Genomic DNA, 144,179 nt, shown 5'->3' with positions numbered 1-144,179 from the left:
AAAATACGAACTCGATTGCATCGATAACGTGACACAATCCGATGGTTCAGCTGCTAAGTTTCTCAGCAATGCAACCGCTCTGGAAATGTCCACAGAGCTAGAACCTGTTCTAACCCTATACGGTACAGGGCACCAAGAACACACACGGTCGCATCGACCGCCCGGCGCGATGCTTAACCACACAAATGCGAAAGCAGTATTTGCTCGCATCAGTAACACTTCATTCATACACATGAACGCGGAAACAGTATTTGCTCCCAACGACAGCCCTATGTTCACACACATGAACACCGCTTGCGTAAAAATGCTGAAATACGTTTCAACACACTGGCGCTTAGTTTACGTGAACAGAGCTTGGTCTCTCGAGCCGAACAAGAGGGCTCCTGCGACTTTACAATCAGCGGGCGCAAAGTTTGCCTCGCGTAATTCTCCCCGTCAGTGGAAGAGGGATGAGGACCCCCTTCAGTCCCGTCGCACGCGTGGCGCGACAACAAAAACAGGTACGCTGCGGAAAGCAGTTTTTCAAGCAGCGAGGGGTCAAAGCCAGTCTTTCCTGAGGCGGGAGAGATTCCTTTCTCTCGCGCGAGGCGATCAACAAAAGAGGGGGAGCGCTCCATGCGCCCTCGCATTGTTCCCAAGGTCGTGCCTTCGTCGGGAGGACCGGCTGTGAAAGCCTTCGGGTCACTCACTTCGGCAAACCACCCGCATCCAAAAACACAACAAAATAAAACAGACCAAACGAAAGAAACCCTGAACGTGCCCGTACGTGCAGCCGTGAGGAGACATCTGCTTTTTAGGGTCCTACACGCTCGCTGCAACACAAGCAGCTTATGAGCGAGCGGCGCCTACCGCATTCCGCGGTATCGGAGCGCCCATGCCAGGCTGCAATACCAGCTAGCCTTTTGCGGCACACGTGGCCCAGCCACACGGCTCCCAGAGCCTCGACTCCCGGAGTCGACAAAACAAAAAGAAAAACTCGGACCCAAATTGCAGCTTCCGTACACACTCACTTCGGGCTGACACAACGGCGCGGGCTCCCGGCCTCGCGTGGATGCAAACTCGGAAACCCTCGTTTCCATAAACAACAACGTCCCGACAAAAATTCGGCGACCACGTGTTAACCGGCAGCGATGTCCTGCCATATACACGATTGCTGCAAACTCGGCGCTTAACAAATTAAAAACGCCGCAGCAATAAATAATTCGCCTCACTCTCAGGAAAGTTCGCCTCTGCTAATAACTCGCTCCAATCAGTTAGGCCTGAAGTCTGTTGTCTGTGCTCGGATCGTCCGACGCCAGAACAAAGGATGCTGCCGTGCCTCCTGCTCGTCTCCGCAAACAAGGCCTCACGTTGGGGCGCCAGATGTGGGATTCTACATTTCACACACTAGTGATTTCCCATCCCGCAGCCATCCGCGCTCAGCAAACATGCCTTGCGAGCGCCGGCTGCGGACGGGTCCGTTGTTTGCGGAGACAGACAAAGGCAGGAGGCGGCGAGGGCAAAACATAAATGGCAGCATTTATTGCAAAGTGCAAATCAAATACACTGCATACAGACTAATCGTAGGCCATAACGGTAACATTGGGAGCGAGGCATTAAACAACGCTAGAGATCGAGATGTTTCGACTCACCGATGGCATACCGGAGCAGCGGAGCGCTGCGGAGTGCGAGCGCGGTTGCAGTCTCCCAGCTCGTCCGAACGCGTCCTTTGTGGCGCGTTCCCCAGGTCAGGACCAGCGCGCCGAAACGTCCGCGCGCTACCGGATCCCCGAGACAAGAGAGCGTCCTCTCGCCATACGACAACCCACCAGACCTCGCCTTTTGGTGGCGCTGGTATCGAGGAAGAACTGGTTCTCCGGGTAAGGCAGAGGGGAAAAGGGTCAACGCTTCCACCAGGGCGGAAACAAACCGTCCGGTCGCTGGCGCCCTCCCGTATGGTTCCCGTTGCGTGAGCGAGGCGCGTGTGCACGCCGGCCGCAACGGGAAGCTAGCCAGAAAAGGGGTTCGCGTGAAAGTCGCGATCCCCACAATTTCCGCCGAACAGCTTCCTGCAAATGACCCAGTATTAGCCTTGAAAGTGGCGGAGATAATTCGAAATTTCGGAGTCTGCACTATTTTTTACAAAAAGTAGGTATGTGTTTGCTCTGCTATTACTGAAGTTTTCGTGGTGATGGCTATGAGTGAAAAACGAAAGGGAGGAATTACGAATTTTTTAGCGTGCTGCTTCAATTTGTTTTGTCGGCAGGCGTTTTTCGAAAATTCCTAACCATCTGTTGGTTCGGCCGATAAAGTGTGCACAAATAAGGTATTATACAAATGTATCCACCGTTGTTATGATGCTGGTTAGAAGGAAGTGAGCCGAAATAAGGCGCTCGGTGACTACTTCAACGTTTAGATTCGCGGGCTGCAGGTGGGTACCTGAACGTTTAATGCGAAAAGTGGCAGGGCTTCGTCCATTGCGCTGGTCAGGGAAAGGGGGTATTGTTACTTGTAAAACTTTCTTTCGAATTCGTTTTTTTTTTGTGCGTGCGGATGAGGTCATTACTCTGTCGAAAATTGATGCTTTGTTTTTAAAGTGCACCCAGTAGCGTACACCGTCAAAATGAGTTTATACGGCGGAGTACCCTTTCGCTTCGTAACCTAAATGCCGCATTCAAGCGCAAAACAGCTGGTACTCTTGTATTTAGGACTATTGCGACTACGTATTTGGAAAAAAATGTGGTCTGAAAATAATGTAAGAGGTACATATTTATTGCCTGTGCAGCTACAAAAACTTACAAGACGTAAAAAAATACTCCGAATTCAAGCTATGTATTAGCGGCAATTCGTTCATATTGTATTCCAGATATAATAGCTACACTTTTGCTGCCTTGAGAAGTACACACGCAAGTACGGTCACATTGTATACAAAACAGGAAGAGCTCCACATTTTATGCCGTCGTTATGTAGTGAAAAAGCATGGTACTGCAAAGAATTCTCGCTTATTATGGCGACGTGTACAGCAGGATAAGCAATGATTTTGGTGTAATTTGGCTGTTTTTGTAGAACCATTTGAACGGATAGTTTTTGTAATAATGTCAGTAGCAGTTGGATGTCGCTCACGCTGTGTTGAAACGAATTTGACAGTTTGCTTAACCTGCCACAAAACATGCTCTTGACGTTTGTTGACCGAAACCATCACATGCATTTACGAGAATACAAAATGGTCTGCACCAGGACAAAGCAATCATAGTAGATATGATGACAAGGGAGTTGTTTGAAGCTTCAAATTATTCTTCAAGAACAGGGCACGGTATTATTTTTTAGCGGCTGTATTACAGTTCGAACAAACAACTTCCACCTCGCTTTGTATGGCAGTTACAAACATATCTCAGCTCTGGAATAAATATCAAACGCTTGTCCGGAGAGCCGTCACAATATAAAGTTTAAATAAATTGTCCACCGCAATGTCACTTCTCGGGTAACCGAGAAAGTTCGAGATAAGTAATAGAATGTGCAAGCTGCATTAGTCTGTTACAATTATGGACAGAAATTACACTCTCGGATGCACACAGCCATAGCTCTAATAAAAAGAACAGTATTCACAAAGCCTTTATTTAGGTAGCAGTGATCAATGAACGCCACACATTGCATTGTCAACTTGATACAAACCCCGTAGCCGTATTCCTTAAAATTACTCGGAATGCTTTACGTAAATAACGGCAATTCATAAAAGAAATACGCACAACCAATGGGCATCACAAGAAGATATATACCATGTAAGTTTTATTGTTAGTAGCTGTTCGCTCTTGCTTCACTACTGAACCTGGCCCGGTGATCGTACGTAAAGCGCAATATTTATTTTACTCTTAAAGAACTGCGTCGAGGGAAGTTTCTACAACGAATTTGAATGGCGCCGAATGTTAGCAACTTGAACCTTTATTTCTTTCGTTTCGACGATTTGAACAGAGCGCAGCTGTAGTTTCTTCGTTAGATATCTGCATGTGATTGCACAGTTTTGGTTTATGGCTGGGAAAGCGTCTGGGGATTTCGCGCCTCACACGCACACTATACAAATTTATTTTAAGCAACCAGGAATTAATGCCAATAATATTAAAAATCTGCGCTAGAAAAATATTGAGGAAAACCAGCGATCACACGCACGCCTAAAATGGCGAGGCTGTGTTGCTGGGCACTGCCGTACACACGGTTAGGTTTCAGAATCATTTTTTTTTACAATCTTGTGCTGCTAGTAGTCGTAATTATATCTGCTGAAGAGGTCGTCGATTTTATTGGGGCGATTGGTGGATACAGAGTAACACTCATCATTGTGAATTTCCACCAGCTTTTGACCATTGACTCCCGCCAGAAGTGGAGGGATCTGCAGGTCATCTCGGAAAGGAGTAGATTCTTATGCCTTGCCTTTAATTATCCATAATGGCTTCTAGAGAATACAGCTGCTGCGGCGACCTCTACCACGTATGGTGTCTCTTTGATGCTGTTGAGGGGTAGGGCCTTCCTATGGTAGCGAGCGCATGCGCATGACGACACGTGGATAAACGAACGAGGGTCTTCCCAATGCCGTGTCTCTCGCGCTCGAGCAAGTGTCGCAAGATTTCGCCGAATTGTGGAGTTCTTTTGTATGGCCATTCTTGGACAATCTCCTCAAGAGGGTTCCGCTTGTTCAATTTTTTCCAACGCGAAAATTGCAGCGACTAACAAGAGCTTCGCTGTAAAAACGAGTCCCAATCGTTTCAGATTAAATTATTTATGAAAGCAATACTGCGCTCAAGGATTGAAGAGCGCAAACTATGTCATCACTTCAAGCCGCCCATTCCAAAATTATAGTGCAGAAATGCTTCACTGTTCCTAGATATTTCGGTAGATCCAAAACACACTTAAGAGTTCTTTCTTTATTTCCATTAGCCCTTAGCTTTCGCAACTCCTGAAGGCGGGTATGTGTTAGGGGACATCTTCGGAGTAAAAGTGCGTCAATAAGAACAAAATTTGTCTAATAAAAATTTACACCATCTTCCCACGAGGGGAACCATGGGATAGATGCGACGCATGGGGGGTTGCCGTTGAGTTATTAAAATCATCGGACGATGTCGTCGGAGCGCCGGCGGCGGAACGACTGAGTGGAGCGGTGCACTTACCGTGTTTATATGCAGCGGAATGAGAGAGAGCAGCGCATAGCATCGCATCGCATAGCAGCGCAAGCGCATGTGTTAACCAAGCGCAAGCGCAAGCTGCGCGCTAACGCACAGCTGGCACGGCGACGGGAGCGAGCTGATTGCGCTGACGCACAGATGGCACGGCAGTGAGAGCGGCGGGGCACACAGCTGCCACGCCGAGGATGCGGACTACGCCGCGAAACGACGCGGGACAAGGTGAGTTAAAGAGATGCGTCGCATCTAAAATTCCACCATCTCCACGAAGTGAATGATAATAAGAGGGGCGAAGCTAAAATGCTTATCGGTAAAACCGTGAAACATTCGCCCACACATTATATAAAGACTCTACCCGTTGTTATAGTCTTCTTGACGGCGCGCACCATCTGAATAAGTGAAAGACATAAGGTGCGTCCGTAGCCAGGCTTGCGTCTCGGTTTGTAGCGCAGAGGGAAGCCCGCCACGTACCTCCCTTGGCGGCCAGAGTGACGTGGGATCGAAACCGGGCGCCGCCGCGTCAATGGCACTCGACACGTTGTTATAGGTCTTCTTCAAGGCGCACACCATCTGAATGAGTGAAGGACATCAGGTGCGTTCGCAGCCATGGTCGCGTCTCGGTTTGTAGCGCAGTGGGAAGAGCGCCGCGTACCTCCCGTCGCGTCCAGAGAGTCATGGAATCGAAACCGGGCGCCGCCGCATCAAGACCGCCACTCCTCGTTCGCAAAGCTTGAGACTTCCCACCGCTCCGTTGACAAGCCCGTCGACGACGTCGATGTTTGTGGTGATCATGTAGGGCTTGTTTGGAATGATGAGAATCTCCATGGTTAAGTTGGCAATTTTGGTGTGTGACATCTTATCCACCTTGCCCGTCGCCTTCTGCAGAGCGTCTTGTGTCGCGTACCCCCGGTACATGTCTTGAGCTCGCCCACGACGAACGACAACCTCTTCTTCTTCCTCCCCTCCTTGTTGAGTAGCAACGAACGCGTTGAACGTTTTGACCACTTCGTCCAATCTTTGGTTGGCCAATCCCTAAAGGCATCCTGCCACAATCTTCATCAGTAGTATGTTCACGGTGCTACGAGGGACAGGACAGGGCCCGAGCAAGAGGAGCTTCGCCCCTAAAAGACAGCATACGTGCTGTTCAGAAAGCAAGTGCTATAGTCAAGTTTCAAGGAGTCTGTGATCACGTCGAGTGAGCCCGTAGACCTGAATACTATGATACTAAGCTGAACACTGAACACTAAACTCAATAAAGTTAAAAAAAAGCTGTCGTGTACCACCGCGACTCCCCACCTTTGCAGCATCATGTGGCGCTCTACAGCTGGGACGTTTTGGCACTATAGCCAAATAGACTTGCTAAGGAATTATTCAACTGTATTGCCGCCGACCATGCGTTGCGTTTGTTTATTTTTTGTTCTGACCGGCCGCCTGCGTCGGTCTGTGTTATCTGTGTGCCAAGTGAAGGACGTGTTCCATTCTTTATATTTTTTATACAGCGCGTGTTATCTCCTTTATATGGGTAGTGTCGCGAACTAACGTCACCAGCCTGGAATACTCTTCCTTAATCTCATGTGTTCTGGATGTAATTCAACGGTTCGAAAAACACTCGCACCGAAAAAAAATGCTGATTTGATTTGATTGTAGGGTTTAACGCGCCGACGCAACGTAGCCGATGTTGCACGCTGTAGCGGAGGGCTCCAGACTAATTTTGACCATCTGAGGGTCATTACGTGCGCCGAAATCTAATACACACGGGCACTTTTTCCTTCGATTCGCTTCTATTCTCGGCGGCGCGGAAGAGAATCGAACCCGCGACCTCGTGTACAGCAGTGAAACGCCTTAGCCACTGATCCACCACCGCGGGTAGAGAGATAAATGCCCTCACAGTCGGCGCGGCATTCGATTCGCCGAAACTTGCCTGCGCGGTCACTTTAGTGACTGCTGCTTCGCTGCCTGTTTTCTTGATTTGTTAGGGGAACACACGCTCACTCCAATAAACCTGTTTTTTTATTCAAGACAACGGCGCCATCTTAAGCATCATGACATCTGGTAGAGGTGCTGGATGCATGCAGCCTCACCCTCTTCAAGTCGTCAACCAAGCCCAACAAGCGAGAGTTTGGACAACTGCCAAAGACAGGCAGAGGTGTCCTTCAAATTGGCGGCCCACCACAGTGCATTGTGGCCGGTCACAAAATTGAACGGTCTACAATACACATATGGGCAAAATCTTGAAATGGCCCATATACTAGCAAGGCACTCTCTCTAAGAGGCTGAGTAGCTTTTTTCTTCCTTCGACAGATCACGGCTCGCATAAGCTATTACGTCTTCGCAACCGCTTTGCTTTTGGACGAGGACGGCACCCAAGCCTATATCACTGGCGTCCGGGCGCATTTTCGTTTCGGCGTTTTCGTCTAAATGGCGAGCAGAGGCACGCTTTGCAGGCATTGTTCCAGGTCGCCGGACGCAATCAATTGTTTTTTCGCTGTGAACTGAAATAGGAACATGCTAAAATTAAATAATTCCATAAAAGGGGTGGCTCAAGTCACATTCACAGCCCGCTGTGTCAAGAATTCTCACTTTGGAATGTCGCGCACACCCCACTAGAGATTGGCACTTTGAGCATGATCAACCAATGTTCCTTCCAAAGAAGTTTGAATGGTTCAAGTATTTCTAAAAAGTGTTACAAAATAGTCTGGCTATTACGATCTTCCCTACGGAGAACGTTCAGCACAGGGCAAACTGCACTCTTCTCAGTGGTGGCACACCGCTTCTGCGCATAAAGAAGCCGTCAAGTCATCAGTGAACGCCCGACGGCTCGCTCTACTGTGCGGTTATCTCGCAGAGTCTCGTCGCCGCAGAGCATGTCTCGAGCAGCCTTGCTGTACCACCCTCCCCAACACGCCTTCAAAGTACCTTCTTCTTCCTGTACTCGCCTGACTCTGTTTCGAATACCTTCTGAGTCTTTTTCGTTCGCTGGGTTACCAGGGCGACAGCGACGCGAAACTACAGGACAGGGCGCTAAACACAGAGAGAGAGACAAGAATTTATTTGGCCCAAATAAGAAGACTGGTGTTATCTTCTTTCTTGCAAGGGTTCGGCCAACCCATTATAGTTATCGGCCTCTGTTGCTATTTGACCAGGGCCTGTTGATCTTCAGCGGTACAGCTGTGCAGCGCGGCTTCCCAGTGCACATCGTTGTGTACGTTTAGCAAATATGTGCTGTGTTCCAGTGGGGTCGTAGCGATGTGCGTGCACTTCCACATCATCTGTGAGAGGGTAGCCCACCCTGAGTTAAATTTCTTTCGGGTCACATAAGTCGGGATACATCTGGTGATACAGTACTGGCTTTGGAAAAGAATTGGTCTGCAATAGTAGTAGTGCTACACCCTGATTTCTATCCAGGGACTGGTGAGGGCTGGGATATGATCGTCTGCCCTCCCTATAGTAGTTGCGAATTTTCCGATACGTGAGAAGCCTGCCCCCATTCCGAGGAGTGTCCGTGGATGCCACTGGCAGGTTGGTTTGCTTGGTGAGAGCGCAAGCCAACTCATGTGCCTCCTCTTTGCCTTCAAGGGTAGCGTGTGTAGGGAGCCACAGTAGCGCGACTGTTGGGAGGTTTCCCCATGTTGGTTAGATATCTGAGAATGGCAAGTGTCTTGGACGATATACTTCCTGTAGTGAAGTTTGGAATCGCAGCCCGCGAGTCTGAGACTATCACATTCGGAGTTTGGATGCTGGAGATCGCTAGGGCGATAGCCGCTTCCTCCGCTTTCACCGTGTGTGAAGTTACAATTGTGCAGCCACATGCTGATTTCCTGGATAGTTGGTTGCACCTATACACATGGCACTCTTCTCCCGATATTCGGCTCCATCCGTGTACCACACATTGGGCTCCACTCGAAGTCTCTTTCTTGGAAAAAGCTCGGACTCTGGCTCGCCTACGTCCTGTGTCCTGGGTGGAACGCATGTTTCTAGGTAGAGGAGCGAATTTTATATGCGATCTGTGAGCAGTTGTAAGGCAACTTGCTCAGCGGTCTCCACGTTCATTTCTACTCAAAGATCACTCAGAACGTTTAGTCCTGCCCGTGTAGATGAGAGACGTGCGAGTTGTGCCATGCGTTGCCCCTCGATGATTTCTTCCACAGTGTTGTGGATGCCAAGTTCGAGTATTTTGTGTGTCGGGGCAGAAATAGGGATGCCTAGAGCTTGTTTGAATATCTTGCAAATTAGTGTATTTATTTTCTCCTTTTCAAGTATTTGGAGTCGATAAAACGGCGTGGCATATGCACTTCGACTGATGATGAAATCCTGAATGAGTCTTGTGATGCGTTTTTCAGATATTCCTTGATATCTATTGGAGATTCTCGAAATAATGAAGCTAACTTGCCTCGCATGCTTCTCCAGTTGTTTGAGAGTTGCTGTGTTTTATGCATTAGCTTGGATCTGAAGGCCTAATAGTCTAATGGAATCTACGTTTGATATGGCAGTCCTATCTTTGGTTGTAATTGAAATGCCCTGGCGACTTTGAGGCTGGCGAAATTTCGGATAGATGACGAGTATTTCCGACTTAGGCGGGGAGCAGCAACGCCCTCTAGGTATGACATAACTCTCAACCACTCCTATTGCTTGTTGTAGGGTATCTTGTATCATCCCATCGCTGCCTCCTGCTACCGCATCCTATTGAATTTTGGAGGCAGCTCCGTGAGGGCCACGTTGAATAAGGAAGGAGACAGGACTGTTCCTTAGGGAATGCCCTGTTCTCCCAATTGTATGGGGTTAGACTGAATATCACCTATCGTGAGGCTGGCTGTTCTCGTAGATAAAAGGCTCTATTGAGGACCGCATTATTACAATCTCCTTACGGACCATGCGAACATCTTGACTAATGGCTCGGACGAGAAGAAAGCACACTTCAAATTCTTTCATATGGCAGTGGAACTGTAGGGGTTATGAACACAAAAGAGCCAATCTACAGCAGCATTTGTTAAGTGTGGGACTGGATGGGGCTCCAGATGTGATCGCCCTTGAGGAAACCGATGGCCAAGCCAAGCTAGCAGGATTCCAATCATTCATACCAGTAGACGGCGTGCAAAGTGAAGAGTCCTCTATACTAGTCACGACTCTAGTCAAGCGAAACATCCACCTATACAACACTCCACGGGGATCCAAGGCGCTGATCATGTACTTCTTGAGAACATATCAACGTCTGCACTTAATCGAGGCAATATCTTCATACTCAACGTTTATAGCATGCCCAGAAAAAAACATCGTTTTTCACAGTTACTCAGGAAAACAGCAAGTTTTGCACGATCGAAAAGACCATTCCTCGTGATAGCGGACTTCAAAGCTTCTCCCTTCTCCTGGGGGTACGATGGCTGCATGGCCAAGGGCTCACGGCTTCGGTTGGATGCACAGCAAGAAAACCTAACTCTACTCACTGATCCAGTGTACGCCACAAGACAAGAGACGTCCACATCCCACGATACTACTCCGGGCGCTAAAAAGAGGCGCTGTAAATGAAACTTCGGTTTAGGCTGTGGTGTCTCTTAGACATCGTGCTAGTGTGAATAGTGCTGAGAAAGAACGCTTTCGGTGTGCTACATTGCGAAAATGTGGTTGGCCAAATTGTTCCCGTGCTGCAACAGTATCTGGCCCATTTTAGATGCGAAATAGGATCTACATGTACGATCGCCGGCCGTGATTTAACCTTTCTTTTTCAACTGGTTTTTAAATGGCAGAACAGTGTAATGTTTTTTCAAACTACAGTTTTAGGTTAAATAGTTCCGGTGTGTGTATTTCACTCATTTTGACAATTAACCTGTGAAGTTGTCCTACTGCAAAATATTATGCTAACACCTAGTAAGCAATGTCGCGTGGACGGCCGGGTTCAAAAGGAGTAACCTTTCGAATGTTTTTTATGTTGATACATGGAGGGCGTTTATAGCGCGATCAACTTTCAAGTGACGCATGTGCTTTGTTACTGAAAGGCAGTATAAGCTAATTCTGGATAAACAAGAAAAGTTATCGTCAAGCAAAACAATTTTTTAGCGGCCCCAGAAATTTTTGTATAGTTGCATTATCTTCCATATTAGTGTGCAGTTTGTTAGATGTTTTTCTGTCCCTCGATTCAGAAAAGTGGCCAGGCTTGGGGACTTTGGAAACTAGACGTTTTTAAGAAAAAAACGAACCACACACTGAAGCACGTTACTTGGCAAAGGTGTAAACTAAAAGGAAATATTTAAGTACATTTAAGCAAAACAGTGTTAGATAACTTGTACTTGACAGTGTATTAAATTTAAGAATAAATGTTCAGTTTATGTGTGCAATAGCACCTGTCAAATACGTGCTGAAAGCAGTACCTTCAGGGTAAAAAATGGCTTGGAACGTGGCCCACATTGCGTGGCAGTATTACACACGTGGCCTACAACATCTCTCCCCCGCGTATTCGAACTATAATATCTATGAAATGATATAAGAAATAGCACGCGAGCACCGGAGCACTGCGAACTAAATTGAGTTGAATAAACCTTCACGGTGTCTTTTGTGTGAGGAACTAGACAGCATGGCAAAAGTGTGAGAGGTAGGTAGGGTAGAGAAGCCGTCATTTGTGCAGCAGGGTTGGCAGAAGAATATCGTCATCGACGACATTTGCTGCGATGTGACCTGAAAAGGGGACACTCTCTGTTTGTTTGCGTTCGTGTCTCATTGTAAATATTATCATTACGTCATAATATCGGGGCACGTACTCCGATCGCAAGTCCCAACATAGAGCGTTTGGGACAATCAGGCGGGAACCCTCGAAACTTTAGGTGGCACGCCAGCCAATATTGCAAACATTTCCGGGCAAGTTTTTGGAATCTCACAGTAAATGTGGTTGTAGGTTGGGTAGGCAAAGGAGCTGTTCTTGCGTTTGGGACAATCAGGCGGGAACCCTCGAAACTTTAGGTGGCACGCCAGCCAATATTGCAAACATTGCCGGGCAAGTTTTTGGAATCTCACAGTAAATGTGGTTGTAGGTTGGGTAGGCAAAGGAGCTGTTCTTTTTAGTCATGCCTCAATTGGTGGTGAAATTACCCAGCCGAAGATGGTGTGAATAATTGTCTTGAGTTATGTCTTGCATTTGCGCTACCGTGCATTGTTGCTTGCATATATATAGCGAAGCTTGCCCAATAAAAGTGCGAGCCGTAAATACGGGCTTTAGGATTCTAAAAGAGCAGCGGGGCATTTACTACGTTCTTACGCTGTTTGTTTTTCGCCCCGAATTTCGTTCTTGCGCGTTCAGAATTCGAAAGCTTAGCGAGCGATTTCCCTGCAGGTCTAGACTTGAGCGGGGCTGTTTGCGTGCCAACCGGTGTTCACGGCGGGAAGTCATTAAATATATTAGCGGTACGGTAATACGCCATGCAGCGAAAATATTTCCATTACGCGTAACATTATGCAGCCCGATTCAGCACACACACCTTCGCTTCCTTGGTTGTCACTTGCATCCCTTGCGAAGCCGTAACATAGCGCATGATACACGCACTTTTGTGTATGAACAGACTGCATCAATCGGTCCAAAAGATGAAAGAACTCCGAAATGAGACGTTTAGACGGAAAAATCTTTATACACCACTACTTGTGGTACAAGAATTTCTAATTGTTAATTTTTTTAGTACAAGGAGTTATTAGGCATTAGGTAATTCTACTAGGCCGCGCTCCCTCGTTTGAAAAGGAATATTCAGTAAAAGTGTGCGATATCCAATAAAAGTACGGCTTGAAAACAATGTTTTTTGTCGCAAATACAAACACCTCAGGCCCTGGCCTACATCGTGTGGCGGGCATCCAAAGCACGGAATCTGACGTCACCCCCAAACGCGTTCGATCTAACAGTTGCCAAAAGTTCTAATAGATGGATCGCAAGGAGCGGAACGCTAGAAAATTTCTTAGACTTGATCAAACCTCTCCCCTGTTTATCGAAGGAGGAAGTACACAGAACGCGAATAGTGCGAGGGGTGGCAAGGGGATTAAAGCCATGCAATTATGTGGCAGGGGAGATGGGAGGGCGCAGAAGATAACCGTCGTCGACTACATTTGCAGTGAGGTGACCAATACGCAGTCAAGTTTTCAGTTTTTGCAAGTATATTAAGCATTATGGCATATTTTCTGAGGCACGGATTCGAGGTCTTTGAGTTCTTGGTGGTTTGCGTTTTCAAGAACGTTACGTTTATTTCAACGCGTGTGACCTTAGTTCCCTTCTGATGTATTCGTTGCTTACTCTACTGAGCCCACAATATGTAAACGTAAGCTTACATTATGGCGTTCGATATCGTGATGTTTAGGAGTTCAATAGCTTTCGATATCGTGATGTTTCTGAGTTCAATGTGAACTAAGAAAGACGTGGGTGCAGTTGTGTTTATGGTAGTCATGATATATCATCAAGACCACAATGCCATTGTGACTTTCGTAACTGGTAACAAGTGGTAGTATGAAATGTTTCGAACGAGTTTCTTTTTCTGCAACATTTCAAATTCCACCTGTACGATAGTTTTTCATTGCAGAAGGCCGTTTTTTTTTACCGTGAATAAGAGAGTCCACCCTCGTTTTGTGATCAAGCCCTGCATAAATGCAGACGTTACACCAACCACTTGTTCCTAATAAGGCGGTCGAGACACAGACAAAGAAGGTTAACAGCGTTGTGCGTTCAATACTTCAAAAAGGTAGAAAAAGCAGTAAGTATTTTGTAGATAATCACAGACTTTTTGGTTATTTCAAAAGCGTAGCCAACCTGTACATTAAGCGTTTTTCTTCGCACTCTTTTTTAATGAGAATAACCGATACAAAGAGACTTTGTTTAAATTCCCGATGACCGTTTAAACACAGTTTTATATAATTTCTAAAACCAATTGAATTTACTGCAAATTACTAGGTCATTTATAACCCAATGTAGATTCGATATTTTCACTTCTAGAATTAGGTAGGCGCCATGTATCGCATATCATTTCTCCCAAAAGCGCCGCCTTTGCGGCAGAAGTGATGGGGTTTCTCCGAGAGCTGAGGCCTGCACCCTTTTTTCAAAGCGACTGTGTCACTCGTGTTTTTGTGCCAATTAATTCGTGTGTAGCTAGAGTTTGCTATAGCACCACGAACTTCCCAGCTGGAAAATGAGACTTGACGCTGCAAAGATGGTAAGTGAAGAACGTGCGCCGAAAGTGCGTTGCGCGCGCAGCATGATGGACTAGTCAGTTACGGCAACGGCGCACGGTGGCTGTAAGCTGAGCTCCCGTGGTACACAGAATTTGGGTGTAGGTAGGACACCGGCCCTTCATTTATTTATTTGTTTTTTAATTGTTAATAATAATGAATATATTGAATTTATTATTTAAACAATTTGTGGAATGACGAGTTCATTACTTTATTCAAGAGCAGGGCATCTGCGTCGTGCTTATTGAGCCGTAATGTAGGTATGTATTCGTGTATGTATGTATGCATGCATGTATGTTTTTAGGTATGTATTCGTATTTAACACTACGAAGCCCCATTTAGAACAACCACCGTCATTTTTATTCGTTGTGATTTACATCTTCTTGAACTCAAGACATTAGCCCAAGGAACATGTACTGCTGGCTATTAAAACCGACTTTTCTTCTCCTGAATCTATATAGCACCGGAGCTCACCATTTACCCATTACAAGACACAATTCACCAGGCTAGAGTTTTATTGATTTCTTCACGCATTTTGAACAGCACGAGTCGGTGTGCTCAGATTGCAGCTCCAGGGGGCTGATACGTGAAGGAAACAGGCTCTAATCAGGGAGGAACTGATGGAAAAGACATGATTTTTCGGAATCTATAACGAAGCAGACAAGACAGAAAAATAAACCTTTCACCGCATATATAAGAGCGGTGTGTTGCTCGTTGAGGCTGCGGCTGGGTTCTTAAGAACTAGGACCTAAATGGGTAAATTTGCCGAAGACTATGAATGTGTAGGCGGTGGCAAGGATAAAGAAACAATTAACCACATATTAATGGAATGACAAACTATCCAAGCAGACATAATTGTGGGGAAAGCCGTGCTTCCTTAGCCACTGGGTTTCAGGGCTGATGTCAGCGGTACCTGAATAGACATGGATCGTACTAAACAGTTATCAGAGGGCTCCTGGGAAAAAAGCAACGAAGTTTTCAGTCAGGGGTCATCACATCTAGAGGTAACGGTAACTATAGGGAAATAGCAGTGGGTTGTGAAATATATGACCAACTTGGAGGAGAGCCCCGTAGCGTCACCCCGATCACGGTGTAAGATACACTCTTAGGTGTGGACACACCAGCCCAAAAATCTGTCAAATAGAGTTGGTGGCGCCGTGGCGCCACGCATGGACCTTTGATTGAAAGGACATCTGGTGGCAGAACTCTTAACTAAGCTTCGAAGCGACCGAGGCTTCAAGTGACTTGAGCAACGACTGTCCGAAGCCAGGTGGTTCGCAGGCACCAGCGCATGCGTGCCTGCTCACCGGGTGAGTTCACACAACGCGATCTTAACGCGTAATTTATTGCATTGTTTAAACAGCTGCGAGATTTCGGGCGCCGTAAGTTCATTAAGACGCGCGCGCAGCTCCTCAGAACATTGGACACCGGCAGTGAGTTTGACAACATCTAGTCGTCCCCGCTGCTTCGTGCATGGACTTATCCCAGTTGTACAACGTCATTTACGACGAATAAACATCAGCGTACTCGCTGCCAGTTTAATCCAGTTCACAAACTTCCTACTTTCTTTGCATGTCGGGGCGTTGTTCCGGCAGCGGACGCTTTCTTTTGCCGCTGCTTGTACGGAGTAGCTTGGGGGGCTGTAGCCAACGGTAAAGTCGACGACACTGCACCATTTGCGAGCGCGCACCTCTTCGACATTCAGTAATACATCCCCTCAAAGCACCAAACAGAACCCTTTCGCGCAACCACACTCAGAAAAATGCTGACCGCAAGAAGCATCATTTTCTGTTGGGGATGGCTGCAGAGCACGCATTCATTCGTTTAGGATCGCAGGTAACGTTAATTACTGTCACGTTTTCTTGACATTCGTTGCAGTATGTACTCAATAAAACATTTGCACCGCATTTTTTCTTTGCGCTAGCATAAAAAGCGCAGCATAAAATCTCATTGGTGTGAGCGCTCAACGGCTACCGCGGCACACATTCTTTTCGGGTTAGTGTTTTATACCTTCCTTTGATTGTTACCGACTCAAAACACATGCTTAGAACACGTTGAAACACTGGGGCGAGCGCAAAGGCTTTCGCACGGCTGTCTTCAAATTATTGTCTGCACCGCCGGCCAGCGGAACCAGGCAAGCTGCGGCTAGCAGAAATCGAGCAGACGACTGGTTACGGAAGCTGCCGAGAAGGCCCGACAAGGAGCCGAAGGAATCCGAACACCTCCGAGTGGGCGGCGCTCGGGCAGCTTCTTTTCTCGGCCGCTGGAGGGCGCTGCAATCAACGGTCTCAGCGGCGCCACTTTGGCGACTTTATCAAAACGAAGAGCACACGTACGTTTTGTAAGCTGTGTCCTCACCTAATAATATATCTTACACCATGACCCCGATTAAAAGGGGAGGCCGTAAACATTACCACAAAGATCATCATCATCACCAACGTGTTCACGGCTACGAGCATGAAGGTAAGCCAGTCCTTCGTGCAAAATGGCAATGCGGCGCTTCTGTAAGCACTCCGCCGTCCGCGTGGACAAACTGTAGGTTGTCTGAAGAATGCGGATTCGCTACTAAACCGAGAAATACGCCTGACAAATTAAGGTGAGGGAAGCCTATGAACTTGTTGTGTTTATTTAAAGGAGCACTGTTGTCGTACCCGCCACTTAGCTTTGACCATGTGTGGGATCTGCAGGGCCACACTGATTTCACAAGCAACGTTTTCCGTTTTGTGTGATATGTAGCAACACGTATTCTTGCTATTTCTGCGCAATATTTTTTTGTGAAATTTATTCATCCTAATAGCCGACCGGGCCTCCGCTGGTGACCACAATGGACGGCCTTGTTCATCGCTGTGAGCTACCGAAGAATACCACTTCGCGTTCTGTTATTTACAATACATACACGTATGATAAGTTCAGGTATTTCTTCGATGGAATTATACAGTAAAACAGAAACAACAAAGTATCGCGTGACGTGAATCTGGGGCAGCGTGCATACGTAGTGCGTTTACTTGCCCGTTCGCACGCTCCGTAGTGCGGATGATTCAAGTTTTCATTGTTTAATTGTGAGTGTGAATAGTGTTGTGCAGACTTCAGCCGCCTCATGAATGTGCATTAGTCCGAGCTTTCAGGCGACCCCGTCGAAGAAACGGGAGTATTGTTACTTTTTATGGCCTTGGCATGCTTCGGACAGATAAGCACCGCAATAACTGGGTGCGTCCGTCTTGCACGAGCTGGAAAGAACCAAGCGTTTACAACTGGCTATAACTTAGCGTTCTGATGCTCCATGTCCAAAGGTGTGTGCTTCTCGGGATCCCTAGCCAATTACAAGTAACGAATTCTCCGTGACGTCGACCGTACTTTTCATTAATAGTATGAAAAATGACGTTGCAGAAGCGCTTCACCTGGCTTTACGGTTTTTTTTTTTTGGCGTTCATTGCACGTGCTCTTTCTGTTGCACGCGAAAAGAAAATGACAGTAGACTGTGAAAATAGCGGGCATTTTACAAAATCCGATATTGTCTAAATACAGCTGAGCATTAATTTGAGTGCGTCCCGTAGTCTTCTTTCACATTCGGCGGGTGAAACCCCCAAACTAGAATACCGGTAATGTAATGCATTTTTGGTATATTTTCATCTAAATAAAATGGCATGTGTATATTATCGAGAGCGTGGCTACATGTCATCTGTGAATATACTGCCTTTATCCAAAAAACACTCTAATTTCAATGACGTCTCCCTAGAATTGCAAAGCCCAAGAGTTGCACCTATGTTTTGTGGGGACAAGGGTTCTTACAGCGACCTAGCTCGACACTCGAGGCTCGGCAGCAAGGCTAGCTCCACGGAACACCGCCAAGGACCGCCAACTTGGCGTAGCAGCGGCCAACAGCAAGGAATACAGAAGAAACGGAAATCGCCAACACAGATGTTTATTGCACTGCAGTAAGGGCGTCGGGCGCGTCGCTCTACCACCACCAAGCCCACCTTGGCCAGGACGGAGAACCAGGTGCAAGGGCGCACAAAGGAAGGCCAAAAAGGAGCAACACGTACGTACGGCTGCTGCCCATGATGGCTGGTATACAAAGAGGGCCTTCCTTTGCCGTCACCTTGAACCAGGCCACCCATGGCTCCCGGGCAAACCCGGTCCTTTCAGGGAGTCTGCAGCGTACCCGCCACCATCCTCCCGCGGCGGGGAAACGCACCATTGCAGGCAGAGCGAGGGACCTTCTCCCTCTCGCCTCCGAGGCGATCCGACAGAGATTCAGAAAATGGCGGACCTCAGTCATTTGCATAGTTTGCAGGACTTTTGTGCACCTGCACGCAGGACTTTTGTGCACCTGCACGCCCGCCTCTACCCGAAATTTTCCTACAGTAGCTTCTAAAAGCAGATACCTTAAATATTTGATAATAACTTTTGGCCTTCGAATTTTATTTTTTTGGCTATAAATCCAATTTTTTTACTCTCTTTAGCAGGGATTTAATGAGTATTGCCACTATCCAACACCTTAACTGGGATTTGACGAAAGTTCTGTTTTCATCGAAAAAAAGAAGCGGCATTTAAAATCTTGAATCTTGATATTCCTGCCAGTTTCATAATATTTCATAAAGCCGGCTAAACAACTTGGTGATTCATTTATTCAGCCTGTGTAATGGATCACATGATTAGAAACCTGTCTGCGTCTTGCACGCTAGCTGTGAATAACTTGTATCTTGCAAGCCATTCACGGGTACAATTTGCAGGTAGTTTGAAGGAACGGCGGGACAACTTCCAACGCTGTAGACAGACATCAGATGGGATGTCATTGAGTGTCGTTTGGTAAATATTGGTAACAACCACATTTATATTTTGCAGTGTTAAATAGCCTTCAAAATATGCCCACAGATGAATTTGAGTGATATGAATTTGCCTATTTAAGTCGAAAGACTGGTTTAAGAAGTGTTTGGACCTTAGTTTTGTTTATTCTCTTGATAACTTTAAACACAGGTAACGTTCCCAAATCAATTGTCCAGGTAACAGTAAGAAGTCAAGGTTGGAAACACGCACCATCTTAGCGAGCATTTTGAAAAGCGTTATTTGTTTCACCATATCGTTGCATCAAGTTGCTTTGGTTAGTAAATAAAGATTACGAGACTCTCTGTTATCTTTCCGCTAGGGAGACAATGTCTACTTAAATTTTTCGAGGTTTCACCTATCCTTGGTCACGTTCAAAAGCTTTTGGAGCACGTAAAACTGTTCGAGATATATAAGGGAGGATGATTTGGTGTTTTTTAGAGATTTTGCAATATAGAGAGTAGTGCCGTAAACGCAAATATAACGCAACCTCATTTTTATAAACGTCGGGAAAATATAATGGGGCAGGGTAATAAGATAATATTTAGTTTTCTTTGAAAAAGGGGGGGGGGGTGGTGTAAGGATAGCAGCGGCTGAATTGCGCGGCTAAGAGGCGTCCACCTAGCGAACCGCTTTGTAATAATTCTGGTGATATCAGCTCAAATTGGTATTTCATGGTCGTTGTGGTCATTGTTGTGAGGGACAAAAAATAACATTATTAAGACCATCTAAGCATACTTCAAGGAAGCGTGTACTTATATCATTTTCCCCATATGAGTCACTGGCACCAACGAACTATATAGAACCAATAAAGTCCAGCCAGTGCCGCAAGTAAAATTTGGCTTATGAAAGCATAGGCACTGGGGCGGGCATCTTGGCCACTATACGTTTTTTTCGCTGCAATACACTTCTTTGCTTTAAAAGTATCCTGGGAAAGTGCCTGAGGTTCTTTGGCTGTGTAAGCCTTATTAAGAAGATGTTTGTGTTGCTGCAGACAGAGGTCCCGAAGTGGTGTGAAGTAAAGTGATCGTGGCAAAAGGCTGAAAAGGGAAAAAAATATCATCAGATGGCTCACTGTAGTTTGTTTTCGTACTGCACCTTCTCAAGCAAAAATCTCCACAAGTTCTCTGCCCATCAGTCATGTAAGGCGTCATAGGCAAAATAAACAATTTTATATTTTACCCCTTGTCATCTCGGTGCTTGGCGTGCGGCGTGGAGGAATTACACAGAACGCGAATAGTGTGAGGGGTGGCAAGGGGATTGAAGCCGTGCAGTTATGTGGCAGGGGAAGTGGGAGGGCGCAGAATATAACCGTTGTCGACTGCATTCGCAGCGAAGTGACCCAATACGCATTTAATTTTAGATGCGACGGCATCTCATTCACTCGCCTTGTCCTTCCATACGGCGTTGTCGTTGTCCGTTCACACCCCTCCCCCATTCTCCTCGCCGCGAGAGCTGCGCTCTCCGCCGCTCAGCCCCTCTCCTCTCCGATAGCGAACACTCTCTCGCGATGGACATTTGATTCGATTGGATTAGCTTGGCTTGGCTTGGATTGGCTCGTATTGGATTGGATTGGGTTGGATTTGGATTGGATTGGATTAAAGTGGATTGTGTTGGATTGTGTTGCGTCATAGCCGCGCCACGTTGCGTCATAGCCGCGGCAGGGGATTCACGGCACGTTTCACGCGATGGGAGAATCAACCTAACGGAAACAACAACGGAACCCCCTCTGCGTCGCATCTACACAGGGGTCCGCGCGAGGGGAGGTGGGAGTAATTTTTTATGTTTGTGCAAGTATAATAAGCTTTGCGGCATATTATGAGGGCAGGTATGCTGGGTCTTTGCACTTCTCCCTGGTTTGCGTTTTCAAGAACTTCACTTTGATGTCAACGCCCTACGACCCAATTCCCTTCTCATTTATTTGTCGCCTACGCGGCCCAGAAGATGTAAACGAATGTTTATATTATGGCGTTCCACATCATCACGTTTACCGCAACTAGTATAACCCGCCGTAAAAAGCAAAGACGTGAGTGCATTTGTAGTTATGATAATCATACTATATTCAAGACCACAAGGCCATTGTGACACGTGTTACTGACAAGTGACAGTATGAAACTTTTCGAAGGAGTTTTTTTTTTCAGAAACATTTGAAGCTCCAGCTGTTGGATATTTTTTTATAGGGAAAACTCGATAATTTTTAGCGTGACACAGTGCATCGAACCGTTTTCTGAGCCCGCCATGCATAACTAAACCCAACACAAGCCATCTTTTTTGTACAGACAGGCAAAACATTACCGCGCTGCAGTGCTTGACGAGGAGGAAGAGGAGTGTAACTGTTTGTGATGAGTATGAAAGAGAGGTGAAGGCTGTTGACGGTTCACAGTTCAATAGTATGCTAAAGCACAGTTATAAGTGTTGTGACTTCCTCGTCTTCACCCCTTCCAGCAGACGACGCTGATCATCATCATTTTCATCATGCTCTTCACGAGCTGCCGCATGCTCTCGTGGCTGCGTCGGCTCGCTCCACTTCTTCTTCTAGTTTTCCATTAAAGCCTCATCGGATCACGACGTGTCGCTCCCCTTCCTGAGCATCGCGCCGCAGCTGGAGGACCCAGAGGTCCAACACATGGTGCCGAAACCCGGGACTTCTAGACGACGCCAAGCCCATCGACGCACGGAGCCGCGAAAGCCCAGAAAAAGACGCGGCGCCTGCGATCTTGGCGAGTTCCCAGCTGCGTGCGACCCAATGGAACGACAGCTTCGACGACGCCGCAGCCTACGGGCGCAACTGGATGGCCTTCTAACGGAAGCGGAAGGCCACATAAGTGGCAACAGAGAGGCGACGTCAGGAGCGGTGAGTGTACTGCTCGAACGAATCAATGCATTTTATGGCCAGATAGAGAAGTTGGACGAGGCGATATTTGAAGAGACGTCAACGCCACGTCCGACGACCGTCCACCCATCACCGACTGACAAATGCAAGCTTCCCCAACTAGAGCTCCTCAAATTTGACGGGAACCGCAGATCGTGGCAGCGATTCTGGACGCAGTTTTCGGCAGCCGTCCACAACAACGACGAGCTCAGCACGGCTGACAAGTTTAACTACTTGAGCAGCCTCGTGACTGGAGCAGCTGCATCGGCCATATCTGGACTGCAAGCGACCGAAGAGTGCTACAAGGACGCCATCAAGATATTGAAGAAGCGCTTCGGAGATGATCGCATCATTGTGCAAGATCATCTGCGAGGCCTCCTGGACCTGAAGCCGGTGTCATCGTCATCCGACGTCCTACAACTGAGGCACCTTTACGATCGGGTCCAGGTTCATATCCGAAGCCTCAAGGCGCTTGGCACGAGCTCCACGACCTACTGCACCATGCTGCGTGAAATCTTGTTAAGGGTACTACCGACAGACATGGTCCTGCGGTTCCATGAGGGGCGCAAGACGTCATTTTCCCCAGATGGCGCTTCATCGAACCCACACGGCGACTCATCCGGTTTAACGGCCTCCCCCGACCAGGAGCTTCAAGTGCTTCTGGAATTCTTCGACCACCATCTTATGTGTCGAGAGGCTGTTGCTGAACGCGCGGAACAGAAATTTCATCGCACCCCAGAGAAAGAAGCACGAAAACGGAACCACCCGTGTGACGTTCCCACGGCAGCTGCTCTACAAAGCTCAGTGAACCCGCCGCAGCAGTGCTTCTTTTGCCACTCTGGAGCACACTCTTCCGAAGCCTGTGATGCCGAAGAACTCAGCCTTTCGTACAAAAAGGAGATGCTCGCCAAAGCTGGACGATGCTTCCGTTGTCTCAAGAAGGGTCACTTGGCGAGAGATTGCAGAAGCCAGCTAAAATGTGGCAAGTGTACGAGAAGGCACGCAAGATCCGTGTGCCCTGCAGACAGCACTAACGACACGGAGAACGTGACGTCTGCACCGATCAACCTGGTCGCGAAACAAGCAGGCTCCGTCGTGCTGCTGCAGACAATCTCAGCCACAATAGCAGGCGCGAAAACGTCAGGGCGCTACCGAGTTCTGTTCGATGGAGGAAGCCAGTGGAGCTTCATTACTGCGAGTGCTTCTGAAAAACTCGGTTGCAAACCGCTGGGTGAGGAAACGTTGACCGTAGGCGTGTTCGGCGGTCAAAACACACGGAAAACGATGAAGAAGGTGCGAGTTCTCCTTTTCGCTGCAGACAACAAACGTCCAATCAGCATCGATGCCCTGGAAGTGGACACGATTTGCAGCGAAAACATCCCTGTACCAGAAGAAAGAGTTCTAAGGGAGATGAATAATATGCACATCGATACGAAGGCTCTTTCGGTACGAGGAGTGGAGGGTAAACAGATTGCGGTCCTTATCGGGTCAGATTATTATTGGGAGCTAGTGACCGATACCGTCAGACCTGTGCAGGGAAAGCTGAATGCGGTGAAGACTAAATTAGGATGGACGGTACAAGGCCCTTTGCCTGTTTTTTCCGACTTCGTCCAGTGTTCCAGTGCTGTTGTGCTTCGATCGTCCGTTGAAGGCCAAGTGGTCTCGAAACTTGTGACTCCTTTAAGGGATCATGAGAGCATCGGAGTCAAGGCTGAAGACAAACGAGCGACGGGCAGCGACTTGGCGCTGGATAAGTCAGTGCTCAACAAGTGGACATCTCCACAACCAGACCATCCACTACCCTACTTAGGCTCGTGGAAAATGACTAGGACGCCTTTTGGAGCTACTTCTAGTCCTGTCCTCTTGACGGCTACCTTGAAGCACCACTTTCAACTCGCCGAAAATCACTACCCACTGGCACACCGACCACCGCAATACTTGATGGGTACAAACGATTCGCTCATAGGAGCCAACATTAATCAAGAAACGATGGAGAACAAGGAAACAGAGATCGTCCAAGAAGCTTCCACGAACTTTTGTGAATCGGCCAGTAATGCACCTGTTGTAGACGCCCCCCTAGAACAAGGAATGTCTCCGCCGGAAAAACCCCTCTGCTCGCATCCCGGAACCCTAAAAGTGCTGAGGCCTCGGTGCAACAAGCAGCTGGACACCTCTTCGTTCAAGAAACGGGACATCGGTCACGTCATCGTGGAGCACCAATGCACCATCGAGGCGTCAAAGCCTACTGTAAATCTGCGTGAACGAGTTTCGCCAACCTCATCCCAGTGGAGAAAACGTGCAGAAAAAAAGGTGAAAGCTCGAGACAGAAGGTTTTATACCGAGCCGAAAGTGAAACGTCGAGTACAAATTTACGGGTGGCAGACAATGAACACAGGAGAAGAAACTAAAATGCCGGGACGTTTAGTGAGGAAAAGAAAAGAATGCAAAAACTTCCCTCCACCGAAGGATGGAGACTTGCAAACAAAGTTCACCCTGCTCAGCAGGTTCCCATGCCTCAGAAACCGTTACGACTCCTACCTTCATCGAGTGAGTGACTTCAAGGATCGAGTGGTTAGGCAGTGGAAGCACCGATGGCGAAGAAAACGTTGTTTGGACGTTACGGAACTGTTGCCAGCTGCTGCACATCCGACCAAACTTAGGGAACAAGACAACATAGTGCTATTCGTTGGAAGACAGCACCCGACATAGCTCTGTCGTTGAGCAAAAACTCATCGGTGGATGCAATGTGCATCGTTAGGGTGTACTCAACTTTTGCCCAGCGACACCACAGTGAAGAGATCCATACAGCTACTCCACCCTTTGGAAGCCACCTAGCGTCATCTGTCGGCGGGGGAGGCTGTTGTGACTTCCTCGTCTTCACCCCTTCCAGCAGACGACGCTGATCATCATCATTTTCATCATGCTCTTCACGAGCTGCCGCATGCTCTCGTGGCTGCGTCGGCTCGCTCCACTTCTTCTTCTAGTTTTCCATTAAAGCCTCATCGGATCACGACGTGTCGCTCCCCTTCCTGAGCATCGCGCCGCAGCTGGAGGACCCAGAGGTCCAACAACAGGCATTGTTAAAAAAGTAGCTCGTACAAAAGCGCTAACTTGCTTTTTTTAACAAAAAAAACTAGCCAGTTCTTTATTAAGTGTTTCTCTCTGCATTGTATTTTAATGAGAACAGCAGATAATAAATAACGTTTTGGAACTTTTTCAAATTTCTGATAATTTTCTTGAACGCATTTCAAATTATCAAAAACCAGATGGACGTTTTCGCAAAACTGCTCGTTATATGTATAACCAAATTTAGCTTTCATATTTTCCCTTCCATGTGGTAGGCTGTTCTATAGCATGGCAGTTTTCCAAAAGTATCGACGTTGCAGTAGAAGAAATGTTTTTTTTTTTTCCAGAAGCCGTGGACTGCGCCCTTTTTTCAAAGGAATAGGGTTACTCGTGTTTTTGTGCCTAATGAATCGTGTGTAGCTAGAGTTGGCTATTGGCGGTGAGGGCTACCACGTGCGACGCTGCGAAGCGCGCCTCCGTGACGTCGGCTTAGGGACTCTCGCAATTGTCGTCTGCTTCCCTCGGGCTCGCTCGCTCTGCTGTTTCTTTGCGCGCGGATGACTTTCGAGGCTTATCCGCAACAGATTGCGCGTATTTGCAACATTTTTTCGGAATAAAAGACTTAAAATCACGCACTAGCTCAAGGCATGATTAAAGTAAAGTTTTTCATACCGCTCCGGAAGAAACTTTGCCGGTGCGCCCCAATACTGGAAAGTAAATCCTGCGCAGAGCGCGAAGAGTCGCGGCTATGCGTCAGCTTATCTATCCAGCAGTCTTTCGAACAAGGTACCCAAACACCAGAGGCCGACTGCCAATGATTGGAAACCCCATGGGTCCGCATTAGCTTCCGAGCTATCGGCTACTCATCGGTAACTCGGCTAAAAGATTGATTGAGCGCCAAGCAAACGGCGACCGGAAGTAACGTCACACCGAGAGCCCATCGGAGGCCGAGCTTTTGCTGACGGATAAACGCGCATTTCTTCCACACGCTTGCCCTGCGCGTAGCGTGTCTGAAAATAACAGTTACAGCGGGTAAACAGGCCATAACGCATACAAAAGTAGTTACAAAACAGCCACAGCACCGGGCCTTGAAACAAAGCGTACTTAAACTAAAGTGCAGCGTATGCAAAAGAGCGTCAGAGATAGTGTTACACTTCAGTAGGAATGGGTCATTTGTGCGTCCTAACGCAACGGTGTCCGTCGAACTACTTGAGCGTTGTGCATCTGCGCGTTCTCTTTCTCCAGGGCGGGGCTGGTGGACGGACGCGTCGCCCCGACGTCTCCGTCTCTTTTGTGGTATTCAAACCATCGTAGTACTAGCGTACGTGTCTGTGAGATGCGTTGTGGTGTCGGTGGCTGTGTTTGAAGTATACCTGACTGATGGAATAACACCGTTTGCCTGCTGCGGCTGCCGCTGAAAACGTAAGCCACCATTTCATTTTTCCGTGCACGGTACGGGAGAGCTCGTGCTCGTTCCCGCGAAAACTTCAGCTGTCGTTTATAACTGATGCTCGTGAGTGCTGCTTAGCGTTGTTGGTTCTTGCGAAGAATTAAGTGGTCACATACATGTGCTTCAATTGGTGTGACGCCAGTTCTAGCTATCCTTTTTCCGGCTTTGTGTTTTCCGAAGAAGCGGCCGTGCTCCCATTGCAGGTTCACGACGTTCAGTATGCGTTCAAGCAAGACTCGCGTGCAGTATAAGAGTTGCGGATGTATTAACCTGGCTTCATTAAACTCTAGCCATAAATGAAGCTTTCGTTTCATTACTTCTTGTACAACGTAAAGATATTGTCGAACGACAAGGTAATTACACTGCCGTTGGGCATCTTCGTCGGTTCCCTTCGCATATGGCGCATCTGACTAGGCAGACGTGAGCGATGGTGACAGCACCACCGTAACCAGTTTAATACCCAATCAGTTAGGTTTCTAGCGTCACTTTAATTGTCGCTTTATTTGGTTACCCCTTAAATATAACTCATTCAAAGGTCACAAGGCTTCTATTAAACCTCAAAGTTGGCATAGATGTCTTGCAAAAAAAACGTAAACGTTCGTGCATTCTGAAAATATTGTGCCCAGGCGGCACAGAAAGTGTGCCCCAAGACCGGCCCGTCTATGGCCGCTTTCTGGCATGTCCGGCCAGCATCCACGTTCTGGCAGCCACTGATTTAAGCGTTGAACGGCCAACATTCGGCAACCAGCGCTTCGGTATTTTTCCGTCCGCCCTTGTCCGGACGTACAATGGCAGCTAACCGGCTGCCAGATATTCAGTTCTCTTACGGCTGCCGATTTTGAGAAAGAGAACGGCCGAAGTACGGCCTTAGGGCATCCGTTTTTTCTTCGGGAAGCGGTAATCGGCCGATGCACGGCAAGCGACCGGCCACAGAATATGCGTATTCTTGCGGCAGTTGGTGTTCGAAAGGAGACCGGCCGGAGCGCGGCTGCCGTGCATTTGTTGTTTCACCGGTGAACCGCGCGTCCGGCGGTAGAATATTCGTTTTCTTCGGGCAACCAGTGTTATGAGGGATACCGGCCTACGTAAGGCACCAGAATATGCGTTTTTCATTCGGTTAGCTGTCCTCGGCCAAATTACGGCAAGCGAATGGCCACAGAATATTTGGCAACCGGTGTTCAAGAGGAGACCGGCCTACGTAAGGTGTCTGGTTATACGTCATTTTTTCGGCAAACGGCATACAGCCGAACAACGGCACGCGCCTGGGCGCCGAGAATTTATGCACAGACGTGTTTGGAAGGAGACCGACCGGTTTTTTCTTGGGGGGGGAGAAAAAGCCGTTAGGGAGCGGAACTACGGGGACGCGTTTTTCATCCGCTCCGTGTTTCTACGTTTTAAATGAACGAACATCGTTTGTCAAACAGTAATGAGTGTTCTCGGTGAACGGGCAAGGTGCAAGGACTCACTGGACATTAGCAGGGAATCTTTTAGGCCATCGAAATGTCATTTATTGCCACAAGAAGACTGTGCCACACCGAGGGGTGAGCTAAGCCTCGCCAGTCATCGCCGCTACCACGCCTCTGCCGCCGGCTTCGTCGACGCATCAGCTCGAGGCTATTCGCCCCCTCAAGAAATGGAGAGCATTGGAGACATCGACCCCGCAGAGATGTCCGATCCGAGATGGAGATGGTTCACCAAAACAACTGGCCTTCAAGGGCGTCGAGCAAGCGGCCACCACGCAGGAGCTAAACCGCCACCATGTCAAGGACTCCCCACCAAAGAAAGGCAAGTGCGAGCGAAAGCGCAAGATATTCTGCTTACTATTAAACTGCGACAAGCAATGTTGCACTATGTTGTTGGTGATAAACGTAGAAGAGACTCGCTCGTGCATTGGTAGGATCAACTTCATGCCCTGCACTATGTTACTTCATGGGATTTACGACTGCCTATTTAGAAAAAAAAAATTAAATTTGCGATAACAACAGAGCCTTGTCACTGACGAAGCCTAGCTGGTAATTTAGTTTCGATGTTTGAAGGTGAGCTTAGCTACTCTTGGGATATGACTCATTTGGTTAAATATAATCGCCAGCATCCTAGCAAACACGGATTTTGTCAGGATGTTCTTGCTCAACGCAGGTTGTTGAGTTCACGCACGATTTGGCTCCTGCAATAGATAAGCTTAAAGTGGTTTACTGTATATTCTTGGACTGCAAAAAAGCAAATGATGGGGTTCCATATCACCTTCTGCGTAGTACATTTCATCCTATGAACAGAATGAATCGGTTTTTGCATTTTTATTACTATTGGCCCTATAGCTTTGTTCAAAAGTACGGTGTAGTTTACCGGACTATAGCGAATGAACGTGATTCCGTATACCTGCAGCTTTATTTGAATTTAATAACATCCTGGTGTGCTGATTCAGAAAAGTTTTTGGATGTTAAACAGTGTGTTAACGGCACCTTTACAAGCAAACCTTCATTCCAATTGAATACGTATACCGTAAATTATGCTGCTGTGACAACGGCCGAGGAATATAAATACCTAGGCGTTTATTTAGGGAGTGGTTAGAGGTTAAATATGCAGGTTCACACCATAAAAGTTACGGCTGCATATGTTTTTGGCTTTCTGAGATGAAATTTCAGTGAACCTCCACCTAACTGAAAAGAACAACCGTATTTCACTCATGTGCGCTCAATCTTGGAGTACGCATGTGTTTTCGTGGATCCCAATACCAAAGAGCTGGTTGATACGCTCGAAAACATACAGAATATGTCAGTGCGATTCGTATTAGGTCATTGGCACGCTCAACTCAGCATGAGAGAAAGTAAAAGTAAACTGAAATGGCAGGACGTGAAAGATCACAGACGAAACCACAGGTTGAACTTTTTATGTAGTATCTATCATTCGAAAACTGGAGTAGAAGGGGAGAAGTGTGTCCAAGCGCCATTCCACATATCGCAAAGTGGAACCGCTAGCTTAAAGCAGCTTATTAACTTTCCTTTCAGGGTGACGCCTTGCGCGATTCATTTTATTTTAAATCAATACTGCAGTGTAATTATCTTCCACGTATGATTGCATTAACTGCAATATTGACGATTTTCAGCGCGCTTTGTAGAAATATTTTGTTATTTTGTCTCATTATTAATGCTTAGTGTTATGTATCTCCCTTCTGTAATGCTTGCAAAGGCAAGCAGGCATCAAATAAATAAATAAATAAATAAATAAATAAATAAATAAATAAATAAATAAATAAATAAATAAATAAACTTCCAAAGGCGCAAGTTTGCCTCCGACGGGTTGAGAACGCTACGCATTCAACCTTGACCAATAAAATATTTATTGCCCTATTCGTTGCAGTATGCAAGGTTTCCTGTTTGCATGCTACCATTGCAATGTCATTGGTTTGAAACAAATTATGTAACTCTAATTTTACGCCTTTCTTTGCGTGAACAAAGAGGGATACAACTGCAGCCACCTGAAGCAGGGCGTCATTCGCAACGCATCTAGAAATTTTTGAACGTAGTATGACATTAGAAGAAAATTAAGTTCTTTTGGACTATTAAGTGGTGTGGACGTATACTCATGAAAACAACATTAAAATAGATTGAAAATGAAAGTACCTGTTCGCTCCTTCTTAGGATCAGCCCTGCGCAAGATCATCAGAAAAGTTGATCGAGTAGAAAATGTCTTTGCAAGAAAAATGGGCAAAAATGGGACATAATTTTTTGTGAAGGACTTATAATAAATGCTCCTGAGTGTTTTGTTGAGAACCAAAACGCTTCGCAAAGGCATTCACGCCGGTTGTATATAAATCAAAATTGGTCAAGCAAATGTTATAAAAATAGTTTATGTAGTCATAGCACGAAAGTTTTCCGGAATATTGCCCAAAACGAAATTGGCTAAAAGCGGTGCAATTTAACTCTGAAATTCAACCCACTAAAGTATGCGACCTCCGCCACCGCCCCCCCCCTCCTCTTTCCCCGTTTATTACAGGTAAGCCACCCCACAGAGGATATCCGGACCTGGACAATACATCTATTCAAGCTCTACAAAGAACTGAATATTTTCTGTGTTCGGCAGTAAAAGAGGCACAGCACTTAAAGGAACGACAATTTGTGAGCACTGTTTAATAAATGAATTTTGCTGTCAACTGAGGCTGGTAATTAAGCAAGGCTGCGCTGAAAGCTTGACGGCTGGTGGTTGCGCGCGAGCTCACTTTGATGTGGCTGCATTGGACCCAAAATGCTGGGTTTGTGCTGCTTCTGCACTGCGCGAATGAGTCATCGGCTTGCGCGACATTCAGTGACCGGCCTCAGTACAGTTAACGTACTGTGGCTGAACTCCAATGCCCGTCGCACGGCCGTATTTCCGGTAGCTGTAGTCCGGCTGGAGTCCGACGACCGCAGCTCGGCCGTCCTCCGGCGGCCGTACTTCGGCCGTACACGGGTGGCTTTGGAATGGCCGGAGCCCTACGGCTGGAATCTGGCCGTATGACCGTAAGCCGGTCGACTGGCCGACGGACACTGGCCGTTGGACAGCCATGGGAGTACGGCCGTATACGGCCAAAAGGCCCACATTTGGACATGGGCCGAACATGGCTGCCGGAAAACGGCCGGACAGAAAATCACCGGCCAAAGTACACCGGCCTGTTTTAGGCCGAACAGTCCTGTGCTGCCTGGGTGTAGTGCGTTGCCTTGTAGTCTGGTTCCGCGTTAGAAAACAAAACTTACGCTAATAAAACCTTGACGGTGCGACATTTCAGTCGCGAGTAATTGTTTATGTGGCTACAGTAGCCACAACAAAACTTCAGGGAACCATTGGCGTGTTGCTTGGTCTATTGAACTTTTTTTATATTACGTTGTGCGACTGCAATAAGAGTGAAGCCCATTTTCTTTGAAATTCCGGACTGTTTTCTCAAGAACGAGCCAAGTAACTGCTGCCGTAAAACGCAGTATTGAAAAATAAATAGTGCAGCACGTTTTATGCTTCATAGAGAGTGTTAACAAGCTAGAACTTTAGGCTGAATATTTTCACGCGGACATGTGGTAAGGCTGGTGCTTGATGCTGTATTTAGTAAGCAGCGTGCATTTAGAATTAAGCTGAACTATTTTGTTTACTTGTTACAGGCGCTATGACGTAAAGGTGTTTCCCGTGGACAAGAAGCTGATGCAGTAGAGGCAAGCTTTCCAGGGCTATTCTACAATAGTGCTGTTCAACGACATATGATCTTGGCAGGTCGGCGAATTACCGGGGATGAGGGTCATCTTTTCATTTACCTGAATGCGTCTGTTTTTTAGGCATCTTAAGTAGTTGAACGAAGCATAATCAGTTCGCGCTTCATGAGCAGCGTTTGTTTTTACTTTTTCTCGACTAATACTTTTGTATTTGCTTTCGTGTTTGTGTTCGTATTCTTGCCACGATTTAAGCCAGTTTTCTCGTAAACATGATGTGCAAAATAAAACAAACTACACAGAGAGACCCAGTGTGTTGTGTTGCTCAATTGTTTTTTGGCAAGTCACGTAATTGCTTCGCAAAGTGGATGCAATTTATTGTGTCTCGCGGCTCGATTTGTTTTATACAGGCCATTGTAAAGGAAATTATTTAGGGAGTGCGCATTATATAAATAATGCGCACTTGTTAAATAATTTCCTGTATAATGCATGTATAAAGCAGACATCGGGCCCCGAGGCAACTCATAAAATAGGCATTGGTCGTAAGAACTGGCCACAAAGCCAAACATTGGCATAGAAATAGCGTGGGGTCCACCCATAGTCAATACCATGGCAACATACTTTGCCAAGCGTTGTCGAATATTGGCCTTCCAGAGCTTGGCCAGTTCTCGGCTTGTCAGATTTCCCAAGCGCAAGCCAATAATTGCGGCTGAGGTATTGCCAAGCTCGGACCGATTGGCCACTGATGATTTGCCTGTGCTTTTTAGAATCGGGCTTCTTCAGAATCTCCGAATACGAAACACCCTTTAAAACGGGTTCCTCAGGATCTTCTACAGCAGAGCACTCGATGGTTTCCAGAACCTTGAAACGATTGTTTAATGTAACCCTCACTGAACTGTTTTCCCGACGGTAAGCGCGGGCTGTGTCGTACTGTTTGGTCGGGCACTTTGTCAACGTTATTTCGTGGTCATCAGCCTTGCAAAGCCCGCTACTATAGCGTGGCTTGCCGTTGGCATTTATTCTCTCTGGGTCTACAGTTGCGTTCGGACAGTAGTTTCTGGTGACCTAGTTTAACGCACCTGTAGCAATACATGACTCGTGGCCAATAAGGCTTTGGGTGCAATACACAGCCGCTGCAGTAGAATCTTTCCAGAATATTAGGAGAACCTTGTACGGTGACTAGGTAGGTCCTGCTTCTACCCATACGCCGGATAGCTAGAACCTGATGTGTGGGGGACCTCAACTCATGCATAATGGTCGCAAGGGAGTCATTTTAGTTAAGGCCGCGCACAGGACGCAGCGCTGTACATTGGGCCCAGAGGCAAAGTAAGAGTGCACTGTCACGGTACCATCGCTGGAGATCGGGATGCTGGTAATACAACAGATCTTGTTAGCGTGATCCAGGCTGGCAAGGTGCACTGTTATTGTGTTGGACACCTTATGGATCACGAACCCCTGATATCCCTGGGTGCCTGGGTACCGGTCTACCACTTGTTGAAATAATTTAACGGGGATAGTGGTGACATCAAACCTGGTGGTCAGTTTAATGTGAACCCGGAATGAGCGGTCGGGGGGTGGGGTTGGGTAAACAGCGGTACGAGAAATGCTGCAAAGAGGAGCGGGCTCGGTGGAAGCATCTAGGGTAGCCCTCACCTTCTTAGTGGACTGTGTATCCTGTGCGGTGACCGTTGCGGGCTTTGCGCAGGGTGCTGGCACTTCCAGGCAAAGAAGAATCATAGTCCATCTCCTGTGTATGTTTGGATAAGGTGGCGGGCTGTTGAACCACGGGGTCTCCCTTCACTGGTTCCTGTTGCTGGGTCAACTCGGTGCCGGAACAGCTTGACTGGTTCAGTGACGCTGAAGCTTGCGTGCAAAGGGCAGCCAATGCAGGCACTTGCGTAGCGTCCATTGCTGCGTCACCGGTGAGCCATCCGGGATAAGGGCATACCTGGCCACACTAGGCCTAACGGCTAGGCCAGGTCTCCTTCGCCGACGCCGAAGGGGCGGAAGAGAATTGTTCGCCTCGTCCGTCGGCACACGTGACAGAAGCGCTCGCCTGCTGAGCTGATTGGTCCTGTACGGACGAAATTTCTGTTTAGAGCGAGAGAAAAACTGCGGAAGCCGAAGTAGCCACGTCTGCGCAGGTGGAGCTTCTTCTTCTTTGCAATTTTTCCATTTCCTTTTTTTTGTTCTTTGACTACTACACAAGGGTACGCCAATAGGCTAGCCTTCACCTTATTTGTTACATTTTCTAAAACCTTGGCGATTTTTCCTTTGAATAGAACTTCAAGCTGGTCAAGACATTTAGCAAGCTCAACATTTGTATGCATGGCAACCAACACGGATACAACTATTGCTAACAAACAACTTCAATTGCAGCAGCAGTCGTGTCAATGGGAAGCTAACCGAGGAACCAAGACTTCTTGTTGTTTTTTTATTTATTCAATAGCCTCAAGGCTAACTATCGACTGAGCGGGTCCGATCTATATCCAGGAAACTAGGTGGGCCTTCCGGATGTATTCTACCAAGGAACAGTAGGCAGGACCATGGAGCCACCGATGGTAATGCGTGTCTTGCAGCAAATTTAAGCCTCCTGCACATCAAACATTTCCTTCTAATGTCAGTAGTTCCAGGGCATGTCCATATTGGGTAATGAAGGTCTGCCGGAACCATTTCATCGGAGCAGGTTGGACATTTCACATGCCCTTGGTAATCCCCTATCCATCCACTCGTGCGGGCAGGTGTAAGAGCCACGCCCAGTAGGATCCATCGTAATACATCCTCCTCCATCCTGGTAAGGTTGAGGGGAAGGAGAACCGAACACAGAGGTATGAGAGCACGCGTTCGACGTCGAAGATCCTCCTTTGCAGCTATTCTTGTGGCCCATGGGTCACTTCGGAGCTGGGCGGGGGATGATGTGGCCGGGCATTGTGTGACAGGAAATCAGCCCGTTCATTTCCTACAATACTGGTGTGACCAGGAACCCATGACACAATCACCTTGGATGGCATTTTGCTGTGGAGCTGGTGGATACGTTGGCAGATCGTGAGGGACTGAGCAACCTGTTTCAGATAGTGGATCACTCGCGTAAAGTCGGTGAGAAAATGATGCTTTTCAAGGCTTCATTGGAAGAGGATGCACACAATAGGGCGTCGTATATAGTGTGCAATTCCAGCACGATTCGGGTGCTTGTGGAAGAGGCGTATAGAATACGGCCTTCGATGCTGGGATGAGTGGGGCTGGCCCACACTGTGACTCCATGCGTTCCTGTGCATGAAGAGTAGGTGTAGAGGAGGCAGTGATCGTCTGGTCCTGGGTTATTTGGGAGAGGAGAGAGCTGTACTGTACCATCCATGGTCCGCCTTCTATGCAGATGGCTTGTCTTGTTGGGGGTTATAGTCGAACCCCAGGGGGGAAGCTCATCCTGACTTTCCGGAGGAGCCAAGGTGCCCGATTTGAAGTGGTCGTACAGTGCATGGCGGTTCTGCAGACATGCATTTTTTGGCAGTCGCACAGCTTGGCGTTGGTTTATGAGCCCTTCAGTTGTGTTGAGCTAAGCTTGTTCCTGAAGGACCGGTATCGGGGTGATGCGAGGGAGACCGGTGATGGCTCGCATGGCTTCTCTATTATTCACTTCAAGTTTAGCTAGTTGGGATACGGTTAGACGCTGAAACCAGGCTTCATAAACCAATCGTGGTTGGCGCATAGTGCACGCCAGCCTCTGCGTGACCTAAGTTCTTCACCACCTGCCTTTGGCGCAATTCGGCGGATTAGGCGAATGATATTTGCCACCATTTGCATCACTGCTTTCAGCCATGCTGTAGCGATGCCAGCCTGGTGAATATGCAGGCCCAGAATACGGAGCTATGTTGCTTCAGCAAGCTTATGAGCGCCCATGCGAATAGATGGAAGGTGGACGGCAAGCTTCTTGTGGCTAGATTTGTTGGCGACTGTCACATACTTCGTCTTTTCGGCGCATACAGTAAGACCAACCTTCGCTGCAAATGCCTTGATAACTTCAAGAGCCTCCCGCAGCGCTGTACACTGTATCTGTACATTTTTGTGCGTCGACCACACCGTGACATCATCTGTGTAGATGAATCGTGTGTACTGCACAGTGTCGAGCTGACACGCTAAGTAAATAAATACAATGTTAAAACTATGGGTGACAGCACGGCTCTCTGAGGGACACCACGCACCCAGTGAAACAGTCCTACCGGCTTCCCTTCTACACGGACAGCGTATGTACGAATTTTTTTTAAAAGGCGGCGACCTAATCAACCACACGACGTGGCAGCCCCAACTCAAGCATAGCACGTATGATAGCGTCGTGGAATAGATTATCATATGCCTTTGAAATATCGGTTGCCAGTATGGTACGAGTGGCGCGGCTGTAGGAGGATACATTCAAGATGACTTCGGACAACACCACCAAACCATCTTGCGTGCCAAGACCAGGAAGAAACCCGATTTGTGCTGGGTGATATTTGCGACGCTTCTCCAGCCACCAAGAAAGATGTGTCGCCAACATTCGTTCTGCTAGTTTGCAGATGGTGAGTGTCAAGAAGATTGGGCGGAGATTTTCTAATCGATTAGGAGTTTTCAAGGCTTAGCTAATGGGATAACTATTTAGTGCCTCCATTCGGCCGGGATGGTTGAGGTTGTCCAGGTTTCATTAATTAAATCCAGAATAGTATTGAGGATATTTCACACCAGGTTTTGGTAAACCTCGTGCGGTATACCATCCGGGCCTGGGGTGGTACGCTTTTTGGAACATTCAATAGCGGCGAGTAAATCCGGAAGCGTAAATGGAGTCCCCGCGCCGTCCGTGTCTGCTGCAGGAGGAGGGAGATCTTGGGGAAGCGTGTGCCGCACATCGTGCAGAGGGAAGAATTCTCGAGCTGCCCTTTTGCAAATTCTTCTGGAGCCTCCTGAGCCGCAAAGCGGGAGCTTGGCACCGGATCGGGTGGTCGACGACCGTTTTCCATTGCTCGGAATGTGCTCCAAAGTGTGCGATTTGATGTACGGCCATCCATACCATCGCACCACCGTAGCCACCTTTCACCTTTTAGTATTGTTGGCCTTTGGCTCCAAGGCGGTTAGCCCTGATCCTGCCCGGGTGGCAGTCCTGATTTCTCCGATCAGCGATATCTGCTCTTTGCCGTGCCACCCACAAATTAAGCAGGTGCATGCCAGGGTTCGGTTTGGCCTCCTCTACCCACGTTTCGATCGTAGCATCCTTTATCTTTTGAGTCAGTGTACTGTGTAATGTAGATCCCGGTAGCGGCACGTCCGCAGTAAGTGAACGGAATTTGTACCAGTTGGTAACACAGGCCTTCCGCTTGACTTTGGAGGTGGTGTGCGGGCGTAGATCAATATGTTTGCGTAGGTGATCACTGCACCAGGCGTCTGGCTGTACCTGCCATATGGGCGTCCGATTTCCCATCCACCACGTTAGATCGGGAGAACTTGTAATAGCCTTTGTGGCAGGCATAAAAGGAGGGTTCAGAAGCTGACACGCCGCGTCGAAAAGGTCTCATAAATTTTTGTGCCACACCGGGAGGTCATTGCGTATCCACACTTCATGTATGATGCTTTAACTTTACCACCGACAAGGATTGGGACTCCCGGATACGCTCTTCGTTGCGCAAACCAGCCAAGACGTATACGCGCCGATGGCGAAGGGCGTATATAGATCGAGTCGAGTATCCCTGTACCGCGCGGAAGGCGCAAGTGAAGAGCAACTACTTCCTGGTTGGTGTTACTCCAAGCATAAGGTGTATCTGTGTATGTTGGTATTGAGCAGATACATACAAGGCAGCCTTGCCGAGATGGATATCCGCGGCATTCTTGCGCCCAACTGGTATAGTAGGGAAATGATACTCTAAAAAGCCAGGTACAGGGTGCAATGCATTATGTTTTTGCAATAGCAGTGCCCATATCCGTAGCTTACCGTATTGCTCTTGGATTTTCAGTTCTCTGATTTTGTTTGCGAGGCCCCGTCTATTCCCCAGTAGGATACCTGGGTGAGTTGACGTTGAGAGTTTTGCGGTGCCCGGAGTTTGCTGCTCTCTAGGGACCAGTGTTGCGGAATTTCCATTCCGGAATTGGAATGACTCCGGAATCATTCCACATTTTCGTGACCCCGGAATGGAATGGGAATGGAATTGCGGCAATACTAGGAGGAATGAAATGGGAATGGAATTAAGGGCCTTTTGCCCGGAATTGAATGGGAATAGAATTACATGTATTTTTTTAAAAATAAAGCGTTTTTCCTTCGACGCGTTGTTGTTTCAAAATATGCAAAAATTGCAAAAGAACCCACCAGCCCAAGTTCAAACAAAAAGGCGCCCCTCAGGTCTCCCCTTGGGGAGCGGCTACACTGTCTAGCGCTGCAGGTTTTTTTTTTTTTCCTCTTTCGACACCTCGGGGTGGGCTCGTAAGTGCGCACAATAATGGCTTTCTAAGAAAAGGGGCAACGACGTTTGAGGCTGACCACGCTGCCAGCACATGGCTGCCAGTGAGGGGGTAACGAAAATGAAGAAAAAAAACCAGAAAAGGGGCTCTTTGAACACCGCAGATTAGTCACGAGAATGTGAGCCTGCTACCATGACATTCGTGTGAAAGGGACGGGTGACAGGTCAGTCCGGGAGGGACTGCAGGACCAGGATATTTTGTGCACGAGTTCTCAGAAAGCCACACTTTCTTGGGGGCGTGCCTGACTGCCGACATTAGTTCTCCGTGGCGGTCGCTGGAGGGACCAGTACTGGAAAAAGGTCCATTCTGTCCTTAGACAGCGCAGTAGTCTATTCTAGTACACTGTAACAGCACTGCTACGATGTTCGTCGCGATTCTCCGCAAGCCGTTGGTGTCCGTCTTGGGGAACCACGGCGGCGGTATCCTCCCACCAACTGCGCCTTGTGACTGCTTACCTCTGCGGCGCCTTAACCCCGGCTGCGAGCGGTCTCCCCACCCTTCACTTTTCTTTTTTGCTTCTGGAACCTTCGGCGACTGGCATCATACCACGCCGTCAGCGAGACGCTGGCGCGATGCTTGTGTTCGCCGCAAGCTTTCGCATATCAGCTTACGCGACATCTCACCTCGCGCTCCCCCCTTGTTCCCCAGGACCTTTTGCAATACTATCCCTTCTGTATAGACACTCGGACGCTTTTGCCCGAAGCAGCGTCAATGAAGGCCTAAAATATTGGTTCGGGAATTCAGCCGAAACAGGAGAGCCCATGTATAGGAACTGCGACCACGGCTGCGCCTCCCAGCTCCGACGCGGTGATTCGCGGACGAAACTTCCAGACGAAATTTCCAAGAACGAGAAGATCGGTGCTACCACCTTCCCCAGTACGGGATCACCTGGAAGCAGATGCCTCTTTGAAAATTTGTTCTATTACGAGTCGGCTGGTTCCTTGGAGGGTGCCCAGGCCCGTCGAAACAATGAAAACGGGGGCGCAGGTCCTTTGTAGCCCGTCTTCAAAGAACTTTGTTGGGCTACGTCATTGTCTCACTTTCGTACATGTGTAGGGTTGTTGAACTCGTATTTATATTCTTCTCCAAACACTTCCCCCTACTTGCCCACTCTGGCCTGCATTTTTGCTGGTTTTCCAGATGTACCCCCCCCCCCTACTAAGCAAAGGAACACTTCTTTGCAAAGAGGCGGCTAAAGGCCTATACAGCGTAGCCTCGAGAAGCGGTTCGCAAGCACGTGGACCGACTCAGTTTTTTTTATGGGTCTCTCCTAGACCCACGGTTTAAGTCTTCTTGGTGTTCAGCTGCAACAGCCGAGAAAATGCGTTCTGCTGTTCTGGGGAGGGGGCCTCTTTTGTTAGGGCAGGACAGCGCCGGCACCGTCGCGAATGTAGACTGTGAAGCAGGGCCAAGCCGGCTGATGTTTAGAAACATCCGGAAGAATGAAAACATTCACTTAGATAATATGCCTGGAACCTTTGCGGGGGAAGTCTCAATGTACCTCTCAGAGGGAACTTCTGCAGACACGGTTAACCCCTGACCTACTGGAAAGCGAACGCTAGCCGTTTTCCCTTGCTTTCCCGACTGGCAAGGGCAGTTATCACTGTGAATGCCACGTCAGCTGACGTGGAACGCGTGTTTTCCCCGGCATCGCTGACCATGACAGCGAAGCGAAACCGGCTCTCAAACACGTCTTTCGAGCAGCTCATGTTTGTGAAGCGCAACGCATAGGCAGAAGGCAACTGTTTTTATGTTACTTTTTTGTTTTTATAACTGGCCGCTAAGAGCCGTCATTGTGTTTTCGTGTTTTGTTTTATGAACTTTGTGTTTTTGATGAATGAAATCAAAATAAAGCTTTTTTTTGCACCTTGCACTGCAGCTTGCGACATTTATTGAAGCGCAAAAACTCCCGAGGACAACTAACCATTTTTTCAGGCGTAGCGATTTCCACAGCACAAGACCGGCCAATTACCGAACGCGTCCTTCTAATATTATCGTTATCATTTTTCTTTACACCTTTTCTTTACATTGATCGCCCAGACAAGACGACACTTCGTGAAACGTACATTGCTACTCCACTGCATGCAACTCCTCAAATTAGTTATACAGGCCTCAGTACATGTTTTTTGTGAGTCGAAGGCCGCAACGCATTCTCTAAGTCCTTCTGTAGTTAGCTAGAGCCAAAGGTTGCATGGTGTAAAAGTGTGAACTATCCGCTAGTTTGTAAAAGAAAAACCAAGACGCAAATTAGTACACAAACAAATGCACTATCAGTGTACGCTAACGGGAGAAAAAAAATTATCCCTGCGCATTGGTTCCCATCGAGACACCTATACAAAGGTCGCAACTCGCGAATACTCTATGCGTAGCCTGAACTTTCGCTCGTACGCAGTGGAGTTTACCTGACGCACGTAACTATGCTTTTCGGCAAGGGAGACATTGCATACCTCCGCACACGCAAACAAAGTTCTCCCCCATCCGCATTTGCAAGGCGCGCTTGACATGCGTGACAGCTGACGACCTGTACGGCCCCTGATCTGTTTTTGGGGCAAAGGAAGGACAAGGTGTTCGAGCGATGAACTGTTTAATACCACCGGATCCGGAAGTTCTGTTTCCCGTTAACAAAATTATACTTCTAACCATACGACCGCTCCATACGCGTGTAAACTGCATAAAAGGAATATAATGTCTCCTTCAACCATGCTTTTGTCAGCACAAAATAAAACATGCCGTCACGTTAGCATTAACACATTCAAGCTTAAACAATAGTAAAACTTCACAACTCGTAAAAATATGCTGACCGTGCGAATACTATAATAACTACGGGGAGAGTTGCCCCTGTGGTAATTAGTAGGGTAATTGCACCGCACGAGATGTGCACGAAGACACTATCCCTTGACCTTGGTGACGTGTTTTGCGTATTTTAGCAGTTCCTAAACCTTGTATAACATCCGTTTAATAGTGGGTTCATTGGTAACTTTATAATAACCCGATAAAACTACCAACGTGCCTTTCCTACGTTGAGGAATTAGAGGAATGGAATTGAACTGCCCGGCAATTCCCGGAGTGGGAATTGGGGACATTTTGGCATTCCGAGGAATTGAAAGGAATGGAATTTAGGCAAATTGTCATTCCCCGGAATGGAATTGGAATGGAATGGGGACGTCCATTCCGCAACACTGCTAGGAACTGCTACCGCCATTGTACGAGGAGGGGCGATACAAAGTCCAGGAGCGTCAAAACAGCCGCGGCTGTTGGAGATGAAAGCGGAGCGAAAAGGATGCGCGCAGCCTCAACGAGAGAGGACAGAACCGAACACAGGCCCCCAGTGTTTCGCTTGTCTTTTAGTTCAAGGTGATGTTGCAGTGAGCTCCGCGAGCACAGGCTGAAGACCACGTATTCGGAGTAGTAGCCGGTGCTATCACAGGTACCCCTGTAGATACAAGTGCTTCCGAGTGCCCTGGGAGTAGGATCATGTTGAGCTGCTGGAGAGCGCTCTGCCAGTGCTTATGCAGCTAAGGGCGGCCACTCTGGCCCGCGTAGAAGAACCGGTAAGGCCGGAAAGTCTTCCTCGGCGTTCTTGAAGATTGAACCCGCAGTTTGCTTGGTCGAAGCCTCCTTGCACCCGGTGCCACGCCTTTGCATAAAAGCCGATTTGGCTGATTTGTGCTCAGTGTTGTTAGCAGACTTCCGCTAAAAACTAGCTTTCTCATAACGCCGAGCTGAGCAATGAGCAGATGTGGATTCGTGCTTTTTGCTGCACTTCGGGCAGCAAACCACTTCAGCGGAACAGCCCATAAGACCATGGTTGCCACCGCACCGGGAACATCGCAAGGAACTTTTACACACTTCAGACACGTGCCCAAAGCGGTGGCAATTTTTGCACTGCCTGGGTGTTTCCATGTAGTTGTACACCCGGTAGCGCGTGTATCCGGTGATGACGTGCTCGGGTATTGTTTCTGTGCCGAACACTATCTGAACACTCTCTAATGTTTTCCCAAGTCTGTCGGCAGATTTTACTGGCACCCTCAGGCGCAAGGAATTAAGAATGCCTTGATTAGGTCCGTAGCGACTCCCCTAATCACTCCCACTCCGCAGTGGCTGGGCCTTTGCTCATATGCCTGCACCTTGATCCCCGCAATGCTAGAAATCTTTAAGAGGCGCTCGGTGGCATCAGATTGCGCGTGTCGATGGCGAGAAGGTTCAGCCGACAGTTGGAATGTGCTTGCAGCCCGCCACCTGGAGCCAAAAATTCCAATCCCTCTTTGAGAGCAAGGAGATTGTAACGAGTGATTATTTTCGAGGAATCCAGAGGCTTTACGACCACGACAACCCCGTGTCTAAGAGGGCTCGGGACTGAGCTCACGTCAAGAGGCCTATAGGAATGTTTAGAGGTATGGTGGCGCTTCTCAGGTACAGCGGGCTGAAACGGCTGGAACTTTTCATCTTCAGATGCGTTTTCGTTTCCATATATGATGGTCCCAGAAGACGAGTTAGTGATCTTGGAAAAATCGTCTATGTCGTCGGGCAAAGGCTGCTCGGATGGGACCTCAGGAAAACTCACTTTTCCAGGGGCAAGCGACGTCCCGGAGGATCCAGGATTGTTGCTGCAGGGGTTTGAAGCGGCCGGTGGGCCTGACGAGGCAGCAACAATGGAGGCAGCAATGATTCCAGGCTCCGTGGCAGGGCCTGGTGGATCACACGACGGTTGGCCAAGAAATGCTGTTGGCGGCGGCAAACACGCGGCCGCGCCCGTTGCCGGGAACATACTTAATCCTCTAAACACCAAATTGCCAGTAATTTGTTTGACTCAAGTCTAATAAGACAAAACAAAAAAGTGTAGCTTCAACTTCAAGACAAAATAGTGTAGCTCTTAAATGCACACTTGGAATTGGATGAGGCTTAGATTGATGTGTTCACCGGGCGACCGCTGATGGAAGAGTTATGATCCGCCACCGATGACCGGCCCTTATATTTTCCCGTGGAATCCGCGTCGTCTTTCGATGCGCCGTTCGCAGCACTTGGAGCGCGGATTGCGCAGGTGCTGTAGCAGGCACGCACTCGAATGTTGTTGCGCAAGTCAGCAGCGAACGTCCGGGGACCTGGAATTGGACTAGGCTTAGATTGGCGGTTCACCGGCGCGACCACTGCTGCAAGAATTATTATCACTGCTAATATCACTCAAGGAGTTGAGTGATAATGTGGTACTTGTCTTTTGGGATACTTCAAGATTTTGGTTTTAGCATAAGCCACAACAACGGGAAAAAATCCCAACTTAGCAAGAAATCTGCCGGGAAATATACTAGGAAATATTATTCTACTTTTTAATTAATAAGCCCATTCTGTAGCCTTGCTCACACCCCAAGCCAATGGAATTGTGTGAGGCGCTGCAGCCACCTCGCCCTTCCTCTCTATCTTTTCATGGGAAATTGTGGAATTGATACGTGCGGCCGGGGACGACTTAGAGAGAAGAACCTGCTTACAGCCTTATTATCCGCGATTTTATGTACCTACTGTGGACTTTATTTAGCCTGTCAACACTGGTCGTTGCGTTAACGAGCTCCAAGACCAAAATGGTGCTTAAAAGGTGGCATTTCTCCATCTTATTGGGCCGATAAATATGTTCCACTCAAAGAAGCCCCTCACCAACCCTAAGCGTTTAGACAACAAGATTAGTTCAGCTGTCCCTGGGGATTTTCCGTTTCGTCAGCTCAATTTAACCAAGATAGAAATATTGCAGCGTTTTGTGCTCTCCAGTGATGTTTGCGCGCTATCCCCTGAGACGCGGTCCGGTACAGTCCCCACACACTACTCTGGGGGCGGGAGACACGGCCAGCACCAGCACCATGAAGCTCCCGCGCAGAAAACCCTTCGTGCTACCGCATGCATTCTAATGCTGGCTTCGGTGCGCTTACCTATTTGGGCCATGGGAATTCCTTTTCCATATTACAAGTGCTGTTATTACTAATATTCTGTAGACGGAAGCAAACCGTTTCATCGCGAAGCAAACCATGTTAGGATGAAAGGGTACGAATCCGTTAAGCCTCATGTACTGCCCAAGACGTGCTGCAGGGCTGAAAGCCAAACCAACTTCTCGGTAGAACTTCCGTATAGTACAAAACTACAGAGGTCCTACAGGATCCCGTGTGGGCAGAAGCAAAATGAGCTCGGTGTTCTCAATTGTTTTGCGACATGGTCTGAGATCATCCCTGGCGTGTCCGAGCTCTTCCAGCGATCAACTTTGCATAAGGAAAAACTTTTTTGCAGTGCTAAATACGTAAGCACGATCGAGGAAATTGCTGCAACGATGACGGTGTTCTGCCTTTTGCAGGTTTACTGATGGTCGTATGAAGTGGAATTTTAGGTAAGAGTATCGTCTTTTAACAACACCCTTGGTCACCTGGACTTGTAAAACCCCCCAGATCAAAAAAATAGAGTAACGCCATCGGCGACTGTCGTTCGGTGAGTCCGGCGGACCACAGGCTCGTCTGTTGCGGTGCGCCGCGCTGTTGCGCATCTGTGCAATTATTTGTGCACTTCCAGTAAACAGTGCTGGTTGGCGTCGCCATTACGCTTAAATGGTGTAGCGCTAATTTGCCTTTTTGTTGTATGATGGCTCAGAGAGAAAATGAAGCCAGCGACTGAAGCATTAAATCGGTTCGGGGATTCCGAAAGTAGCGGCTGTGGAACAAAGGGGACGAGCGTACTGAGTGGCCGTTTAGTTTCCTTGTGTGCATTGAGTTTATTAAACTACGGTCTTTCCTCGTCTGTTCTGATTCGCGCACCTAATAACTAGAACAGGGTTCTTCAACCTTTTTAAGAGGTGGGCCAAGTTGCATGAATTCGCAACGATAGAACCCTACGGTAAATTGGGTGGGTGAGGACGGTCTTAGAAGGCAACAGCAAAAAAATGTAGGGAATGGGCAACAATATTTGACAACTCTCAGCAATCTGGCACACTGTGAAGATGGCGGACATTGCAAGCGAAAGTTATCAATGCCCTATTATTGTCTCGCGTCAATCCCCATTTGACGTCAAAACTGGGGGGGTGTCGACCATCAGACAGGAAGTGACAGAGGTAGCGGAGGGGTTTTGAGGGCGTGCTGGGGCCCGCACAAATTCGGCCCCGCATTCTGCATGCAGCGCCAGAACAGAGACAATGGCGATTGTATGTAAATGTTTGGGCCCCGAATCATGCATGTGGCTGTGTTATGTTATGCATATATAGAGGCATATTTTTAAACAGGCAGCGGACGTAAGAATTGGGGCTTGTTTCTCGTCGTTTTTCTTGCGATTTTTTTTTAATTAGCGCTATTCCCTAACATTTTATACCTGTTATGCATTTACCGGGCCTTTTGCAAATCGGCGACGTAAATATGTTGCGGGAAAAATCATTTATTAGCGAAAATATTTCACCCAATTAACAGTCGTTTTCAAGGAGGACACAGGCTGCTGCTCGCATCCGCTTGCATGCTTCCGCTGAAGCAAAACTTTGAAGTTACCTAAAGTAACGGGAGAGCAGCGTCCTGAGCTCTGTGATACTTACGAACGTTTCCTCTGTCGCCCGTAGGAAAGGCGAAAAAATGATAATTATGAGTCAGGAAATTAACCCACCTGACCTGGCGATACTGACGTCCGTCGCGTCGATCGCGGCAACTTACTCGAAAGAAAGATGATAAATCGGCTTTTATTAGCGGATATTATTTGTTTAGCATCTGCAATTACTTGAAGGGCTATTATATTCAGTATGTTATCATTGAAACGCATCAATGCGCGACTAGATTAGATACCACAGAGTTTCGCCATGGGTTGTAATCGAAAACACAAAAAAAGTTGCACGGGTCATCTGCTCTTGTACTACGCCGACGCATCTGACACAAGAGGTCCCTGTATGTCACCGAAACATTAGCGCAGGAGCCCTTTGAGGAACACAGGCCACGAGCCGAGCCTCTAAAGCATTTGTTTCGGCATTCCCATTAGAACTGCCGTTGCATCAGCAGTAATCTTTTTTTCTGTTTGACTTTTCTCTACTCCACAACAAATTTGTTCCTGCCACTATTTTACTTCTGCCTATGGAAGGGCGAAAAACGCTGTAGGTACGAAACGAGCCACCGGTTGAGGTAAATCTCTAGTGGCTCTGTAACTAACGCCGTGCCACGGTAAAATGTGAATAAAACGGCTTTTGAATCTCAACAGAAAAGCTGACAGACATGCACCCTTTAGGCGTGGGCGTAGCCTTTCCTACTGGTGCTATCGGTGACGTTGGGCAAGATGCACGCGCAGCACGCCACATAGCGAACGAGCGGCTCAACTAAGCGACCCTACAGTAAGGCAATGTTAACACAGACGACGTTTGGCAGAGAATTTAAACACTGTAAAGGAGCCATAAAGACAAAGTACAAGTTCGTTTTATCCGAAAGCTATCGGGTTTTATAGTGCCCCCAGCGCTTCTCCAGACCCAAACGATGCTTTATTCACTAAGAAAAAATCAATTTAAGTTAAAATTTTGACTTTCCCGCCAAATCGTTTGTGTTCGTGTTATGCAATGACATCACAGGAACCGACCGCTGTGCAGCCTAGGTTCCCGTGATTCACGCGTCCGCCATACAGGCTGGAGACACGTGTACGCTGGAGCCGCCATATTGGGTCACTCGCTCGCCGCCGAAGCAAGTCATTGTATCAAAACCGCGCTAATATTATGGCCGTAACGCGGTTTACTGACGAAGTTTGAATAATCTAACTGTTTCGCGTTGCTGGTTCTCGTGGTAAACGCAAAGAAGTAGTAGTAGTAGTATGAAACCTTAATGAGCCTTATAAATTAGGAGTGGTTCCCTAGTCCGGGAATCCAAGTGACGACCGGGCGACCGACACCCTAGATGCCCAACGTGTTGAGCACGCTGACCAAATTGCATTGACACGATACCATTCAAAGCGTGTCTCCTACTTTCTCGTCATCACCTTGTGTGTTTGTTCACGTTACAGAACCTCCATTTCGCAACCATACCGTGGAAAGCCGTTTTCTGCCTTTGGTTGTTTTTGACCGTATATAAACCTGGCTGGTTTTTGTTGTGGGAGAAATATAGTGGTGGGTCGACAAACATGGTCATGTAAGACACCGTTGCTTGCGTGAATCGGCCAGTGTCGTCTGAGACAACCCCAAAGCCCCGCAGTGCTGTGCAGCTAAACCTAACATGGTGCACGCAGTACCAACAGCAGTACGCATCTGTACTTTTATGTTTACATGTGCTTTCGTAACTTCCACTGTTTGTCCCACCGATCTTATTGCTTTAAAAATAATGTGCCCTAAATTTGAGAACAAACAGCTCGTTCTGCGATCTTATAAGCTCAGCCTAATTTGCGCTTGCTTTGCCGGCCTCCGCCAATCGCAGAGCAGGCTGGTATGACATCATAGGTTCTGTTGCGGGAAATGAGCGAGTGGGTTCCTTGGCTATTCCCTTTTTTCCTAATTATATAGCTCATTGGAGTGAAGTTTACGTTAAAACTGGTGTCACTATGATTCTAACGAGGCCGTGTTTTGAAGGAACCAAACGTGTGTTTTGTCTTCATGGCTCCTTTAAATATGTTTGTAAATACGTGACTCCCTCATCAATCATGAATTGTCTCATCCTTCGTGTTTCCATGTTGTGGTGGATTTATAATTTACGTCTAACACGGACAATGGTGATGATCGTAATGGTGCCGAAAACAAAGTGGCACATTTGCATGCACGGGGACTGCGGGAGGCACGCGCATGTTTTCGCAGTGTTGCTCTTGTATTACAGTGCACGGCTTAGCGCCCCTCTTTCCACGGCGGCTATAAACTCTGAAAAATATTGTTTCCTTTTCGCATAATTGGTGCCGAAAATACAAAAAGCAAGTCAGCATTACGGCGAGCCTTTTCCAGTCGAGCTCGGTGAGCCTTTCTTTAGCTACGACCGGCATGGAACAGATCAAGAACAAGCTTGCGTCACGGCGGTCTATGGTCACGAAGATCATCAGCGAGGTGGACCAGCTGATACAGCCCGAGCAGTTGCACATTTCCGCCCTTCGTGCTTTTCACAGGTGTCTTCGAGCGAGCAATGCACCACTGTCCGCAGTTAAAGGCCAACCGCACTCCAAATTTCAACCGCGCGAAATCACTGTTCCTGCATAGTATGACTTAAAAGACCGCGATGTTCCAAGTATGACGCCTAAAATGTGCGTAAATACGCCGCAAGCGACCAGCAAAAATCGACAATTTTCAAAACGAAACTGGGCGAAACGCGGCCATTACGGGCAGGCGGAAGTGACGTATCAGCCGTCGGCGCGAGCGGCCAGACGGCGCAGACGGCCTGGCCTGACCTGTGGCCTGACGGCGCGAGCTGTGCGGACCGGCCGACGCGGCCGGCTCGGCCAGCCAGGAGAATGTGAGCGCGCGTGTGCGGTGCTCTGGGAGGCGCGAGTAAAAGCGAGCGCTTGTCCCGCCACACCGCGTAGGCATGATGTCGCGACGACACTCGAAAAGGAGAGAACCGCACGGTTGACGAAGCATCTTCGGAGCCACGAAGGCCAGGCCTACCGGCGGCGCGAAATACGAGTTTCCTGGATTCTCCCGCTGCGAGGCAGGTCGATCGGCTTGGACGGCTGGCATGTCACTTCCGCTAAATGGCTGTTTGCGCGACACGCTGGCAGGTGCTTTGTCGTCTGCAAGGGCGTTATTTTGAGGGCCTGAAACTGAATAACCACGCATTGCACAAAGCTACCAGTCCCGTCGCAGTAGTTCTCATGGTACCTACTACACATTTCGAAGGCATTTAGCCAGGGTAAAATTTGAGTGCAGTTGGCCCTTAACGCCGAGCTTGAAGACCACCTTACCGACTACCAAGAAAGTGGAAGACTACGCGTAGGTAATGGAGTATGACAACGCAGCGACCAGCGCACTGGCTTTACTGGAGCATCACATGCAGGTGTTGAAGTTATCTACGACCCCCCAGACTGCTCCCCCATTGGATAACGCCAGCGGAGAGTGCCGAGCTGCGACGTCTACCGTACAGCCCATACCACCTAATCGTGAGTTTGGAGCACGTATCCCCAAGCTAGAACTGTTGCGCTTTGACGGAGCTATATCGGGGTGGAAACCTTTTTGAGATATATTTCGCCCTTTGTACACGAGAATATACAGCTGTCTAATGTTGACCGTTTCCACTCATTGGTTTCTCTTCTTGACGAAGCTGCCGCTGAAGCTGTTGCTGGTCTGTAAGTGACAGATTCGTGTTATCAAGATGCTCTTGATATCTTGAAGAGTCGTTTTGCAAATTACGGAGTTATCGAGCGCAAGCATTTCGAAAATCTGCGGAAGCTCAGGCCTGTCGAATCAGCCAGCAACGTAGCCGCTTTGAGGAAGATGTACGTCAAGCTGCCAATCAACTGACGCTGACTAGAGAGCTTGGGAATTGGAATTTCTTCTTGCGCGGCTATGCTTACTGCAGTGCCCTTAAAGATAATAGCTGGCGACATTACTGTCGATTACTTGAAACAGCAGAGCCTTCCTGCAGGCACCGCTTCTACGAGCAGTGAGAGTTCTTCGGCACAGGGCATAGAACATATGCTTTTTCTCCTGCGTGCGCAAGCCGAGTGCAAGGAAAGAAGCTTCCAGATCAGCAAGCCTCAATAAAGTGAGGAGGCTGACTTGGGCCCAAGCAGTCTATTCCGACCGCTGCCGTCCTGCTCAACAAGGCACACACTTCGTTTTCCTTCTGCTCCGCCAAAGATCATAGAACGGAAAAATGTCCGAGCGGAATCCCTTTGGCTGACAAGTGAACCCGCCTAGAAATTGACGGGCGATGCTTCAGGTGTACTACCAAAGGACGCCTGGTACAGAGTTGCTCAAAGACGGTCCGGTGTGAGACATGTAAGCGACGACATGATACCACGATGTAAACCGCTGACCCCGCGCGGACACATTCAGCAATGCTCGTTTACACAGGCAAATGAGCCATCCCGCGAATCGCCAGCGACGTCTTACTACAGAGGTTTCGGGCGTGGATTATGACTTCCTCCCATTGCTGCTGCGTCCGTGGAGTTTTTGATGACGGTAGTAACCAGAGTTTCACAAGACAAGATGTCACCTCTAATCTCACGTTACCTGTGATTGGTGAAACCGATCTGGCCATCAGTGCTTTGGGGCAAACTGGAGGTCCAAATAACAAGTTTAAAGACGTCAAACCGATCCATCGCAGTCAACGAGACAGCACGTCTGCTGAGGCTGACGCCATCGCCGGGCTTTTCATTTGTAAAGACGTAGCTCAAGTACCGAAGTGCAACACGCTTCTATACCGCCTGGTCACCAAGGGAAGCCGCTAGCTGACGCTTTTGCTTCCCCAGGCATGGAATTTAAGCCAGGAGTTAGACTTCTCTTGGGTACGAACCAGATCCCGAAATTATTGTCGAAATCGATGGAAGTACATGGGGAGCTAAGAATCCAGCTTTATTCGCCGTGAATAGCATACAAAGACTGTTTTCTCTGAAAGAGACCAATAGACGCAAGGGCGGTAGCCTGGTCTCTGTTCTCCGCACGGACACGCATGCGAACGAAGACTTTATTTGCTTTTTCAGGTGATTTCGGGAGGTAGACACTGTTGGTCTCAAGAACTCTCCGAACTCGCATCCCGGTGAGCATGTGTTGTGCAAGTCTGAAGATTTAATTTGGCTGAAAAATGGGCGTCAGGAAGTGGAACTGTCAAACAAGTTTCCATCGACCTTTCTAGACCTCACAGAACATTTCGCCGATAATCTTCAAAAATAAGAAGAAGAAATACTACACTACAAGCGTGAGTACGGCAATGCCAAAGGGATGACCACTTGCCTTAAAGTGGCCTCCTGGGCCCTGTCAAGCTCGACGCGTAGCTTTTAGCCCAGGAGACCAACCAGTTCTGTATAGGTTCTGGAAAATAAAATTGTATTGTATTGTATTGTATTGTAAGTAAATATTGAAGAAGAGACGTCTTGTCTAGATCTTGGCGACTCTGCGTCTCAGTGTGAGGTCCTACAAACGGAGCCTAGAATCACTGGATTTTGTGTCCTTTGTGAAGCGTCATCACCTGTCGCTGGAACCTCTTCCTTGAAGAGCCACCTAAAGGGGAGCCCAATCTCAGCGCGACATCGGCAGAAGATGTCCCGTAGAATTGCTGAAGACAATCGCTCTAACCACCCCAATTAGAGCGGTCATAAGCGACTTCCTCACCGTGCAGTCAGCGTTACTCTCGTTAAAAGACGCAATGGCCCAAGTTAGTTCGAGGCCAACAATGCTCGAAGACAGACCTCAGACGTCGCGAAATGTGTGTTATTTTCAAGCTGCAAACGGCTCAGGCCACAGCGCTACCAAGAGACCGTCGCCAAAATCCTGGTGATGTTTTGGAAAGTGGTAAATCTACGAATGGGTAAAGATGGTCACAATGAAGGATTACACAATGGGTAAAGGCGCTCACAATAAGGGAATAACAGCTGTAATGACTGTTCTTTTGTATCTATGCAAGTGAGCATTTCGTGAGCGCGGAGTTTGTTGCGGATTTCTAATTTGCCGCCAACATGGATAGTATAGATCATGACAGAGGCGCCGAGAAAGAAGTGGCACGTTGGCCCGCACGGGGATTGCAGCCGGCACGCGCATGAGTTTGCAATGCTGCGCCTGTATCACTATGCACGGCTTTGCGTCGCGCTCTCCACGACGCCGACAAACACTGAAGAACGGCTTTCCTTTTCCGTAGCCCACATAGCAATATTTACAGCTATTTACAATATACCTTAAGCCTTACTTATACTAATAGGTAAACAAGCAACCATATTAAGTGTACAACACGCTATCAGTGCGGAGCTTTCTCAGATTTACGCGGGCAGCCGTCCATCGGAAGTGCCTAATGGGGTCGAGGGAACAATTCCGCTCTGCACTTGGGTATCGAGTTGATTGAAGGCATGCCTGGCAGTGTAATGTTTCCTTTCAGTAATGAGGTTGTTGCCTCCGGGCTTACTTTCCGCTTAAGAGAAAAATAAAAAAAAGTTTCGTTGCCTATCTGAACAGCATAACTCGGTTGCCGCTTGACGAGTGGAATCGGGTCGGAAAACCAGGACTTCCTCGGGTTAGGGCTTGTCTATTTTCATTATTTCAAAATTTAGCAGTTTCGTTCTTTCTTATAACATCCCTGGCTCATCTGAAGGAACGGTACTGCTAGGGGTGATTTGTCTTTAATGCCATAATTATGATCATCATGAGCCTGCCCAGGTCCACTGCAGGAAAAGGGCTCTCCAATTGACGTCTAACCGATACTGTGCTGCGCAACTCGCGTCCACAGTCCCCCCCCCCCCCCAAGTTCCATATTCCATCGCGCCATCCTGTTATCGTCCTTAACCTTCTCCTATCCCCACCTCTTCGTATCCAATCGGTTACCCTAATTGTCCACCGGTTGTCAGTCCGTCTCGCTTCATGGTTACTCCAAGTCCATTTCATGTTCTTTATTTAAAGGATACTGTCCACCCTAGTTTGTTCTCTAATCCGGATAGGTCGTTTCTTGTCCCTGAGTGGTATTCTTACATTACACGTCCCACGGCACATTGAGCCGTCCTAAGTTTGTTTTCTAGTTGTTTAGTAAAGTGAAGCGTTTCAGCTCTGTTTGTAATCACCGGCATTATGCACCGGTTGTACCTTGTTTTTCAGTCACAGAGGCAGCTTACTTTTCATTATTTGAGCGTGCTTGCCGAGTGCTCCCCCACCCATATCTATTCTGCGCCGGATTTCTCTCTTGCGCTTGCGTGCAACACTACCCATCTGTCTGAGGTAGCAATATTGTTACTTTTTAAGTACTTCGTTTCCTACACTGAAGACTACGTTCTTGGCAGCCTTTCACCTCATTACTTTAGATTTACAACCACCAACCAACCAACTTTGGATTTGTTCATATTTATTTTAAGCCCCGTAGCCACGCTTTCTGATTGTAGCTCCTCAGGCATTGTTTGCACGTGTTCTACAGTGTCACCCAGCAAGACTACCTCGTCTGCAAACCTCAAACGGCTCAAGTATTCTCCATTTATGCTTAATCCTATGTTTTCCGGGTAAAGCTTTCTAAATCACCCATTGAGACATCTTGTGAATAGTTTTGGAGAGATGGCATGTCCCTCAGTGTGGCGGAAGTACGAGTGGCAGTGTAAGAGCTTAACAGCAGGTCGGCGCCAGGACCAGATAGGGTGCCCAATAGGGCGCTCCGGAACCTGGACGCAGCGTCGATAGTAGCGCTGACCAAATATTACAATGACTGTTGGAGTACGGGAATCGTGCCGAAAGAATGGAAGAGCTCGCGGATGATCCTGATCCCCAAGCCGGGCAAATCACCAAATATAGACAACCTCCGACCAACCTCACTGACGTCCTGTGTGGGCAAGGTGTTCGAGCACGTCCTGATGGCACGGTGGCAAGATTAACTCGAAGACAACGACCTCTACCCCGCAACGATGATTGGATTCCGACGGCATCTCTTCACACAAGACGCCATGCTGCAGTTGAGACACCTAACCATCGACAGGGACACCCGAGACACCAGGGCTGTATTCGGGCTCGACCTACAAGGAGCTTTTGATAACGTTGACCACTCGGCAATACTCGAGCAATTTTTGAGGTTCCACATGGGTAAAAGGTCTCACGAGTATATCAAGAGCTTCCTGACGGGGCGAATGGCGGTGCTATATCGCCGGAGATGTCGAGACGAAAGCCAAGGAGATAGGTAGCCGAGGCACGCCTCAAGGGTCAGTCATCTCGCCGCTTCTGTTCAACCTGGTAATGATCAGGGTCGCCCACCAGCTCGCAAAGGTGGAGAGCGTCGAGCATACGATATATGCCGACGATATCACCCTGTGGGTCAAGGGAGGTAGCGACGCCCAAGTGGAAGAGGTCCTGCAGAAAGCAGTGAGGACCGTCGAGGGGAGCCTCGATGGCACTGGCCTGAGATGCTCACCGAGTAAGTCTGAGCTGCTTTTGTACAAGCCCACAACAGTCAGCCTGAACAACGAAGAGAACGAGACGAGATTAAGATCTACACCCAGGACGGGTCGGCGATCCCCAGGGTATCCGACATCAGAGTACTGGGTATGCTTCTCAACGAGAAGGGCAACAATGGGGGCCCAATGGCGAAGATCGCCGGCAAGGCGGCCAGCGCCATTCGGCTCATGAAACGAGTTTCCAACAGGAAGGGGGGGCTGCGTGAGGAGAACCTCATACGACTAGTGCAGTCATTCGTAATATGCCACATAACATACGTGGCGGCGTTTCACAAGTGGAAAACCAATGAGAGGAAAAAGCTGGAATCGCTCATTCGAAGGGCGTATAAGAGGGCCATCGCACTACCCGAGTCTACAAGTACCGAGCCACTGCTAATCCTGGGCGTACACAACACCTTGGACGAAGTCATCGAGGCCCAACGGGTGGTGCAGCTAGAGAGGCTAACCATAACCAAAGCAGGCAGAAGAATTCTGGACAAGCTGGGATACAAGTACCATGAACAGCAGGGAACCAAGACGCAGCTACGAGGCGACACCAGGGACAAAATCCAGGTGGATGCAGTCCCGCGCAACATACATCTGGAGTACAACGAGGGCAGGTGGCGAGAACGGGCCAAGGCGCTGGCGGAGCTCCACGCCGGGGACGCTGGAGCCCGCTTCGTCGATGCAGCAGAATACTGCAACGCACGTGGCTTCGTGGTGGCGGTGGTCGACGCCGAGGGCAACCTCCGAGCGGCGGCCAGCGTTGCAACCGGGAGACCCGAGGAAGCAGCGGAGGTGGCGATCGCGCTGGCCCTCAAAGATCCAGGCTGCACAACGGTCCTGAGTGATTCCAGGCAAGCTGTCAAAAACTTCTCCAAAGGCAGGGTTTCCCCCCGTAACGGAGAAACTACTGCGAAGACAACCAAGCCTCATGGGGAAGACGAGAATCAAGTGGTTCCCGTCACACGCAGGTACGGTGTCGGCACGTGCTCAGAACCACAATGGAACCGCACACGCTCGTGCGCACTAACTCACTAACCACGCCGAGCAAAGTGGCGGAGAGCATTTGTGGCATAGCACACGAGACCGCATGACTACCTACAAAAAAATTACTCAGGCCTATTCACTTGCCAGACGCAAGCTCCCGCCGCCCTGCAAAGGATTGAGCAGGAAGCAGGCGGTCATCTATAGGCAACTCCAAACAAAGACGGTCCCGAGCCCCTACCTAAAGCACAATAATGTACCCGGAGGCATGCCCTGATGCCACCTGTCGGGTGTGTCGCAAAACTCCAGCAAGACTCGAGCACATCGTGTGGGATATCCTCGCATACCCGGACGAATCAAACACAAGAAAAATGCCACCTGCCTTTGAGGAGGCGGTGCAGACTGAAGACCAAACTCTTCAACTACAGGCTGTCCAGCGAGTCATCGTGGCGCTGGCCAGGCAGGAGGACCCCTGCGAACCGGTGACGGGGAGCGGAGGACCCCTAGCCGGGTTGGCTACATCTGCGGTGATGACTCCGGCCAAGTCATGAAGACCTAGCAATAGGACTTCATTCGTAGGCCCCACAGAAGTTTTCCCAATCCAATCCAATCCCTTTCGTCCGCTCTTTCGGATCCGAAATATATCGTTTTGCTTGTGGAACGTTATAGTGGCCGTGCATCTCTTAGAAACGTCTTCTAGAAGTCTTATGTAGGCTTCCTCAACTCCCTCGTCTTTTATAGCTTTTAAACGGCTGCGGTGAGTGCAGAATCTAACGATTCCTCGTAATCTGAAAATGCCATGTAAGGGGTTTAGTGTACTTGACCGAATTTTCAATCACTTGGTGGACGACGTGGATGTGATACGCAGTTGAGTACCTCTTATAAACCCTGAGCACGAGGTCGCGGGTTCGATTCCCGGCCGCGGCGGCCGCTTTTCTGATGAAGGCGAAAAGCAAAAACACCCGTGTGTACGAGATTTCGGCGCACGATAAAGATCCCCAGGTGGTCAAAATTAATCCGGAGCCCTCCACTGCGGCGCGCCTCATCGCCTGCGTTGCGTCGGCGCGTTAAACCCCACAATCAATCAATCAACCTCTTATAAACCACGCCTCTTCTCTAGGGTAATGGGAACCTAGGCTGTGACCTATGTGGCTAATTATAAATGTGGTAAACAGATGGTAAACAGGGGAGTGTAAGATGATGGGTCTGTAATTCTTGACGTTCTTGGGATCTTCCATCTCAAGAATCAGAACAATGTGTGGTTTTTCCAGGCTATGGGCACTTCTGGTGTCTTTACGCATTCCGAAAACAGTTCAACAAGCTCTTCCAGTAGACGTTTTCCGCCCTCCCTCGCAGGTTCTACGGTTATGCCATCGTCACATGCTACATTCCCTATTTTTAAGCCTAAAAGAGCATTTCAAGCTCCTTCGTTAGCTACCAGTGCGAAATTCCAATTTGAGTTTTTACTCTCAGTTGTTTCCCATCCTCCAACGCCGCTAGTATATAGCGTGGTGTAGAATAGTTGTGCTACCCCAATTACGTCGTCCACGTTTTCCGCAATGTTTCCCTGCTCGTCTCTGAGAGCGAACGTCTTGTCTTTGCTTACTCTTCGTTGCTTTCCCGCGTTCCCCTATTTGTAGCGTTTTCTCGATCACTGCCATGGTATATGCATGAATTACGTTTTTTTGTTAATCACTTTTGACAGCTCGGCTAATTCATTCCGATCCACCATACTTGACTCTCTCATGTTCTAACGTTTGGCAATTAGTTCTTTTTCTTAGTTTTCCGGTTTCTTCTCTGCATGTTCCTTCTCCCACATCTGCAGCTTATTTACTTAGTGCCGATGGTTAGCTGTCATCCACACTGTCCCAACTGACATCGTTCTGTTTTGCTCCTTCAAAAGCGAGAATTTGTTTTGAAGAGTTTTTTTTTTAACTCCGGCGATCTGGCTCTGACCAATTACATGCGCGTTGCATTGTTTTTGTGAGTTTCTTCATCTGTATTCTGATATTCAGCCTTAGCTTGCATCTAACCAACCTGTGATCGCTGCTCCCAATTTACCTACCACATCTACGTTTTTCACGATACCCGGGTGTTCACTTTGAATGAAGTCAACTTCGTATTAAGTTGTGCTATCGGCACCCTTCTATGTCAATTTTGTATTCTTTCTTTTGAAGAAGAATGCGTTCCTTAACATCGGATTATTTTTATCTGCAAATCCCATCAGTGTATTTCCTGGACTGTTGCAATTGTCTATTACGAAGTTTCCCGCTGACCTTTCTCAACTTTGTTTCTTACGGCTCTTTGCGTTATTCTCCCATCCCAATCGTGAGCTGCGTTTTTGAAATCCTTATTGATGATTCGACATCTTGGTAGAAGCTATCTATGGCTTCATCATCACAGCTGGTTCTTGGCGCATAGGCGCGTGTTACGTTTAATCTGTGTCACTTGGTTAGTTTGATAACAACAGCCGTGACTCTCTCACTAATGATAAACACTCCTCCATGTTTCCTGCTACTTCTCTGTGGATTAAAAATCACACCCCGTGATCACATGGGATTCACTGTAGCATAAAACACGCCCACCTGTTAGCTGCATAAATTCTTTTCCTGTCCTTACATCGCATAACTAAAAAACCACTTAATGCAACAGAACTCCTGTAGTAATACGGCGACCACAGATTCTGAGCAGCCTCTGCTTTACCACTGTTCGGACGGCCGCCGTAGACAGGTGCTCTACAGCTGCTGGGGACTAGGGGCCGAGAGTTGAGCTGCAAATTCATGGGAGGTGTCGGCCAACTACTACACCAGGGTGGCCAGACCCTTCTCTGATGAGGGAGCATGTTTATGTGTCTAATATCCTCCCTAGCGTGGTTGAACCTCTCCAGTGTATTACGTATACGAGATGATGGTTACTACCGGAGCAGGCAGCACTGCATACTTGCATAGGTTCGGCATAGAGTGCCACAAAACTAGTGAGAGAGAGAGAGAGAAGTTTCGCGCCGACGACGTTGTCGCGCACGCCTGTAGTGATGCTGAGCCAGCGTTTGTCAGTTTTGCTTTTTGTAGGGGTGGTTCTGAAGAAGTAAGCTGACATGCTGGCCAAGAGATGCTGAGATTCTGAGCTGACTCTCAGATCGCTAGTTTGAAGCTGAGCTCCCGCACCTCCGTCAAATCGTGTCCACCATGAATGGAAGCTGCTTCAACGTGCGGTGACTGTTTGTCCGCATTTCGGCTTTTGGCTGTAACTTTACCACAAGTACCCGCCGCGGCGGCTCAGTGGCTAAGGCGTTGTGCTGCTGAGCACGAGGTTGCGGGTACAATTCACCGCCGTGGCGGCTGCTTTTCTGATAGGGGAGAAAAGCAGAAAGGTCTGTGTATACGAGATTTCAGCACACGATAAAGATCCCCAAGTGGTAAAAATTAATGCGGAGCCCTCCACTATGGCGCTGCTCATCGCCTGCGTTGCGTCGGTGCGTTAAACCATTCAATCAATCAATCAAGTTTACCAAAAGTGCACTTACAGAGCTGATTTAACTTGTCAAACAATCGGAACAGCAGCCCGATAATGCAAGTACGGCGTTTCAAAGGTCACCGTTTCGCGGAGGTGATCTAGGTTTCTTTTGCTTGAGTGCGACTCAGCGCGCGCGCTACCACCCCGACGCAGAACCCAAATAAAACATTTATAAATGTGAAACTATCGGTGTTCTGTGGTTCAAATTTAGTACACAGATGCTCTAGCACTTTTTGAACGAGAAATGCGGAAGGACTAGAACTTACAATACAAATGTCCTGACTAAAATATCGAAATTCAGGAAGCTCCGTCCAAACCCATCCGCCATGAATGAAAGCTGCACAAACGTACAGCGACTGTTTCTTTACGTTTATTCTTTTGGCTGTACATGTACCGAAAATATGCTTAGGCGCCTGAGTTGTAGTTAGACTATCGGACCAGCAATGTAATAACGCGATATGGCTATAAAGGGTCACACTGTTGCGGAAGTTATCTAGGTTTGTTTTGCGCGTGGCCGCATGGCACCGAAAATAAAGAAATTATTTGTAACCGTAAAACTATTGATGCTAGGTGGTTCAAATGTTTTATAAAGATGCTCTAGAACTTTGTGACACAGGAGTGCGAACGCATTAAAACTTACACTGCATATTTCATTACTATAATGGGTAAATTCCTGCATCTGCGTCCAAACTTGCCCGCCATGAATGAAACTTTCTCGAGCGTATCAGAAGGTGCCAAGATCTTTAACGCCACTAGGTCTTATTTTCGAAAAAGATGGTTGGTGTAACTGCAATTGAAATTCCCAGTGTAATTGGTGTTGGACTAATCCTAGGTACTGAAGGTGTTTGAAAATGCGTTAAAGATGCAGCCTAAGGGTTATCAGCAATCAACCTCTACTAATACCAACAGAAGAGTGATATGTTTCCTTGTGCCTTCTTAAAAAACAGGCCCATTCAAAATTTCAGCTGTGCAGTTCACGTTCATGCATTACAATCCCGGAAATATATAAATATGGACAAAAATTTTGCAATGCCAGCAATAAAAACTACCTTCTTCAGATAGTGCCAATAAAGAATGATTGCGAGTTTAAAAACGCGGAAGAAGTTTGGTACAATATTCTTTTGTGAGCTATCTAAATATCAAAATGAAATGTTGTATGTGTTTTATTTGTGCCATTAAACTATCACGTAATTATTACGCATTTATACACTGCCTCCTTAAATACAGTCGTTCGTCGTGTAGCAACACGAATGAATCGCATTAACCCACTTATAACACATGAAAAGCCACACAGCTCGAATAGTACATTTAGGCCGCCATCCCCCCGAGAAGTTTCAATTGTTCTTGACCCTTAAATATTCTTTAAACAAGTTTGCCCAACAAAAAATAGTTTTCAGAATTTTCAAATTATCCCTATTGTTGCAGCAATATTTACATCTCAGTTCTTATTTTATGGTAACAACGTGGCGTGGTGGAATAAACTTTCCACTATTTTAAACCACGGGTATATTTGTTTTCTCTAGTGTAATATTTACAAAAATCTCCTAAATAACCTAATGAAGCTTGTAGTGTGTTAAACAATTTACGCTTAATTATACTTCACGGCTTTGCCTACATTATATATAAATATTCGTTATTTGCTGAATTTTGACTGAAACATAATTTGGCCCTTGAGATTCGTTTACCTGATTTTCAAATTGTATGAAATTTATTGTATTCTCTACTTCACGTGTTCTCTACTTCTACTTCATACCAGATCGGTATTCTGGAGGTCGTGGATTCGGATCCCACCCGGCAGGCATTTTTTCACCACTTTCTTTCTGAACCAAAAATTCTTCATATCTTCCTATGACCTAACGCATTCCCCCCTTTGCTTTCCGAGGTTTTCTTGACTGCCAACCCTTATTCCGTCTTAATTCATTGAGCTCCTCATTTCCCATTTCTGATTCGCTACATGCATAGCGAAGGCCTCTGTTCTGGCAGTCTTGGTGCCAAAGGTAGCTTAAGAGAGTTCAACGCTGGTCGACCACTCTCGACATGTTGTAGACACTCGAGTCACTACCCGGGAGCTAAAAAGAAGGTCCCTTTCACCCCGAGTAGTCCGAGTGGCGCTGGCTACCACCCCCAAGTTCAGGAAACAAAAATACCTTAACATAAATACCCGAGAAAGTGGTGGGGAAATAGCCCCGCCGGTAGCGTAGTGGTTATCGCACCAGACCGGTATTCTGAAGGTCGTAAAAAAGGTACTCAGTAAGGTAAAAAAGGTAAAATGGGTAACTCAGTAAAACAGGTACTGTTACCCTTTGTATCCACGTTGAAGCTACTACACAAGTGGTACAGGTATAAGTTGTGCACGTTCATGATGCCGTATTTCTGAAAGAGCGGAAAAGAGTGGTGGTTGAACGGAACGTTATCTATATTTCTAAGCATCTTTTTTGCAGAACATGCATTCTCTGCAGCTTTATCAAAGAGGTACTTCCCCAGAGTAAATGGCAATAACTTAGGTGAGAGTAAAAGAGGGAATTATATATAAGAATTTTTACGTTAGGTGGCAGAGAAGATCTGTTAATGTAGTTTAAACCCGCAATACTTCACAGTTTTGACGTAATGTAGTTAACAGAATCATCCCACGACATACGTTCTGAAAAAGACTCCAAGAGTTTTAAAAGTGCTCACCAATTCTATTTTTGAACTCCTACAACAATATTTTTACTAACAGATCCATTCTTGTTTTTTGGAAGGAATATTATGGCCTTCGTCTTATACGTGTTATTTTCAAGCCCATTGTCGTTAGTCCATTGGTCAAGTTGCACAAGGGATCTATTTGCTTTTTCTATGAGTACATTCTCCGAGACATCTGAAAATAATAAGGTAGTATTAACTACATAAATAAGAAATTTACTTGCGTCGTCTATGTTAACAATGTCGTTTAAACACATATTGAACAGAAAAGGACCCAAAATGCTTCCTTGCGGTACGCCTGACAAAATAGGTTTTATTCCAGACGAATGGCCATTAATACGAACATAATGTTGTCTGCAGCTTAGGTATAATAATATAAGTGACAACGGTATTCCACGAAAACCATAGGCTTCCAACTTTCTTAATAACAGCGTGCGATACAAATAATGGAATGGTTTTGTGAAGTCCAGGAATATACCAAGTGCTTGTCGCCTGTCATCGGGTTCCCTAAGAATAAATTCCTTCTGATCTAACAGAGCATGCTCCGTAGAGCACCGTTTTCGAAATCCAAATTCTGCGGTCGTCAGTACCCCATGCTTATCGCTGGTTGGGCATTCTAGACAGAATAATTTTTTTCAAGCTCTTAGAAAAAACTGGTGGTATTGATTTTTATCACACTTTTTTATAAGACAACAACTTTTGCTAGTTGCATTCAATTCCGGAACACGCCATGTGATAAACAGAGAATAAAAATGCGTGTAAGAGAAGGAACAACTAAAGCTAGAACGAATTTAACTGGTTTAATTGTAATCCCTTCTGTATGGCTGCTTCCACTATTGTTTAAACCTAGGAATACTGAACGAACTTCGTTATCTACTACAGGCTCTAGCAAAAAGGATTTGTCGTTTTTGCATTTTATGTTCTGTAGCGCTGTCATTAAAGCCATGTTTTTCTATGTTAACAAAATAATCGTTGAAGGCATGAGCCAGGGACCCAGCCATTAACTCCTTACCATTGATCTCCATTTTTCCGACAGATTTTCCACTAGCCGAGCGATTTAGTAAAGTCTTTACTTTTTCCATGTCGCATCACTCTTTTTGCAGATGACGAAAAGTGTTCTGAAAGATAATTTTGTTTGGCTGTCCGAATTTCTTTAGTTAGTTTGTTGCCAAACAATTTAAAGTTCCTGAGCACATCCAGATTACGTGACTTCAGGAACTTTTGATAAAGCCTATTTTTCACGCTGATTTTACTCAGCAACTCTGGAGTTACCCAAGCTTTATAGAATTCTTTTTAACTGCCGGACTGTTTTGTACGGAAAACACTCCCTCTTGAAAACCAAGGGACACCTCGTACAGTGTGGCTAAAAGAAGGTCCCGTGTGAGGTGTCAGACATGTAAGCGGCGACATGCTACCACGATGTGCACCGCTGACCGCGCTCGAAATCCATTGGAATCGACGGTGGGAACACGACATTCCGCTATACTTGTTTACACAGACAAATCAGCCATCCCGTGACTCCCCAGCGACGTCTTACTACAGACGTTCCGGGCGTGGGTAATGACTTCCTCCCATTGCTGCTTCGTTCGGGGAGTTTTCGATAACGGTTGTCACCAAACTTTCATCAGACAAGATGTCGCCTTAAGCTCACGTTTTCGGCAATTGGCCAAACCGATCTGGCCATGAGTGTTTTCGGGCAAACTGGGGGTATAAAAAAAAGTTCAAAGTCGTCAGAGGGACCCTTCACAGAAATCGTGACAGTACGTCTGCTGAGGTTGAAGCCATCGTCGTGCCTTTCATTTGTGAAGAGAGAGAGGAGAAAAACGAAAGGAAAGGGCGAGAAGTTATATAGGCTTAGAGCCCGGATTGCTACTCCGCACTGGGGAAGGGGTGTTCAGGGGCTACAAGTGAGGGCACGAGAAAACACGCGATAGGAGCGGGGTCGCGCACACACTTTAGTCCCATTTCGAGCATACAAAGCGCGTACACAAACGCGGCTGACATGGCCGATCTTCAGATGCCACTGTAATGGTTTCGGCACGAAAGGTCGAACTGCGTGCCGAAAGTGGCCAACCTTCACGTGTGCGGGGTGCAGTCACCTTGAAACACAAGCTTAACGCAGCGTGATTTTCCCAGACGAGTGACCAGCTTGATGGTCGAGCCTTCCGTCGCCGGTTTTATGAGAATGGGTAAGTCGGCATCTGGAATGGAGACGTCGACATCATAGACAACGTCCACGGAAGCGCCCTCGCCTGGAGATATGTAGACACGAACTTTCATTTAACCCAACGTGGTTGATGCAACGTTTCAACTGCAGCTGAATGCTCGACGTCTATGGCAAAAATATTCTTCCGTGTGTTGATTCTGATCTCCTTAATTTTCCCCGGCAGAATCGCTTCCAAGAAAACAGAAATCGCTTGCCGGTTCAGCATCCTGAGGTTGTCGTTCGGGGACTCCGGCACGAACAAGACTGTATAAACAGGGGGCCTTGCCGGGGTTGGAACAGTCGATGCGTTCGACGTTGAGGACGCTCCAGTCTAACGCAAAGCCGCTGCCCGCAGCCTTCTTTTCGCATTCTTCCCGAGAACCAACTCGAAGTCGTCGTCAGTGCTGTCATCGCTGGGCAAAGAATACAGCTCGGAATCCTCGGAGCGCGCCTCACTCGGGAGGCAGATTCGTTTCCTTGGCGTGACATTATCCGACGGCGGGTTACCTAGCGGAGTGTCCGCAGGCTCCACTTCCATAATATCCGCTAACAGGGAGCGGTGTCCTTTCGAGATAAACGCTAAAAAACGCAAAAATTTGATCATCGACGGAGCAGCGATCCGCTGAGAAGCACGTGAGACGTGGCTCAAGTACCGAAGGGAAACACGTTTCTGCAACGCCTGCTCGCCCTGGGAAGCCGCTAGCTAACACTTTTGGTTAACCACGCATGGAATTTAAACCAGGACTTAGTCTTCTTCTAGGTTCGGACCAGATCTCAAACTTCTTTTCGTAATCGATGGACGTACAGTGGGAAGCTAAGAATCCAGCTTTATTCGCCGTGAATACAAGCCTGGGGTGGACCATACAAGGACGTTATTTCTGAAATAGAGCGATAGGAGCAAAATCGGTAGATTGGTTTGTGTTTTCCGCATGGACACCCATGAAATGGAAGACGTCATTTGCTTTTTTGGGGCGATTTCGGGAGGTAGACACTGTTGGTCTCAAGAACTCTCCGAACTCGCATCCCGGTGAGCCTGTATTGCGCAAGTCTGGAGATTCAATTCGGTTGAAAAATGGGCGTCAGGAAGTGGAACTGTCATACAAGTTTCTATTAGTGTACACGCCTAATGACTGCAAGATTGACCTTTCGAGACCTCTCAGAACATTCCGCCGACAATCTTCAAATAAGCAAGGAATAAGACTACACTAGAACCATCTCTGAGGCAATGCTGACCACGCTGGAAAAGTTGAGGAAGAGACGTCTGGTCTACATATTGGCGGCTCTGCGTCTCAGTGTGAGGTCCTAGAAAAGGAGCCAAGAATCCCTCGATTTTGTGTCCTATGTGAAGCGCCATCACATGCTGTTGGAACTTCTTCTTTGAAGAGACGAAATAGAAAGGAACCCAATCTCAGCGCCACATTGGCAGAAGAAAGATGTCCCGTACAACTGCTGAAGATAATCGCTCTAGCCACCCCAAATACAGCGGCCATTAATAACTTCGTCTCCGGGGAGTCAGCGTTACTCTAGTTGAAAGACGCGATGGCCCAAGTTAGTTCGAGGCCGACAATGTGAAAAGACTGGTCTCAGACATTGCGAAATGGGTGAGCTTGTCAAGGTGCAAACAGCTCAGGCCACAGCGCTACCAAGTGACAGTCCAAAAAATCCTGGTGACGTTTTGAAAACTGGGCAATATGCGAATAGTTAAACACTGTCACATTAAGGGCTTAACTAGACTAGTGCAACTGTTATGACTGTGCTTTAGTATTTATGCAAGTGAGCATTTGGTGGGTGCTGAGTAGGTTGCGGATTTCAAATTTTCCGCCAAAATGGATAGTATAGATTATGATAGAGGCGCCCAGAAAGAAGTGGCACGTTGGCACGCACGGGGACTGCGGCGGGCACGCGCACGAGTTTGCAATGCGGCGCTTGTATCACCGTGCACGGCTTTGTGTCCCAACCATATAAAGTCTGCAACCCCCCCATTAGTGCGGAGATTTATCAGATCTACACGGGCAGCTGTTGATCGGAAGTGCCTAATGGGTTCGAGGAACCACGTCCGCTCCGCCCTTGAGAATCGAGTTGCTTGAAGGCGTCCTTGGCAGTTTAATGTTTCCTTTCAGTAATGAGGTTGTTGCCACCGGGCTCACTTTAGGCTTTAGAGAGAAAAAAAATTTAGTTTCACTGCCTATATATAGCTCAGCATTACTCGGTTGCCGCATGACGACTGGAGTCGGGTCAGAAAAGCAGGAGTTCCCCGAAGGTATGGCTTGTCTGTTTGCAGGATTTCAAAATTTAGCAGTTTTATTGCAGCGTTTTCTTCTAACATCCGTTTCTCATCGCAAGGAACGTTACTGCTCGGTGTGATTTAATTGTCTTTAATGCCTGCTCAGGACCACTGCAGGACGAACGATTCTTCAATTCACATCTAAGCGCTACTGTGCTCCGCAATTCACCTCCACAGTTCCCCCCAAGTTCCATATTTCATCCCTCCATCGTGTTATTGTCCTTAACCTTCTCTTATATTCACCTCTTGGTATCCATTCGGTTACCCTAATTGCCCACCCGTTGTCAGTCCGTCTCACTACATGGTTAGTCCAAGTCCAGTTCATTTTCTTTATTTGAAGTGTACCGTCAACCCTAATTTGTTCTTTGATCCAGATAGCTCGTTTCTTGATCCTGAGTGTTATCCTAACCTTATTCGTCCCATGGCCCGTTAAGCCGACCTAAGTTTGCTTTGTTGTGGTTTTGAAAGGTGAAACGTTTCAGCTCCATATGTAATCACCAGCATTATGCACCGGTTGTACTTGTTTTTCTTTTGAGTCCCAGAGGCAGCTTAATTCTCATTATTTGGTTGAGCTTCCCGAGTCCTCCCCAGCCCATATATATTCTGTGCCGCATTTCTCTCTGGTGGTTGCGGTCAGCCCTACCCACATGTCCGAGCTGCCAATGTTCTGAATCTTCCATGAGTATTTCGTTTCCTACACTGAAGACGATGTTCTTGGCAGGCTTATTTTTTATTACTTTAGGTTTATTCATACTTATTTTTAGCCCCGCAGCCGCGCTTTCTGATTGTAGTTCCTCCTGCATTGTTTACATGTGTTCTGCAGTCTCACCCAGCAAGACTGCGTCGTGTGCAAACATCAAATGGCTCACGTATTCCATTTTATGCTTAATCGTATGTTTTCCAGGTAAATCTTTCTAAATCACCCATTCAGACGCGTTGTGAATAGCTTTGGATAGATGGTATCTCCCTGTCCTTCTGCCTTTCGGATAGAAAACTAGTCCCTTTGCTTGACGAGGGTAATCCTGGCGTGCATCTCTTTTCAACGTCTTCTGAAAGGCTTACGTAGGTTTCCTCGATTCCCTCGTCTTTTCTAGCTTCTAAACGTTTGCGGTGTGTACAGAATCTAATGCTTTCTCGTAATCTGACACTGCCATGTAGAGGGTTTAGTATACTCGACCGATTTTTCAATCACTTGATTGACGACGTGGGTGTGATACACAGTTGAGTACCTTTCATAAACCATGACTGTTCTCTAGGTTAATCGGAACCTAGCCTGTGACCTATGTGGCCAACTATAACGTTGGTAAATAGCTGGTAAAAAGGGGAGTATAGCTAACAGGTATGTTATTCCTGACGTCCTTGGCATCTTCCATTTGAAGAATCAGAACAATGGTGGGGTTTTTCCAGGTTACGGGCACTTTTTGTGTCTTTACGCATTCCTAAAATAGATCAGCAAACTTTTCAAGTACACTATTTCCTCCCTCCTTCAAAAGATATACGACTATGCCTTCGTCACATTCAACTGTCTCTATTTTTATGCCTGAAGATCATTTCCAACTTCCTTGTTAGTTACCGGTGGGACCTTGCAATTTGAGTTTGTACTCTCGGTAGTTTTCCATCGTTCAACGTCGTCAGTATACAGCCTGGTGTAGAATAGTCTGCTACCCTAATTATGCCGTCCACGTTGTACGTAATGTTTCCCTGCTCGTCTCTGAGACAGAACATCTTTTCTTTGCTTTCTCTTCGTTGCTTTCACGCTTTCCCCTATTTGTAGCGTTTTCTCATTCGCTGTTATGGTATATGCTCGAATTAGGTTTTTTTGTTGATCAGTTTTGACAGTTTGGCTAATTCAACCCGATCCACCGCACTTGACCCTCTCGTGTTCTTACGTTTGGAAAGTAGTTCCTTCATTTTCTTACTTTTCTAGTTTGTTCTCTACATGTTGCTTCTCCCACATCTTCTTATTCACTGAGCGCCGATGTTAGGAGGTCATCCAGCCTGTCACAACTGACGTCTTTCTGTTATGGTCGTTCAAAGGCGAGAATTTGTTTTGAAGAGTTATTTCTAACTCCGGTATTTTGGCTTTGACCGGTTACATGCAGGTTTCTTTGTTTTTACGAGTTTTTCCATTTGTCTTCTGATTTTCAGCCTTAGCTTCCATCTAAACATCCGGTGATCGCTGCTCGTAATTTTACTACCACGTCTACGTTTATCACAATAGCCGGGTGGTCACTTAAAATGAAGACAATTTCGTATTCAGTTGTGCCATCGGCACCATTCAATATCAATTGTCTATTCTTTCGTTACCAGAAGAATGTGTTCCTTAACCTCAGCTTATTTCTATCTGCAAATCCCACGAGTGTATTTCCTGGACTGTTGCACTTGTCTATTCCGAAGTTTCCCCCTGTCCTTCCTCAACTTTGTTTCTTACCGCTCTTTGGGTTACTCTGCCTTCGCAATCGTGAACAGTGTTTTTGACTTCCTTATTGATGATTCGACATCTTGGTAGAAGCTATCTATGGCTTCATCATCACAGCTGGTTCGTGGCGCATAGGCGCGCACTACGTTTAATCTGCGTCGCTAGTTTAGCTATATAACAACAGCCGCGCCTCTCTCACTACTGATGAAAACCTCCTACACGTTTCCTGCTACTTCTATGTGGATTACAAATCACACCCCGTGTTTTTTCTTAACTCGGGGTTTAGTGTAGCATGAAATACGCCCACCAGTGAGCTCCATAAACCCTTTTCCTGTCCTAACCTTGCATAACCCTATGGTACCACACTTAATGTCACAGAGCTCCTGTAGTAGTACGGTGGCCTGTACGGACCCACAGATTCTTAGCAGCCTCTGCTGTATCGCTGTTCTGACGGCCGCCGTAGACAGGTGCTGGGGATTAGGGGCCGAGAGTTGAGTTGGTTATTCATGGTAGGTGCCAACCAACTACTACAGCAGGGTGGTCAGCTCCTTCTCTGGTGAGGATGTGTGTTTATGTCCCTAAGATCATTTCTAGCATGGTTGAGTCTCTCCAGTGTATTACGTATCAGACGATGGCTGCTACCGGAGCAGGCAGCACTGCATACATGCCTAGGTTGGGCATAGAGTGCCAGAAAAATAGCGAGAAAGCAAAATGTTTCCCGCCGACGACGTTATCGATCACGCCCATAGTGATAATGAGCCGGCGTTTGTCAGTTTTGCTTTTTGTAGGGGTGGTATTGAAGGAGTAAGCTGACATGCTGGCCAAGAGATGCTGAGATTCTGAGCTGACTCTCAGCTCGCTAGTTTGAAGCTCAGCTCTTGAAGCTCCATCAAATCGTGTCCTCCATGAATGGAAGCTGCTTCAACGCGCGGTGACTGTTTGTTTGCATTTCGGCCTGTGGCTCTAACTTTACCGAAAGTGCACCTAGAGTGCTGATTGACTTGCCAAACAATCGGAAAAGCAATACGATAACGCAAGTATTGCGTTTGAGAAGCCACCGTGTCGCGCAGCTTCCCTAAATTTGTTTTTCTTGAGTGTGACTGATCGCGCCGGACCACCACGGTGCACAACAAAAATAAAACATTTTTAAATGTAAAACTATCGGTGTTCCAAGGTTGACATTTGGTACACAGGTGCTGTAGCACTTTATGCACGAGAAATGCGATTACACTTGAACTTACGATGCACATTTCCTGACTAAAATATTGAAATTCATGCAGCTTTGTCCAAACCCATCCGCCATGAATGAAAGCTGCACGAACGTACGGTGACTGTTTCTTTACGTTTAGGCTTTTGGCATTAACGTTACCAAAAATATGCCTAGGCAATTTATTGTCAAACTATCGGACCAGCAACGTGATAACGCGATATGGCAGTAAAGGGTCACACTGTTGCGAAAGTTAGCTAGGTTTCTTTTGCTTGCGTGTACTCATCGCGCGCGGACGCACTGTTCCGAAAAGAAAGAAATTATTTGTAACTATAAAAATATCGGTGCTATGTGGTTCAAATGTTTTATAAAGGCGCTCTAGAACTTTATGAAACAGAACTGTGAGCGCATTATAACTTACATTGCAGTTTTATTACGAAAATGTGTGAATTCGTGACTCTGCGTCCAAACGCGGCCGCCATGAATGGAGGTTTCTCGAACATACTACAAGGTGCCAAGGTCTTTAATGCCTCTAGGTCTCATTTCCGAAAAAAAAGAAATTGTTGGTGTAACTGCAGTTGAAATTCCCAGACTAATTGGTGTTGGACTAAGTACTGAAGGCCTTTGAAAAAACCCATTCAAGATGCAGCGTAAGGGTTTATGAGAAATCGGCCTCTACTAATACCAATAGAAGAGCGATATATGTTTGCTCGTGCGTTTTTAAAAAAACCGTCACATTCATATTTTTTAGCTGAATGTTCAGGTTCGTGCATTAGAATCCCCAAAAATATATAATGCGGACCAAAATTTCGCAATGCCGGCCAAAAAATTAGCTTCTTCAGATATACGCGAGTGCCAGTAAAGCAGAAATTGCTAGTTTAAAAATGGGGAAGAAGTTGTGTACAATACTTTTCTGAGAGCTCTCTGAATATGAAATTGAAATCTTGTATGTCTTTTATTTGCGCCTGTGAAAGTATCACGTATTTAACGCATTTATACACTGCCTCCTTCAACACTGTCTTTTGTCGTGGCGAAACACGAATGGATTGCATTAACCCACTTATAACCCTTGAAAAGCCACACAGCTCGTATAGTCACATTCAAGCCGCCCTTCCCCGAGAGGTTTCCATTCATCTTGACCCTTAAATACCTTTTGAACAAGTTTGTCCAACAAAAATTAGTTTTCATAAGTTTACAAGTATCAATTAAGGTGCACCATTATTTACAGTTGAGTTTTTACTTTATGGTAACAACCTGGTGGCGTGGAATAAACTTTCTACCATTTTAAAATCATGAGTATAATTGTTTCCTGTAATATTAATTTTTATAAAAGTCTTTTAAATACCCTAATGAAGCCTATACTGTGTTTATATCTGTACCTAATTATACTTCTCGGCTCCTCGGCATTGTTTATAAATATTTGTTAGTAGCTGAATCTTGACTGAAACATAATTTGGCACTTTGATATTCGTTTACCGGATTTTCAAATTGTATGCAATCTATTGTATTCTCCACTTCATCAATGTTTCAAAGGAGGTACATCAGATGGTTGCTCAACTTCAGGACCTTCTACTGATTTACCGTATCTACATCAACAAGCCCCTCATGAAATCGAACGCATTTAGAGTAATATTAGTTTTAATGCTGGAACCAACGAGCTATGATCAAAGCATGGGGATTGGGCCACAGAGAATAGAGCTAGGTGGATCAATGCAAGGGAAATAATCTGAGCTGCTTAACAGAGACTTCTTCGTGGGCACTGTAAAGGGTTTTTTTATGAATAAATGCGTTGGATTTTTTAGCGACGATAGTGATTCTTGGGCTCTGTATAACGGAATATTTGTCCTGTCGGTATGTATGTCTGCTTGTCTCTCGATTCCGCCGCTTGTCCAAACCATGAAGAAATCCAAACCGTGAAGCGGTTTACACAGGCCCAGCTTTTCAAACAACTATATCTAGAGACAGGCTTCATGCTTGTCAACATTGTCTTGCATAAAGTAAACATTTGACATATTTGGAAGAAAGCAACGAAGCAAAGTTAACATTGGTACTCTACTTTTATTTTGAAATAGACGTTTGCTTGATAACGGCTACAAAAAAATCGCATTGAAATCGATCTTTCAATAAAGCAACTGCAAAAGAAGGCTCGCGTCATAGCGTGGCCCATGTGGCGCCATTACAAGAAAAGCAGTAAGATAAGGTTTCATTACATGGCATCCGAGCAATTGAATGCGGGCAAGTTTAATTAACTTCAGTGTATTTCTACCATGTTTATTCTGGAAGGAGCGATGCTCGAGTGCTTGAGCGTGAGGGACGAGTGGGAAGAGAAGCGGTGCATTTACACGGCAGACCGGCCGAAAATTATCGTGTTTCGAAATCTGCGGCGTAGTGAGGTCATACGAGTCATTTCTTTCGCTCTTATCTTTGAGACGGTATCAAACGTACTATCTCAATAAACCTGCCGGCAACCATGGCTCATTTTTACATTATTGCCACAAGTTTCACTTAAGCAGCTAAAATCAAAATATTAATCAAATTGAATGTGATCATATTACAGGTTTCTCAAGTAAAATCCTTGATTTCCCACCTCTACCGTGAGTTCAGCATTTTTTATTGCTAAGCTAAAAACACGAGTTTTCTGATTTTGGCGCTCTCGCGACACTTGCTTTCTGACCCAACCCATTTAAAAAAACTTGGCCAGTTTACAGTGGCTGTCACCGTATTTTTCTATGGCAAAGAGAGAAAAAGAAGTTTTGCACGAAAATATTTGAAGTAATGTATTAAATGTTCCAACAATTTCATTTCTCAAGTCCACAAAAATATTCGGCTCATTCAGCATGAGCACACCGGCCTTGTATTGTTCTTGTGCATGAAACGCAGAGGCTGCGCAAGGTTTTGCTGCAGGCCATTAAAAATACGCTACAAAACCATCCCATCAATACTGTTCGGCTGGTCACATGAAGGAAAACCAATGTTTAGTGTGCTTGGGAACCTTCCCAAAATACCCTCATGAAAACAAGTGACGCTCCCTCAGTTGTCTTCACGAATCCGTGCTTATGCTGTATTGCAGAACATACGTATACAATAAGTATTTGTAGCAAGATCTATATGATGACAGTACGAGAAGCTGCAAAGAAGGTAAGAGTAGTGTCAAAAATGCCGCATATCTACAAGAAATTAAGGACCACTAAAACCTTGTGCGTTGGTGCAACCGCAGTCATAACATTTATATCAGAAAAAGTGATACACGCAGCCCCGATGAAATTCAATGCGAAAGTATTTGATCTTCTCAGTCAACCTTCCTACTAGTCGAAGTGTATTTTGCAAAATTTGTGTTTCACAAATTTTACACGCGATAATTCCGAACGTTGGGAGGGGGGAAGAAATCAGCTCTGCTGTCCTGGGTTACCGCTGTGACCTGACGGCAATGCTTCCTCGTGCGGGTGCGTTGGCGTTTCATGGGGAACAGAACTGGGTAAACTGTCTTCTCGAGTCCGGAAATCCGGAAAGCTGATTTCTGGTCACCAATATTGCAGGTGGCTAGTTTTCTTGTTTATGTATATACAAATATATTTATATATATATATATATATATATATATATATATATATATATATATATATATATATATATATATATATATATATATATATATATATATATATATTATTACGGCTATCACTGATACCATTTACCTGAATATTTATGAATTCTTAGAAACCTGTTTCCCCCACTGGTGAGAGACGCCGCGATTACTGCAGCGGAATGACCAACTTGTAATAGCGGCGTTAGTGTGGTACACGGAGAAAAATGGGCGGTGCCGGTCCACAGTAGTCATAAACCAAATGCAGCGCCAAATCTAATACTCCTTTAAGTCGTTCGGTTAGGCTAGTAGGAAGTAGTTATACAATGGTTTGTAGGAATCATAGCAAGATATTTCCAGGAGTCGTCGTTACCGATGCCAAACATACATTGGACTCTATTTGTCGGCTTTCAGATTGTCTGTGTGTTGCACCAGATTTTCCACGTATTAGAAAATCACTCACGATTCTTTGCTAACAAGTCTTTGTTTTCACTTGATATTCGATCCTGAGTACAGGTCTGCGCTTGCGACGTGCTGTTATGAGAGGTTAACTTTAACCAAAAATTCAAAACCATGATGTCAACTAAGAAGCTCTTGACAGCAGTCAGCCACTAATATTCAACAAACAAGAGTGAGATTAGTTGACATGATCAAGGTGTACTTCTAGACTGGCCAGCGTATAGTATCCCAATAAGGAGACGCGCTTGGAGTTCATTGGGCTCCACAAAAATATTTAGGCGCATTTGTGGCGCCACTTCATAGTTCTGCACGTGAATAGTAACACATTTACAAAAGCAGAAAAGTGCCGTCGTCCGAAACTCTCGCAGTTGGATCGGTTTTATAAGACCTATTCACATCAAGACCGAAAATTTAATCAACTTTCATAGTCATATGCATAAGACGACTGGTCCTAATTTAACTGCTGAAAACGCTTACGCTTTCTCTTGTTCCCTTTTCCAGTTTCTTGTTCCAGTTCCCCTGTTCCCTTGTTCCAGTCGCGTACCTAATCTGTAATGACGTGGAAAATCGTCCTCATCCTGGCAGCCGTTGTATGGCGTGGACAGGCACAATTTCTCGGCGTTGGTAAGTAGTGTTTTGTAGACTTGGAAATTGTGAATGCAAACCTTCCTAACGCCGCTGTATATGATTACGCCTAAACTTAACTCTGTTTTCCGTATTTTATCACCACAGCGTCAAACAGTTGTATTCTCCTTTGAAAAAACAGGTAAAGTTCGATCGGTGCGCTATTTCAACGAAAAGAATACGATTTTTTTGTTTGCAGCTTAGCAGGGTTTGGAATATCCTGTGTCAACTATTCAAGTTCAGGTAAACGAAAACTTCTCCTTTGGCCGCAGTATCTTTACGAAAAGGATGGATAACAAATCCCACATTTCCTCCCCCGTTTGTTCAACGACGCAAGAAAGCCGAAGAACTTCATTACTTGAAAAATTACGAAACTAATACAAGAGAAGAGAAAAACCTTTGAGGAGTAAAATTGATTACCCTGGCCTTTACATAATCCTTGTTAACAAAAAAAGCAGTCGATATTTATCTGATCCATATGTATGTCAGGTTAAAAAACAAGCAGCGACTGCCCAGGTACATGGAAGGAGGCTGTAGATGGTCAGTTGTAAAGGCAACTATCTGGAAAGCGCCCTACAAAAATAAAATTGGCATCGCAGACAATCGATGCGCTGCGAAAATCCTTCAAGGCAGACAGCCTTCTGCCATCTTCTATTTCGTAACTCCATCTTCTGCCGTGAAATATTCCGTGGAATATCCTCTTATTACGACACTACCATTTTGCAATCTAATTTAAACTCTGTTGGTAATTGGTCCAAAACTTGGCTAATCGAACTAAACACTAACAAATGCAAGAGAATGCGTGTTTTCCGTACTAAAACCAATCCATCACAATATTCTCTTAACAATGTCCAATTAGAATCACTTGCTTCCTACAAATACCTTGGCATTCACATTACAACGAACTTAAACCTTCATATTGAGCATATTGTTAACCAGGCTAACCCCATGTTGGGTTACTTACGCCGCAATTTCTTTACAGCTCCTTCGTCACTGAAATTATTGCTCTACAAAACATTAGTTCGTTCCAAACTGGAATACGCATGCTCACTATGGGACCCATGTCACTTAAAACTTATAACTGCACTAGAACTTGTCCAAACTATTTCTGTTAGATTTGTGCTAGCCAACTACAATCGAACCGCGAGCATTCCTCGAATGAAATCCGATCTAGCCCTCCCATCTCTCTCCACGGGGCGTCAAATTTCGCGACTACCGTAATTACCCGATTCTAACGCGCCCCCAATTCTAACGCGCACCCGATTTTCTTGGCAAAAAAACCGAAAAAAATTTCGGTTTCGTATCCGATTCTAACGCGCATGCGATTTTTCGACCTATTTTTCCGGAAAAAAGGTGCGCGTTAGAATCGGGTAATTACGGCAACTATTTTTCATAGTCTCTATCACCACCCTGTACTGTGTGAAGTGCTTATACCTAGGCCGCATTATCAATCCCGTCGCGATGACCATGAGCGCAAAGTTGGAATTGATATGTGCAAAACAATGCATTGTTTTAATTCCTTCTTGCTCCGGGCAAGTCGCGACTGGATTCGCCTTCCTTTTCACACTGCATACATTGTTGACGATAAGCAGTTTCGAAATATTCTAGCTAACATTCTCTAATCAGGAGTTCTTCTAATGTTTGTTTTCGATGAGTCGCAGTTGCAATTTTTAATTACATTGTGTTAATGATTTTATTGTATGTTGTATCTTAGCGCCTTAGTGCTGTTTTTTTGCTGTTGTTTTTTTTATTTTTCGCTCTCACACCACTCCCCTCGCCAATGCCTGTGGCCCTGAGGGCATCAAAATAATTAAATAAATTCCCCACCGGTCCTGCTCTTTCCCTCCTGCTCTGTGCCCCATCGGTGCTTGGCGGAGTTCAATTTCGCCCCGTTCGCAATGCGACTGTGGGGACTTCTGAGCTAGACCCATGGGCGGGAGCCTCGGGCGCCACCAGCCTTGTTTCTATTTTCTGAATGAAACATTGTGTTCATGGCGTTTTTTAGTTATTCTTGGAAACAGCTAGAAAACAGAAAGAGCTATCTGGGAAAACAGTAAAATTGAAGTATCAACTGAAGTATTTACAATATTAGCTTTTAAGTGCGAATGCACTTCTTAAGCGAGCCTGAAGCGTCCGCCGCCGTCCGCATAGCAACAGCTGCGGGTGCGCGCGCTCCTCGTGTTCCTTGGCAACGGGGGGAGATGGCGCGCGCTGCCTGGCCGCTGACATGGCACATACCCACGTGGGGGATTTGCAAAGGATCAGGCGTGAGAAGGGCTAATGCACCCGCTTAAAGGAATACTGACACGACATTTCAAAGCTGAGATCCGCTCTAGTAATCAAGTACAACGACAACACAAATAGGTGTCTGTGAATAAATGCATCTTTCTTTCTTTGTAGTTGTGTGTGTGTGTGTGTGTGATCTCTCTTTCGCGAACATTACCGAACCGCGCAAATTCAACTCGTGCATTCGCACTTTCACATTCTTCCCCTCGGGGAAATGCGGGGAATTTTTTGATGAACGACGTCAACAAATATGGAACATACGCTTCGTTTTTTGCAAAAAGGGTGACTTTCTCTAACTTTCAAAAAAAGTGTGGCACAGCCGACACTGCTATGTACATACCTTCCAACTAGATTTCCACATAGCTATGCAATGGTTGCATAGTTGTAAAATAGCTTTCCCCCTACTGAACAGAGTTACGTGAATTCGCTGACCATTTTCCGTGTCTGCAAACACATGCAGGCATTGTGTACATTCATTTTCTGTGTCCTGTGTTTGTGGTCTAACATGTTTGTGTATTTTCAACTAAACACTTTTATAAAGACAAAGAGACTGACGCCGACATACCAAAACTTCCGGTTAGACCCGCCCAATTAACTGTGAATATATCGTATACCTCGTCCGGTAATTTACGCAGGCGCTGATACAGAGCCGTGTTAGGGAACTAGTATTCAGTTTCTTTCTCTCTCTCTCTCTCTCTCTCTCTCTCTCTCTCTCTCTCTCTCTATATATATATATATATATATATATATATATATATATATATATATATATATATATATATATATATATATATATATATATATATATATATATATATATATATATATATATATGTATATATATATATATATATATTTATTTATTTACGATCGCAATAAAGGTTGGCAGTCAAGAAGGTGATTGCGTATTCTGGAGGTCGTGGGTTTGGATCCCACCTGGCGGGCATTTGTCTACACTTTCTATCTTTCCAAATTCTTTATCGGTTTCAATGACCTACCATATCCTCCCCTTTGCTTTCCGAGGTTTTTCTTGACTGCCAACCTGTATTTCTGTCGTATTTTCAAAGAGCCCCTCATTTCCAATTCAGATTCACTATATATATATATATATATATATATATATATATATATATATATATATCCCCATTGTTTGACGAATACAGAACGGAAAGTCCAGAACTCCAATGAACGCATGCAGTAATGTTCTGGGCGCTTTTTAGTAACCTAATTAGTGCTGTTAACCTTTATTATGTTCACAGAGAATTGGGAGAAAAAAACGCGTCCATAGCGGGGACCGTGCCCCCTTTTTCGGCTTGCATGTATGGCGTACCGATTTTGCAATCTCGGTGACTCTGTTTTCCGCCACTGTGTGGCTTATTTATGCAGGCTACTCTGTGTTCTTTGTAACGTTTTACTGTTTACTTTGTTTCTTTCAAATTCCTGTGGTGCGACAGAGTCCTGCAGCGTGCGTGCCTCACATATAGACAGCGCCTTAGCTGCTCTTCTGGAAAACCTGCCTGGCGAATTCGAAATCACCGATGGGAGAGAGGTCCGAATATACCCTGGGTTGTCCTTGGGTCGCACGTACCTACGTGGACTCAAGCAAATGGACAGTGTAAAGCCTTACCTGGTATACTGCAATCAAAGGTAATGACGTTACTCTAATCAAATTGTACAGGTCTGTCGATCGTTCAGCAACCATCGTGCTGGTCCGTGCAACACATGCCCGGAACTTCACTTCTGGAGTCGAGTTACGGCCGTTAAAATGGACTAAAAATGGCTGGACGTAATCTATGCCTGCTGCGTACCGCAACATTTCTCATAATTCAGATTCCTTGCCTAATTTCAATCTTTATGCTCAATTTGCTTTGTGTATATTTAGGAAAATATTTTTAGGAGGGACTATTGGCAAGAAATTAAGAAATAATTTCTAAATGTGACATCTGCTCAATTGTCATTCTGGTATACATATACCTACTCTGAATGTTCAACTGTGTCGCGACGACTATGTCGCTTTTCAAGTTCTTAATTTATTCCCCGATTTAAAAAGCTATTAAAATGAAGCTTACAATTGTAATGGAAGTCAAAGTGTCAAAGCGTAGTGGCAGCTTATAAAGAGAGGGACGAGTTCGCGTTTTGGGGTAAAATATTTCTACGCGTAAAAATACGACGCGCTCTAATGGAGAAGCAATCGAAAAAAATTGCTGTAGCCCCGACCGCTGGTCACAAATACTCGCGCAGCACTTTCTTTCCCGCAGTTAAGCTAGGTGTAGCTCAGCTCATACAAACATTGAAATAATTTCCTCCACATAACAATATCAATCCCACGTGTGGCCGATGATGCGGTCGTAATTTTTATTCGGTGAAGAAGACTTTCAATGACGTGCTCTATTGTGGGTTTATTTTTGCGCGCTGAAGCTTTGAGGCAGAAGCTTTTGGGCAACCATAACAGTGCGAAGTAATTGGTATAGACTGACTCGTTGAATATGCGCGCTAGAAAAATAGTATGACGTTTGTCTAAATACCGTGGATGACCAGTACTGGCACACATTTTTTGTGAAAAAGCAAATGCCGGTTGTGGGGGCGCTTGGTCGCTTCATTAAAAAAATATCTGCAACAATTTATACGTACTGTTCTATGTTACCTTTTCGTGTTACCCATTATCTTAGGAACATTTACTCAAATACCTCGGCCAGCAAATGATAAATTTGCACCCTTAATTTAAAGCCGTATGTTGTATGCTTCATCATTTGTTGTCCGATGCTGTTCATTGTGCATGGAATCGAAGTGGCAGCGACGCTACCGTCAGAGTGAACGTGGAATTCAAGGTGGACCACCAAATGGAGATTGCTGCTCCGTTGAACTTCTGCGCATCCGAAGCTGTTCTGAGGACTCGCCTTTTGGACGGAAGGTTTGCGTCTTTTTATACTTTATCCTTGTCCGTCTGCATTCGTCGATCTCATTATATTTATCCGAGGCCTCAATATTTAAAACATGCTACCATATTTTTACGCTTACGGCACCCGAGTACACTTCCTACAGTCAAGCAATGTTCGATAAGCAGTCAGTTAACTTAATCGCATTCTTCATTTGATGGCCTGGATATGAATACCGCATGGTATATTTGCGCTGCGGTCCATTGCACCCGACTACTTTGCTTTCAGGGGTCATTTACATTGGTTCACGTTGAAGTACCGAGATGATCGTTGGAATCCCTGTCCCCGACAAGAAGCGTTCTCGGAATGCTGAGAATTGGTGCATATAACTGTGGTCGAGGACTTCGAGGGGCTAATACAACGGTGAATTCCTCGACATCACGATAAGAGGTCGTACTGATGGACAGAGCGTAACGCGCTCGCCGAGTAATACGGTTATTTTGACTATTTTTTTCTCAATTCGCAGCACAATGTTCGGAAAAATAATACTGTATACGGGGCCGTCGCTGATTTATGCACTTCAACTGACAGCACTGAAACCGTCCCTCACCAATACGATGACGACGAAGATTGTTAAATACTTTGTAATTTCCCATTTATGTTCTACATAAAATCCGCGAACTCCAATAATTATGATTTAATGTTGTATAACAAAGCCAGGGTTTTTGAAAATCGAGAATTACCACTCGTCCATCGCCCGAGCTGCAAATGTTCCCGGAAGTATGCGTCCTCGTTCCCATTATACCACAGAACTACACCACGCTCTCCGTAGTGATAATATATGATTTAATACAGTGCTTCCGCTAATCAACTGAACTTGCATAACTTGTCAGTTTCAAACAAGGTGCTCATGCGATGCCAAATAAATAATTTCAGCCCTCTTTATTGCACATTTGAGCCAACGCCATTTCAGGCATTGCAAAGCAGCCGGGACCGATGTAAGGGGCATGGAGCTTCTCTAGTGCATCAAAATGTATGTGTACAAGCTGGTTGGTACACCGTAAGGACACCGTTATAGGCAGCCACAACAAAATAAGGATGTTAGTTGCAATGAGAACAACCGCCTTTCCTTGTCTGTCACGTCTTTCATCTTGGTTTTGCTGCAATTAGCAGTGGTCCGTACGTCTCCCCCACCCCCCTCCCTCCCCTTGGGGATAATAGCTTTTGGAATGATTTTGTTCTAACGCAACACGAACCCAATACAAACTCCGAATGTTGCTTCGCCACTTCCAACAGGTCGAAATAATTTTCCGGCTGTGTCTTCGCTGTATGTATTTCGGCAATTTCTCTGCACTAGAAGCGTAGCCGGGGGTTGTGGGGTACGAGAACCCATCTCCTACGAGAACCCCCTCCCCACCCCCCTGAAATTCTCTGAACACCACATTCTCCCTTCTGCTCCCTGAGCATCTGGGCTTTTTACGTCAATGCGTTACGCACCGTGAACCGATATATTAATATGTAAACACAAAATACAAAAATCCGATACGAAAATGAAAATGAATTGACGTTTGCGAGAAGGCTATCCTTGTCTCTTCCGCTTCATATAACACCCCCAGAAAAGTATTATGAATTACGCCACTGCCTTGGACCGCACTTCACCTGGGTCACAATCACACATTATGGCTTTTTGGGGCACACATCTGGGGCACAAACACACTATGAGTCTTACATACAATCAAACGCAGCGCTATAAAACAACGCCACTACCTTATTTACTTCTCTGCACCCAGTTTACGTCACCTCACGATTTAATTACTCCGACCGGAGCTCTCCTGTAGTTCACTCGCACCTAAACATTACACGAATGCCTGGAACCCTTCGTTCTTATAGCAACAAAGCGAACATAATTTTGTAGAGTTGAGCACGTGAGGAATTTGATTTTATTGCCGCAGGTTCATCGTCGTCTTCGAGGTGGAAAAAAGCGAAGACCATAGCGGTGTCCTGCTTCGCGCGAAGGAGTTGCGTCCTGTGTGGATGGAGAAATTCACGGTCAGGCTTGAAGGCCTGGGCCCCGCTGTATCCGCTGCATCTTCGGTGATTGGAGTTTTGTTTTCCCAGGTAGCACGATACTACTGGGCTCTGGTGCTCGAAAATTACGGGCCCAGGGCTCTGCGAGCAGTATCGCAGCAGCTGTAATCTTCTGTTCTGGAAGATCGTCACTACGTTGTAGCTTCCTGAACTCACAATATTAATAAATGTCCAGCATCTGCATTTCTCTCGATGCCTCATCGAATGTTTAAATGTGGTTTTGATAAACGCGCAAATAGTGGCTATGCACACAAGGTAGGGAAACAGAAGGGGGAAAACGTTTGATGTTTAATCAAAATTGCGACCGTAAACGCCACAATTAATATTTCATCCACCTCACGTAAGGTGAATAGGCCTAAGGCCGTTCTAGCTCCAGCGTTTCGTGTTACAATATTTGTGAATGCAACCCAACACAGCAATCAACGTAATGGCGTGTTTTTTTTATCGAAAAACAACAGTAAGCAACATGGTAGGGTGTTTGAAACCAAACATGCACGGCAGGTAAAAAGTACTGTTGCAGCAAGGAAAAGACAAGTTATCAGCCGCAGCAAAATTGACTTTTGATATATACTAGGGCTGTGCGAATATTCAAAAAACTGGAATAATATTCGTCTATTAAATATGTTATATTCGTATTCGCTTGGAAAACTATGCATTCGAAACATTTCGAATATTCGAAAGTGTTTTAATAATTGGATATTATCGAATATTTGGATTGATTAGTTTAATGGGGGAACGCGTCTTTCAATTTCTGAAAAAATGATCAAGAATCGTCTTTTGAAATCAACATATTCCGTTTCTATGTTTTTCATCCTGTGCGTTTGCAACGTTTTCCTGTCGAAAACCATCGCAAAGTGGCATAAAATACTTTTGCTAGCCGCGCTGCCAAATTGTAAGCGCAAAATGGCAAAAAAAACGGCCATTTTCGGAGCGCTGTATCTCCAATGGATCGGCCAAGCGATCCTCTTTTTGGTGCCAGCCATCTCTTTTATCTGCGTTAATTCACAGACGTACGAACGAAAGAAAAGGAAAGACGCCCAAACGGAGCGAGAAATAGATTCTGAAGCACGAATGGCCTTCCGGTCAGCGCGCGCTGAGACGGCCCTCCTAAATGGGCGTCGCCGCGGCAATAGAAGATGGCAGCCGCCTGAACTGCGTAGTGGCCGTTCAGAGTTCATTTTAGCTACTTCGCTCGACCAAGGTTCTGTACAGTCATTTTATCTGCTGTGGTATTCAATGCGAACGTTATCGAGATGGGGATACCTGAGATCACAATTGAGATTGCGGGAAGTTGCGTGGTTCGAAAGGCGGAAGTCATCGAATGCTTCGTGGTGCCCGTGACTTTACCCCGGAGGGTGAAACGCGGTGTGCGCCCTTGTTATAGCAGTTCGCAAAGAGAACTTTTCGTCTGGTTTGCTATGCTTGCCCGCTAAAACCGCTGACGCGTCAAAGGCTGCGGCGCACACGGCGTAGCCACTTCGCGTTGGAGCATCGCCCGACTGCGCAACCGGGTACGATTGAACGCCAGTAGTTCTAATTAATTCCTGTGACGTTAGAGTCCCTCTCAGAAGTGACATGAAGGGCCATTTCAGGGATAACCAAACTATGACATGTTACGGTATACGAGCGCCTCGATCCGGGCGAGCCATGTTGCTGCCTTGCGCAACGTTTCCCGTGCACTTCGAGTAATCATGCAAACATATCTGAGCTAGGAATACAAACATGTTGACGGCTTAAAAAATGTACCTTACTTTCGTAGCATTTCACAAACTGAATTTTTCGGGAAATTATTAGTACCAATGCGTTAAAAATGTGCCTTACCGTCGTAGCATTTATTAAATTGAATTTTTTAGGGACATTATTATGACCAATGCATACATTTATAGTTGAGGGCATATTGGTTGTGCTGCGAGGAATATTGGATTCCCTGAATGTCAAGAGTACAAAAAATGTGCATGCATTGAAGTTGGGGTTACGCAGAATATTATACCAATCTTCAAAGTAGCTCGTTTGTATCGTTGTGGCATGTAAACATTTGGCAATCAACACCTGCGCGTACAAGTACGAAGTTGCTGCTCCAGGCAAGGTTATAATTAAAGCATAAAAGAAGTGAAAACTCAGTTTTGAACGTTAGGTGTAAAAACAGTGCTTCAATTGTTGCCCTGGTCACAACACTGCAGAGGGAAGTTGCCCGGTGAAATACAGGCAACCAACTAACCTACTTTGCATTGAAAGCTATCTCCCCCGCCGTATGGTCTGCTAACTGGGCTATGTACTCTTCACATAGGAGCTGAAAATGATGTTTTATGGAAAGAAAAAGGCTGCAAAAGGCATTCCGATTTCAAGGCAAGCCATCCCAGAAGCCCCGTGTTCAAAAGGACACGAGAGGCTACAACCCTAGCGACATTTCATGAATGATATCTATGTTGCAACATCGGAAGCCGTTTTCTCAAAACGGTCTTTTTTTGCCACGTGTGTCGTTTGTTCCAGTGATTTCATCGCGACCGCTAGGTGTATTTTGATTCCTTTCTTTGCGTTGCGTTCCTTGATGAACAGCTGTGGTCGTGACACTCTTGGTTTTTCAGGTTTAGGTTTTGTGAAAATTTGATTCAAATAGCCGTTCATGGTTCATATACCTTTTGTACATTAACCTCTAAAAAACTGAGAATTAAAAAAAATTGTTTTAATTAAAAATCTGACTGTCACGACCTCGTCCATTCATTTGGAAATGCAAAGCACTTCGCACAAGTTTTATATCATGTTTTATAGGCCGCTCAAGCTCGGTACAAGGTGAACAGAAAAAAATTAAAAAATAACAATGTTTTCAAAATATTACTTCGAAATATTTATGGTGCTATCACACAGGCATTTTCAGTTGCTGTGCCCATTGACATGAAAATCGACAAAGAAATAAAAAAGTTGATTTTGAAAGCCACGTCCCCTTTTAATTATTCGATATTCGATTCGATATTCCAAGCTAGATATTCGTATTCGATTCGTACTCGAAAAATTTTATATTCGCACACCCCTAATATGTACTCTTCCTGTTAGCAGTACTCTTCTGAAAAGAAGGAATTGCAGCTATAATTGGAGGCAAGCTACTCTACTGTTTTTAAGAACGCCGAGACATAACCGTTCGGTGACCAAATTTAAGTGATGAAATGAAATATGCCAATGCGTTTTAGCGAAAATCACCGAGTGGCTTCTCTCCAACAGGTCGGGTAGCTAATGCACGCCAGTATTTGCGCAACTGGGAGTCTACTGCTCTTGGTGAATGCAAAAATTCCGCATTTAAACCATTCTCCCAATTTTATACATGCCCATATAGATATAAGTTGTGTTTTCCCAACGAGACAAATTTTTGTAAGATGATCTGTAAGAGTTTGAAACACGCGGGAGCACTTTGATACACTGCTCGAAAACGTGAAAAATGTCCCCTGTAGGGTTGCTGTTGCTTACCAATTTTCCCTCACTTCTGCATAGGTGCCCATGGGCCAAAAAAATAACAAAAAAGGGGATGCTTGAACAATCCCATCCCCTTGAACAATTACACACATGTATAGTCAGAAAGAACGAGCAGCGCAGTGTGCATGAAGGCTTTCTAATTGTTGATATGGGCTTATCCTTTGTAGTACCGGTGGTTTCTTTCAGGCCCACGTTTCTAAATCAAAGCTTTATTCTCCTCGCTCATGCCGTTTTACGCCAAAACGCACTGCAGTTAAGGCAACTTTCTATCTCGATGATGATGACTGATGGGGCGAGAAGTTGGAGAAAAAAACACTTCCCATGGACAAACTTTATCCTGGGTCCCTCGGGTTATGGAGCGTGCGTCTGTCGATTTGCTCCCTTTCGACATATTTGATTTGGTTAGGAAAACTCAGACTACAACCAAAGAATCCTTCACGAAAATTATTAGACTGTTGCTCGGCGTGCCGTAAGGCTGTTTGCCGCAAATCCTTAGGCTTAACGTCTCATTTTGAGGCTGAGGACGTTGCGCCTAATATCTCATCTTGCGCTTTTAACACATCAAAACGCAACCCACTCCAAAAAATTTCTTCTTGAACAGAAGCAGCCGGTGCTGATTCACCCCGTACACCCCAAACACAAACGTTTATCCTACGGAGTCCACACCCGAGCGTTGCTGTGGGAAAAAGGGAAAACGTTTCTTTATATTTATGTAGTGGTTGGGCTGCACTCCAGCGGTGTCTTGTTCTAAAAGGGTGGTTCATACCTCCAGTGTAACATATACTCGCAGTGTGAGATTGGCGAACCAAAAAATCTATCAAGATAAAGCTTCTCATTGAGCCATCGTCGTCATTAGACGGAAGGGTGAATAATTTTTCACGTTCTTTAGCGGTTATAACTGTTCTAATTTTGTTTGTTTTGCACCACCTACAAATTGATTGATTGTGGGGTTTAACGCGCCGACGCAACGCAGGCGATGAGGCGCGCCGTAGTGGAGGGCTCCGGATTAATTTTGACCACCTGGGGATCTTTATCGTGCGCCGAAATCTCGTACACACGGGCGTGTTCCCTTTTCGCCTCCATCAGAAAAGCGGCCGCCGCGGCCGGGAATCGAACCCGCGACCTCGTGCTCAGCAGCGCAACGCCTTAGCCACTGAGCCACCGCGGCGGGTCACCACCTACAAATACAATCTTTCTAGGTGTATATTTGTTTTCTCCAAAATAAGTTTATTTTCAAATTAGTTGTCTTCATTGCCAATCTTCTCCTTTGGGGCTTTATTTAAACATGAATTGCTCTCAACTTTCCCAAATATATTGTCGTACTGACGCGCATGACCAAGTAGAACTCCATCGCTTCCTCATTCATAGTGGTGACCCCTAAAACCTGTTTTTTACAGCTAGACGTTTCTGGGTGGTGTGTTTTTGTGCGTGCATGGATTTAGTTTTGCGCTTGCTAATTCAGGCAACAGTTTGCCGTATTGCTAGATACTACCGCACTAATAAATTCCAATTTCGAGTTGCAGAAACATTGCACCTTTATTCCATTTGATAGTTATACACACACCATACTTCATTGTAGCGTTCTTTATTTAGCTCTTTGAAGATACGAAAGATTTTTGTGGTTTTACGCCCTCAAGTTTCGTAAACAATTCTTTGCTTTAACAACCGATACGCGTATTTTAATTCATACAATGGAGAAGGCAATAATACGAAGCCGTCAATAGCATTCCTTACGCAAAGCAGATGCTGCAAAAAGATGACGACTGCACCGTCGGTATCAGTTTGGGATCAAGAAGGCCTCTTTCATCTTCTTGACTCTTTGGAAGCATGCAGATTGACACCATCCCCATGTGAATTCAAAGTTCCCCTTGAGTACAAGGCAGCCAAATAGTTCGCGCAGAACCGGTTTCCACGTCTTGCGCACCTACATAGCCTGTAAACGCGCGGTAAGGAGCTGGAATAAATTTGAATAAACACAAACTTTGCTCCTATGTCAACAGCATGACCGGAGTGGACACCATTACACTGTTCTCACGAGAGCTTTTGCCGGTAAAGGTATACCTAAAAGTACACTTTCTTCCGAAGCGCTACTGGTTTTTCCGCAGTACAACTGATAGCACCTTTTGCCTTTGTTTAAAAAGGAAGTATACTCGTAAGCTAACAATCTATTAAAGGAGATGAAAATAGTGCGTTTTTAATACGCTCAGGGTTTCGTTTTGTGAACGCATAAATTTTACCCGGCCAGTAATTTGCGATCCGTCCCGTTATCTAAAACCTCAAAGCAGCGCTGTCGGCGCGTCTCCTCCTCTTACCCTTGTGCTTCCAGTACCTCTACATTTCATTGGGCGTCGCAAATAGCACGGGCACTCATGCTAATGTATGTTAACTCCATCCACATTTTCTCGTTCCTGTTGGCGTAAGGAGCATCCCAGCTCAGGCGAACTCCCTTATGGCTGTAGTGAACTTGCTCTAACGGGAAGATCTATAACCACGTTACACGTACGTTGGCCCGAAATGTCAAGTCTTGTGGTACAGGAGTTTGGGCTGGGTGGCCATTTGACATTTTACCCAATCTAGATGCTTTGACTGCGTGATTTTTAAAAAAATGGCACGCCTTGTTTTAATTTTTGGAGCAAGGTGCTGAAATAGGGTTTCTTCGAGTTTGTATTGTTTGTAGGGGTGTGCGAATATTCGAAATTTCGAATATGAATCGAATATTTTTCTTATTCGAAAGTTATTCGGTACTAAAAATCTACATTCGAAAATTCTCGAATATTCGAACCAGGCCGAATATTTGGTAAGATTGTCAAATATTCGAACAAGACACGGAATATTTGCGTTAATTATCAAGGAAAAAGGATGAAACACCGATGTGTATTTTTTCACCCCAGACGAATACCCACACTGCAGGCAAGACATTACACATTACAGCAACGCCGAGGCGCATGTACGCACTAGGACAGAAACAAAAAAAAATGATGCGACCGTGAGGGAATATTTTTTCCGTGGCTGGGCCGGTTATCTACAAGACGCACGGGTGCCATGCGCTGATATGTCAGGCTCCGCGAAGCCTGTATCCTGTCTTACTTCCCGCCGAAGTATCTATGGTAAGAAGCACAGCCCCATCGTGCTGCCGCTGTTGCCGCGCTGCCAGCGCAGCTGCGCCGTCTGCTCCGCGACAGACTCGCGCTCAACAGTTTTTACTGTTTTGCAGCAGTGTTTATTTCTGCGACTCTTGTACAGCGATATACCGAAATTTCGCGTTCTGTAGAGATACCTAATATAATAAACTTATCTTGACTGTTACCTAGAATACTTTTAAATATGGAGAAAAATCGTTCCGAGCAGACCCTCAGAACATAGCGTGATAGCATCGCCATCGACATCGACAAGATGGTCGCCAAGGTGTTTTTATACTTTTTTGTGCGACGTTCTCTTTTCGTACGATTCCGACGCTACGAGCGAAGCAAACGAAAACCGAGAATGTCGTCGACCTCGGATGATGAGCCACCTTGCAAGCGGGACAAGAAAGCCGGGCGCAGTACCATTTGGCAGCACTACACAAAACTCTCGTCGTCGACAGCGTGGTGCAACTCGTGTGAACGTGTACTTCAGACGCCGGCTGGGACAACGACCACACTCCAAAATCACTTGAAGCAGCATCCGTCATTAATGGCAACATACAAAAAAGACGCCGCAAACATGGCTTCGAAGAGTCAACCAACTCTACTTGCTGTGATTCAAGGAAAGCAGCCCGTGTCTCAGAAGCGGGAGAGCGCGCTCAACCAGAAAGTTGCAGAGATGGTCGCTTTGGACCTTCAACCGTACAGCTTTGTTGAAGACCGTGGCTTTAAAGCCCTTATGAGTGAAGCTGTACCGGGCTACCATCTGCCATCTCGAACGACATTGTCGCGCGTGCTGATCCCGCGCCTGTATGACGACACGAGGGCTGAAGTGAGGGCCGAGCTGCGAAAAACATTTGAAGACGGCACAACAACCCTCGCTTTTACGAGCGATATCTGGACGTCGCGTGCCAACGAGAGCTTCATAAGCCTCACGTGTCTATTTCTGACTGTGAGGTTTGAAATGAAGCGGTTTACGTTGAATACGCGACATATGCCTGAAAGCCACACGGCTTTGAACATTGCTGCTTCGTTGGAGCAGCTATGCGCTGAATGGGAAATACCGACCGACTGCGTCAAGTACGTGGTAACGGACAACGGCCGCAATATCCGAGCGGCTGCCAGGACCTTGCCATGGCGACAGCGAGCTTGTTTCGCGCACACTCTGCAACTGGCAATCAGTGATGCTAAGTCAACAACTCCGGCGATCAACAAGCTTTGCAAGAAGGCGAGGGTGATTGTGGGGCACTATAAGCATAGCTCTGTTGCGCAAAAAAGGCTGCACGACGTGCAGAGGCAGCTAAATAAGAACGTACTCTATGTTGTGCAGGATGTCGAGACAAGGTGGAGCATCCAATACCTGTTCTCCAGGCTCCTCGAACTTAAATAGGCCATAACTCTCGAGCTTGCCACTTCAGACACACACATGAATGGCTTTAATCCGCCTCTGTCACAACCCCACTGCGCATGCGCAATCCCCTAGAGGCCAAGTCCCTAAGCAGTCCGGTAGGGGCAGCAGACGACATTTCCCACAGCTCCCGCACAAGCGGGAAGGGGTCGTGGTTGTATTTACATCGTTTGATTTTTTTGTGTGTGCTCGTTGTGCGCGTAACAATGCCCACAACTTGTGCTGCGTTCCGCTGTAACTCGGAGTGCCGAAAAGGGAACGGTGTCGGCTTCTATCGCTTCCCGTCGGCCGCACGCGATCGGCTAGGGCGGCTTGCGTCGCTCGCGTCGGCTCGGGTGATGGGAACTTTAGGCTTAGCATCCTGGCGGATATTTGATCTCCGCTATCTGTGCAACTGCGAATGACAATCCGCAACACAACTTTTCACTACACTATCATCCCCTTTCTCGCATGTGGAACTCTATTTAAGCTATAAATCCCGTTTGAGCGATTAGTGACCAAGACATCTGCGTAGCCTGTTTCGATGCTTCCGCGCAGGTATCGCCATCTCTCGGCCGCTCGGCGCACCGCGCACCGCGGCGACCGGTCAGCGTAGGCTTGCATCGCGGCAGATATCTGATCGCCGCTTTTAAAATAAGCCCTGACAACAATCCCTAGCACAATTTTTCACCACACTAACCCCTACTTTCTCGCATGTGGAACTTCTTTTTAGCGATCAGATTGATTCAGAAGAGCAGCGACAAGCGCGGTTGCTACCGTGGTCTGCGCCGGTTCGAGCCGCTGAGTGTGCCGAGCTGGCAGGCGCGGCCGGCGTGTGCGCGGACTGTTTCCGAAGGCAGAAAACGCTTCACGATTGATGCTTTATTCATTTCTTTATCGCTTTGTCCATTTCTTACGAACAAACGCGCAGAATCTACAAATTCAGCTCAGCGATCATCGTAGTTGACCATGGAGCAAAAACAGTGGGCGGAGCGACGCCGACGACGCATCTCATGCGTGCATCGGGCCGTCTGAAATTCACGCGTACGACTAGTCGTGGCGACAGTCGTAACGATCAGTCGCATGCGAATCGCGTGTACCAATCGTACATGTGTCCAGCGCTTAAAGGCATTTTGCGAACTGCCGGCCTTTGTTGAGCTGGCGATCGCACTTCATGCCAGACGACTCCAAGTACTGCTCGCTCTGTTACTCGGACGGCAGACGGATCTGTCTGAGATTTCTCTGCCAGCCCTCATTCAGTGATAAGAAGCCGCCTGGTATTATGTGATGACCAGTGGCTGTCATCTTAAGGCGTTATAACACCAACACAGAAGCAAAACTTCAGATGCTCCTCGCCGTAATGTGGGATTGCCGTGCATACAACTAGAACGCAGCCGGAGGAAACGCTGGCACACCCTACCGCTTCAACTTCCGCTAGGCACGCTAGGTGGCAGCACACCTCAATGAAAAAGGCGGATTCTTCGGAGTGGAGAGACGTGGCAGAGTATGTGGAGGCACTGAAGCCTTTATTTGATGCCACTGTCATCTCAAGTGTGGAAAAGTACCACTCACTTTCATGCCAAATTCCAATTATTTTTGGTATGCTACATTGTCTGAAAGGCTGCAGAGGCAATACAGAATTTGCTAGCAACCTTGCAAAAAGCATAAAGACTCGCTTTGCAAGCTACGAGTTTGATGAAGTGGCCAGCCTGGCCATGTTTCTTGACCCACGCTTTAAGGCCACTGTTCATCAAGCATCTGACCAGATGATTTGGCTGAAAGATCTTGTGTCAAGGCAGCTCCAGTCAGCTGACATGGAACACGGTACGGACACTGCCGTGCCAGCAACAACTTCACGTCCTCTGGTGGCATCCAGTGTCTGGAACGCTTTTGACCACCTTGGGATGAACAAGGAGAAGACACAGACGGAGTCCGCCCCTGAGAGAGAAATAATGGAATATGCGGAACAGCCTCTTTTGGATAGGAGAAATGATCCTTGTGAATGGTGGTGGTCCATAGGCCACTTGAAATATCCGTACGTGAGCACACTCGCCCAGAAGTACTTGGCCATCCCTGCCACCTCAGTTCCCAGTGAAAGAGCCTTTTCCACTGGTGGAAATGTTGTCAAATGTTCTGAGCACGTGGAACAGTTAATTTTTCTGCATGATAATCTGTGAAGAGTGCACCACAACCTGTTAAGTGCAGCTTGAAAATCTGTGAAGAGTGCAATACAACCTGTTGAGTGCAGCTTGAAAGAGTTCTTGTAAAGGTGTAATAAAAACTATCGTTACCTCTTGTTTTGTGTGTTTTTTAAAGCTACACAATATTCGATATTCGATTCGGTATTCGAAGACACTTTTCTGCCTTATTCGTATTCGATTCGTATTCGAAAATTTCAATATTCTCGCACCCCTAATTGTTTGTGTTCGGCAGCAACACCACTTGCATGGACCAGTTGGTCTAACACAAATCGGTGACTCAGTAAAACAATAAGGCAGCTACAAGGCGTTAACAAACATCGCTCATATCTCGTCGAATCAAGGTTAACACCACAATAAGAAAACTTGAACCGAGTAAGTTGAATAGGTCCTGTCACGCTCATCTCTCAATATTTTTAGGAGTGCTCCAGGACAGATTGACCAAACAATCGCGTTTCTATATTTATTTATGCGCAGTGGCTCCTACTAACACTATATAAACCAACCACCGGCGTTTATCTGCTCCTAACCTTTGCTTCCACAGTTTTCGCACCGTCGTAGAGAAAGGTGAGGTCGGTCGAGCTGTCTGAAACAAACCCAGCGAATGTGGCTTCTGTCACAGTCACTTTCTTCAATGCTGGATTGCAAACCAAGAAGAAAAATGGTAGGCGTTATTTTATATGCTTCTTTCTGTAAATTCCTGTGTTTTCTTACCTTTATGGCATCGTAGCCAACACCAGTTTTATACGGCCACCAAAAACCCTAACGAAACTGCAATTAAAATTATGAGGTTATGAACTCTCTGCACGCGGGTTACAACCGAAACTTTCAACGGCACGACATTAAGGTGACACATAATTTTTAGATACATTTTTGTGGTTGAGCGTGTTTATACATACTTTAAATATAAATGTTTTTTTTTTTCTGGTTGAGCGCGTCTATAGCAAGTCCGTCGAAATGTAGCCATTCCCGCACCGAGAACGTGCGGGAAATCCGCGAAGGAGTGTACCAAAATGGGAACGCAGACGCTGGTTGAAGCAGTCGCTCCTTTATAGGCACAAGCGCGCAGTGAGATTTGATGATACTAACGCCTCCTTTAACCATTTTTGAATGGCCCCCGCCCTTACTCTTTCTCTCTATCTTCACCTACACACCCTTTTTTAATGACGAACGAGCGATTACATGATTTCACTGTGCGAGCACCGGATGTACAGGGCGTTTGCGTTTATCATTTTATGAGAGCACACCTCTTTACTATTTCCTTTATGCTGTCTCCATACTCATTTCTTTTCAATGAACCAGAGATTAGACGGTTTCACTGCGTAACCACACAATGTGCAGGTTTGACGTTGGCTGAGCTCGAAGATGAGGTTGACTCTACGCGCAAAGACCTGTTTCAAAGGTTGGACATGAAGTGACGCGCTTTGCCTAAAAGTTCGGCCTACGGAAAACGATAAATGAGAAAAATATATTTCTTGGGCGAAAATCATTTAAATGGATATGCAATGTACTGTTTCGAGTGAGCACGTTGCTCATCAATGTAAGCAACACATGAATCTCAATGTTTCGTTCGCGACTCGCCAAATAACCTCGAGGCGTTAATGGGAAAGTCTTCGACTATACACCTCGAGGGCTGCCTGGAGAGGCGCCACTGAATTTCTCCCAGCGGCCTGTTTCCAAAGCAGTCGCGGTAGTCTCCGGCCTGCTCGCCACTGTCGTCGTTGCTTTTGCGGCACGTTCGCGATGATATTTTACGATTGTATGCGTTGGAAATACATAGTTCTGTGGAGCAGTCACTCTGTTCGCAAATGTAATGTATTTAAGAGAGAGTATGCGTAAATGCTTCTTACGCGATCTTAGTGTGGTACATTCCATCTGTGTGAGCACCTGGTGTGTATCACAGGCCGCCGTCGTGAAACCTGCATATGCATGGACCTGATTGCAATTCCACTGCACTGAAATTTACTAACAGTACTTCCTTTTAAGCAGAGGTCGCTCATATGTTCATGCTACAGCTATACAGTACTATGTTAATAGGTCTCGGTGCTTACAGTATCTAGCAGAGCACTTATACCTGAAAGCAGGGCATTTACAATCCACATCTCAGATATCGATCTTACCTTGAACAAGCCAATGTGCCATAAATTTCACGGATAATATATGCAATAAGTGCGATAGATAAGGCAGAATTATATGTGAGAGTCAGCACACGCAAAATATTTGACTGTTGGCTCTTCTTGTAGCGAGGTGAGCCCTCGCAAATATACATCATGTGCTACATACATATATCCTCCGCTTATATCCGCGTCCGCGACTAAACGCTTGCACAAGCCCGCACAGTCTAGCATGAAATTCAAATCAGAGGGCCTTATCAGATACCAGAATCTTCAAACGACATTTTTATCGCTTGTGAACTTACTGTATACTTTAAAAATGGGTCCGCCGAGTGATCACCTCGTCGTTAAAGCCGAAAAACAAAATATCAGTGAACGCGCAGCTTGTGTGTGTGATTACTAAAATGGTCATTCTTGATTTCGCTCCGCATTTGTACACAAGAATAATTAAGCTCCCTTTCCAGCCCCCCCCCCCCCAATGTCTTGCGAAATGAAAGTGCATTTCTCACCTAGTTGGGCTGGTGAGCCCTACCAGACGAACGTCCTTAGCATTACCCAAGCTGCACTACATTTTTTCATTCCCGTACGAGCTATTACATTGCTTCCGCACCTACCAGCAGGCCATTTATCTTTTCTTGGTTTCCTTAAGTCTTCCCGGTATATGCTATCAGGAGGGAGTGGACACACATATACTGATCCGGAGACTTGTAATATACTTAACATGTTCGCGTGACCTAAATGTAGGCCACAAGTTGTTGTTAGGTGTTATGTAATCACATCCACGAAACGTATTTTCCTGCGACGCATATATATTTGAAACAAAGCCGTATTTGTTGTCCGCACTGCAACACGAAACCAACCAGTGTTGTATACGTTCCTCTAAAATAGGAACGAAAGCTCGTTCCTCGTTCCTTCCCAATTTTAAAACGAGTTCCCGTTACAAGCTCCTTTATTGCGAAAGGAACACGTTCCAGTCCCACTTCGAAAATTGGAACGCGTCGTCACATTAACGTTACAATAAGGTTTTTAAATTAAAATTTAGTGTCGGATAATCTTTGGGCGAAATAAAGCGAGAAATTTAAAACTCAATTCGAACTACGTATACTATACAAATATTAACACCACCGCCAGCAGATTATCTGGAGATAAAAATAATAAAAAGAAACGCTGTTTGGCGAATTTTTTCACGGAGCACCGGACAAACTACAGACGGGTCTAGGACATTTCGGTGCAGGATGTTTCGGTGCAGAAATTTCGGTGTACGGAAATTTCGGTGCACGGAAATATCGGTGTGCGGGCGTTTCGATGCACGGACATTTTGGTGTACGGACATTTGGGTGCGCAAACTTTTTGGTGACCAAATTATCCTGTGCTTGCCTGTTTGTGACAGCCGTTATATTTTTATTTCCGCTTAACGTGGGTGATGGACAACAATCTGGAGCAGTGAATTTATTTTTTGATTGATTCTATGTTTGACCTTTGCCAGGTATTTTTAGAAGTTCTAGATTTATATATTTTTGTTTAATACCTCTTTCTGGGGACCCCTGTTATGCAGCCGATTGAATTCCTTAGCACACGTTTTTTTTTTCATTTACGACAGGTTGTTATTTATATTCGCTCTTTTTTAGCTTACGATGGTGTAACGCCTTCCTTGGATTTTTTTTTTTGTAAATTACACAACCTCAAATTACAGAAATTACATGCACGCTCTCAATATCCAAAACATAACACACATTAGCTAGGCTTCCAGAATGCAGAAAACCCTATGAAGAGTATTACGTATAGGCTGGGCTGCCTTGCTAAAATGAATTTGCGAACACTGGTCTAGGATATTGTCGTGGAGGAAGAACGGGCCTTTTTTGAAAACAGGCGCAGCTTCCAATGTCTTAAATGTTGGTTAATCGTGTAGGGGTTGTGCATACAAATTCCACCCATCCTGTTCGGGAAAACCAACCTTCGTTTTATGTTTACATGCCTACATTCACCACCTTTTAATTCTTTGTCCTAGCGGCCCCCGCCCCCCCCCCCCCCACCCCTTGCTTGTACGCTTGAATCTCGACCATATTTCTTTTTCAGTCATATTATTTCCTGTTTCCCCTGAAAACCCTACAGGCGTGGCAAAGTTCACGGTTTCCGAAGGGTCACAGCAGTGATACAGGAAACACCTTCACATTCACCATGAGCTCACGAAACCTCTATAATGTGCAACAAAAAGCCACCTAAAAAGACACTGAGAACACAATATCGTTGCTGCCTACGCCCTTCCTCGCCTCGCGTTCATACTGAAGGCGCCCCCATTACAGGAATCACTCTTTCTTCGCCTTCAGTCTCCCCACTGGGAATTAACTCTTAAAGTCCCGCATATCATGGACACCCCAGGCATACATGGCTTTCTGCCATTATAAGGAGCAAAAAATAGAATAGGCTAGTGTGACGAGAGTGGCAACAGTCATTTTCAAGTTTTCGAAGTCCAGTTGACGCAATGGTGAAGCACAATGGTGAAGCACCCGGCGGTGCTCAGCCTTCCCCTCCCCAAAGTAACGCCACCGTAAGTGTGATCGTTGGTTGGTTAGTTTTAAGTAGAACCAACACCGAGTGGAACGACGACGAGATTGATTGAGAAAAAAATTAAAACGAAATTCACACGCGCTTAATCGACCTCGTTTTTCTGGTTTTTTTCTCGAAGTTTTGCTGGACGTTTGGCGGAAGTTTGGTGCAAGGAATGGACTAAATGCAGCAGCGTCTTGCACCGTTGGGTGAAATGAAAGCAAAGCGCTTCGGTTATACTTAAAGCATTAGGGTTATTCACATGAACGTTAAAATAAAAAAGGTTCAACGGTTTCAAATTAACAACGTTAATTTTTACCATCTACTACAGAAATTGGGTTTTACGTGGCAATGCTCCGCCAGGGTTTAGCGTTCGTTTCCACGCGTGGCGGCGCAAGCACAAGTCTCGAACATAAAACCTATAAAGTCACAAAATATAATGTTAAAGCTAAAATGTTCAAAGAATGCCTGGGACATCCTGTAACTCAAAATGTCTGGGACAAAACGTCATGCACCAGAATGTCCATGCACAGAAATGTCCGCACCGAAACGTACTGCACCGAAATGTCCGGCACCGAAATGTCCGGATGCCATCTTAGAAAATCTTTCCCCGCCAGGGAACAATTCTATCGGCCAGACGTGCATCCTGGCCTCCCCAGACAAACGATGAAAGGGGAAAAGCATTCTTGCGGCTGCACTACTCACCCGTCGAACGCCGCGTACGTTCAACCAGCACGAAAGCAAGCACAAGCTGCGGCCTGCTGCGTGGTTATTGTTCTGCCTTTGACCTTCGAGGAAGCACGTACGGCCGAAGGGCGGGCAAATTGACCAGCTTATGGAAGAGAAACGCAGTAGCGACTTCTGGTTTTTGTACTCGAGCCTTGGCAACAAAAACAGCCAAATCCTAGCGATGTAACGGCAGGAACGCCGTTCCTGCCGTTCCTTTAAAAACATAACGAGTTACCGTTACAGTTCGACCGGCCCGAATGGAACGGTGGTGTTCCTCCGTTCCTCCAAAAAGGAACTAGTTCAAGGAAGGCCGTTCCTTGTAACGCCGTTCCGTGCAACACTGAAACCAACCTCTCACTGTGCCAGTATCAGGTCTAAACAAGGCGACATATAATTCACTTGGGCTGACGTATTTGGAGGTGACAGTGGTGGTATGCTGCTGCCGTCGCCGTCACCCGTAAGAGCGTCGAATAAGCGCGCAGTACCGCGTCGCCGGATAGCTCTTGTTCGCGTTCGAGCACTTTATGAAGACGCATCTGTTTTTGTTGTTGTTTTTTTTGCTTCAGACATCATAATAACAAGTTGTTTAGGGCGCGCAAAGGCAAAAAGAAACAAAAGAGAATCAAAACACTGCATGAACCGCTATCAGCTGCGCAGCGGTCATCCCGTAAGCGCCGCGGAGAAGCGCTTATACATATATAAATAAGAACAAAATTTCAATTTAGATCCAGTGAAGCTAACAAGTTTGAAATGAGACTTTGCATTGTGGATAGGAATTTTGAGTAAAGCTTTTGAGTAAATAAGTGCTTGACTGCTTGAAATAAAGACTGATGCCCAAGGTAGCTTTAAAGAGACCACATTTTCCATACTTTTACAACCATAAAAAAGTACGCGGTACTTTCAGACATTTTTTCCTGTTTTCGCTCTCATTTATTAATTCACTTGTTGTTTTTTCTTAATTCATCGCAGTCCAATTGCAACAATAAAGCAGACAATTGTGATGCGTTGGGGAAAGTTCTCTATGTTAGTTCCGAAAATATTGGGGTATTAACAAGCTCACGCTGAAAATTTCCGCGCCTACCTCCCCGCACAAATGTGCGACGGGTTGAATTGTAAACGTTACGGTAACAAAAAGTTGGCTCCAATCTACGCGGCGAAAGTGATTGGAAAGCAAAGCTGTAAACGACATCCACACTCATTGTTCATGCGACGTCACTTGAATTCACTCACGCGGCTCTACAAAGATTAAAACAAGAGATTCTGTCAGCCGTTACCTAGACTTCGCGGGGGCGGCTTCCCTTTGAAGGATTTTGTAGTGTCCCTTCTCGTCAGTAGCGGCCGTCACAATGGCGTGCTCGCGATGATGTAGCGTGATTACAATACCCACAGCTGCACCCACTTCTTGGGTGTACGAAAAAGCAGCGGTAATAAACGTTAAGATGTTGAACGCCAAGATATAGGAATGCGTTTACGTTTTGTGGGCCTCGTAAAAGACGAATAAATGAGGAACAGGAGCTCTTTTTTTGAAGTGCCCTAAACGTACTAAACATCATACTAATCCATAAGAAAGGTGACATGAAGGACTTGAAGAAGCTTACTGTCAGCTTACTGCCAGTTCAGCTTACAGTCAGTCGTCTACAAGGTACTTACCAAGGTAATCGCTAACAGAATTTCTGCAACCTTAGATTTCAGTCAACTTAAAGAACAAGCGGGGTTCCCTAAAGGCTATTCAACAATGGACCATATTCACACGATCAATCAGGTGATAGAGAAGTGCGCTGAGTATACTGAACCCCTATATATAGCCTTCATAGATTATGAGAAAGCATTTGACTCGGTCGAAACCCTAGCAATCATTCAGGCATTACGTAACCAGGGGGTAGATGAGAATTATGTAAGAATACTAGAGGATATCTACAATGGGTCCACAGCTACCATCATCCTCCATAAGGAAAGCAGTAAAATACTTAAAAGGAAGTGTGTCAGACAAGGAGACACGATCTCTCCGATGTTATTCACAGCATGTTTAAAAGGAGTACTCAGAACATTGGATTGGAAACAGGTGGGAGTAAGGGTTAATGGAGAATACCTGAGTAATCTCAGATATGCTGATGACGTTGCCTTGTTAAGTAACATGGGGGAGGAATCGCAAATCATGCTTACCGCACTGGACAAAGTAGAAAGGTGAGCCTGAATATTAACATTCAGAAAACTAAAGTAAGGATCAATAACCTCGAGACAGCACAGTGGTTTGAGATAGGTGGCGAGGCCATGAAAATGGTAAGCGAATACATCTACTTAGGCAAAGTTGTGACCCCGGATCCCAAACATGAGGCAAAGATAATTCGAAGGACAAGAATGGGCTGGAGTGCATTCGGCAGGCATTCTCAAATAATGAATGGCAGCCTACCATTGTCCCTGAAGAAGAAAGTGTATGACAGCTGCATCTTACCGGTACTCACCTACGGGGCAGAACCTTGGAGGCTCACTAAGAGGGTTCCACTTAAATTGAGGACGACTCAGCGCGCAATGTAACGGAAGATGATAGGTGTAACATTAAGGGACAAGAAGAGAGCGGAGGGGGTCAGAGAACAAACGCGTGTTAAGGACATATTAGTAGAAATTAAGACCAAGAAATTGACGTGGGCAGGGCATGTAATGCGAAGGCAAGATATCCGTTGGTCATTAAGGGTAACAGAGTGAATCCCTAGAGAAGGCCAGCATGGCCTTCTCTAGGCGGCAGAAGTTGGCGGCAGAAAGTTGGATGGGCAGATGAGATCAAGAAGCTCGCGGTGGTAAATTGGTCGCAGTTAAGGCAGCACCAGGAAAATTGGAGATTATTGGGAGCGGCCTTTGCACTGCAGAGGGCGTAGATATGATGGTTATGAGATTATGATGATGAAGGTGGTGGTGGTGGTGGTGGCGGTGGCGGTGGCGGTGGTGGTGGTGGGGGTGGTGGTGAAATGCACTATTTACTTTCAGACATCACCATAACAAGTTGTTTATGGCGCGAAAAGGCAAAAAGAAACGAAAGAGAATCAAAACACCGCATGAGCCGCTATCAGCTGCGCAGCTGTCATCCCGTAAGCGCCACGGAAAAGCGGCGGCAGGCGGTGCAGCGATCGCGAAGCTCTAGGCGTATACAACGAAGCCTCAAAAGTACGAGAATGTTGGCATCGTCAAGGACTTTGCGACCAATTTCTATTGGCGCAGTTTTGCTGCAAGCAGACAAAGTGCTACTGCTTTACCTTCGTTGATGGCCATAGTTTTCTTGCCGAATTTTCGTTTCATCGGAGTGATAAAAAAACCAGTGCATGCCATATACGTTTACTTTTGTTATTTGGGAACAACGCTTAAGCACCTAAATGCTGTTTTTTTACAGCACTAGCTCTGACAGAAACAGTAAAATTATCTTATTTTCTGCGTCTTGGTTAACTACTATTTCAACTCCAGAAAGCCCCTGTCACGTGGTATTCATTGCGCAAAAAACCTTCGCAAAAAATCTTGACGCTATTCGAGATACCCCAAGAAAAAGATTGCGTGCTCTGAAGAGCACTCCTCTCGAAAAAGGTGAAACACCAACGAGGGACCCTTTCGAAACGCTGGCGGAGCTTTCGCGCTCCATTTCAAATGAGTGAATGCGTTCACGAACTGTCAGAGCAAAAGGCTCTGATTGAGAGTCGTTGGCGTCCGCAGCATATGTTTTTGTTGGATAGCGCGGCACAGCGCACTGTGACAGTGTAACGAACAAGCGGAAACGTAGGAGCAGCCCCAGTGTGACCGACATGAGCCACGAAGCACCGGGAACAAATATTTGGAATAGAACAGCTTGCAGTTTCATTCTGTGATGATTGACATCCCCGGGCCGCGGTAGCGCGCCAACAGACGACGGAAACTAGCCGGCGGTGGAAGAGAAGACGACGACGAGCGGGTCCATGCTGAGCAGGGAGCACGAGAGGGGAGTGTGCCGGCGGGGGCTAGCTACAAGACAGCGCTAAAGAACGGCCGCAAGGATTCCTCTCCGGAGGCTGTTGGAGGGCAAGCCAGGAGCGTGCTTGCGCCGTGCTCCGAGAATCGTCCCGGGAGCTGTCCCGGGGTCCCTCTGCTGCAAAACGGGGTGGCTGTTCCCGCTGGCGAGATCCGGAGGCATGTACCGGGCCAAGATTCGGGGCGAGGCCTAGAGTGGCCAAGAACTAGCGCGGGCATCAACATTCTGTACCTGCGACCACCACGTCTCAACCGGCGACGCTCCACCGACGTTCAACACGTTCCATCGACGTCATCCCGCCCAGCGTCGAATAGACTGGAACGTGAGAGTGTCCCCTCGTTTTCCCTTCCGCGCGAACTTGAGTTCGGGCGTGAGTGTTCTTCATTCCTCCGCGTTGCGCGTGTGCTGCTTTTTGTTGCCGATCAAGTCACCAGTTCTTTTCCCGAGTGTTTCTGTGTCCTCAAATTAATATATGTTTTTTTAGTTGTGCTGAACCCATGGCATCACTTGTCCTTGATCCTCCTCCGCGAGCCACACGCCCGCCAGCTTAACACGCGTCCTCACATATTCCATATCTAGTGTATTGCTTTTTGCCGAAAACTTGTTGTACCAATAAAAAAACATACTCTCTCATGTCGGTGATGCTTGGAAATTCCTCCGTCATTTAATAAAATATTCAAAGATGCTTACGACTTATAATATTGCTTTTAGGTGCCGGTGTAGAATGGGCAGATTCCGTTGCTTCAGCACCCATTTCTAAAGAAAACCTGCCACTGACATGAATGGCCGTCTTGTTCTTAATTTTAATTTGGTCAGTAATCACATTGACAGTACGACAATATTCCTTATTAACAATAATCCTACAATAACAACATAAAAATAATACAGATGGCCAGTTCATCAGAGTTATTTCTTAGAACAGCTCAATTTACCGTGTGCACTAGGGAAGTAAATGTGATAATGACGAAAATAAAATTGCCCTCGCCGTATGGGGGAGTTGTGTCAAAGGAAGTGTATTAAAGCTTGTAGAAAGCGTATAAACCAGTGCACCCATTTCCAGGATGGTCCAATATGCGTCGACTCTTTGAAGTCAGCAGTTGGTGTATAAAACAGCTCTTGGTGCCTTTCCTGTGTAATACCAACATGTGCAGAACCGTTATTGAAACGTTGCTGGGAATTTTACTTTGAAAACGCCGGAAATGAGTGTCAATACTCACACGAACACTGACAAATGGGCCAACAGCAGTTCAGCAGACAAGATGTACGCGAGACAGGAGGCTGCGCACTCAAACCAGCATGTTGCCGCATCCCCAAGAAACCCCGCACCACCCACAAGTTGCTTGTCGACAGCCCGTGCTCGGGGTACAAAACGGACAATAACGATCGTTTGAAGGGCGGCAACGCGACGGCCGGGGTTCAGAAGCCACCCAAGTATGGAAGAACCGAGGGTAGACAAGTCTGTTGAGAAATGACAAAAAAACAAATAAAAAGAAACCGCGCAGAAAAAGTAGCAAGGTATGATCTACCGGCTCATGACACTAAATGGATAGATGTGCTGAACTTGTAGTCGTACAAGTACCACGAGGTTGCACATTGTGTAAAACAGGCTAGAAAATATGACGTCCGCAAGGAAACTTATTTCCAGGGACCTAGTAAACAAATGGTCACAGGTAGTCAATCATCGATGGCAGTGATTAACACCCAGCATCAGTAAAAATAAAGAAATGAACAAAAAACAAAAAAAAATCGCGTGTATACGAAAGACGAGATATCTACCCAAAAATGAATTAATGAATTGTATAAACGTCACAAAATGTCAAATGTGTGTTTCTTTGTATGGCGACACTCCGGCCTGCCTAGTTTCGAACGCAATCTACCTTTAGTCGGTGGATCGGTGCTGAATTTTCTTGCAAAACTTCGCTGCGCTGAATCTATAGACGTCTTACAGTACCCGTTATCAGTTAACCCCAGCGATTAATAGGGCGATTAATCACTTGCGAGGCCGGCCACGTGTCAGAAAATGAGTGCAGCACTAGTTGTTAAAAAAAACGTTATACTTTAAGCTGGGAACCTTCTAGTCTAGAAAAATTGATGTGCAATAGATTCTACCCTCTGCAATACCCGAAACAATAAATATCGAGGCTAAATTGGGTTATACATGTATAAATAAGAACAAAATTTCAATATATATATATCCAGCGAAGGTTTCCAAGTTTGTAAAAAAACTTTTCGCTGTGGTCAAGAATCGTAAATTAAGTTTAACTTTTGTAATTAAAAAATAATTGCTTGCAATAAAACGTAATGCCCACGGGAGTTTTTATTAGACTACTTTTGCTAGATTTTTATAATACTGAAGAAATACGCAACAGTTTTACACATTTTTCTAATTTTCGCACTCATGTTTATATTCTTTTCAAGTTTAGGAATTACCAGTAACATTATGAAAATTTACCATTCTTTCGTGGCTCGTTTAATCACCAACAGCTTAGAAAATTGCGGTGCATTGTGAAAGGTTGCTATGTATACATCAGGGCTGTTTCCAAAAACGTGGACGTATTAACAAGCTCACGTTGAAAATTCCCGGGTCTACCACCCTGCACAAATGCCGGACGGGTTGAATTGTAAACGTTACAGTGACCAAACGATGGCTCCGATGCACGCTGTGAAATTGCTTGGTAATCAAAGCTATAAACGACATCCGCAACGATTGCTCATGCGACGTCACTTGAATTCGCACACGTAGCTCTACAAAGAGTAAAACCGGAAATTCTGCCAGCCGTTGCCTTGAATTAGGAGGGGTGACTTCCTTTTGCAGGATTTTGTAGTGTCCCTTTTCGTGAGTAGCGGCCGTCACAATGGCGTGCTCGCGATGATGTAGCGTGATTACAATACCCACAGCTGCACCCACTTCTTGGGTGTACGAAAAAGCAGCGGTGTTATACGTTAAGATGTTGAACGCCAAGATATAAGAATGCGTTTACGTTTTGTGGATCGCGTAAGAGACGAATAAATGAGGAACAGGAATTACGGCCGCATGGCATTGCAGTGAAAACTAATTTATTGCAAACACAAAGAACAGAGAAGACCAAATGCCAAACAAACGTGCCCTCACAACGGGACACAAAGCTTCTAATACTTACGGAAACCAAAAAATTGGCTGCTTATCTGGTCACTTCGGTGCAAATGTCGTCGACGGCGACAGCCGTCTGCCCCCCCTGCCGCATAAATGCCTGGCTTCTCTCCCCCTCCCACCTCTCCCACTCTTCCCGTCCTCTGTAGTTCCTATCTCGATAAACAAGGGGGGCTTTGTTGAAGTCAATAAATTTGATAGCGTTCCGCGGCTCGCGCGACATCTGTTGGAATATTTCGTTACTGTTAGACTCAACGAGCGAGGTGGTGATGTTGGATGCCGTGTTTTGCATTTAGTTGCCGGGTTTTGGATATGGTTTTCATATATTTTGACAGTTAAGTGGTGTTGGTGTAGAGTTTTGCATTGGTTCGGTAAACGAAACGTAATATTTTTACCGTGTTGACTGGTTTATGCGCATGCAACAAAGTTCTAGAAAAAAGGGTTTTGTAGTATAAATGCGCAGAATTCTGTGGTACATAATTGCTGTAGATTTTTATGCTAGTCCTTCTGCACAACCACGAATAGCGCAATCGCTCAGTGAACACTAATTTGTCACAGTTTGTCATTAAGCCAACAACCACTGTTGAGCTCATACACTGTCTACAAACAACTTCTCGTTTGTTGTATAGTACCGGATATATGCGCCTTTAGTTTGTGGTGTCTTACTACAGACTTTCCAAGCGTGGATTATGACTTCCTCCCATTGCTGTTGCATCCGTACAGATTTAGATAACGGTAGCCACCAGACTTTCATCAGACAGGATGTCGCCTCTAAGCTCATGTTAGCTGCGATGGCGTAACCGATCTGGCCGTTAGTGCTGTCGGGCAAACTGGAGGTCCATAAAAGAACTTCAAAATTGTCAGAGCGACCCTTCACAGTCAACGTGACAGCACGTCTGCTGAAGTTGAAGCCGTTCGTCGTGCCTTTCATTTGTAAAGACGTGGCTCAAGTACCAGACGGCAATACGCTTCTGCAACACCTGGTCGCCGAGGGAAGCCGCTAGCTTACGCTTTCGCTGTCCCAGGCGTGGAATTTAAACCAGGAATTAGCCTTCTCCTACATTCGGATCACATCTGGCAATTCTTGTCGAAATCGATGGAAGTACAGTGGGAAGCTAAGAATACAGCTTTAGTCGTCGTGAATACAAGGCTAGGGTGGACATACAAGGACTGTTATCTCTGAATGAGAGCAGTAGAAGCAAGGGCGGTAGCCTGGTCTGTGTTCTCTGACGGACACGCATGTGAAGGAAGACTTCATTTTCTTTTTTCGGCGGTTTCGGGGGGTATACACTGTTGGTCTCAAGAACTCTCCGAGCTCGCATCCCTGTGAACAAGTATTGCGCAAGTCTGAAGGTTGAATTCCTTAAAAAATGAGTGTCATCGAGTAAAACTCTCAGACACGTTTTCTTTAGTGTCCATGCTTAATGACTGCAAGATTGACCTTTCTACACCTCACAGAACCTTCCGCCGACAATCTTCAAATAACGAAGGAATAAGACTACACTAGAAGCGTCTCTAAGGCAATGCCAGAGGGATGGCCACGCAGGAAAAGTTGAAGAAGAGACGTCTGGTGTAGATCTTGGTGACTGAGCGTCTCAGTGTGAGGTCCAACAAAAGGAGCCAAGAATCACTCGATTTGGTGTATTTTATGAAGCATCATCACATGCTGTTGGAACTTCTTCTTTGAAGACCCTCCATACAAAAAAACCCACTCTCAGCGCGACATCGGTACAAGAAAAATGTCCCTACCACTGCTGAAGATAATCGCTGTAGCCCCCCCAAATACAGCGGCCATAACTAACTTCCTCACCGTACAGTCAGCGTTCCTCTCGTTGAAAGACGCAATGGCCCTAAGTTAGTTCGAGGCCGACAATGCGCAGACAAACCTCAGACGTTGAGAAATGGGTGCACTTTTAAAGCTGCTAATGGCTCAGGCCACAGCGCTACCAAGTGACACTCGGAAACATCCTGGTCACGTTTTGGAAACTGGGCAATCTTCGAATGGTAAAGACGGTCACATTAAGGGAATAACTAGACTGGAGCAACTGTTGTGACTGGGCTTTTGTATATATGAAAGCGAGCATTTGGTGGGCGCGGAGTATGTTGCGGATCTCTAATTTGCCGCCAACATGGATAGTGTAGATTATGATAGAGGCACCGTGAAAAAAGTTGCACGTTGGCACGCACGGGGACTGCGGTGGGCACGCGCATGAGTTTGTATTTCTGCGCTTGTATCACCGTGCACGGCTTTGCACCGCGCTCTCTACGGCGCCGAGAAACACTTTTCCCTTTCCGTAGCTGACGTAGCATTATTCACAGATATATACAGTATACCACAAACCTTACTTATAGCGAGATTTCACAAGTAACCATATTAAGTGTACAACCCGCCATCAGTGCGGAGCTTTATCAGATTTACACGGGCAGCCGTTGATCGGAAGTGCCTAATGGGTTGGAGGAAACACTTCCGCTCCGCACTTGAGAATCGAGTTGCTTAAAGGCGTTCCTGGCTGTCTAATGTTTTCTTTCAGTAATGAGGTTGTTGCCTCCGGGATTACTTTAAGCTTTAGAGAGAAATAAAAGAAATAGTTTCGCAGCCTATATGCACAGCATAACTCGGTTGCCGCTTGACGAGTGCAGACGTGTCGAAAAAGCAGCAGTTCCCTGAAGGTACGAATTCTGTGTTTGCAGTATTTCAAAATTTAGCAGTTTCTTTCCGGCGTTTCTTTGTAACATCCATGGCTCTTCTGAGAGAACGCTACTTCTAGTTTTGATTTAATTGTCTTTAATGCCATAATTAGGATCATCATCAGCCTGCTCAGGTCCACTGCAGGAAAAGGACTCTCCGATTGACCTCTAACCGCTACTCTGCTGAGCAACTCGCGTCCACAGTTTCCCCCCGAAGTTCCATATTCCATCGCTCCATCCTGTTATCGTCCTTTACCTTCTCTTATACCCACCTCTTGGTATTCATTGCGTTACCCGAATAGTCCACCGGTTGTCAGTCCGTCTCACTACATGGTTAGTCCAAGTCCGTTTCGTGTTCTAATTTGAAGTATACTGTCAACCCTTGTTTGTTCTCTAATCCAGATAGCTCGTTTCTTGTCCCGGAGTTTTATGCCTAACATTATTCGTCCCGTGAGTTGTTGAGCTCACCTAAGTATGTTTTCTAGTTGTTCAGTAAGGTGACACGTTTCCGCTCCGTATGTAATCACCAGCATTATGCACCGGTTGTACCTTTTTTTCTTTTGAGTCTCAGAGGCAGCTTACTTATCATTTGGGCGTGCTTGCCGAGTGCTCCCAGCCCATACATATTCTCCGCCGGATTTCTCTACGTGGTTGCGGTCAGCACTACCCATCTGTACGAGGTAGCAGTATTCTGCTACTTCTTTAGGTATTTCGTTTCCTACACTGAAGACAACGTTCTTGGCAGGCTTATTCCTTATTACTTTAAATTTATTCATATTTATTTTAGCCTCGCAGGCACGCTTTCTGATAGTAGTTCCTCTTGCATTGTTTGCATGTGTTCTGCAGTCTCACCCAGCAAGACTACGTCGTCTGAAAACTTCAGATGGATCAAGAATTCCGCAGTTATGCTTAATCCTATGTTTTCTAGGCAAAGCTTTCTAAATCACCCCTTCAGACGCGTTGTGAATAGCTTTGGATAGATGGCATCTCCCTGTCCTTCTGCCTTTCTGGTCGGGAACAACTCGCTTTGCATGTGGAGGGTAATCCTGCCGTGCATCTCTTATATACGTCTTCTGAAAGGCTTATGTAGGTTTCCTCAATTTACTCGTCTTTTATAGCTTCTAAACGTTTGCGGTGTGTGCAGATTCTAGCGATTTCTCGTAATCTGAAACTGCCATGTAGAGGGCTTAGTATACTCAGCCGATTTTTCAATCACTTGATTGACGACGTGGGTGTGATACACAGTTGAGTACCTTTCATAAACCATGACTGTTCTCTAGGTTAATTGGAACCTAGGCTGTGACCTATGTGGCGAACTATAACATTGGTAAACAGCTAGTAAACAGGGGAGTGTAGGCTAATGGGTCTGTAATTGTTGACGTCCTTGGGATCTTCCATCTCAAGAATCAGAACAATGCTGGGGTTTTTCCAGGCTATGGGCTCTTTTTGTCTCTTTAAGCATTCCGAAAATAGTTCAGCAAGCTTTGGCGGTACACTATTTTCTCCCTCCTCTAAACGATCTACGGTTATGCCGTCGTCACATGCAACTTTTCCTATTTTAATGCCTAAAAGAGCATTTCCAACTTCCTCGTTAGTTTCCAGTGGGACATTGCAATTTGAGTTTTTACTCTGAGTAGTTTCCCATCGTCTAACTCCGCTAGCATACAGCCTCCTGTGCAATACTTCTGCTACCGTAATTACATCGTCCACGTTGTACGTAATGTTTCCCTGCTCGTCTCTGAGAGCGAACATCTTTTCTTTGCTTTCTCTTCGTTGCTTTCACGCTTTCCCCTATTTGTAGCGTTTTCTCATTCGCTGTTATGGTATATGCTCGAATTAGGTTTTTTTTTCTTTTGCTAATCAGTTATGACAGCTCGGCTAATTCAACCCGATCCACCGTACTTTACCCTCTCATGTTCTTACGTTTAGTTCCTTCTTTTTCTTAGTTTTCCAGCTTGTTCTTCATATGTTGCTTCTCCCACATCTGCTGCTTATTCACTGAGTGCCAGTGTTAGGTTGTCATTCACCCTGTCTCAACTGACGTCATTCTGTTGTGGTCGTTCAAAAGCGAGAATTTTTTTTTGAAGAGTTGTTTTTAACTGTGACCGATTACATGCGAGTTTCTTTGTTTTTAGGAGTTTCTTCATCTGTCTTCTGATATTCAGCCTTGGCTTGCATCTAAGCATCCTGTGATCGCTGCTCCGAATTTTATTTACCACGTCTACGTTTTTCACGATACACGGCTGTTCACTTAGAATGAAGACAATTTCGTATTCAGTTGTGCCATCGGCATCATTTTATGTCAATTTTTTATAATTTCGTTTGCAGGAGAATGTGTTCCTTAGCCTCAGGTTATTTCTACCTGCAAATCCCACCAGTGTATTTCCTGGACAGTTGCAATTGTCTATTCCGAAGTTTCCCACTGACCTTTCTCAACTTTGTTTCTTCCCGCTCTTTACTTTAGTCTCCCACCACAATCGTGACCTGCGTTTTTGACTCCCTTATTGATGATTCGACGTCTTAGTAGAAGCTATCCACGGCTTCATCATCATAGCTGGTTCTTGGCGCATAGGCACGTACTACGTTTAATCTGTATCGCTTGTAGCTGCGACTCTCTCACTTATGATGAAAACCTCCTCCACGTTTCCTGCTACTTCTCTGGATAAAAAATCACGCCCCATGTTCTTTCTTCACTTGGGATTCACTGTAGCATAAAATACGCCAACCAGTGAGCTCCATAAACCATTTTCCTGTCCTAACTTCGCATAACCTTATAATACCCCACTTAATATCACAGAGCTCCTGTAGTAGTACGGCAGCCTGCACAGACCCTCAGATTGTTAGCAGCCTCTGCTGTATCACTGTTCTGACGGCTGCCGTAGACAGGTGCTCTACAGCTACTGGGGAGTTGGGGCCGAGAGTTAAGTTGGTTATTCGTGAGAGGCACCAGCCAGCTACTACAAAAGGGTGTCCAGTTCCAACTCTGGTGAGGGACTGTGTTTATGTCTTTAAAATCGTTCCTAGCATGGTCGCACCTTGAAGTGTATCACGTGTCCAAGATGATGGTTACTACCGCAGCAGACAGCACTGCATACTTGCATCGGTTGGGCATAGAGTGCAAGAAATCTAGCGAGAAAGAGAGATAAGTGACCCCCCGACGATGTTGTCGCACACGCCTCAAGTGATACTGAGTCAGCGATTCTCAGTTTTGCTTTTTGTAAGGGTGGTTTTGAAGGAGTTAGCTGACATGCTTGCCCAGAGAAGCTGAGAGCTTCTGAGCTGACGCTCAGCTCGCTAGTTTGAAGATCAGCTCCCGCAGCTCCATCAATTCGTGTCCGCCTTGAATGGAAGCTGCTTGAACGCGCGGGGACTGTTTCCTGGCGTTTCTGCTTTTGGCTGTAACTTTGCCAAACGTGCGCTTAGACCGCTGATTTAACTTGCCAAACAATTGGAGCAGCAACAGATAACGCAAGTATGGCGTTTCAAAGCCCACCCTGTGGCGCAGGTTCGCTAGGTTTGTTTCTTGAGTATGACAGCGCGCGCGACCACCCCGGCGCAGAACACAAATAAAACATTTATAAATGTGAAACTATCGGTGTTCTACGGTTTACATTTGGTACACAGGTGCTCTAGCACTTTATGAACGACAAATGCGAACGGACTAGAGCTTACAATGCAACATGTCCTGACTAAATGTCTAAATTCATGCAGCTTCGTCCAAACCCATCCGCAATGAATGAAAGCTGCACGAACGTACGGTGACTGTTTCTTTAGGTTTAGGCTTTTGGCTTTAACTTTGCCAAAAATATGCCTAGGCGCCTGATTAATAGTCAACCTATCGGACAAACTATCGGTCAAAAGGGTCACACTTCTGCGGAAGTTCGCTACGTTTGCTTTGCTTGCGTGTTACTCATCACGCGCGGCCGCACTGCGCCGAAAAGAAAGAATTAATTTGTAACTGTAATATTATTAGCGCTATGTGGTTCAAAAATTTTATAAAGGGGCTCTAGCACTTTATGAAACAGGCAGGAAGTCGAGCGCAATACAACTTACATTGCAGATTTCATAACGATAATGTGTAAATTCGGGCATGTCCATCCAAACGCCTCCGCCATGAATGGAAGTTTCTCGAATCTATAGAAGATGCCAAGGTCTTTAATCCGACTAGGTCTTATTTCAGAAAAAAAAATTTGGTGTAACTGCAATTGAAATTTCCAGTGTAAATCATGTTGGACTAATCCAAGGTTCTGAAGGTGTTTGAAAAAGCATTCAAGATGCAGCGTAAGGGCTTATAAGAAATCGACTTCTACTAATACCAATAGGAGAGCGATATATAGTTCCTTGTGCGTTCTTAAAAAAACGGTCACATTCATATTTTTGAGCTGTGCAGTTCAGGTTTACAATTCCCAAAATATATAAATGTGTGGACAAAAATTTCCCCGTGGCCGCAATAAAAATTACCGTTTTCAGATATACGCGAGTGCCAATAAAGTACAAATCGCTGGTTTAAAAACGGGGAAGAAGTTTTGTACGATATTTTTCTGTGAGCTCTCTGAATATCAAATTAAAATGTTTTAAAGTGTTTTTTGTGCCTATTAAAGTATCACGTAATTATGACGCAATTATACACTGCCTCTATCAATGTAGTCTTTCATCGCGGCGAAACACGAATGGATCGCATTAACCAACTTAAAGCACTTGAAAAGCAAAACCGCACGAATAGTAACATTTCAGCCGTCATTCCCCTAGAAGTTTTTTTTTCTCTGAAATATTCTTCTAACAAGTTTGTCCAACAAAAATTAGATTTCATAATTTGTACATTATCGGTTATGATGCAGCATTATTTACAGTTTTCTTATTTTATGGTAATAACGTGGTGTGTTGGAATAAACTTCCTACCATTTTAAAATCACGAGTATATTTGTTTCCTCTAATTATAATACTTACAAGATTCTCCTAAATACCTTATTAAAGTACATATTCTGTTTACAATATTTATGCCTTATTATACTTCTCTCTGCCAAAATTTAGTATAAATATTTGTTATTTGCTCACTCTTGACTGAAACACAATTTTGCCCTTTTAGATCTGTTTACAGATTTTGAAATTCTATGAAATTTATTGTATTCTCTACTTCATCAGTCTTTCAAAGGAGGTACCCCAGACGGTTGCTCAACTTCAGGACTTCCTACTTATTTACCCTATCTACATTACAAGCTACTCATGAAATCGAACGCATTTAGAGTATTATTACTTTTAATGCCGGAACCAAGAAGTTACGATCCAAGCAGGGGAAAATGATGACAGAGAATAGTGAGGAGGATCAATGCAAGAGAAATAATCTGAGCTGCTTAACAGAGTCTTGTTCCTAAGCACTGTAAAGGGGTCTTTCATGAATACATGTCCCGGATTTGTTAGCGACGATAGTGATTCTTTGGCTTAGTAAAACGGAATATTGGTCCTGTCGGTCTGTATGTCTGCTTGCCTCTCGATTCCGTCGCTTGTCCAAAAAGTAAAGGAATTCTTAAATGAGCGGTTTATACAGGCCCAGCTTTGCAAACAACTGTATCTGGAAACAGACTTTATGCTTATCAGCATTATCTTTCATAAAGTAGACTTTCGACGTATTTGGAAGAAAGCAACAAAACAAAAATAGTATTGATGCTCTGCTTTTATTTTAAAATAGATGTGTGCTTGAAAACGGCTACAAAAATCGATCTTTCGACCTTTCGATAAAAGAAACTGCAATAAAAGGCTCGCGCCATACATAGCCTGGACCATGTGGTGACATTTCAGTAAAAGCAGGAAGATAAGGCTCCGATAGATGGCATCCGAGTAGTGAAATGTGGGCAAGTTTTATTAACTTCAGTGAACTTTTACCATGTTTTTAGGGGGAGAAGCGATGCGGGAACAAAAGAGCGTGAGAGAAGAGGGGGAAGAGAAGCGATGCATTTACACGGCAGACAGTCCGAAAACAATCGTTTTCGACATTTGCGGCGTAGTGTGCCGATACGGGTCATTTTTTTCTATCGCAATTTTAGACGGTATAAACGTACTATCTCAATAACCTGGCGGTAACAATTAAGGGTTTATTTTTTAATTGGTGCCACAAGTTTCACTAGCAGCTACAATCTAATTATTACTAAATTGAATGTTATCATATTGCCCGTTTCTCAAGTAAAATCCGTGATTTCCCACCCTTACCAGTGAGTTTAGCATTTTATTGAACACTACGCCCAGAACACGATTTTTTTTCGCTTTTGGCGCTGTCGTAACACTTGCTTTCTGACCCGACCGATTTAACAATAACTTGACTTGTCCAGTTTACAGCAGCTGTCAACCTATTTTTATATGGCAAAGTGCAAAAAAAGGTTTTGCACGATAAGATTTGAAGATATGTATTAAATGTTTCCACAATTTTTGATTTCTCAAGTGTACAAAAAATTCGGCTCATTCAGCATGAGCACACCGGCCTTGTATTGTTCTTCTGCGTGAAATACAGAGGATGCCCACGGTTTTCTGCAGGGCATCATAAATACGTAACAAAACCATCCCATAAATACTCTTCAGCATGTCACACCAAGAAAACGTCATGTTGGGATGCGAGTGGGAATCTTCGCAAAAATACGTACAAGAAAACATATAACGCTCTCTCAGTTGTCTTCACGAATCCGTGCTTACGCTGTATTGCAGAACATACATATACAATAAGTATTTGTAGCAGTATATATATGGGGACAGTACGAGCAAGTTGCAAGGGATGTAAGGGTAGTGTCACAAATATCGCATATCTACAAGAAATTAGGGACCACTAAAAACTTGTGCGGGGGTGCAACCGCAGTCGAAACATTTACATAAGAAAATGTGATACACGCAGTTTGCATGGTATTCAAAGCGACAGTATTTCATCTTCTGACTCAATTCGCAATCAACAAATAGCTTGCGCGCGAGCTACTTGTGGCCTTCCTACAAGTCGGAATTTATTTTACAAAATTTACGTTTCACAAATTTTACACGTGGTAATTCTAAACGGGGGGGGGCGGGGGGGGGGGGGGGCGGTGGAAGAAATCAGCTCTGCTGTCATAGGTTAGCGCTGTGACCAGACGCCAATGCTTCCTCGTGTGGGATGCGTTGGCGTTTCATGGGGAACAGAACTGGGGAAAGCTGATTTCTTCGGTAACTAATATTTTTTGTAGCTGTTTTTCTTGTTTCACTATTGATATATATTTTATTACCACTAACGGCGACATTTACCTGAATATTTATGAATTCTTAGAAACCAGTTTTGCCCCATCGGCGAGAGAGCCCGCGACTATCTTAAAGGGGCACTGACACAAAAATTTTGCATCTTGTTTTTTTTGTGTGTGTGTTGCGATAAGTAGCTAGTGACCTACTTATCACCTGTAGAAACCTCATTTGCTTCAGCGTGCAAGAGTTGTTTAATTAGAGGCATTTTCAATGCGGCCAGTCGCAGTTTCGGTTTTAGCGGATGCCGCGAAACGATGGATTTTGTGTGAACAAAGCTGACCACGTGACCGTCGGAGGGATATCACAGAGCAAAGCTGCCGTAGCCCTGTCGAATCCGTGTCGCCGGCAGTTTCTGCCAATGCCCCCACGTACGGATCTAGTGAGCCACTTAACTAAAAAGCGACCGTGGACGTGACGCAGGCGCTGCGAGTGCAAATGCTGCCGCGGCTAGAGAACGACGCGCGCTGGGAGCAGCTGGGCGGTCTGCCTACAGGTCCGCCTACAGATGTGTTCGGCTTAGCACTGCGGCGGATACTCGATTGCCGCTCTTGTAAGCGGTGCAGATGACAATTTTTAGTGCAACCCGCCATCGCATCATTAACTCCTTTCTCATATGAACTGCCGTGGTTGGGACTTGGGTGCGATTTCGTGCAGCTGTAACAAGCTACCACTCGAGCTACCGGCGCCGGCCTGGGCCACATCGCGGCCGTGGCCGGCGCCTGCACAGCGACCGTGCGGCTCGCTCAGTGGGCTTTTCGTGTCTCTGGCGCGTTTTCGCGTCCAATGTAAATCAAAAGTAATAGAAACAGAGTGCCTGGAATCGCTGTAGAACTTTGGTCGCGGCAAGCTGCCCGACGAGCTGACGAATTCACGGCGCCTACGCCGCCAACGATCGGGTCGTTCGTTCTCGAGAGCAGAAGCTCCGCCCTGAGCCGGCGAAAAGCGCCGGCAGTGCGGAAGCGGCAAACACAAACTCGTGACGTGTGTGAATGTTGTTTATTTACAAAATACCCACGGGATGTCGATTGCGCGTGGTCCTCTGCTGGCTGCTCGGTGGCGTTTCTCACACTTTAGAATTGATTTTAAATATGTTCTAGGCTGTATTCGCCGCTGATATTTTGCAGATGATGTATATGTGTCCACACCAATCTATTTCCCAAGTTATCTTGCCTTCAAAATTTTGTGTCAGTACCCCTTTAAGCGGAATTACCAACTTGTAATAGCGGCGTTAGTGTGGTATACGGAAGAAAATTGGCGCTGCCGGTTCACATTAGTTGGCAACCAAATGCGGCGCCAGATCTAATACTCCTTTCCGTCGCTCGTTTAGGCTGGTCGGAAGTAGTAATACAAGAGTTTGTAGGAATCACAGCAAGGTATTTTCACGAGTCGTCGTTACCGATGCCAAACATACATTGGACTCTATTTGTCGACTTTCAGGTCGTCTGTGTGTTGCACCCCACGGCAACCGTCTAATCAGTGTCGCATGACGGCGGCGATGGAAGCAGTCATAGTTGATTTTACCCAACCAGCCGAACCGCTTCTTCTGAGCCAGAGTCATAGTAAATTATTAATAATGACTCTGCGTGCTCAGTGAGTGGAAGCGGTTTGGCCGTTTGGGTAAAAATCAAGACAGACGGCTCCCATCCAGTACAGCAATCCTAGCTGTTGTCTTTTCGCAACTGTAAACTGATCAGTCTGTCTTAATTTTACCCCAAAGGCCAAACCGCTTCCGCTCACAGACTAGCCAGAGTGATTATTAAAATTACCAGTGACTCTGCTAGTCAGTGACGGGAAGTGGTTGGGCTGCTTGGGTATAATCAACTATGACTGCTCCCATCGCCACCATGATGCGACACTAATTAGGCCGTTGCCATTCCAGGTTGCCCACGTATTAGGTACTCACGATTTTTTGTTAACAAGTCATCGTTCCTTTCCCTTCATATTCAATATAGAGTACACGTCTGCGCTTGCGACGTGCTGTTATGAGAGGTTGTCTTTAACCAAAAACTAAAAACTGTGATGTTAACAAAGAAGCGCTTCACAACAGTTGGGCACTAATATTCAACAAACTAGAGGAAGATCAGTTCACATGGCCGAGTTGTACTTCTAGACTGGCCAACGTATAGTAACCCATTAAAGAGCCGCGCTAGGAGTTCATTGGGCTCCACGAAAATATTTTGGCGCATTTGTGGCGCAACTTCATATTTCTGCACGTGAATAGTAACTCATTTACAATACCAGAAAAGTGCCGTCGTCCTAACCTCTCGCAGTTGGATCGGTTTTATAAAACCTATTCACATCAGGACCGAATATTTAATCAAGCTTCATAGTCTTATGCATAAGACGACTGCTCCTAATTTAACTGTTGAAAACGCTTACATTTGGCTTTCCCTTGTTCCAGTCGCGTACCTAATCTGTAATGACGTGGAAAATCGTCCTCATCCTGTCAGCCGTTGCATGGTGTGGACAGGCACAATTTTCCGGCAATGGTAAGTAGTGTTTTTTAGACTTAGAAATTGTGAATGCGAACCTTCCTAACGCCGCTGTATGTAATTACGCCTAAACTTAGCTCTGGTTTCTAAATTTCATCACCACATCGTCAAACCGTATATACTCCTTTGTAGAAACAGGTAAAGTTCGTTCGGTGCCCTATTTCAGCGAAAAGAATGTTTTTTGCAGCTTAGCAGGGTTCGTAATATCATGTGTAAACTATTCAAGTTCAGGTAAACCAAAACTTCTCCTTTGGCCGCAGTGTCTGTATGAAAAGGATGGGTAACAAATCGCACATTCCCTTCCCCGTTTGTTCAACGACGCAAGAAAGCCTAAAGAACTTCATTACCTGAAAAATTACGAAAATAAAATAACAGAAGAGAAAAACCTTTGTGGAGCAAAATGGATTACCCTAGCCTTTACATAATCCTTGTTAACAGAAAAAACAGTCGATATTTTTCTGATTCATTGGTATGTCAGGTAAAAAACAAGCAGCAGCTTCACAGGTACATGGAAGGAGTCTGTAGATGGTCAGTTGCAAAAGCAACTATCTGGAAAGCGCTCTATGAAACTAAAATTAGCACCGCAGATAATCGCGTCGCTGCAAAAATCCTTGAAAGGAGACAGCCTTCTGCTCCCTTCTGCTACGTAACTGCATCTTCTGCCTCATTCGCACACATGTCCTGTTCTTCCCCTCTGGCCTCTGTGCACCCATTTGAGGTTTGCGGAGTTCAATTTCGCCCCGCAATGATGGCGCGGCACCTATTCGGTCTCTGAAGACTTCTGCGCTCGAGCCACGGGCGGAAGCCTCGGGCGTCAACCTTGTTTCTATTTTGTGAATAAAACATTCTGTTGTAGGCGTTTTTTTAGTTAATTTTGTGAAGGGCTAGAAAACAAAAAGAGCTATCTGGGAAAACACAGTAAAATTAGGGTATGTATTGAACTTCGAACTCAAATATTTACAATATTAACTTTTTTGATGAACAACGTTTACAAAGATGATACATACGCTTCGTTCTGTGTATACAGAAAGGGTCCGTATCTCTAACTTTCAGAAAAGTATGGCATAGCCTATATTGCTATGTGCATACCTATGTACATAACTCGTTTTGTACATAGCTATGCAATGGTTGCATAGTTGTAAAATACCATTCCCCCTACTGAACAGAGTTAACGTGAATTTCTTGACCTTTTTCAGTGTCTGCACGCGCATTTAGGCATTGTGCATTCATTTTCTGTGTCCTGTGTTTGTGCTTTAATATCTTTGTGTATTTACAACTAAACTCTTTTATAAAGACAGATAGACAGAGACAGAAATACCAAAACTTCCTGTACCTTATCAGTAATTTGCACAGTCGCCGATACCGACCCATGTTGCGGCCAGAACTGGTTTACAGTTTCCATATATATATGTATATATATATATATATATATATAAATATATATATATATATATATATATATATATATATATATATATATATATATATATATATATATATATATATATATATATATATATATATATATATATATATATATATATATATATATATATATATATGGAAACTGTAAACCAGTTCTGGCCGCAACATGGGTCGGTATCGGCGACTGTGTAAATTACTGATAAGGTACAGGAAGTTTTGGTATGTCTGTCTCTGTCTCTCTGTCTTTATAAAAGAGTTTAGTTGTAAATACACAAAGATATTAAAGCACAAACACAGGACACAGAAAATGAATGCACAATGCCAACATGCGCGTGCAGACACTGAAAAAGGTCAAGAAATTCACGTTAACTCTGACGAAGCTGACGTGGCTGACGAAGGTCAGCCACGTAACCTGCCGATGGTCCTTCGGACCCCGCCGGTTACGTGGCTGACCTTCGTCGCCTTTTCGAGCAAATCCGGCCTGTCCTTCCTCGACAATGCAGCGACCACTCCGTCTTCGTGAGCCAGGACCTTTCTTCCTGCACTCACGTGTTCGTGCGCCACGACGCTGCCCGTCGACCCCTCACCCCCGCTTTCGATGGCCCATACCGCGTCATCGAGCGGCACCCCAAGACTTTCACCCTCGACATCAACGGCCGCCAAGACGTCGTCGCCGCTGACCGCGTAAAGCCTGCATACCTCGCCTCTCTTCGACCCAATCAGACCTTCCCCGTCTCTACAACCATGCCCAGAACTTTGCACCATCAACCGTCGAAAACTGTCACGTGGTCTTCAACAACGGCCTCCGGCTCTACGGGGGGGAGCCCTGTAGCGGCGCGTGTCCACCGCGCCGAGGCGACGACGACGACGAAGGCAAAACATATATATATATATATATATATATATGTATATAGTCTCTCAATATATATAAATGTATATATGTAGTAAGGAAATGAGAGGCTCGTTGAGGAAATACAGAAAGATAGGTCGGCAGTCTACAACGCCAAAGGAGGCATAGGGGTATGGTTAGGCTCTTTTTTTATTAGTACGGTTCATGAAGGTAACATTTTTAAGTATACGGAAGAAACAAAGAAAGAAAAACACACGCCCAGAGTGGGGACCGAACCCACGCCTTTCGATTAGATCTCGAGTGCCTTACCAATTCGGCTATCTGGGCGACTGTGTTCTCCGTCACTTTCTGGGGTATTTATATTTACTACAACTGTATCGGACCCTTTAGGGTGGTAGCCAGCGCCACTCTGACTACACGGGGAGAAGGGGACCTTCTTTTCAACCCCCGGGACGTGACTCGAACGTCTACAGCCTGTCATGAGCGGGTAATTGACGGTAAGCCCTCTTATGCTACCGAGGCATCAAGGCTACCAGAACCGACACCCTCGCTAGGCTTTCACAGAATAATGTAGTTAGGAAATGAGGGGCTCGTCGAGGAAATACAGATAGATAGGTCGGCAGTCTACAACGCCAAAGGAGGCGTAGGGGTGTGGTTATGCTCTTTTTTTTATTATTACGGTTCATGAAGTTAACATTTCACATGAACGCACGTTCACTGCGGCAAAAACGGGACGATGTCACACAACTTTTAGATTCATGTAACACAAAGTTTGATGTAATAATGTTCACCGAAACATGGTACAAAAACGACCAAGATTATTTTTTGCTGCCTGAATACACTCACTTCTGCCTGAACCGCCAGGCAGGTAGAGGAGGTGGGGTTTCAATTCAGTCTAGGCTCCCGTTATGTGAAATAGTAAATGAATATAGTGTTATCACTGCAGATTACGAAGTTTTATGTATACAAGCCAACAAAAACCTATTTGCTGTTTTATATCGCCCGCCCTGTGGTAGCCTTCCTGTTTTTCTCGAATTCTTTGACTGCTTATTGTCCTACGCAAATGAAAAAAAATTCCGACTTACAGTCGGCGGTGATTTAAACATTGATCTATTAAAAAACACACCCCCTGCCACAGAGCTTTTATCAATAATCCAAAGCCATGGTTTTAGTAATGTCATCACGTCGCCAACAGCATCATTACTTGACGTATTTATCACAAACAACGCCACGGAAAACACTACGTCAGGAATCTTAAGCACCGAAATCAGTGACCACATGCCCATATTCTTTTTCACTGACCGACAAGACAGACCCACGCGCAAAAGTGCCGAAGAATTTACTTATCGCCTGATAAACCCAAATACACTGGAAGATTTTAGAAAGCGCATTGCTGCAACCAACTGGACCGATGTCTTTACGTCAACTGACGCAAATAGCGCTTACGACCACTTTATCGAGATTTTTAAATCCCATTACTTCGCGTCTTTTCCAATTCTAACATACCGACCATCTAGAAAGTCGCGAAAGCCGTGGATTACTGGGTACCTAAGAAAGCAAATCGCGAAGAAAAACAAGCTATACCATTCATTTGTGAAAACTCGTGACTTAAACAAGTGGGCGGAATACAAGTCGTTTAGAAACAACCTTAATAAAGAAAAAGAAAACATAAAACGTGAGTACTACAACCGTATTTTTGATGAAGATTGTCTGAGGCGAAGTGATATTGTTTGGAAAAAGCTAAATGAACTACGGAACAAAAAATCTGGCTGTTCTGCAATAGATAGTCTCAAGGTAGATGATAACGTACTCAGTGGAAATGATCTCGCGAACAAATTTAATGATTTCTTCGTAGAACTCGGATATGATAGTGACAGAAACCAAACCACTGAAAACATTGGATCCCTGCCTAACACTATTTTTCTTCAACCCACGTGTATGCGTGAAGTTATAGATACCACCAGTAAATTTAAAAACAGTCGCAGCATCGATGCTGACGGTCTACAAATTAAACCGGTTAAGCATGTTTTAGATCTAATAGCGGAAGTGTTGACACACATTTATAATGCTGCACTCTCAACCGGTGTTTTTCCAGAACGCATGCAAACAGCAAAAGTAAGCGTAATACATAAGGGAGGGGAAAAGAATGAACTTAATAATTATCGCCCAATCTCAGTACTACCAATTTTTTCTAAATGCCTTGAGAAAATTATTTGTAATCAAATAGAAGTCTTCTCCCAGAAACACAACCTTATAACTGACTGCCAATTCGGCTTTAGAAAGAAACGCTCTACTGAAAGTGCTCTATTAGTGCAAAAGGACACTATCCTAGGAAATTTTGAAAAAAGACTACTTACACTAGGTATTTATCTAGATTTCAGTAAAGCGTTTGATCGTGTTAATCATGCAGTACTTCTTACTAAATTAGAAAACTACGGTTTTCGCGGTGTATCTCTCGATCTCGTGCAGTCTTATTTGCGGACACGTTTACAATACGTAGAAATAAATAACCATAAATCACAAATTAAGCCCATTAAGACTGGTGTGCCACAAGGCAGCCTATTCTTGTTTTATTCTACATAAATGATATTACGCGCATACAGACAAATTGTAAATTTATCATATATGCTGACGACTGCACTGTATTTGTTTCTGGGAAAAATATAGAGGCTATAATACCTATATCATGTTCTATATGTTACAAAATACAAGAATGGTCCCACAAAAACTACTTAACTCTTAACGAATCAAAAACTAAAGGTGTACTTTTCCGCCCTTTAGGCACGACAGTGGTTGTACCCCACAGTATGCTTTTAGGCCCATTTAAAATTAGTATTGTAAAGTGTGTAAAGACCCTTGGGATCATTTTTAACGAGAACATGTCGTGGAACGAGCACGTGAAATTGCTCTGCTCGATAGCGCAAAAGGCCGCCGGAATCATAAATAGGTGTCGTCATTTCCTACCCACTGGCATCAAGCGACTTTTATACCAGGCGCTGTTTCAATACCATCTTGAAAAACCTAAATAGAGTAACAGTACTGCAAAAGAAAGCCATTCGGGCAATCGAGATTGTTCCTTTTCTAGCACACACTAAGGACTTATTTTCAAAACACCAAATAGTAAAGGCCGAATACATATATCAATATAAACTTATCCGCACATATAGATCTGCTAAGCGAGGCAAAATAGACACTTTTCTGCACCTAGCACATTTAGAGGAAACCGTAAATGTATATTCACACCGATATAAGCCACCTTGGAAGATTCCATCATCACGGACTCATTATGGACAGCAGCTGCTCAAGCATACACTTCCAAATACACTAAATCACTTGCACAGACAGGACGTTTACATTATGACTGTTAATGATGCCCGCATATTGGATATGTTTTTGTAGGTGTTTACTTGTAGATTTTCACTGTTTTAATTATTTGTATAATCGTTTTTTCAATGTACGTCGTAAGTGACCGTAAATTGCTGTGTCGTCATTGCTGTCATTGCCGCGTCGGCGGACGGTGCCCTGTCAAGCTGTATTGTTGCAGCTTTTTCGCCGTCCGCTTTTTTCACCTGTGTAAAAACATTCGTGGAAATAAAACTTTGATTTATTGATTGATTGAACTTTTTTTTTAAAGAAAGAAAGAAAAACACACGCCCAGAGTGAGGAACGGAACCCAGGCCTTTCGATTAGATCTCGAATGCCTTACCAATTCGGCTATCTGGGCGACTGTGTTCTCCTTCACTTTCTGGGCTATTTATATTTACTAGAAATGTATCTGACGCTTGAGGGTGGTAGCCAGCGCCACTTTGACTACACGGGGAGAAGGGGACCTTCTTTTCAACCCCCGGAGCGTGACTCGAACGTCTACAGCCTGTCATGCGCGGGTAACTGACGGGAAGCTTTCTTATGCTTCCCGTCCCGTTAGAAATAGATGAAGAATTTTTCGAGTCAGAAAGAAAGTCGTGAAAAAATGCCCGCCAGCCGGGATCTGAACCCACGACCTCCAGAATACCGGTGTGGTGCGATTACCACTACGATACTGGCGGGGCTGTTTCCCCACCACTTTCTCAGGTACTTATGCATTCTGGACCGGTATTCTGGAGGTCGTGGGTTCGGATCCCACCAAGCGGGCATTTTTTCACCACTTTCTTTCTGACTCAAAAAATTTTTCATCTATTTCTATGAACCACCACAACCTCCCCTTTGCTTTCCGAGGTTTTCTTGATTGCCAACCCTTATTTTCTGTCTTATTTCACCGAGCCCCTCATTTCCCATTTCTGATTTGCTACATGATTAAAGAGGGCCTCTGTTCTGGCACTCTTGGTGCCAAAGGTAGCATAAGAGGGTTCAACGCTGCTCGACCACTCTCGACATGTCGTAGACACTCGAGTCACGGCCCTGGGGTTACAAAGAAGGTCCCCTTCACCCCGAATTGTCCGAGTGGCGCTGACTACCACCCCCAAGTGCGGGAAACAAACAATACCTTAACATAAATACCCGAGAAAGTGGTGGGGAAACAGCCCGCCGGTTGCGTAGTTGTTATCGCACCAGACCGGTATTCTGGAGGTCGTGGGTTCGGATACTACCCGATGGGCATTTTTTCACCGCTTTCTTTCTGACTCAAAAAATTCTTCATCTATTTCTATGACCCACCACAACCTCCGCTTTGCTTTCCGAGGTTTTCTTGACTGCCAACCCTTATTTTCTGTCTTATTTCACCGAGCCCCTCATTTCTCATTCCTGATTCGCTATATATATATATATATATATATATATATATATATATATATATATATATATATATATATATATATATATATATTGTAGAACAGAGACGTATGGGACGAGGGATTCCGTAAATACACATATCAAAGTTGCAGTCCTTATTGCCAGTGCTGTTTGGCCTTTTAACAGTGTTTTATAGTGCCGAATGAGGTATGATTGCCTTTTTTTTATGCAGGAATAAATAATAGAAAATTCAAGTCGAGAAAAAATGCGCCGGTTTTTTCCGGAAGCGGGAATCGAACCCACAATCTCCGCATAACGCGTGCGGTACTCTACCATTGAGCTAGTTCCGCGGCGACTCCCCTCTCGACTATACCACGGGGTTTTGTATTTACGACTGCTCAGAGCCCGGTCAACTACGCCGCCCCTCGACCACCGCGGGAAGACGTAGAACGTCTTTTCCCAGCGGCCGCACGTAAGACGTGGTCGGAAGTCGGGGATAGCCAAAGGCATTTCAGACTGCTGAAGCCAGAACCCTCGTAATGCATTTTGTAGAACAGAGACGTACGGGACGAGGGATTCCGTAAGGACACATATCAAAGTTGCAGCCCTTATTGCCAGTGCTGTTTGGCGTTTTAACAGTGTTTTATAGTGCCGAATGAGGTATGATTGCCTTTTTTTTATGCAGGAATAAATAATAGAAAATTCAAGTCGAGAAAAAATGCACCGTTTTTTTTCCGGAAGCGGGAATCGAACCCACAACCTCCGCATAACGCGTGCGGTGCTCTACCATTGAGCTAGTTCCGCGGCGACTCCCTTCTCGACTATACCACGGCGTTTTGTATTTACGACTGCTCAGAGCCCGGTCAACTAGCGCCGCCCCTCGACCACCGCGGGAAGACGTAGAACGTCTTTTCCCAGCGGCCGCACGAGGGGCGGCGCTAGTTGACCGGGCTCTCAGCAGTCGTAAATACAAAACACCGTGGTATAGTCGAGAGGGGAGTCGCCGCGGAACTAGCTCAATGGTAGAGCACCGCACGCGTTATGCGGAGGTTGTGGGTTCGATTCCCGCTTCCGGAAAAAAACGGCGCATTTTTTCTCGACTTGAATTTTCTATTATTTATTCCTGCATAAAAAAAAGGCAATCATACCTCATTCGGCACTATAAAACACTGTTAAAACGACAAACAGCACTGGCAATAAGGACTGCAACTTTGATATGTGTCCTTACGGAATCCCTCGTCTCGTACGTCTCTTTTCTACAAAATGCATTACGAGGGTTCTGGCTTCAGCAGTCTGAAATGCCTTTGGCTATCCCCGACTTCCGACCACGTCTTACGTGCGGCCGCTGGGAAAAGACGTTCTACGTCTTCCCGCGGTGGTCGAGGGGCGGCGCTAGTTGACCGGGCTCTGAGCAGTCGTAAATACAAAACCCCGTGGTATAGTCGAGAGGGGAGTCGCCGCGGAACTAGCTCAATGGTAGAGCACCGCACGCGTTATGCGGAGGTTGTGGGTTCGATTCCGCTTCCGGAAAAAAACGGCGCATTTTTTCTCGACTTGAATTTTCTATTAGTTATTCCTGCATAAAAAAAAGGCAATCATACCTCATTCGGCACTATAAAACACTGTTAAAACGCCAAACAGCACTGGCAATAAGGACTGCAACTTTGATATGTGTCCTTACGGAATCCCTCGTCCCGTACGTCTCTGTTCTACAAAATGCATTACGAGGGTTCTGGCTTCAGCAGTCTGAAATGCCTTTGGCTATCCCCGACTTCCGACCACGTCTTACGTGCGGCCGCTGGGAAAAGACGCTCTACGTCTTCCCGCGGTGGTCGAGGGGCGGCGCTAGTTGACCGGGCTCTGAGCAGTCAGTCGTAAATACAAAACCCCGTGGTATAGTCGAGAGGGGAGTCGCCGCGGAACTAGCTCAATGGTAGAGCACCGCACGCGTTATGCGGAGGTTGTGGGTTCGATTCCCGCTTCCGGAAAAAAACGGCGCATTTTTTCTCGACTTGAATTTTCTATTATTTATTCCTGCATAAAAAAAAGGCAATCATACCTCATTCGGCACTATAAAACACTGTTAAAACGCCAAACAGCACTGGCAATAAGGACTGCAACTTTGATATGTGTCCTTACGGAATCCCTCGTCTCGTACGTCTCTTTTCTACAAAATGCATTACGAGGGTTCTGACTTCAGCAGTCTGAAATGCCTTTGGCTATCCCCGACTTCCGACCACGTCTTACGTGCGGCCGCTGGGAAAAGACGTTCTACGTCTTCCCGCGGTGGTCGAGGGGCGGCGCTAGTTGACCGGGCTCTGAGCAGTCGTAAATACAAAACCCCGTGGTATAGTCGAGAGGGGAGTCGCCGCGGAACTAGCTCAATGGTAGAGCACCGCACGCGTTATGCGGAGGTTGTGGGTTCGATTCCCGCTTCCGGAAAAAAACGGCGCATTTTTTCTCGACTTAAATTTTCTATTAGTTATTCCTGCATAAAAAAAAGGCAATCATACCTCATTCGGCACTATAAAACACTGTTAAAACGCCAAACAGCACTGGCAATAAGGACTGAAACTTTGATATGTGTCCTTACGGAATCCCTCGTCCCGTACGTCTCCGTTCTATAAAATGCATTACGAGGGTTCTGGCTTCAGCAGTCTGAAATGCCTTTGGCTATCCCCGACTTCCGACCACGTCTTACGTGCGGCCGCTGGGAATAGACGTTCTACGTCTTCCCGCGGTGGTCGAGGGGCGGCGCTAGTTGACCGGGCTCTGAGCAGTCAGTCGTAAATACAAAACCCCGTGGTATAGTCGAGAGGGGAGTCGCCGCGGAACTAGCTCAATGGTAGAGCACCGCACGCGTTATGCGGAGGTTGTGGGTTCGATTCCCGCTTCCGGAAAAAAACGGCGCATTTTTTCTCGACTTGAATTTTCTATTAGTTATTCCTGCATAAAAAAAAGGCAATCATTCCTCATTCGGCACTATAAAACACTGTTAAAACGCCAAACAGCACTGGCAATAAGGACTGCAACTTTGATATGTGTCCTTACGGAATCCCTCGTCTTGTACGTCTCTGTTCTACAAAATGCATTACGAGCGTTCTGGCTTCAGCAGTCTGAAATGCCTTTGGCTATCCCCGACTTCCGACCACGTCTTACGTGCGGCCGCTGGGAAAAGACGTTCTATGTCTTCCCGCGGTGGTCGAGGGGCGGCGCTAGATGACCGGGCTCTGAGCAGTCGTAAATACAAAACCCCGTGGTATAGTCGAGAGGGGAGTCACCGCGGAACTAGCTCAATGGTAGAGCACCGCACGCGTTATGCGGAGGTTGTGGGTTCGATTCCCGCTTCCGGAAAAAAACGGCGCATTTTTTCTCGACTTGAATTTTCTATTAGTTATTCCTGCATAAAAAAAAAGGCAATCATACCTCATTCGGCACTATAAAACACTGTTAAAACGCAAAACAGCACTGGCAATAAGGACTGCAACTTTGATATGTGTCCTTACGGAATCCCTCGTCCCGTACGTCTCTGTTCTACAAAATGCATTACGAGGGTTCTGGCTTCAGCAGTCTGAAATGCCTTAGGCTATCCCCGACTTCCGACCACGTCTTACGTGCGGCCGCTGGGAAAAGACGTTCTACGTCTTCCCGCGGTGGTCGAGGGGCGGCGCTAGTTGACCGGGCTCTGTGCAGTCGTAAATACAAAACCCCGTGGTATAGTCGAGAGGGGAGTCGCCGCGGAACTAGCTCAATGGTAGAGCACCGCACGCGTTATGCGGAGATTTAGGGTTCGATTCCCGCTTCCGGAAGAAAACGGCGCATTTTTTCTCGACTTGAATTTTCTAATATTTATTCCTGCATAAAAAAAGGCAATCATACCTCATTTGGCACTATAAAACGCTGTTAAAACGCCAAACAGCACTGGCAATAAGGACTGCAACTTTGATATATATATATATATAAAGTTATATAAAGTTATATAAAGTTAGAGAAAAGGGTACTGGCTATGAGGTTAGCTGTACGATAGGGAAGTCAAACTGAAAAACATAACAACATTTATTCCAACGTTTCGACCGGGGGCCGGTCTTTTTCAAAGATTTGAAAATTTAATCTTTGAAAAAGACTGGCCCCTGGTCGAAACGTTAGAATAAATGTTGTTATGTTTTTCAGTTTGACTTTTCTATCGTATATATATATATATATATATATATATATATATATATATATATATATATATATATATATATATATATATATATATATATATATATATATATATATATATATTGTTTGACGAATGCACTAATGGTCCGGACCCTTTTTAGTACTGTAATTAGTAATGTTAAGCTTTTTTATGTTGGGAGAGAATTTGGAGAACAAAATGCGTCCATAGTGGGGACCGATCCCCCTCTGGGCGCTCCGGACTAGGGGATCCTTGAGAAAATTAAGTTTTCTTCCTCTTCTTCTTTCCGATTACATGGATCGCGTGCCGATTTTGCAATCTTGGCGCATCTGTTCTCCGGCACTTTGTGGGTTATTTATGCAGGATACTGTCTGTCGTTTGTAGCGTTTTACTGATTACTTTAGTTCTTTCAAATTCCTGTGGTGTGACAGGGTCCTGCAGCGTGCGTACTTCACATATAGACCGTGCCCTAGCTGCTCTTCTGGAAAACATGCCTGGCGAACTCGAAATCACGGATGAGAAGGAGGTCCAAATATTCCGTGGGTTGTTCTTGGGCCGGACGTACCTGCGTGGATTCAAGCAAATGGACAGTGTAAAACCTTACCTGGTATATTGCAATCCAAGGTAACGACATTACTCTAATTAAATTGTGTAAGTCTGTCAGATAGTTCACTAACAATGGGGCTCGTCCATGCAACACGTGCCCACAACTTCACTACTGGAGTCAAGTTACGGCCGTTAAATTCCATTGATAATGGCTGGACATTAGAGTCTATACCTGTCACCTACCGTAATATTTATTTATTAATTTTATTTATTTAATACATACTGTGGGCCACACTTCAGTCCAAGCACGAGGGCATAGTAGAATGCAAAGAGCAATACAATAAAACATACACAAAAAACAACGCCCCCAGTATCTGAAGGTCTTCATGCGGTTACCTGGTTCCAGTCTGAAATGGTGCGTGGGAAAAACGAAAATTTCAACGTATCCGTTTTGTGAAGTACGGAGTTAGTGCGTTTGGTTGGTGATGCTTTGTCGGTCTTGTTTTTAAGAGATAAAGAAAAGGAGTTTGATCAAGGGCAAGTTTGCGATTATAAAAAAGAGGCAGAAAATCAAGGCGGGACTTCTTTCTACGATCCTGAAGGAATATTATTAACTAGCATTAGGTCTTTGGGGTAGTTCGTTCGTAAAAACCTATAATAAATAAACCGAATGGCCTTCCGCTGAATCCTTTCAAGTTTTTAATGTTTTGTGTGGTATGGGGGTCCAACAAAATACTGGCATATTCCAGCTTCGGCCTAACGAAAGAAAAATAACTAAGAAGCTTAACGTTTGGAAGGGAATTTCGGAGCTTATATCTTAAGAAGCATAATTTATGGAAGGCAGACGAGCAAACATTATTTATGTGCAAGTTCCATGATATGTTTTTGGTGTAACGCCTAGGTACTTATAGCTGTGAACCTGGGTGAGTGAAGACGATCCTAAGTTATGGACGTGTTCAATGGAGTTTTTCATTCGTGTCGCACAAAGATATACACTTTTTTCCAAATTTAACTCCATTCCCGATTCTACACACCACTTAGGCACATTTTAAATACTTTTGTCGAGTTCGTTCTGATCATTAGTACTTGTGGCTTCAGATTCCTTCCCTAATTTCAATTTCTATGTACAACTTGCTTTTTGAGTATTTCGGAAGATATTTATAGGAGGGGCTGTTAGCACGAAATATTTTCTCAATGTGACATCTGCTCAATTGTCATTCTGGTATACATATACCTACTCTGAATGTTCAACTGTGTCACGATAACTATGTCACTTTTCAAGTTTTTAATTTATTTCCCGATTTAAAAAGCGATTAAAATGACGCTTACATTTATAATGGAAGTCAAATTGTCAAAGCGAAGTGGCACCTTATAAAGAAAGAGACGAGTTCGCGTTTTTGGGTAAAATATTTCAACGCGTAAAAATAGGACGCGCTCTAATGGAGAAGCCATCGAAAGAAATTGCTGTAGCCCCGACCGCTGGTCACGAATACTCGCGCAGCACTTTCCTTCCGCAGTTAAGCTAGGTGTAGCTCATACAAACATTGAAATAATGTCCTCCTCCACTTAACAATATCAATCCCAGGTGTGGCCGATGATGCGGTCGTAATTTTTATTCGCTGACAAGAGTTTCAATGAGCTGCTCTATTGTGGGTTTATTTTTGCGCCCTGAAGCTTTGAGGCGGAAACTTTCGGGTAACCATAACAGTACGAGGTAATTTGTATAGCCTGACTCGTTGTATACGCGCACTAGAAAAAAAAGATGACGTTTGTCTAAATACCGTGGATGACCGGTACTGGCAGACATTTTTTGAAGAAGCAAAGGCCGGTTGTGCGGTCGCCTTATTAAAAAAACATCCGCAACAATTTATACGTACTGTTCTATATTACCTTTTCCTGTTGCCCATTGTCTTACAAACGCTTATTCGAATACCTCGGCCAGCAAATGAGAAATTTTCACCACTAATTTAAAGCCGCATGTTGTATACTTCATGATGTGTTGCTCGATGCTGTTCATTGTGCATGAAATCGAAGTGGCAGCAACGCTACCGCCAGAGTGAACGTGGAATTCAAGGTGCACCACCAAATGGAGATTGCTGCTCCGTTGAAATCCTGCGCATCCGAAGCTATTCTCAGGACGCGCCTTTTGGACGGAAGGTTTGCGTCAATTTATACTTTGTCCTTGTCTGTCTGCATGCGTCGCTCTCATTATATTTAGCGGAGGCCTCAAGATTTCAAACATGCTACCACATTTCTACGCTTACGGCACCCGAGTACACTTCCTGCAGTCAAGTAATGTTCGATAAGGTGTCAGTTAACTTATTCGCATTCTCCACTTGATGGCCTCGACTAGAATACAGCACGAAATTTTGAATGCTGCAGTCCATGGCCTCCGACTACTTCGCGCTGATGGCTCATTTACATTGGTTCACGTTGAAGTACCTTGATCATCGTTGGAATCCCTGTCCCCGACAAGAAGCGTTCTCGGAATGCTGAGAATTGGTGAATGTAACTGTGGTCCAGGACTTCGAGGGGCTAATACAACGGTGAATTCTTCGACATCCCGATATGAGGTCGTACAGAAAAACAGAGCGCAGCGCACTCGCCGAGGACCACGGTTATTTGGACTATTTTTTCGCAATTTTCAACACAATGTTAGGATAAAAATACTGTATGTAGGGCCGTTGTTCCTTCATGCCCTTCAACTGACAGCAATGAAACCGTCTCCCACCAAAAGGATGACGACGAAGATTAATAAATACTTTGTAATCGTCCATTTATATTCTACAGGAAATCTGCAAACTCTAATGCTTATGATTTAACGTTGTATAGCAAAGCCACTGTTTTTGAAAATCGAGAATTACCACTCGTCGGGCCGCTCGCGCTGCAAATGTACCCGGAAGTATGCGTCCTCGTTCCCATTATAGCACAGACCTACACCAGGCTCTCCGTAGTGTTAATATATCATTCAATATGGCGCATCCGCTAATCAACTAAACTTGCACAACTCGTCATACTTTCAAATACAGGTGTTCATGCTATTCTAAATAAATCATTTAGGCCCAGTTATAGGACATTTGACCCCACGGCGTTTCACGCATTACAAAGCAGCCGCGACCGATATCAGGGACGTGGAACTTGTCCCGTGCATCAAAATGTATGTGTACAAGCTAGTTGGTACTCCGTGATGAACACCGTTATAGGCAGTCACAACAAAATAAGGATGTTACCTGCAATCATAACAACTGCGTGTCCTTGTCTGTCACGTCTTTCATCTTGGCTTTGCTGCAATTAACAATGGTTTACTTCGTCCATGCGGCTCACCCACCCCCCCTTGTGGATAACAGTCTTGCGGAATTGTTTTGCTCTAACGTAACACGAACCCAATATAAGCTGAGAATTTTGTTTCACCACTTACGACAGGTCGCAATCATTTCCCGCCTGCCTCTTCGCCGTGTGTATTTCGGCAATTTCGCTGGACCAGAAGCGTAGCCAGGGGTTGTTGGGGTATGAGAACCCATCACCCCTCTCCCCCGAAAGTTTTTTGAGCGCCACATTCTCCCTTCTGTTCCCTGCGCATTTGGGCTGTTTTCCTCAATGCATTTCACGTTGTGCACCGATATATTAATATGTAAAAACAAAATACAAAAATTGTATACTAAAATAAAAATGAATTGATGTTTGCGAGAAGGCTATCCTTGTTTTTTCCGGGTCGTATACCACCCCCAGAAAAGTATTCCGAATTACGCTACTGCCTTGGACCGCACTTAGGTTTACCTGGGGCACAAACACACATTATGGCTTACATCCACTCAAACGCACGGCGAGAAAACAATGTCACTACCTTATTTGCGTCTCTGTACATGCTTAATGTCACCTCTTAATTAAATTACTCCGACCGGGGCTCTCCTGTAGTTCACTCGCACCTAGACATTACACGAATGCAGAACCCTTCGCGCTCATAGCGACAAAGCGAACATAATTTGGTAGAGTTCGGCACGTGAGGGATTCGATTCTATTGCCGCAGGTTCATCGTCGTCTTCGAGGTGGAAAAAAGCGAAGACCATAGCGGTGTCCTGCTTCGTGCGAAGGAGTTGCGTCCTGTGTGGATGGAGAAATTCATGGTCAGGCTAGAAGGCCTGGGCGCCGCTGTGTCCACCGCATCTTCGGTGATTGGAGTTTTGTTTTCTCAAGTGGCACGACACTACTGGGCTGTGGTCCTCGAACATTACGGTCTCAGGGCTCTGCGAGCAGCAGCGCAGCAGCTGTAATCTTCTGTTCTGGATGATCGTCACTACGCTTGTAGCTTCCCGAACGCACAATATTAATAAATGTCCAGCATCTACATTTCTCTCGCTGACTCATCGAATGTTTAGAGGTGGTTTTGATAAACGCGCAAATAGTGTCTATGCACACATGGTATCCAAGAAGGAGGGAGTAGACGTACGATGTTTAATGAAAATTCAGACCGTAAACGCAACAATGAATATTTAATCCACCTCACGCAAGGTGAATAGGCCTAAGGCCAATCTAGCTACAGCGTTTCGTGTTACAATATTGTGAATGCAGCACAACACTGCAATCAATGTAATGGCGTGTTTTTTGGAACAAAAAAGTAAGAACCGTGGTGGGGTGTTTGAAACCAAAAATGTACGGCAAGTAGAAAATAGTGTTGCAGCAAGGAAAAGACAAATTATCAGCTGCAGCAATTTATCACTACTAAAGCATATTGTAGTATGTGTCACTTCACTAAATATTGTTATAGTGATAATTTTCTGGCTTCTGTCCACCCGCAGGATTTCCTTATTGACTAGAGCGACTTACTGAAGAATTGCACAGAGAAAGGTCTTATATTTATGTCAACGGTGTACGTACAAGTCAAAATGTTTTGCCACTCTTGACCATTAAACCGACCTTCCATATATGCTCTGGCTGTTAGCAGTAGCCTTCTCCAAAGAAGAAATTGCGGAGAAAGTTGGGGGCAAGCAACTCTAATGTTTTTAAGAACAGTGAGACATAACCGCTCGCTGACCAAATTTAAGTGGTGAAATGTAATTTATCAATGCGTTTTAGCGAATCTCACCGAGTGGCTGCGCTCCAACAGGTCGGTTAGCTAATGCACGTCATTATTTGTGCAACTGGGAGTCTACTGCTCTTGGTGAATGCGAAAATTCCGATTTAAAACGTTCTCCCAATTTTATACATGCCCATATAGATATAAGTTTAGTTTTCCCAACGAGATAAATTTCGTAAGTTGATTTGTAAGAGGTTTCAACACGCGGGAGCACTTTGATACACTGCTCGGAACTCGTGAAAAATGTCCCCTGTAGGGTTGCTGTTGCTTACAAATTTTCCCTCACTTCTGCATAGGTACCCATGGGGCAAGAAAATAACAAAAAAGGGGATGCTTCCAGCAGGGACACCCCCATCCCCTTGAACAAAAACACACACGTATAGTCAGAAAGAACGAGCAGCGCAGTGTGCATGAAGGCTTTCTAATTGTTGATATGGGCTTATCCTTTGTATTCCCGGTTGTTTCTTTCGGGCCCACGTTTTTAAATCAAAGCTTTATTCTCCCCGCTCATGCCGTTTTACGCCAAAACGCACTGCAGTTAAGGCAACTTTCCATCTCGATGATGATGACTGATGGGGCGAGAAGTGGGAGAAAAAAACACTTCCCGTGGCCGAAATTGATACTCGGTCCCTCGTGTTATGAAACCTGCGTATCTCGATTTCCTCCCATTCGACATGTTTGATGTGGTTTTGAAAACTCACACTACAACCAAAGGATCCTTCACGAAAAGTAGAGTGTTGCTCTGCGTGCCTTAAGGCTGTTCTCCACAAGTTGTTAGGTCTAACGTCTCATTTTGAGGTTTAGGACGTTACACCTAATGTCACAACTTGCGGTTTTAACACTTCAAACCGCAACCCACTCCGAGAAATTTGTTGCTGAAAGGCAAGCAGCCGGTACCGATTCACCCCGTACACTCCAAACCCAAACGTTTATCCTATGAAGTCCACACCCGAGAATTTTTGTGGGAGAAAAGGAAAGCGTTCCTTAATATTTATTTAGCGGGGTCTTATTCTAGAAGGGTGGCTCGCACCTCCAGTGTAACATATACTCGATGGGGGGGGGGGGAATTGGCAAACCAAAAAATCTATCCCGAGAAAGCTTCGCGTTCAGCCATCGTCGTCGTTAGACGGAAGGCTGAATCATTTTTCATGTTTCTTAGAGGCTTATAACAGCTCTAATTTTGTTTGTTTTGCGCCAGCTACAAATACGATCATTCACGATGTATATTTTTTCCCCAAAATAGGTTTATTTTCAAATGAGTTGTCTTCATTGCCAATCCTCTGCTTTGGGGCTTTATTTAAACATGAATTGCTCTCAACTTTCCCAAATATCTTCTCGTACTTGGGGCGCATGACCAAGTAGAACTCCTTCGTCTTCCTTATTCATGGTGGTGGACCCCAGTAGCTGTTTTTTTACGGCTAGACGTTTGTGCGGGGTGGGTGTTTGTGCGTGCACGGATTTAGTTTGGCGCTTGCTAATTCAGGCCTCAGTTTACTATATTCCGGGATACTACCGCACTAATAAATTGCCATTTCGGAATGTAGGAACATTGCCCCTTTATTCTATTCGGTAGTTATACACGCAGCATACTTTATTACAGCGTCCTTTATTTACCTCTTTAAAGATACCAAACATTACTTTGGATATACGCCTTCAAGTTTCGTAAACAATTCCTTGCTGTAACAACCGATACGCGTATTTTGATTCACAAAATGGAGAGGGCAAAAATACGAAGCCCTCAAAAGCGTTCCTTATGCAAAGCAGATGCTGAAAAAGATGACGACTGTATCGTAGATATCAGTCTAGAATCAAGAAGCCCTCTTTCATCTTCTTGACTCTTTGGAAGCCTGCAGATTTACACCATCTTCGTGTGAAGTCAAAGTTCACATTGAGTACAAAACAGGCAAATAGTTCGCGCAGATCCGTTTTCCACGTCTTGCGCACCTACATAGCCTGTAAAGACGCGGTAAGGAGCTGGAATAAATTCGAAAAAACACAAACTTTTCTGCTATATCAACAGCATGACCGGATTGGACACCCTTACGCTGTTTTCTGAGCGCTCCTGATTTTTCTGCAGTAAGGCCGATAGCACCTACATCTCACAAGTTTTTATTGCCTTAGTTTAAAAAGGCAGTGTACTCGTAAGCCAGCAATCTATAACAGGCGATTAAAATGGTGTGTTTTCAATACGCTCAGGTTTTTGCTTTGTGAACACATAAATTTTACCCCGCCAAAGTTTGCGACTCGTCCCGTTCTCTAAAACCTCAAAGCAGCGCTGTCTGCTCGTCTCCTCATTGTTCCTCTTTAGTGGACTCTCCTCTCCTCTTCGTGCTACCAGCACCTCTACATTTCATTAGGCAATGTAACTATATATATTCACGCTTGTTATTAAAGAACAAAGTTTAAGCACCTAAATGCTTTTTTTTCACAGCACGAGCCCTAAACAGTAACTTCCTCTTTTTTCCTGCGTCTTGGTTAACTACTATTCCAACTCCGAAAAGTCCCTGTCACGTGGTACTCATTTTATACCTTCGCAAAAAATCTGACTAATGCTCGAGCTACCCCAAGAAAAAGATTGCGTACTCTGAGGAACACTCCTCTCGCAAAAGGTGAAACACCAAAAGCGAACCCGTTCGAAACGCTGGTGCGAGTTTCAGTGCTCCATTTGAAATGAGTGAAGGCGTACATGGACTGTCAGAGCGAAAGGCTCTGATTGAGAGTCGTTGACGTCAGCAGCATATGTTTTTGTGGGGTGGCGCGGCACAGCACACTGTGATTGTCCTCCGTTATTTCTTCAAATATTTAAAGACGCTTACAACTTAGAATATAGCTTTTAGGTGCCGGTGTTGAATGGGCAGATGCCGTTCATTCCGCACACATTTCTAAAGAAAACCTGCCGCTGACATGAATCGCCGTCCTGTTATTAATTTTAATTTGCTTACGATTACTCTCATCACATTGACAGTATGACAATATTCCTTCTTAACAACAACACAACAATAACAAGATAACAATAATACAGATGGCCAGTTCATCAGCGTAATTTCTGAGAACTGCTCAATTTAACATGCGCATAAGTTAAGAAAATGTGATTATGACGAAAATAAAATCGCCCTGGCCATGTCTAAGCTGGTGATGCTAGCAGCATCACATTCCGAATGGGGAAGTTGTGTCAAACGAAGTTGATTAGAGCTTCTCGAAGACATATAAACCAGTGCGCCCATTTACAGGGATGGTTCAGCAACTGGTGTATGAAACAGCTCTTGGTGCCTTTCCTGTGTAATACCAACATGTGCAGAACCGTTATTGAAAAGTTGCTGGTCGTCATACTTTGAAAACGCCGAAAATGAATGTCAATACTCACACGAACACTGACGATCATGGACCAACAGCAGTTCAACAGACTAGATGTGCGCTACACAGGAGGCTGCGCACTCAAAGCAGCATGCCGCCGCATTCCCAAGAAACTCCGCAACCCCCACAAGTGGCTTGCCTACAGCCCGTGTTCGGAGTACAAAGCGGACAATGACGACCGTTCGAAAGGCGGCAGCACCACGGCAGGGGTTTAGAAGCCACCCAAGTAGGAAAGAACAGGGCGAAGACAAGTTCGTTGAGAAACGACAAACAAATAAAGAAAGAAATACCACACAGGAAACGTAGCACGGTATGATCCACCGGCTCATGACACTATAGATGTGCAAGTACCAAGGGGTTGCCCATTGTGTAAAGAAAGCAAGAAAGTATGACGTACGCACGGAAACACATTGCCAGTGATCTAGTAAACAAATGGCAATGGTATAGTAAATCATCGATGCCAGTATGAATCCGCACAAAGCATCATTCAAAAGAAAAAATGAAAAAAAAAAACAAAGAATGCGCGCGTACACAAAAGATGAGATATTTATTTACAAATTAATTAATTAATTGCATATAGGTCTAAAAAAACCTATTCTGTGTTTCTTTGGATGGCGACCCTTCGACCCACCACGGTGGCTCAGTGGCTAGGTCGTCGTGCTCCTGAGTACGAGGTCGTGGGTTCGATTCCCGGCTGCGGCGGCCGCTTTTCTGATGGAGGCGAAGAGCAAGAACGCCCGTGTGTACGAGATTTCGGCACACGTTAAAGATCCCAAGGTGGTCAAAATTAATCCGGAGCCCTGCACTAATGCGCGTCTCATCGCCTGCGTTGCGTCGGCGCGTTAAACCCTATCCATCAATCAAGCGACCCCTGCGGCCTGCCTACTTCCGAACGCAATCTACCTTAAGTCAGTGGATCGGTGCTGAAATTTCTTGTAAAATTTCGCTGTGAAGAATCTATAGACGTCTTACACTGCCTCATATCAGTTAACCCCAGCGATCAATATGGCGATTAATCACTTGAGAAAGTGAACACGTCAGAAAATAGGTGCAGCACTAGTGCTTAAAAAAACGTAATACTTTCAGGAGGCATTCTTCCACTATAGGAAAAAATGCTGTGCAATACATTCCACTCTTTACAATACCCGAAACAATAAATATCGAGGCAAAATTAAGTTATACTTGTATAAATAAGAACCAAATTTCAATTTAAATCCAATGAAGTTTTACAAGTTTGCAAGGGGACTTTTGCGCCGTGGTCAAAAATTATAAGTTAAGTTTAGGTTTCATAATTTGGCAATACTGTTCGCAATAAAGAGTGATGCCTAAGAGAGCTCTATATAGACCACATTTGCCATATATTTATAACAATGAAAAGCTATGCATTATTTTTAGACGTGTTTTACTGTTTTCGCAGTCATTTAATTATTCTCTTGTTGTCTAGCAATTAAAAGTACGCTTTCTGCATAGCATTCCTTCACTCATCTCCTAACTCTCTGCCTGTAGCAATAGAATGAAGAATTGTGGAGTTATCTACCAATCAGGGCTAGTTCCGAAAACAGGGAATCATTTTAAGCTCACGCTGAAAATTCCGGCGTATACCGCCCGGCACAATTGTCCTACGGGTTGAATTGTAAACGTTCCAGTCGCAACAAAATCACGCCATATCCACGCAATGAATGATGATAAGTGGGGCGAAGCTCGAGAGGGGGAGATCATCGGTAACCGTAGCTCTCCCGTGAAAGTTCGCCCATTACATCATTAAGAAAGACGTAAGACTGTGTGCGTACATTGTACAAATCAACTTTTATTTTCGGGGTCAATGCTCCCAGGCCCAGACCTGGTGAAAGACCCCGCGCCATCGAGGACTACCCCGCACCTCGACCACTATTTGTCACGTAGGATGGGACACAACGGTAAAGAAAACTTTTATTTAGGGCGAACTTGTGCCCGAACAAGACGAGAGGATACGAGCAAAGGTCCTTGCGTCTCGTTCGATCTCCGAGAACGACTGGCTGCGTTCGTGGCGTGATCTCTTGCGTGATCTCCCCCTCGCAGTGCACGTGCGCTCGCGCCTCCGTTGGCGAACACAGACAAGCTCGCGCTCCCGGTGCCGAGTTTGCGCTGCCGGTTGCAGCCGGTTCTTGCGCGTGCAACGCGGCCCACTTTGCGACATCTCCGAAAGCATGCGGCGGTCACGTACCACGAGACACAAGGGTTGGAGAGAGAGAGAAAAGACTTTATTGTCACACGTCCGGCATGCGGGATCCCCACCGGCCGCGCAGGGCGCGGGGGTCACCCTACCTTACGCTACTCTTATAGTCCTAAGAGTTCACGTCGGGCCTAGGACCCAAGGCTTTGGTGCGCCCCTACCCCGCTCGGACTACTCGGGCGGTCGCCCTTTCGTCTCTGCAGGGCCAGGGCAGCCTCGAGCTGCTGGACGGCCCTCCTTTGGTCACTCGGGTCCGCGGACCCCACGCACTGTCTCACTCGCGGCGGTAACGTCTGACCGTCCGCGCACACTGCGTCACAACCCCACATCAGGTGGGCCAGGGTGGCCGTCGCTCGCGCACAAACACTGCACACTTCGCTCGCAAAGAGCTCGGGGCACACGTGGCAAGCGAGCGCCGGGGTTAGCACCGTAATTACTCCCTTTCCTCCACAATAATCAACATTCAGCCAGTAACGGATAATTACAACAGGAAGAAGATTGGCGCACGCCACAGCTTCTGTAGAATCGGAATTTCATGTGTTTGGTGTGCACCCGTTCTGGTGCTCTGCTTTCACGTTCTGGCGTCACGCGGCCCGTACAATTCTACAGCTTCCACGTTTCAAATTTGCAGTTTTGTGAATTCTGCGATGCAGGCAATTTCTTACCGCAAAGCTCGGTATTGTCGGCTTGTCACCCAAGTGGGTCACGAGAAAAGAAACAACACAACGCCTTTTGTTCTACGCTGGCAACGTGCGTAGTTAGCACAGTTGGAAGATCACTGGGCTGCCACTGTGCAGACTCCACTTCTAATCAAGTAGGATCATAAATGTCTTTTTTTTTTGTCTTTAGAGCAGCGGCCACTTTTTTAACAGGCGGCAACCACCCCCAAAACAGCGGTTTTTTGTAGAACGAGACACCAAAGGCTTTGGCCTTGAAAAGCGCAGCATTCATCGGCTTCGCATGGAGTTTCATCTTTCGACACCACGCTTGTCACAAGCAAACAAACAACCGGTTTGAGAAAACGCGGGTATGCTTTATCCTGGCACGGCATCTTTTCTTTACATGGGTTTAACAAATGCGGGCATCGGTGTGGTGGGCGCCCATGTGGCTGAAATTCTTTGCGTACAAATGCATGCTTTTTTTTAACATATACCATTTACTTGTTTTATACGACCAAGTACACAAGTTTGTGGCCGCGCGTGCATGTTCCGTGCGAGTATCTATTGTCACGGGCTCTTGTACTTCGCTCCCTAGAGTGCGAAGTGTTGCACTCCTTGGAGTGCGCTCCTTAGAGTGCTTCTCAGCTGAACTGTTCTCTACGAGTACGGGCCCTGTGGTTTACCGGGCATTACACTGGAGGAGAAACAAAAGGACTCTCGCTGTTGTTCGCATGGGTGCTTTTCCGGTGACGTCGGAGCTGCCGTAGCTGCCACCGGCATTCCGTTTGCACTTGCGAAAACAAACTTTGTATGCTTTTTAAACACATCCCGTTCGTTTGAACGACACTATATATATAGAGTAAACTTACATTTTGACGAACTCGGATAAGCCGAATTATCGGTTATGCCGAGCAACGTCGGAACGTTTGTTTGGCTTTCCATAGACCCAACGCAAAAAAAATCCGCATAAACGTCACAGCCTTGCACGTACTCGATTGATTGTAGGGTTTAACGCGCCGACGAAACGCAGGCGATGAGGCGCGCCATAGTGGAGGGTTCCGGATTAATTTTGACCACCTGGGGATCTTTAACGTGCGCCGAAGTCTCGTACACACGGGCGTTTTCGCTTTTCGCCTCCATCAGAAAAGCGGCCGCCGCGGCCGGGAATCGAACCCGCGACCTCGTTCTCCGCAGCGCAACGCCTTAGCCACTGAGCCACAACGGCGGGTCCTTGCACGTACTCTTCTGTTTACACGAAAAACGTTCGAAGTAAAAGAAAACCACAGCGCGAAGCGAATAAGCGCCACGGAGGAAGGGAGGGAGAGAGAAAAAATACGCGGAAAAAGCTACCACATGTCTCACCCTTGAACGTGCGGAGCCAGCGGCAAACCAAAAAAAAAACTCCCCCCCCCCTCCCCGAAGGGGATCGTGCGGAAATGCGAATGCATTGGGTGCACCGATGAGTGCGCTGCGGCAAGCAGTAACGGAGAGAGGCGGGCGCTCCACTGCATTTATATACATTTTCCGAGCGCAGCGAGCGGAGAGAGGGTACGCGGAGAGGAGAGAGAGACCCGTGCAACACGCCCGCCCCGCGCGCGAGCTCTCTCTCCCGCCGAGCTCCGCGATGCGAGCACCCTCACACGCCCGAGCGCGCTCCTCCTCTCCACTCACTCCGCTACTCCGCCCGAGCTCCGCGATGCGAGCGCCCTCACACGCCCGAGCGCGCTCCTCCTCTCCCCTTGCCCTCCGCTACTCCCGCCCGAGCTACCACCTGCTCCGGTTGCTAGGCGCGCCACAGCTGTTGCTAGGGGCGAGGAGGAGCGCGGAGAGATAACACCTGCGGGCGCACGCCGACGGAGCACGACAACCCCTGACTGTAGCGGCGCAGGTCCGCCGCGCCGAGGCGACGACGACGACGACGAAGGCAGAACTTGTGGGGATCCGCTTGATCCCCTTTCCTCCTCCCGCGAGCGCGATGTTCGAACGAGCGCGCTTTCCCGCACACGTGACGTCACCTCGCGGGCCGACGCGCCGGCGGGCACCGACTGCCCTGCCGCCGCTGTCGCTCCTCCTCGCCCGGGAACCTGCCTCCTCTCCCCCTCTCCTTATAAGCACGACGCGCGCGCTTCGCGCTCTCTCTTGTTCTTGGCTCTTGCTCCGGCTCTGTCCCATGGATAGGGGAGATGGGGGAATGGAGGAGATGGGAGTCAGATACCGGGGCGCTCCTTGTCCCCGGCTGGCTCGTCTCCTCCCCGCCGCGCCGGCCGGTCCGGCGCTGTTTGGCCCTGATCGGACGCGCAGGGTAGGCCTCTGGTCACCTTGCGAGCGGCCCGCGTGCAACCTCGGCCATGGTCGCCTTTGGGCGACGCCGTAGGACGCGTGTCGGTACAGTGTAGTTCTTAACCCGGTCTTGGTGTTATTATTCACTGTACGACTCGGCCAATAAACCCCATGGTTCGTCCTGGCCCTTTGGAGCCTGTGGTCGCCTGTGTCGGTGAGTCGAACCCGTCGCGGCGTCTCCCTTGTGGACGCCGCGAACCTCTCTGGGGCATTTTGGATGGGTCATTTCCGGGCGTAGGGGGAACACCCTGAACCCCACTTAGCCCGCAAGGGACCAACGAGCCCACTTTGGCGCTCGACGTCTCGAACGAAGCTAGCCGGGGTCGTTTGTTATCCCGTAGCTAGGCCCATTATGCCCACAAACTACGAGGCGCGCGCTCACGTGCGCTCGCGCTGGAGGAATGCAGGCGCACGCCGACGGAGCACGACAACCCCCGACTAAGAAATGCATTCGCATTTAAAAAAAGAGAGCGAAAGGGAATTTTGCGGCCGCTCGGTTCTGGAAGAGATAGGCGCGAAATTAGGAAAATAAAAAGTAAAAGAACACGGGGACGGAGACTTTCGTTTTGCAAAGGTAGCAGTTCTCCTGACCAGTGCCATTTCTCAGCTGCAGCAGGTTAGTTCCCGTCAGTTGACGTCGCGAGTCCCGCCGCATCACCGCCAAGAAAGCGAGGAGTTGCCTCCCTGTCTCCGCTGCGTTGTCGCTTGAAGTAGCGGGTGTACGCTCTTTGTCGCCGCTTGTACTGGATAAAACTAGGCAAGAGCGCTTCAAGAGAGCCTGTTATCAATTGGCGCAATCAAATGTTCTTTTGTCTTTTTCCTCCATTGTTAGCCTACTTCTTTCACTGTCTTGAATCAAGATATTCGCATGCACCTGGGCGTGTTGTCGAGTCTTCTTGAAGCGGGCTTCAGCTAACACTAACTTCTAATATATATATATATATATATATATACCCTCCTGAAAAGTTTCGTATATACGGAAATATGGGAAATGACACAAAGCCGCAACACAACACGGAATATTTTTGAGAAACTCACGTGAACGAAATAGTGCATACTTATCCAAAAATTTGACAACGATTTTGTCTGTAAATTTGCTAGATCCGCCAAATCATTGTCTGTGTGAATTCCGTATACACGGAGTATACGGAAAACATACGGAGCGTCATTTTGCTTATTGTTGAAGATAAAAACACGAAACCTGTGCCGAACGTTTTATTGCGCACACTAATGTGGTTCCCTGTTTTTTATACTAATATCTATTTTCGGTGAGCTGGGGGCGGCATAATCCGTACGAACTCCGTATTCCCATAATTCCGTATATACGGAACGTTCCAGTAGGAATATATCCATATATATATAGAGAGAGAGAGAGAGATAGAGAGAGAGAGATAAGGTTTGGCAGTCAATAATGCTTCGGGGAGCAAAGGGGAGAATGTGGTAGGTCATTGAAACAAATGAAAAATCTTGAAAGAAAGAAAGAAATGGAGAAAAAATGCCCATCGGGTGGGATCTGAACCCACGACCTCCAGTATACACGTCTGGTGCAATGACCACTACGCTACCGCTGGGGCTATTTCCCTTCCACTTTTTCGGGTATTTATGTTAAGGTTAGCAGTTTTTTTCATATTTAAGTAAGAAAGAAAGAAAGGAAAACATGCGCCCAGAGTGGGGACCAAACCCACGCCTTTCGATTTGATCTCGAATGCCTTACCAATTCGGTGATCTGGGCGACTCTGTTCCCCGTCACTTTCTGGGGTATTTATATTTACTACAACTGTATCGGACGCTTGAGGGTGGAAGCCAGCGCCACTCAGACTACACGGGTAGAAGGGGACCTTCTTTTCAACCCCCGGGCCGTGACTCGCACGTCTACAGCCTGTCATGAGCGGTCAACTGGCGGGAAACCCTATTTTGCTACCTTGGAATCAAGGCTGCCAGAACCGAGGCCCTCGCTGGGCTCTTGCTGAATAATATGGTTAGGAAATGAGGGGCTCGTTGAGGAAATGCGGAAAGAAAGGCAGGCAGTCTACAACGCCAAAGGAGGCATAGGGGATTGATTAGGCTTTCTTTTTTTGTTAGTGAAGCTAAAATTTTTTTTTAATTTACGTAAGAAATAAAGAAAGGAAAACACGCGCCCAAAGTGGAGACCGAACCAACGCCTTTCGATTTCATCTCGAATAACTTACCAATTCGGCGATCTGGGCGACTGTGTTCTCCTTCTCTTTCTGAGCTATTTATATTTACTAGAAGTGTATCTGACGCTTGTGGGTGGTAGCCAGCGCCACTCA

General features: G+C 46.0%; 1 protein-coding gene and 1 long non-coding RNA gene across 4 annotated transcripts; both read left to right on the top strand.

Annotated features, from left to right (window-relative positions):
* The first annotated feature begins 65,697 nt into the window (after nt 1-65,697).
* Nucleotides 65,698-81,592, top strand: LOC144148686 (uncharacterized). 3 transcript variants are annotated; one of them, XM_077680203.1, is made up of 6 exons: nt 65,747-65,843; nt 72,051-72,087; nt 74,037-74,159; nt 77,900-78,092; nt 79,234-79,356; nt 81,274-81,592. In XM_077680203.1, the coding sequence occupies exons 3-6, from the start codon at nt 74,090-74,092 to the stop codon at nt 81,515-81,517; spliced, it is 630 nt and encodes a 209-aa protein (XP_077536329.1). In that variant the 5' UTR covers nt 65,747-65,843; nt 72,051-72,087; nt 74,037-74,089; the 3' UTR covers nt 81,518-81,592. The 3 variants fall into 3 exon arrangements, with proteins under 3 accessions (XP_077536328.1, XP_077536329.1, XP_077536330.1); XM_077680202.1 differs by lacking the exon at nt 72,051-72,087 and having other exon boundaries at nt 65,698-65,843; XM_077680204.1 differs by lacking the exon at nt 72,051-72,087 and having other exon boundaries at nt 65,784-65,843; nt 74,072-74,159.
* Nucleotides 81,593-106,630: 25,038 nt separating this feature from the next.
* Nucleotides 106,631-130,409, top strand: LOC144149442 (uncharacterized). Its single transcript, XR_013318309.1, has 4 exons — nt 106,631-106,759; nt 116,427-116,514; nt 128,135-128,327; nt 130,284-130,409. It is a non-coding gene; the product is annotated as an uncharacterized LOC144149442 (long non-coding RNA).
* The last annotated feature ends 13,770 nt before the right edge of the window (nt 130,410-144,179 follow it).

The sequence above is a fragment of the Haemaphysalis longicornis genome, unplaced genomic scaffold, assembly GCF_048455015.1.
Source record: "Haemaphysalis longicornis isolate Haplotype H1 unplaced genomic scaffold, Haemaphysalis longicornis Haplotype H1 scaffold_8, whole genome shotgun sequence".
In the NCBI taxonomy this organism is placed as follows: domain Eukaryota; kingdom Metazoa; phylum Arthropoda; class Arachnida; order Ixodida; family Ixodidae; genus Haemaphysalis; species Haemaphysalis longicornis.
This window is presented reverse-complemented; position numbering and strand designations above follow the sequence as displayed.

What these genes read in the sequence shown, in the direction of transcription:
- LOC144148686 (XM_077680202.1), top strand. Translation starts at nt 74,090, where the DNA reads ATGACGTGGAAAATCGTCCTCATCCTGGCAGCCGTTGTATGGCGTGGA. An exon ending in GGCACAATTTCTCGGCGTTG is followed by an intron (nt 74,160 to 77,899) that starts GTAAGTAGTGTT and finishes GTGGTGCGACAG; the next exon opens with AGTCCTGCAGCGTGCGTGCC. An exon ending in CTGGTATACTGCAATCAAAG is followed by an intron (nt 78,093 to 79,233) that starts GTAATGACGTTA and finishes ATGGAATCGAAG; the next exon opens with TGGCAGCGACGCTACCGTCA.